Source organism: Oculina patagonica, chromosome 6, assembly GCF_052425735.1.
Source record: "Oculina patagonica isolate OP01 chromosome 6, crgOcupat, whole genome shotgun sequence".
In the NCBI taxonomy this organism is placed as follows: Eukaryota; Metazoa; Cnidaria; class Anthozoa; order Scleractinia; family Oculinidae; genus Oculina; species Oculina patagonica.
Window position 1 is genome coordinate 18631554 of NC_135763.1, and position 144179 is coordinate 18775732.

The window sequence follows — 144179 nt, forward strand, 5'->3', positions numbered from 1 at the left end:
CCTGAAAAATACAACATGACATACATAACTAACTGCGCATCACACACCTGAAAAATACAACATGACATACATACCTAACTGCGCATCACACACCTGAAAACTACAACATAACATACATACCTAACTGCGCATCACACAACTGAAAAATACAACATGACATACATACCTAGCTGCGCATCACACACCTGAAAAATACAACATGACATACATAACTAACTGCGCATCACACACCTGAAAAATACAACATGACATACATACCTTAACTGCGCATCACACACCTGAAAAATACAACATGACATACATACCTAACTGCGCATCACACACCTGAAAAGTACAACATAACATACATACCTAACTGCGCATCACACAACTGAAAAATACAACATGATATACATACCTAACTGCGCATCACACAACTGAAAAATACAACATGACATACATACCTAACTGCGCATCACACATCTGAAAAATACAACATGATATACATACCTAACTGCGCATCACACCTGAAAAATACATCATGACATACATACCTAACTGCGCATCACACACCTGAAAAATACAACATGACATACATACCTTAACTGCGCATCACACACCTGAAAAATACATCATGACATACATACCTAACTGCGCATCACACACCTGAAAAATACAACATGACATACATACCTAACTGCGCATCACACACCTAAAAAATACAACATGACATACATACCTTAACTGCGCATCACACACCTGAAAAATACAACATGACATACATACCTTAACTGCGCATCACACACCTGAAAAATACAACATGAGATACATACCTAACTGCGCATCACACACCTAAAAAATACAACATGACATACATACCTTGCTGCACAATACACACCTGAAAAATACAACATGACATACATACCTAACTGCGCATCACACATCTGAAAAATACAACATGACATACATACCTAACTGCGCATCACACACCTGAAAAATACAACATGACATACATACCTAACTGCGCATCACACATCTGAAAAATACAACATGACATTCATACCTTGCTGCACAATACACACCTAAAAAATACAACATGACATACATACCTTAACTGCGAATCACACACCTGAAAAATATAACATGACATACATACCTTAACTGCGCATCACACACCTGAAAAATACAACATGACATACATACATAACTGCGCATCACACACCTGAAAAATACAACATGACATACATACCTAACTGCGCATCAAACACCTGAAAAATACAACATGACATACATACCTTAACTGCGCATCACACACCTGAAAAATACAACATGACATACATACCTTGCTGCACAATATACACCTGCAAAATACAACATGACATACATACATAACTGCGCATCACACACCTGAAAAATACAACATGACATACATACCTAACTGCGCATCACACAACTGAAAAATACAACATGACATACATACCTTAACTGCGCATCACAAACCTGAAAAATACAACATGACATACATACCTTAACTGCGCATCACACACCTGAAAAATACAACATGACATACATACCTAACTGCGCATCACACACCTGAAAAGTACAACATGACATACATACCTAACTGCGCATCACACAACTGAAAAATACAACATGACATACATACCTAACTGCGCATCACACACCTGAAAAATACAACATGACATACATAACTAACTGCGCATCACACACCTGAAAAATACAACATGACATACATACCTTAACTGCGCATCACACACCTGAAAAATACAACATGACATACATACCTAACTGCGCATCACACACCTGAAAAATAGAACATGATATACATACCTTGCTGCACAATACACACCTGAAAAATTCAACATGACATACATACCTAACTGCGCATCACACACCTGAAAAATACATCATGACATACATACCTAACTGCGCATCACACAACTGAAAAATACAACATGACATACACACCTAACTGCGCATCACACACCTGAAAAATACAACATGACATACATACCTAACTGCGCATCACACACCTGAAAAATACAACATGACAAACATACCTTAACTGCGCATCACACACCTGAAAAATACAACATGACATACATACCTAACTGCGCATCACACACCTGAAAAATACAACATGACATACATACCTAACTGCGCATCACACAACTGAAAAATAAAACATGACATACATACCTAACTGCGCATCACACACCTGAAAAATACAACATGACATACATACCTAACTGCGCATCAAACACCTGAAAAGTACAACATAACATACGTACCTAACTGCGCATCACACAACTGAAAAATACAACATGACATACATACCTAACTGCGCATCACACACCTGAAAAATACAACATGACATACATACCTAACTGCGCATCACACACCTGAAAAATACAACATGACAAACATACCTAACTGCGCATCACACAACTGAAAAATACAACATGACATACATACCTAACTCCGCATCACACACCTGAAAAATACAACATGACATACATACCTAACTGCGCATCACACACCTGAAAAGTACAACATAACATACATACCTAACTGCGCATCACACAACTGAAAAATACAACATGACATACATACCTAACTGCGCATCACACACCTGAAAAATACAACATGACATACATACCTAACTGCGCATCACACAACTGAAAAATACAACATGCATACATACCTAACTGCGCATCACACACCTGAAAAATACAACATGACATACATACCTTGCTGCGCATCACACACCTGCAAAATACAACATGACATACATACCTAACTGCGCATCACACACCTGAAAAATACAACATGACATACATACCTTAACTGCGCATCACACAACTGAAAAATACAACATGACATACATACCTAACTGCGCATCACACACCTGAAAAACACAACATGGCATACATACCTAACTGCGCATCACACTCCTGAAAAATACAACATGACATACATACCTAACTGCGCATCACACACCTGAAAAATACAACATGACATACATACCTAACTGCGCATCACACACCTGAAAAATACAACATGACATACATACCTAACTGCGCATCACACACCTGAAAAATACAACATGACATACATACCTAACTGCGCATCACACACCTGAAAAATACAACATGACAAACATACCTAACTGCGCATCACACACCTGAAAAGTACAACATGACATACATACCTAACTGCGCATCACACAACTGAAAAATACAACATGACATACATACCTTAACTGCGCATCACACACCTGAAAAATACAACATGACATACATAACTAACTGCGCATCACACACCTGAAAAATACAACATGACATACATACCTTAACTGCGCATCACACACCTGAAAAATACAACATGACATACATACCTAACTGCGCATCACACACCTGAAAAATACAACATGACATACATACCTAACTGCGCATCACACAACTGAAAAATACAACATGACATACATACCTAACTGCGCATCACACACCTGAAAAATACAACATGACATACATACCTAACTGCGCATCACACACCTGAAAAATACAACATGACATACATACCTAACGGCGCATCACACATGACATACATACCTTAACTGCGCATCACACACCTGAAAAATACAACATGACAAACATACCTAACTGCGCATCACACACCCTAAAAATACAACATGACATACATACCTAACTGCGCATCACACAACTGAAAAATACAACATGACATACATACCTAACTGCGCATCACACAACTGAAAAATACAACATGACATACATACCTAACTGCGCATCACACATGACATACATACCTAACTGCTCATCACACACCTGACAAATACAACATGACATACATACCTAGCTGCGCATCACACACCTGAAAAGTACAACATGAGATACATACCTAACTACGCACTACACACGTGAAAAATACAACATGACATACATACCTAACTGCGCATCACACACCTGAAAAATACAACATGACATACATACCTAACTGCGCATCACACATGACATACATACCTTAACTGCTCATCACACACATGAAAAATACAACATGACATACATACCTTGCTGCGCATCACACACCTGAAAAGTACAACATGACATACATACCTTAACTGCTCATCACACACATGACAAATACAACATGACATACATACCTAACTGTGCATCACACACCTGAAAAGTACAACATGACATACATACCTAGCTGCGCAATACACACATGACAAATAAAACACATGTGACATACATACTTTGTTGCGCATCGCACACCGTATAAATAACACATGATATAAAACCCTTGCTGCGCATCACACACCTAAAAAACACAACATGATATACCTAGACTCTGCGCATCATGCTCCAAAAAAACACAACCTGATATACCTAGAATGCTGCGCATTACACACCTGAATAATACAACATGATATACCTATCTGCGCATTACACACCTGAAAATTACAACACGATATACCTATATTCTGCGCATCACACACCTAAAAATTACAACACGATATACCTATAATGCTGCGCATTACATACCTAAAAAGTACAACATGATATACCTAGAATGTCGCACATTACACACCTGAAAAATACAACATGACATTTCTAGATTGCTGCGCATCACACAACTGAAAGGCTCGTGTGTATACCGAGAAAATGCAAGTGACAAGTGGGATATTCCATAGTATACCACAAGAAAGTGTTGCTAAAAAATACAACACGATATACCAAGATTGCCGTGTATCACACAACTGAAAAATACAACATGATATACCTAGATTGCTGCGCATCACACAACTGGAATATACAACATGAAATACCTAGATTGCTGTGCATCATACACCTGAAAAATACAACATAATATAACAAAATTAGTGCGCATCACACAACTGAAAAATACAACATAATACAACAAGATTACTGCGCATCACTTGCCTGAAAATACAACATAGCGGGAGGGGACTGAGCCCTGGCAGTGACTCCTTTGTTTTTCTTAACCCACTGTTGGATGCTCGGGTTCTTAGTGATCTCTAGTGTTTCAGCAGTAATTTAAGCTTCTAAGTGATTCCTGGAGTCTTTGTTTTACCAGGGTTACCAACAGTGCCACATAAATCAAATGACAAGCCAAACAAAGTTATTCTCAAAGAGGGGTGCGTAAGGGATTGCGGTAATGCGGTTTTGCATTATTTTTCATGCGGTTTTGCGGTAATTTTTATTTTAACCTGCGGTATTGCGGTTTTACAAGACTAAGCGGTGTGCATGTTATTACAAGTTTTAGGTCGCGGTAATCAGTGAGAAAATTGTCTGCGGTAATATGATTTTCTTATGTTTCCACTAAATCCTTTCACATTCGGTTTTTTTGCTTTAGTTAAACAAGCTTGAGCTAAGTGTTTTGCGTATCAGCTTACACAATTTGGGTTCGTTATTAGCCATACTTGTCCTGTGGTTTGTAATTGCAGCCTCTTCCAGTTAATACTTAATGTGTTTAACTGTTTTATCCAATGATACGTTGACTTGATGACATTTCAGACCAGATCCAGTCTTATCTACCGTTGTTGGTCATTTAAAACTGCGGTTCCGGTATTTTGGTATTCCGGTATTTTTGTGCGGTTTTGTAGTGTATTTCTGTGCGGTTTTGCGGTTTTCGGACCCCCCTTATGTCCCCCTCCTCAAATGAAAGTTAAAAAATTGAGTAACAAATGAAAGCTCGCATGATCATCTGGGAACTTGATTTCTATGTTCTGAAGTGAATGATTAGCTTTGTTATTCTCGTCATCCTTGGAGACCCAGGAGCAGTTATAGTTATTAGTGGGGGCGGGAGAAAGTCAATACGGGCGAAAAAAAAAAAAAAAAAAATCCGCGAAGAAAAGTCAAGAACGAAAAAAATAGCCCCTGGGGACATACTCTTACCAGACCAGTTCCAAAAGGATGCCATCGTTCTGGCTTCTGATTGGTGCCACAAAACTTTTGTTTTTTTGTGCCCAATCAGAGAGCAGCAAGACCAGGAGTAGTTTCGTGTGTTCTTACACGGAAAGATACACGAAGCCTAGTTGGTCGCCATGTTTTCTGTTCGTTGAAGCTACAGTTGAAGGAGAAAAGTTGCAGTCACAGATGTAGGGGAAATCGTTCGGCATATCTGCAAGAAACTTACGCGAAATACGCTGGATCAAGCAACGGACAGCTTCGTGTACGAGAGGAGCACAACTTTCTTCAGCTTTCTTTGAGAACAGTGAATTTCATGATGTAATATTCATTTTTTCCCCTGACATAAACGTGCAAATGAAGCTAAATGTAAATGCACTTATTTATAAGCCTAACTTGTTTATTAAATCTTAGCTTTTAATTCTAATCTGATGTTTTCACTGATTTTTATTCTAAAATGTCATTTTAATTTTGTAAAGTGCAAATGTGTATCATTTATGAAAATTGCACAATTAAAATCAATATTATTATAATTTATATTATTATATTGAGTCACAGAATTCTTCCAAGCCACTGTATATATCAATGTCTGTCGTTTGAAAAATACAGATTGAGATACTGTATATCTATTGTGCTTTTCAGTAACATGAACTCAGCTCAATCAACCGCTAAACCGGTTTACAGTTTTTGCTACTGTCAATCATCTAAGCGGACCAGTCACGGGAGACATTTAAACCAGGTCAAATCTGTTGGCTTGTTTTTGTTTTTTAAGGTTTGTGGGTTATTGCCATTATTATGATTGACGGCAGAAAAAAAGCAATCTTTGGGTTTTGAACTTCAGAGTTCAGGTTTTACTGAAAATGATCACTGATGTATTTACATATGTTGTTCATACCAGGATCAGGTGCCACTGTTGTATTTTTAACTCAAGCTGTGCTGCACAGTGATAGAAATATGCCTGGCAATTCAATGATCATGGTGGTTTTTCAGTCAGGGACACAGGCAAACTTGTAATTCCAAATCTCCTAACATGCAATGAACCTATGACATCCCAGTAAGTAAATTCCAGATGCTCTGCTTTTAACCTACAAGGCTTGTGGAAGTTCACCCTACACTGTAGTTCCCTATGAGAAATATCCCGTTTACTGCCAGGATGTGATGTTTTTAGCAACTCCAATCATGAAACATGTAAACAAAACATAAAGATCTTAAAACAAACCCTTTTTGTGTTCAAACAAGAAAAGGAGAAAGACCAACAAGGTGTAGAACAGCAGGGGTTTGTGTAATTTCTTGCCTTAAAAAGGCCATCCATTTGGCTTTGCAGCTATTTTTTGTTTTGAATTAGTATTGTCACTTCAAAACAATAACACACAACCTCAAAGCCAAACAGATGAACATAGTACTAGGTGGAACAAGTAACAGTACTAGAGTCTACATTTACCTCTTAGAATGCAATGTGATGGCATTGCATTCCCATTCTTTCATCAGCTTTGATGATTTAATTTTTTGAGATCTTCCAGGGAAATGCATTTTAATAAAGACTTTTGCCAAACAATTTTCCTACATTCCTTGTCCAATTCCAAGGAAGAGTGACTGATCTGTGCACGACACAGTCCTTTGGATTCAAATCCTTGTTGTCTACCAGGCCATACAAATTTACTGGTAATTCATTCATCATGCATGATGCTTTTACTGGGGTAATTGATAATATTCATATTTGAAAGTTTTTCCAATGGGAATAATGAAAATAATACTTGCCTACCAAATAAGAATATTTTCCAAATTTTAGATGGAATTGGTCCTTATAAAAATGGGTGTCTAAATGGTAAATTTCAGGCTGTGGGTTGTTAATCTTCTAGGCCCTTACAGGCAAAACTTCACTATGTAAATATGCACCATACTCTCTAAGATAGTACATGTATGTACCTCTATATACATACTGAGGAACCTGAAGGGGTGAAATAAGATTTGACAAATTTAAATAATTTCAGAAACTCGACCACAAGGTTTCTCTTTCTCTTTTTACTAACAAACACAAAAGAATAGACTCGACCGTCATGGCAAATTATTTTCTTCCAAATGAATATTACTCATTGCGAACAAGTACTCACATGGAGCTCGATAGCATTGGTGCACTCGTACACGAAGCTCTCCGTTGCTTGACATACCTGCCTGGCCCGTGCGATAAAAAAAATACTCTGCATTGGCACAGTTTCAGTCACAGCAAGTGATGCGAGAAAGCAGGAGAAAGAAACCAGAAACTGTTCATCCAGCCAAAGAAAGCGAATTTCGAAACACGTCCAAGTTATATCGACATCAGTTAATCGGTGTGTGTACGATACCTACGAAGATCCAGCGTATTTCGCGTAAGTTTCTTGCAGATATGCCGAACGATTTCCCCTACATCTGTGACTGCAACTTTTCTCCTCCAACTAGGTGTAGCTTCAACGAACAGAAAACATGGCGACCAACTAGGGGTATATACTTCATCGTGTATCTTTCCGTGTAAGAACACACGAAACGACTCCTGGTCTTGCTGCTCTCTGATTGGGCACAAAAAAACAAAAGCCAGAACGACGGCATCCTTTTGGAACTGGTCCGGTAAGAGTATGTCCCCAGGGGCTATTTTTTTTCGTTCTTGACTTTTCTTCGCCGATTTGTTTTCGACCGTATAGACTTTCCCCCGCCCCCACTAACTGCCCCTGGGTCTCCGAGGATGTATTCTCGTATGAATGATACAAGTTTTACCTATTTTACATCATATTTTTACTTACCAAAATGGTCTTTCTCTTTCTTGAATGCGAAATTGGTCTCTTCCAACTTTGTGTAGACATAAAAGAATAAAAATAATTAGTAAGAACGCTTAGGTCAGGTAACGTTCCTCTTCTGGAGGCATTCCTTTTTTTCTAGTTTAAAATATTTTTGTGAACCCAAGATAAACAAAAATGTTTTTGTTAAACCAATTCTGCCAAAAAATTGATGTCATGAAATTGCAAACAGGAGACATCACATGGCCACACAAAGGCACAACAGCAAGAAAATTCTCTATCGACTGAAAAATGGATGCTTGAAAGGACAAAATAAAGACTCCAGTTATCATAAATGGGAAGGCTATACTTCATTTTATCTCCATTATACATAACCGATTTTACTTACTTGATGTGTCTTTCTTGTTCTTGAATGCTAAGTAGGTCTTGTCGCATTATCATCCTGCATAGTGAACATACCACAAAAAGATTAGTAACCCATCACACAAAGCAATAAACCCTAACAAGATTAGGAACTCATCATACCTCGGAGAAAGAATGGAATCAAAGTGAAGGACTAAAAAGACTGTTAACAGCTACACAATCAAACTGTAGAATAATCCTTAATCGTTTTTGTTTTACTTGGCAAAGTAATTGTGAAATTTAGTTTGTTCGATTTTGACGAGCAAATGCATGTTTGAATGTTGAACGTTTTGGAAAACAAATCCAAAACGACTGATATATCCTTTGCGATCGCAAATTACAAACTGTAGAATAATCCCGCAAACCAGTCAAAACAAAAACAACAAGTAAAAAACTCAGCAACCTTTCATAACAAGACATAACAAGGGATATGTCATCCAACTAGTATAATTTATTTGCATTTTTATCATTGTATATTTTCATGACTGAGCTTGTAAAATCTGACAAATTGTTGAAATCTCATAAAGGCTTCGTTTAGAGTTCTGACTTTTTCTACAGCATATAAAACAAAACAATTCTTCCTAAGTTGCAGTATTCGGCCTCACGAATTAAGAAATCACCAACACGTCTTTGCGGCTCTATGCGGACGACACCACGGAGTATGCATCTGATGCCTCTCCTACCTTAGTCCTGGAATATGTTATTAACTGTGATCTCAGCATATTATCATCGTGGTTCAGACAGAATTATTTGGAGATAAACAGTGCCAAAACTCAGGCAATGGCCATCGGTCCTAAGCTTTATCATTATGATTTTCTTGCAGAAAATAAGTCTGTAGACACTACAGAGACACTAAAGATTCCCCGTGTTACATTAGATCGCAAGCTTAATTTTATGTATCATGTAAAGGAGCCAGTGAAAAAAGCATGCGCTAAAGCATCTGCCTTGCAAAGAATACGCAAATTCATACCAATAGATGTTATGGGCCGTCTATATAAAGCGTTTATTTTACCACATCTAGAGTATTGTTGGCCCTTACTGCTTGGTGTGGGTAACACTCAGGCTAATAAACTAGAGGACACAAACTATTATAATTATTCTTAGATCGATTTTAGGCTTTTGCTGGCAAACCCCTTATGAGTTTAATTTCTTTTGAAGACTGTAGGCATTAGCTCGCTAGAACAGCGCAGGAAATTTCAGGCATTAGTCCTTGTGCATAAATGCTTATTACATAACCAAGCTCCAAGCTATATTCAAGATCTCTTTAATTTTAAAGTGTGCTCATATAACCTAAGGGGGTCCGGTACAATTTTAGAGATGCCTAGATGCAATTTGGAATGGCAGCACAAGTCCTTTTCTTTCATCGCCACCAGGATCTGGAACTCAATACCACCATTTGTAAGGGACGCTAACGATCTTTTAACTTTTAAACGATTACTAGGTAAATATTTTAGGTTTTTAATATTTTGAACTCTTTTTAGGCGCCTATTATATAATACATATTTACATAGATAATTATATATATATTTTTTCTTTTATACAATTTTGCGTTCACGCACACATTTTAACGAGCGCTTGCGCTCCTAGCTGTCGCGTGGTTAAATAAAGTATTGTTGTTGTTGTTGTTTGTTATTGTTGTTGTTGTTGTGCAGCGCTTCGAAAATTACAAAAAATCTCGCAACGTTTGTTTCTCAGGAGCGAATTGTTTTCGCTCAATCGCCTGCATTAAATTTTCTAAGATCTCAACTCTCGAGCAACTATGTTGGAATGTTTAATCGTAACCAAAACGGTTGCAAAATACAACTGCTAATAAACCATTTCTTTTACATATGAAAAATTGTTTTAAAATCTGACGTCATACTGGTCCTTTATGTCATAAAAAGCTGAACTTTGCGTAAAGTTACCGTTGCTAGTTTTTGATAATTACTACACCGGCCAGATTTAGAATTTGTTTCTATGACATCTCAACTTTTAACATTTCGCGACCTTTTTATTGCCGGACACTTAAAGTAAATTAAGTAAATGAACAAAAGTTTTGAATTTCGATGCGTAAGCGAGGAAGAACGCAATATTATCATAATTATAAATATTTACACATTCTTGATGTGACGTCCGATTTTAGGCTTGCCTTATTCTATCCAAATCTTGCCTTCAGTACATCTAGTTCCACAGAATGAGATCTAAATTAGGATGGCTAGTCATTCACTGTTGTGAAAGAATCTAAGCTGATGAGAGTTTCTTTCCTTGTTGTTATTATTCATGAGTTAATTTGGCTACCACTAATTTAAGAGCAGTTTGGAAAGAGCATCTGCGAATTCCTCGTGACGAATACACGTACATAGAATATTCAGAGAAGCTGGATAAACGAACAAGCTCTGAAAAAAGTCATGGCTTATTTACCTTGTTGTGTGTGTTTTTTGTTCCCAAGTTTTCGAAGCTTGTTTGTTTTCTCCCTTCTGTTCCTTTCTTATCAAGTACGCTCAAACCCGAGAAATTAAAACCCAGTTATTAAACAGCCACAGTTGCCGAAACTGTTAAAGTTCAAAACCTTTTTGTCTACTATAACTCGGCGTTGTACCTACCTCATCTCCCTGCCTTCCAAAGCCGTCAGGCTCAATCCAGCTACTCATAAAGTTGTCTTGTTGCTAGCTTCTTTGACACCAAGATGGACGCTCAACTTTAGCGCAACTAATTCGAATAAACAAAATTGTGAGAAAAAATAATTAGCATAAACGAGCATGTCTGCCTAATCAAGAGACCGTGCCTATAGCAACGCACGAGAAAAATGTGCAAGATGGAAAAGAAGCATTCATTACATAGCGCGCTCACTTTGGTATTTTCCGAATAATTTTTATAACTCTCCGCCGGGAATTAACAATAATCTTTTCAACATCATGTGTTTGCGGCATTTATCTCTGAGTTCTGGTGAATAGCGCTATCCACCCTCTTAAAAATCTTGGTCTTTGTGCTCTATCGCCATTGCTGTTAGGAAAGAAGTTAACACAAAAAGAAAACAATGTAATAAGAGTCCAATAACCCGCAAAATAAACCGCCTGTTCTGCAGGCTAAATAAAATTAAAATTATAAAAAAATTTGCTTTACGTTACCAATATTCTAGCGATGTATAAATATATTTTAGTCAGTTGGACAAAAATCGCTTTATTTTGGTGCAAAATTTGTCTATAGGTATCATGTAAACGAAATCAGAGCCACATGAGGGAACCGGTATGAATTTGCACCGGTGTGAAAGTCGCCATCATCCCCTTAGAAACCTTGACCGACTGCCGGTCATTTCTGTCCATTAGAGAAAGGCGCGAAATCTTGCAGGAAAGGTTGGAAATATTAAAAAAGTGATAATAAAACTATAAACAAAAAAAGATAGTAAAAAAAAAACGCCGAAATTTTTGGGAAGGGGTTTTTGGATTCGGGAGGGGGTTATTAGCGCTCTGCCCAACCCCAAAACTGGAGGGCAAGTTGGTTTTCTGTGAGAGTTTTCTACTTCCTAGATGGTTGACAATCAAGGCTAACGGGTGGCCATTTACCCGGGTATAGAATCAAAGTTTCCCTTCCCTAGATGGGCTAGCCTGCGTAGCAGGCGTCTATTAACGTTTTTAGCGCATTTAAAAGAGTACGCGATCGCGAGAAGGCCGCGCGTGGAAAAGTGGCAGGCGTCGTTTTACGTTTTTCGCGTTTCCTATACGCGCGCTCGAAACTACGGCGCCTGCTAAGCAGGCTATAGATGGGCTGCCCTTCCAGGCTACGCACCCCATCTACCCCAGAAGCAAGCTGGTTTTAGGGCCCCAGCAAACCGCCTTCGCACCGTAGAATCTGTTAAAGAAGTCCTGCAACGGACATTCTTCTGCTAGGAGCTTAGTAAGGAGAGGCTATTTGAGACGCGAGCCAGATCGGAGCAGGTTAGGAGCTTATACGTAATTCCACCCTGTAGCTGTTCCTAGCCCATTTCAGGATCACCTTCACTAGACGATCAGTAGAATAACAAGCTTATGATATCTGCTATACTGCTTGAACAAAAGGAAATCAAACGGTAGGTTTCCTTGTAAACTGCGGTGTTTAAGTCCGCGTTTTAGTCATGTTTAGTCAGCGAGTTTGTGCCTGTAATCTAAAATTGCAGTTTGTAAACGCAAAATCTGTTCCTTCTTACAATCCGTTCAGTGATTTCATAAGTTTTATGTTTTCAAGGGCATAATCAGTCAAAAATAACGTTCATTAATCATCCTATAGACTTCTACATAATGACCTACTAATAATATATCATATCATGGAATGTTATAAGCATTGTCTATAAGAGAACTTTAATTGTCCGGCCTCTCTATTATTAATTACGAAGAACAAAATTTCCTAGTTTTATTTCAGTATTAGAGCCACAAAAGTATTCGTGTTGCATTTATAGGGTATAATTTAACCTAAAGGACAATCAACACCTTTAAATGGACAGTAATGAGCACAGGTTGATACCAGCGTGCAGGGCGATAAATGTGGTCTTCATTTTACGGTGTTATTTATTCAAGCGGGTTGATTATAAATCTTTTGGTGCAGAGGAACAGTGGAGGAAACGGATTAAGAACCCAAGAAAAATATCTTAGTGTTTTTTTTTTTACCAAAAAAGCAAGGGAACTCTGTGGATATGCAACCTAAATATTTCAAAATAATATCCATATTGACAGTTTGCAGTGGTTGGATATGTGCCAAGAACACTCTGGCCCAAAACGGTAAGAGCGCGGACGAGTTTTAATTGTAAAAAATGTTTTATATTAAAGAATAATCAAAAGTAATTTGACTTTAAATTTAAAAGAAAAAGTTATGTCATATTCTAGGTACTTAAATATATTTACACTTTTTCGCGTATCTTCGCGTTTTGCGTACATTTTTACTGATGAAGTTTCTTAGTTAAAACAGAAATTTTAATTGATATTCTAATAAACCCGTCTTTAACTTAGAAAATATAAATTAATAGGAAAGTTTTTTTTTCTCCAAAATGATTTGACAGTAGTTTTAAGTGCTTCATAATTGTACAATAAATACTTTATGATTTTTAAACTTTGCTCTAGCTAAATTAAACCATTTTCTGGTTAATGTCAAACCCTTAGCATATTAAATTACACATTCAATATGTGTAAATTTACAATTTAGACGGAGTTAATATTTTATATAGTTTTGACCCTATTAACAAATAGTTAAAAATAAACAAGATAAGTACAATTTATTCCATTAAAATCATTATATTAAGCAATCGCGAAGTTCGTTAGTGATATGGAAAATAATTTATTTTACCAAAAATTGATTAGTTGTTAAAACTTGGGCAGTCATTAGCATATTTATTCATAAATCAGGTCATTTCTAAATGTAAATTATTTACGGAACATATATTTGGTAAAACATTTTTGTCCAACGTCATGTTTGAAGAGCATGTTTGACAGTTTAGCAGCCTTTCTCAACAATGCATTTAAATGGTTTTCCAAGTTTGATCTAGATCAAGCATTTTGCCTTAAGGTCAAATGTTTGATCATTTGCAAAGCAAGCCAAAGCAGAAAAAAGCAAACAATCAGAAACCCAACTTATGTGAAGTTTGCCAGGTGCCGGCGGTAATAAGCACTTAGCGTTATGTGGGCTCACTTTCTTCAACTGTTTGATATAAGCATAGTTTGTTCCTTTAGTCAACACCTGTTGCGTACGGCAAACACGATGTTGGACGAAAATGTTTGCCAGTCAAGTGAGACCTCGTGAAAGCTGCTTTCCGACCCTGCGTTCTCAGAAAAACTCCTAACCGATTTACTTAAGTATCCCTTCGGGAGTTGTCTGACACGTTTGTTGTTTAAAATTAATCATTTTAAATGATCTCAATCTTTCAGATATTTGTCGAACGCTAGAGTTCACTTCAGTCATTGATGGACAAGCTCTTGAAAATCACGTGATCAAGAACATTTCTCTGGAGAGCCAAGACACCTGTCGAATGGCATGTTACCTTGACAACGCTTGCCTGTCTTACAATTTTGGGCGTCTGCAAGACCATAACTACGTATGTCAGCTGAGCGATTCTGACCATTATCAACATCCCAAAGATCTACAACAGCGAAAAGGATTTGTCTATCGAGGAACTGTGGTACATAACTCATTGAATGTTGGAAGTCCAATAAGTAGTTAATAGCTTAACAATCGCGTGAAAATTGCTGTTAGAAGGGAAAATTATTCTTAATTTTTGGCAAAGGCTACTCGCCTTCGTTTTCTATGAGCGACAGTCAATTCGGCTGTCGCTCGTCCTATCCATTCATAGAAAACTCGGGCTCGTAGTTGAATTGTTTATTATAAACATACAGTACCGACACACGGACTGGTTTAGGTGTAGCTTTGGGAATTGGCCTTTGTTTTCTAACATGGTCAAAATGTTTTAACTTACAGATGTGGACAAGACTAGATGAGCAAGCGAATATATATCTTGCGCATACAGTTGAATTCCGATAACTCGAACCCTCAATAACTCGAACCTCCTGCTAACTCGAACCTTTTTAAATTTCCTTCAATAAAGTTTCTTACTTATTTCACCCTCGATAACTCGAACTCCTGATAATTCGAACCTTTCTCGATTCCCCTTGAAGGTTCGAGTTATCAGGATTCTACTGTATATATAGGACACTAAAAGACTTTAGACCGTATTTATTTTAAAATGAGAACTGGGATGTTTATGGACAAATTTTTACTGGGAAAATGGGATTGGGTCACTAGGACTGGGAATCACAAGCAAATAAACAATAGAACTGGGAATTGGAAAATCGAGAAACCAATAGCCTGGGAAATGGGATTTTATTCCCCCTTCAGGACATTACTTTCACTTCTTTGTATCGTTTTTTCACAACAGAACGAATGCAATAGTAACCCGTGTAATCCGCCAGGAAAATGCATCATTGATCCGAGTGACAACAAGTACCGCTGTACCGCTGTCAGAGGTAACTGGCTCAGTCTATCAACTAGTTAGGCAACTAACGCTATTACCACGACCTAATGCTGATTCTTGGGAGGCGTGGTGGCCTAATGGTTAGCGCGCTTGTTTCATGATCGAACAGTCCAGGCTAGAGCAATGACTGACGGGATTATCCCCCCGGGGGGGATACTCCCTGCAAAAGGCCTATACGGGGAGGCTCCGCCCGAAAGGGGTACCTTTTTCAGGCTGCAGGTATATAAAAGGGTAGGGATTTCAGAAAAGGAAAAGTATCCCTTGGAAGGTAGTGATTACGAAAGGGTATGGAAATCTGTCATTTGGGTTTTTGTAAGGGTCTTTAATTTAATATTTTAAAAAAATATTTCGAAAAGATGCAATTAAAACACGCTGCAAATTGCCGCTTTTCGCCCTTGATTCGCTGATTTAAAGAAAGGCTAGGAGAAAAACCTAAGGACGTGGTCCCAAAACCAAAAAAATGGCACCGTTTTATCCTGCATTGCCTAAGTTAACAAATGCTCTTGTCAATATTTCATCCTTGGGTCTAGCCATTTTTCACTGCAGTATACTCTTTTCTTGACATGGAGAAGAAGAAATGTTTAGAGACCCAAAATATACTTTTTATTTCCAGGTGACTGGAAGAAGATCAATAACAATCCTGTCTGTTTTGGAGCACGAGGGGACGCTTACGGGGCTTTTAAAATTAAAGAAGACGGGTTCATCGTTACGTTCAAACTTGTACACAAACAAGGCTCCGTGCGGTGTTCCTACGACTTCCCAGCGTCCTATTGGGGTTGTGTGACTAAAAAAAATCCCGACAAGAATCTGTTGACTGTCATAACTCACTCGAATAACACCGCTCTTTTGATCGCCAACTACGCCAAAAGTTCGCTTTGCCGGTATTATGCTTATCAGTTGGATGGAGTTACTGTTAACTCCACAGAGCTGGTTTTTAACAAGCTTTCCACTCCGCTGTGGGCGACAGTTGGACAGGAGTTCAGAATATGGTACGGGCACGATATGGTGGATTGTAGCGAGTTCAATAACTGCGGCCAAACCTGTGCTGATGTTTATGCCTGGTATAATTGAGTATTCACACTTAATCTTATTTACACGAACGAACGACGGACGAAAGAACAAACGAATGAACGAACCAACCAACGATCCACAGAAGGAACGACCGATTGACCGAACGAAAGAACGAACTAACGATAGAATAAACAAAATAAACACCGAGCTAAATACCGAAATTCGACCGAACGGACGGATCAGGGGCGGTAAAATGTGACGATCAAAGTAACGAACGTACGTACGTTCGTTTTGCACTTTCGGCGTGCAAAAAGGTTTCATTTCTGTTTTGTTGAATTTTGTAAACTATCCTTAGACGGGGTATATTTGATTTGAATATACACTCCGTACAAGCGTCTAAGTCTAGAGAGGTCAGTTTAAAACCAACAATCCACTCTCACTCTTTCACTTCCATCCCAGGCCAACGAGCAAACACAGTCAAACTTGGCCTGTTGCAAAAGACGTTTAATTCACCAGTAAAAAAGGACGGACAAACAATGAACATGTTATGAACAACTAAAACTACTAACAGTAGAAAAATCACTATACAATTTGATGTTCACTGACTAATGATGTACAAATACCTTTGTAAGTGTCTATTTAAGGGAAACACCTTATTTTATTTCACAACTAGTTTGTTTTAGGAGAACGAAACTTATCACACTCAATGATTTATCTACCTACCTAAAACTGTTAGCAATATTGAAACATTCAACTGCGGATGAAGAATAAGTTTAGTTATTCGACGAGTAGATGTGTAGATGAGCTGTTATCAGCTGTTGGAGATTTGTATTAGCCTTGAACTATCAACTGCACCGTATACTTTGTAAATACCACATTTCTCTATTTCCAACAATTACTGTGTGTGATTCATTACTGTGATAATAAATAGGTCACCGCCATATTGAAGCAGATACACAAATATAACTCTAAACACAGTTGCTACTAGAAATGATCATTATTCCGCCGGGGCTCTACCCAATGGAAAACTCGCGGAACTAACTACGATTGCGGGTAATCTCCTGCCCAGCTCCCATTCTGTAAGAAACCTGCCGTAGGAGATCTGGGCACAAGATTAAAATGCGCCTAACTAACAAGCAACATCATACCCCAATCAAGTGAACTAAAATTGTTTTGTAAAACCAAGTTGAAGAAAAAAAAGATGTGACAGAAAACTGAAGTACTATTTATTAACAAGGTTATTATACGCAGCTTCACTTATAGCTTCATTATCTTAAAACTTTTCATCTTTTTCAGGAGGCGGCGCTACCGACTTTTTTATTCTATATACAGGTAGGAATGCACCTTACCATGCATAAGTGAATGCTATGAACCAACGATGCGTTTCTGGAAACATTTGACACTGTTAACACTTAAGCTTGTAATCGAGTTTTGCTCACAGTTGTTCAACAACATGAAAGGCCTGTACCACGATAATACATTTAATTGTCATAAAAATTTACCAGAGAACTTTTAAAACCCAACGAGGGCGAAGGTACGTCAAAACATTCATAATGTCCAGTACATGAAACGTAAGAACATTGAACATTACAACGCAAACATGGATTTCAAGAAGGATTAACTTGGGGTGCGATTGAGTTTTGTCCTACGGAACAAAAATGTCTCTCTTATTATCATTTAGACTTATAGAGGGCGACTTGGTCCAAGTCTAATTATCATTCTACTGGCCTTTTACAAAACGTCACGTAACCACAAATTAACTAGCACCTCTACGTTTTTCATACAAATCGTATTCATCTTGACAGAGAAAGTGCCTCTGCTGTAAACTTGGTTTCTTTTATGACGATCTTAGCGCCTCCAAGCATCTATCATCTCGGCATAGCCCCTCCTCTCCGCCCCCTCCCCTTTCCCGCACCCCTTCCAAGGGGCGTGGTCTTGCCTCCTCTGCCTCGGGTGCTCCGCAGACTTGCTTGACTCGGAGCCTTGCTCACTAAAGATCAAAATAAACGCGTTGTGTTTAAAAGAAGTGAAACGGTAATTCAAATTCCGTACAAACTATTTCATGCAAATCTAAAATGATAGCTTTGTTTGCTCTTCAGAAACCACGTTAAGACGGAATTCATCAGGAAATCGAGTAATATTAATTGATGTTGGGCAAAAATCGAGTTCCAGAATAATTAAAATCATATTGCGTTATTTTCTACCCTTTTAAAGCTTAAGATGTAATTATCCTTGATAATACCAAAAATACCAACTGAGCAACAATTTCTTAACAGAGCCTGAGAAAATGAATTTCAAAGTTCACAAGAACAATGTAAACTATCTCACGAGTAGCTATTTTGTAAAATCATTTTTAGGCGACTCAGTGGAATTCTGTGGAACTTCGACATTTGCTTTCGATGCCTGGTGTTGTTAGAAATGATTTCTTTGATAAGATATTAGAAACAGTAACACAGACGTTTGCAATAAGATGTAAATAACTTTGGTACATAATTTTGTCCAATTAATACTCGAAGTCCTGGCGAATTTCGTATTAATATTGTTTGAAGGTAAACAGAAAGCAAATGAACAATCTTGTTACCTAGTTGTTGCTGTAGCCTCGCCTTGTTTGGAGCACATTCCTCTTTTAAATGCTTACTCCAGGCCTAGTGCGACAAAACATTGTTTTAATTAGTCTGACAACAAGTATTTTACATAATATTAAAAAAAACAAAATAAACAGCAGTACATGAAAGAACTGCTCAATAGCTTTCATTTGAATGGTCACACAAACTAGGGTTTTATACAGTCTGAAAAATTAGAACCACTATGTACAGCATAATAAACAGTGCCACATAAAAGTACTGATCAATAGCTTTCATTTGAATGGTCACACAAACTAGGGTTGTATACAGTCTGAAAAATTAGAACCACTATGTACAGCATAATAAACAGTGCTACATAAAAGTACTGCTCAATAGCTTTTATTTGAATGGTCACACAAACTAGGGTTTTATACAGTCTGAAAAATTAGAACCACTATGTACAGCATAATAAACAGTGCCACATAAAAGTACTGCTCAATAGCTTTCATTTGAATGGTCACACAAACTAGGGTTGTATACAGTCTGAAAAATTAGAACCACTATGTACAGCATAATAAACAGTGCCACATAAAAGTACTGCTCAATAGCTTTCATTTGAATGGTCACACAAACTAGGGTTGTATACCGTCTGAAAAATTAGAACCACTATGTACAGCATAATAAACAGTGCCACATAAAAGTACTGCTCAATAGCTTTCATTTGAATGGTCACACAAACTAGGGTTGTATACAGTCTGAAAAATTAGAACCACTATGTACAGCATAATAAACAGTGCCACATAAAAGTACTGCTCAATAGCTTTCATTTGAATGGTCACACAAACTAGGGTTGTATACAGTCTGAAAAATTAGAACCACTATGTACAGCATAATAAACAGTGCTACATAAAAGTACTGCTCAATAGCTTTCATTTGAATGGTCACACAAACTAGGGTTTTATACAGTCTGAAAAATTAGAACCACTATGTACAGCATAATAAACAGTGCTACATAAAAGTACTGCTCAATAGCTTTCATTTGAATGGTCACACAAACTAGGGTTTTATACAGTCTGAAAAATTAGAACCACTATGTACAGCATAATAAACAGTGCTACATAAAAGTACTGCTCAATAGCTTTCATTTGAATGGTCACACAAACTAGGGTTTTATACAGTCTGAAAAATTAGAACCACTATGTACAGCATAATAAACAGTGCTACATAAAAGTACTGCTCAATAGCTTTCATTTGAATGGTCACACAAACTAGGGTTTTATACAGTCTGAAAAATTAGAACCACTATGTACAGCATAATAAACAGTGCCACATAAAAGTACCCGTACGCCTATGATAACTGAACAGACGCACGGCAAAATGGAATCTATTTGTTAAACTGATCAATAGCTTTCATTTGAACGCTAGGGTTTTATCCAGAGACTTTAACTAGAACTACATTGTAAAGCATAATTAGTAGTTTAGCTATACGAGACTGACTCTACGGGTTTTCTACGGGTTTGACTCTAGGGTTTACGTACGGCAATAATGCTGAAAGAACAAAACCGGAGCGAGAACCACGTTTACTTTGCCTTTTATTACGAATGGGCGACACTCAAGTCTCCTACACACCGATTATCTGGGTTGTCAAGCCACTCTTCTCCGGGAAACGTTGCGTGACGTTTGTGACACATGCCTAACTGTTACATCGATGGCCGCACTAAACAAACACCGAAGTAACGAAACACATTTAGTGCGCGGTGCAACGTATAGCTATGAAGAAGACTTACCTCATCTCCTTTGCCAAGAGTTTTATTGCACAGAACACAGCGGGGACCTTTGGCCGCTAAAAGCAAAAACAAGAGTAATTAAATTACACCTCAGAGCCTATAGAGCAGTTTTCAATTGACTTTCGTAAAACCAAAACCAAAGTAATCACTCGGGCCAATCACAAAGGACGCAAACAATCCAGTGAACCAATCAAAACACGAAGCGAATACAGGTAGCCTGCAAGAAGCGCGGAAAATGTGCGCGCGCGAGTCACGATTGGTTTTGGTTTTACTTCTGATTGGCATAAAAAATCGCGCGTGTTTTAAACTAATCACTACGCTTAGTAATACAAAACTAAAGCAAACGCGAATTACTTTCGACATTCAAAAGAAAACCGCTCTAACACAGACAAAAGAAAACTAACATGGCAAGGAAACCCATTTCTCGGTCCCTATACCGTTCCGAGCTGAATTATGTCGTTAAGTATTAGAGGATATGTTACAATGTGAAAGCCCTCATCCAAATGAACCACAGAACGTCCGTGGCTTATTTGTTTCTAGAAGAAACCAAAATCTAATTGGTAAAACTCAATGATGACATAAAACACTTACGGCTGCATTTTTTCTCGGCAAAGTGCTCTTCAAGATCAACTTTTAGAACAGCTTCCTTGCACCTCGGACACTGAGCAAACTTGTCACTTGAGTCACACTCGGTCAGCAAATGCTCGCTGACTCCTGAGATTTCTGTCACCTGAGGGGAGGGGAGGGTAAGTATGAGATGCTAAGCAACGGTTATCAAGAAAAACGATTGCCGTTAACGTCCAAGGGAGGGGAGGGTAAATTACCTGAGCACAATGATCACATCTCTTTAGCATGGGACAGCTCTTCCAGTAATGCACGTCTAGCATTTCCTCTGTGAACGATTCATTTTGTTCGCCGCAGAAGATACACATTCTGTGGAGCATTGGAAATAATAAAAAAAATGATCATATTTCAAGACTTGAGCTTCCTCTTGTTTTAATCTGCCGGTAACACGAGGTATCGTCCAAGGCCAATCAACGGAGCCTACAGTTATGTTGCCTAGCGACATTACGTACACTACAGCACAAGATGGTGATAATCCTCTAAGTGAATTCCTGCCTTGTGTATTCCTACTTGATAAAATATTCTGAGAAAACGCATTCAACGATTTGATAGACACGGCATTTGTTCGCGTAAGGGCCGATTTACACGGTACGACTTTTTCGCGTGCGACAAGCTTACGACAGGCCTATGACATGACTTAAGACCATTAACACGTGGGCGCGTCTGTCGTCAGGATGTGGTAGATTGATTTACACGACGCGATTCGTGTTGTAGTCATGGCGTAAGCATGTCGCATGCGATAATCGTAGGCAACATCGTACTGTCTCATTCGCCCTAAATGCTTTTTTTCCAGTGAGGTGTATTGTAAACATAAAAGGACAACATGGTGACTAATTGGCTTTCCAAACTTTTCAACAAACAAAAAAACCCACTCGTTATTGTTGGACATTTATTTCTGTTAGTTTGACAAATCAAAGAAAAAAAATGCACAAGTTACTAATAAAGCGTCTTTCTGTTAGTTTTTCCAAACTTCTCAGCCAATCAAAGAACCGAGAACTGCACGTGCAATTATTTGGCATGTGGTTACCTTGACAACCTCACATACACATACAGAAGTATTAACACCCTTACCTGTCTACATCAACCTGTTCCTCTGCAAAGTAGAGATAAATAACAGACTTGTTAGTAATATATAGTTATTTATTTTAGTTATTTCCTGTCACGTGTTAATCTGTATGAAGTCATACTACCATACAGTCTCCACTGTAGGACTGCAGGCCCAAGATGCTTCGTATGATTGCTTTAGCATGTCACGTGACCCCCTGAACACAAGCAACACCAGTCAGATGCTTCAAGGAGTGAAATCAAGTTTAACCAAGATTTCTGTGGCATGCAATAGTTAGAGAAACCAAGTCTTTAGAATTAATTCCCCCACATTAAGTGAATTTCCGCCTGTGACGAATACATAGTTTTAGCCAACTCTCATTCTACAACAAATGCACTTGGAAATTTATAAAACATGAACCAATTAAATCGCAAAGGAAAAAACATGTAACAAATGGAAAGTGAAGGGAAAATATGCATAACCTAATGAAAGAGCTGAGTCAAATCATTTTTTGCCATGATTGCTTCGAACGGTTTCCTTCTTAAAATTATGAAATATCGTGGCGTAATGTTGCATTTAAATTTAATCCATGTTGAATGCACGCTTATGGTCATCGTTTACAAGAAACGCAGCCATCATAGTCCTGGCCACAAAAAGAAAACCATTGCACTCTAACAAAAGAGCAAAGAGTTTTTGTTTAGGGACATAAATTGAAGTCATTGGACGGATGAATAACTGTCACAACTTATGGCATACTGCTACTCGCATTGCATCCCTGTGTGCTAACCTTTAGCTGGCTTGGAGCTGCTTGCCTTGTTAGATTCCTGAAAACAAGATGGAGAAATAAGTTTGAATTACATTTACTTTAAAACAAACTTGATGTGGCTATTCACCGGAAAAAACTTACGCGCCGTTTTTGCCAAAGTAAACAAGATGGCTAGTTAACACACAAACAAAGCATATAAGGTTTATACTAACCCCAGCCATATCTCGGAGAGCTTGAAGTTGAGCCTGTAGAGCTGCAATCTAATACAAAGAAGAAGATAAAGATTAAACGTTTAGAGGTATTCAAACTTTGAAAACTAAGAAAAAAACTCGACGGTATGAAAACACCCAAGAATAACAGACACTTTTTTGCCACTTATTACCGCCGACAGGTTAGCTCCGTTGGTAGAGCGTCCGACTACCGTGCGGGAGGTCTCGGGTTCGATTCCCAGACCGGACCAACACTCAGGATCTTAAAATAGTTGAGCAGAATATGCTCCCTTTGCAATTACATCTGCATATGGGTAGATGTTCTAGTCTTCTCGGATAAGGACGACAAACTGTAGGCCCCGTCTCCTGCATCTTCAGTGTTATGGTCAGCAGGGGACGTAAAAGAACCCACACACTTTTCGTAAAGAGTAGGGCATGGAGTTCTCGGTGTTGTGGTCTGGTCTTTGCGCATTGTGCAGTATCAGATTACAGAGATTACAATTACTGAGACAAAATTATACAGACAGACTTTTAGTAGAATCAACTGAACAGCTACAGGATAGATTACAATTAAGAAGGGAAAGTGATGCAGCGCGCTTACAATTAGAATCGGAGGAGAGAAAAATTCGATTTATACAGTCTGCTCGAGAAAATAGTGCCACGCGTAGACAACAACAACAATTAAAGCAACAGCAACTGGAACTAAACAGAAATGATTATCTTTCCAATGGATGGAGAAATCCCGATCAGCCTTGACATCAGCAACAATGGGTTCAGAACGAAATGGCAAATTTTCATACAACAATGAACAGTTTTCAACACCAGCAGTTTATAGCCTGAATAGGCGTTGAGGGAGTATTATGTGGAAATCAGTGTTACTTTAATCCGAAAAGAAAAACGATAAAAATGAAAGGCTCAGGATTCGAATCCACAAAAAAAAATAATAATAAAAATAAAAATAAAAAACCCTAGCCGGATTCGAACCCCCGCCCTCAGTCCCGAAGATCTGATTCAAGTTCGATGCCTCACACCATTAGGCCCCCAGCCCGCGGCCGTGTGACGTCATTTCCGCCAGACACCAAGCTCACTTGTAAATATATATATATGACCGTAAACTCCACACGAGATTTCATCCCGCCTGAGCCCTTTGAGGGACAAAATTATACACCCCGCTACGCTCGGCCTTCGGCCTCGCTTCGCGAGGAATGAGTGTGTCACTGTACCTCTTCTTGCTTGGCTTTCTCTGAGTTCGCAGTAGCCGCCTTGGCTTGTGCCTGTGAGTAAATGATCACAAACAAAAATGAGGCGAGGAGCGAAACAAATCATGAAACCATGAAGCAGATCTCTTTTACTGTAGGGAGTGTAATCCAAATTTCGTTGTTGGCACAAGTCCTTGTCAAAGCAACCCAAAGATTTTTCGATCGCTATTGCCCAATCAGAAAGTAGCACCAGCAACTCCGAAAGTTGCATGTCAGCTTCACGTCATCAGCATTCATTACGTTACTTATACTTAGCAACAACTCACCGAAAACCGAGGTCTAAATTAATTCTCGGATACCTGTCCGCAACAATTAAGGGTTAGGTTCCCACCCAGGTTTCCACTAGAGAAGCTACTTTTTCCCGAACTGAGAACACAATAGATTCGAAGCCACACGAGAGTGAATAAAGTTTAAACAAGGCTGCTAGAATGTGACGCTTTATTTGCTAACGAGAAAAAATTCCAAGTAATAAAAGTAAAGATAATGCCATTGGTAGAACCTACCCTTCTCTCCGCTTCGGTAGGTTTTCCATCGATCCTGTCAAACCCGTCAAACAGGTTTCTATAAAGTGGGTTTTTCCTGGTGGCCGGCTCATCGGGTGGAAGATACTCACGAACAGTGTCTTTTACCTAAGAACAGATGCAAGCAGGTCAGAACATCCTTGAACTCAACCAGGTTTGTTTTGGCAGAAAAAATAGGAAAACAACAATCTTTATACCTTCTTGTACAGTTCCAGTACAATCCGTGAGGCGGGATCTCTCACGTCACCACTGGTGTGCTCCAGAGCCGGAAGAACAACCTGATAAAAAAAGAACAAGTCAATCCTCGTAGCACCTCATTACCAACTACCATACATTCCTTTCAAAGCCAGTGCCTCTAGTTGATTCTTTTCTATATTCTCATCACCTTTCTACTTGCCAATGTATTGAGACTGTAAAGAGAATTTATCTGAAAATCGTTCTTGTGGGTTTATAAAGTTTCAATTTGCCTCACATTTAGTGGCTAAATTGCATGTTGAGGTCAGTATGATAATGACCGTGACGAGTTGGCTGAGAATTTATAAAAAAAATTCTCTTTTTACAAAATAGAGCAAAAGGAAACAACTAATTTGCTGTAATTAGCATAATGGTTTTAATTTTGTATGAAGTACACTTCAGTGCTTTACCCTCATGATGTTGCCAGTGGAAAGGCTCCTGGAAAAGAAAAAAAGAAAAATATTTTGAGAGAATATAACCACAGGTGACCCAAGCACTATATGAGTTTATATTATAAAGCTGAAAATTCAATAAAAGTTGACAAAAATAAATAAAATGAAAATAAAGTTTGATATGCCGGTACGTCATTATGTATATATATACATAATGATGTACCAGCATATCAAACATTCGCTCAAAATCACTCCAAAACGCTCTAAACCCCTTCTAAAGTACAAAGGCAGTGACCACACACAAACACAATTACAAAATAAAACTTTATTTTCAGTTTGTTTATTTTTGTCAACTTTTATTGAATTTTCAGCTTTATAATATAAACTCATATAGTGCTTGGGTCACCTGTGATATAACAACAAGGAGTTAGCCAGCAAGCAACTAAGGTGGTCGCACACGAGGGGTTACGTGAAATGAGCCTTTAAAACCAAAAGTACCGACCCTCATTGCATTCGACACTCTACACTAATAATAATACGGCAGCATCTCTGTCAGTCAAACAACTAAACCAACCATGCACGAGGTGATGTCGACAAACTTACCCAGGTTTATCTGAGTCCAGTTCGAGAACGCCAAGAAGTTTCTCAATGATCTCTATTCTGCTCTTGTACATCCTGGGCTGTAATTTTACAAGTTGACAAAACAACAAAAAGTTAAGATATGAAAGTTGTAAAGCTTGAATCAGTGACGATCACATTCAACAAAGTATCATTTATATTTCTAATCTAAAATGCAACAGATACTCACTGCAACTTGGTGTTTTGATTTAAAAGGTCGCGTTACATGGTCTGGTATGACACCTAGGGGCTGAATAAAAACAGGAAGTAAGTAACCTAGCGTGCTCCAACGGAAAAAAATAACAAAAAGCAAAGGTTTGCAGTGTAATGCACTATAGCACGTGTTTACTGGTGGTGTGGGAACGGGTAGGGTGCGAAAAAAATCATCTAACAAAATAATAATTAACAAACTGTTTGGGTCTGTTGATTTGCCTGATTTAATTTATTTTGTTATGATTGTATGAAATTTGACTTACGTATCAACACTGTATGTTGATCTTGAAGTCAAGAAATCATCATTCAGTAAGATCTTAAGTAACAATGCTGACAAACAAAATTCTTAAACAAAAGAATATCTCTAACCTTGATGTCCTTGTGAACAGCCAGCTCCATAATCATAGCAGTGGCAGCATCACGACTTCTTGCAGCCTAAAGATAATAATCATATAGAGCAGTTTATGTTGATGTTATTGAGTAGAAAGAAAACAACGATGAAAAAATAAAACTAATATCAACGGTAACGAAGACAGCGATACAGTTATATACGATTTGACAAAAACGATTTCATAAAAAAGAAAAGCTTAACATGATAAACATTTTGTAAGCAGCCAGAAACACAAAATGGTTACATCAATAAAGTGGAACAACGTCTGTAAAACGTCACTTACCATTTCACCAGATTTTGTCAACAGAGGAGGGGTTGTCTAAAAAAGGAGATATTAAACAATTGAACTCACAGTTCACAGAAAAATTTGGCTGCAAAGACAATATTACTTATAGCAAACAATGTTTAGTTTTTATCAATATTAAACCAAAAACATATTCAGATGTTACATTAGTCTTACAAAGTTCCGCAAGATAGTTCTCACTTAGATTTGTCTGTTTTTCATTTATCAGAATTGCTTAGGCAAAGCGCTAAAACTCCAAACATCAGCTGTTTAGTTATGAAATATCTTGGTAATTATGTCAAACCTGTTCTAACTTCCGCATGAACAATAAAGTCAGTACGTACCTTTTCAGCAACATGAGACATTTCTGATTTCACAATTCTAAAGAAAGAAATGAAAAAATAAGCAAAAATAGGGCTGCAAAAGATGAAACATACTTAGCCAGAACAAAGATGTAAAATAAAAGTCTTACTTGTGATGAGGAATGTACGTCTTGACTAAGGAACGCAGCGTCTCAAGACAGGCATTAAATACCTAGGACAAACAGTCAGTTATGATTAGACACATTTTCACTCACAACTATACCAAAATTAAATACTTGTCATATTGTTTTATGGCTCTAGGGAAGATTAATAAGATGCTAACTTTTTGTAAAGCAAAAATGGTCTAAACGAGGGCCATGAATTAGACTATGACACTAAAATATTTCTAGTAAAAATGAAAGTTATTTAGGCTTCCACTTTTAAGGCAGCTGATGTTTAAGTATGAGGATTTTAAGGTCTTGAAAGCTTGAAAAATTGAGAGGATTTAAAATGGAAACAAGTTACTGGGGAGTGCACACGCCTTGCAACGTAAAGAACCTAAGCTTTTAAAAAAGAGCGTAACAACAAGCTTACTGAAAACACTTGATCCTTGATGCCTTTCTGAATCAGAAACACTGCTGCTTTAACAACTGTCTTGGGATCCTTGTCTGATGTCAGCTGAGGTGTGTCAGAGGACATTTCCTTTTCAAGGTTCTCCATCGCTTCCTGGCGATATTTCCACTGTTTTGAATATGCATGTTGAACCTGAACAAAAGTTGAAATTCTGGTTGAGCAAATTCAACCTCGTTCCCAGGGTCTATTGAAACTAAACCAGGTAAATTTGTTTAAGGCTTTAAGAATCACCTTTCTTGGAGTTAATCACGAAACTAGTGATTTGCAAGGTAGCATTGTATCAAATATTATAACCACATCAAAATCCCTCAGTTCTCATCTAATTGTTCCTAATTACCCTGTAGAATGAAAATTTTGGGACAGTATATTATTTTTCACAGTTGGGCAAGCTTTTGTGTTTGGTGAGATCAAATTTTGGCGATTTCAGGTAAGTTAAATTTTCTACAGTGAACTTTTTTTGTTGAACCTCAGAACATTTGTGTCACATAAAGCAAGAGGGTAAACAAAATTTTCAGATTTCATCGACTGTCACAACTATTGCAGATAAACAATCAACTGCTCACCAAATCCTCTCCAAACACTTCAATGACAAATGCCGCGGTTCTGAGATCATTCTCCTTCAAAGGCTCTGGGCTGTCTATCAATCAAAACAAGCAACAAACTAAATGAGAACTACACATGGAATAACAAGAATGAATTACAGAAAATTACCTGGAGGCAAATCAGGCGTCAAATTTGTTCTTTATGGAAACAGGAACGTCATAAGTTACAAATACCATGGATTTGGTTCTTGTAGCATGATGCTAATGTGCCAATTAAAAACTATAAAAATTACAAGGCAACTGATGGTTACCTCTTTCAGTGATTTTGATATACTTTGTAATAAAAACTGTCACTGATATTATTGCAGCATTAATTTTGTTGATCTGTTCCGATAGCAACGTAACTGGGCAAATATTCACTTTTAAATCTCTTAATTGTCAGAAAAGTACACTTGTGACAGGTGCTGATATTAAAATGATATTACCTCCTGAATTTGCTGGTTGGTCTCTTGGACTCTCTACTTCCTGCTCGGCTTCTGGAGACCTAACATTAAAAAATTAAAATGTTTGTTCACATGCCTTACACCCTATTGATGCACTGCACAAGAATAACATTATCACTAAAACAGTTCATGAAGCACTAGAGTTTTGCCTGAAAACACAGAATTCTCTTATCATGCTGCCTACAAGAGATAAATCTAAGATTCAAACCGATGGTATCATCAATTGATGACATGGCTCTACAGTAATCTACGTTACTAGTGACTCTTATGTGTTGCTATCTAGGCAACTAGCGGAGATTTGTATAGTACATAGTATTAACTCTAATCTGTCAGTCAGTCAGTCAGTGTCTGTCTGTCTGTCTGTCTGTCTGTCTGTCCGTCTGTCTGTCCGTCTGTCTGTCCATCTGTCTATTCATCCATCAGTCTATCTGTCTGAACAAGTCTGTTTGTTTTCCCAAGTCCAACCAGTGTGTCTTCCTGTCTCTTTGTGTCTGTTTTCGTATCGATGGAAATAAGGCACTTGATATACAAGAAATTCGAGTCATGTAAAAAACGAAGTTGAACAAAGAAGCAAAGCTTGTTTTTCAAACTACAGCCTTACCTTTTGTTTAGTGCTGGAAGTGGCCTGTCATCAGCATCATCATCCTATTCAGTAAACAGAACGTACTCAGTTTTTAACCATTTATTATTTAGTTTTTTTAAAAAAAGCTTGGAAATGTGTTCTGATTGAAAAGGTGCCTCAATGCTGAGCTAGGAAAGAAAGACGATTGTAAGTGGAATCACTCAGGTTATCATTATGTCTTTGTGCTGTTTAATGACAAAGATGTGACAACGTTTGGAAATTAAAGAGTTAACATGATACGCTTATGACATACCTTTCTTGGAGTGATAACAGGTGGTGTGTCTTCTCTTGGTGAAAGTTGCTGTTTTATTGGAGCCAGTGGAGGTGGAGTGCTTCTCTCTTCCTCATGATGGCGAGGAGGTGGGGTGCGTCTATTTTGATCTGTTACTATAGGGGGTAGGGGTGGTGGGGCTAAAAGTAAACAACAAAAGATAAGTGGGTGGTGCACTTAACGATAAAAGTACATGTATAAGCTAATATCTTTTAGTAGAAACTCAGCTGTGTTCTATGGAAATCCGCGAATCTGATTGGTTCTCCCACTGATTTCTATTCGCCGATAGAAAACAGTCGCGCGCAAGAGTAGCTCTTTAAGCGGTAAATTTTCTTGATTTTTGTCTTTAAAGTGCACAATATTGTAGGTTTTGGACTGCAATCCTTTAGAGTTTCTACTAAAACAATTAGACTACTCGCCCTCGTTTTCTATGAGCGATAGTCAACTCGGCTGCGCCTCGTTGACTATTTGCTCATAGAAAACTCGGGCTCGTAGTCTAATTGTTAAATATGATACCATACACAAAGTATCAGAGCTGTTGCCAACTTGTTAGAAGCATGTTAGATATTTACCGGTTAGAAAGCCTTTAACTATCTGAGTGATTTGCAATAAGCATTTGGCTTAAGATCACAGTGAAGTAGGCCTGGTTGCTACTGAATATGTGACCTAGGAAAGATAATGGCACCATCGACCTTCTTTACAAGAATGCCATGGCTTTGTCATAAAAAAGCCAAAACATAGGCTTATTCTAAACTTTGTTTGTTTATCCACCAAGCTACTACATGTTGGACCAAAATAAATGCACTAAGTAGCACAAATAACTTTACATGTAGTCCAATGCCAAAATAATAAGCAGGACTGTTGCTAACTAATTTTGCGTGCTCGATGTTTGATTAACAAAATATACACAAAAACACCCTATACAAAGAGACTGAAATTATCTCAAGGTATACTTACTTATATTAATTGGCCTGTGTTCATGTATTTTCCTCTAAAGAAAAACAGATCATGGAAATTAATACCAGAAGTTTTGATATACCATCAAACAAGAAGTTCTTCAGCTAAAACATTTTAACTGATACAGGAAAAAAGTAACCTGATACTTCACAAGTTAAGTAAAAGAGCACTGGTCTTTTAAATCACCATATGAACAAAATTAAAAAAAAAAAAACGTGGAAATGTACTGTAGCCAAAACTGCACAGCCAAGGAGACATCATATTCCAGAATAACAAGCCCATGTAGGCATAGAACTTTACCTATCACCCCCAATATCTTTCACACAATTTGATGTCAAACATGCAAACATGTGGAAAAAAACATACCCCATCCAGTTCCAGTAGTTCTTGGATGTCCAGCTGTTTATAGACATACAAACGAAATTCATCACTCTGTTTCTGTGAAGATAAAAATCAAGCAAAGACAAATGAACAGAGGTCTTATCAAAGCAAATGGATTAAGTCAGTGAAAAAGGACTAAATGACAAAAACAAGATTTTTTTTCTTTATACTGTTATATTTCAAATCAGCTTGATTTTTATTCCCCTTTGTTTCAGATTATGATAGTGAATATGAAACAATGAACAACAAAAATCAAACTGGTTTAAAAAAAAAATTTGAACCAAAAGTAAATTTGAACCACCACACATACATTTTTTATGGTGTTACCCGCTCCTAGCGCATACATCAAGAGTACTTACCCTCATGGGTTTTTGGTTAAAGAGTAAAATTTAAATAGAACAGTTATTTCCAAGAACTCTGGTTCGAAAATGTAGACTGCACAAATTGAGGAAGACCATTCATCCCAGTTGGTTCATGTATAAACTGGATCCAGTACTATTTTCCATCAAGGGAAAACAATAACTGGCAACTGAATTATCTGTGGTAAGCACAATTTCTTTTGGTTTGTCATGTTTAATGATCATCCCAACCGGTTCTTTCCCGTTAGTGGTAAGCATCCCAAGACAATATGTCCTAGCTATTTCATAACTTTCTTCATTCTTATAACCTGTCCTTTTGACAATGTGACTACAATGTCTGGAGAACCCATATATCACTTCTGAATGTTAACTCAAGATTAAGCTACATGATTAATGTGGAAATTAAAACGCATCTAATTAAAAATCTAAAAGAAAAACAAAAAGGTTTTCTTTAGAAAAACTCACTTTCTTCTCCATAGCAAGATCATAATCTTCCATTTCAACAGCTTTTTTCTTTTCAACTTCATATCGTCCCAGCTTCTCACCAACCTATTAGGAAGGATGTCATGTGAGCTGCTCATTGAGTAAGTGGGAAAGTTGAAAATAGTCATTGTACTTTTGCAGTTCTAATAACTAATGTAAATGCATTTAATAATCTCGTTTCTATAATATCGACAGCAATAAATTAGGTTATTAGTTCTAGCAAATCATTCCTAATTCCTTGTGCACACCATGATACATTAATTTTTGGATAACAAAAAAAAGGAAACAATTTAATTAGTTCTATAAAGCTCATTAAAAGAAATTCACCCCACTAAGAAATTCATCCCTGTATGCAATTTAAGAAAGCAAGAACAAATTCTTAACTATGCAAAACCTGAAAATTGCAATTTCAGCGTTGTTCTCACCTTGTACAAGTCTGAGATGACAGCTGTCAGTTTCTTTGCATAGTCATACCTTTCCTCTGTTCGAAAAGAAGTTAAAAATTATGATAATAATTTCAAGTATAAGGGAGGGACTATTTATTAAACATAGGCACGCTAAGCGTGCAGGAGTTATTTTTTCAATTTATGTAGTGGCTTGGGGTGAAACTGGGTGATTGTCCTGTTGGGATGGTTTATGTCATCGGTTGAGCTATTTGTGTATGGCGGCCCACGGAGTCACTTTTTTGCACATGCATTTTGATACATCAATAAGTTAATTTTATGATTTAATTGAAAAACAAGAACTAATTTAATTATCAAAATGCCACAAAATGGCACGTTCTTATTCTGTTTAAAGCGGTTATTTTGTTGCTAGCTTTGTAGCAACCGTAACATGATACTTTTGTTTGTTACGGAATACTTTTGGCTTTTTGCCAAACACTGTAACATGATACTGTTGTTTTTCTCACTTAAATTGTAGCATGATACCTTTGTTTTTTGAAAACGAATGTAACACGATACCCTTGTTTTTCTCGAAAAAGCCATGTCTCTATTTAACATGCTCAATAGTCATTGAACGAAAAGTACTGTAATAAACGAAGTAATAAACGAATCAAATCAAAAACCACTCTCTACGGGAAATTCCTTTAAAAGTGCAGTACACCTGGAGTATTTGTTTCCTGTCAGAACTGTTCAACAAAGATTTTGGTTCATTTGGTTCAATTCAACAAACAAGAACTAATTGAGTTATTAAATTGTCACGGAATGGCATGCTCTTATTCTGTTTTTGCTATCGATCGTAGTTGCTTTTATATACAAAGTAAATACTTATACCGGTTCATTAAATGTTTGAAAGAGAAGTTTTAAAGGTATAAACACAAACATCACTTCTGAATTGGTGAATTGAGCAAGACGCTCAAGAGACTTATTAAATTAATTGCAGTTTGCAGTTATTTAACGCCACAAAGTCTCCAGTAATATTTAGGAATCTAAAGAAGATTCCTTTCCATTTCTTCAACTCTTTGTAAATACACCCACAGTATTAACATCATAATGACAACATTAATCTTTAAATCTGCTGTGTGCAAAATGTTTTATGTAATTTTTACCAAGGTCAGGAAAGCTAGCCTCTTCAAAACGAACGCTCAAGTTTGTGTTGGGCCTTTTGCTGACGGTGTGTGGGTTGTTAGCAGGTGAGCATTACGAAAAACATGTTTTTAATCCAGGGTTTATTCACAATTCACCAATTTCGCCTCCTACAAATCTAAAATCTTGGAACAAAATCACTCACTACAACTGTGTCAGATTGCTTCCCCTTTATAAACTTCAATTTGATTGGTTCTGATAGTACCTGAAATCTGATTGGTGTGACAAACAAACATACTCCACTGACCCACTGACTGACTACACGGTTCATCACGCCGACTAAGAGGTTATTTTTGAAAAAATAACTCAAAAAACAAACATGGTAAACGGCTAATTAAAAAGCAAGAACTAAAAAATATGTTGAAGAATAGTACTATCATAAACCAGGATCTTGTTGAAAAACTAATACTGTTGATGAAATAAGCCACAATTTATTGCAGAATTATTTAAAAAGTTGGAAGCTAAAATATTATCTAGAATCTTTTGGGATATTAATTATAGAAAATAGCAATTTATTGAAAATTATTCAAAATAAGTTACTATTTTTTTTGTAAAAGTACAACTGGATTACTGAACATTAGTTATAATCTTCTCATGACAGAAAAAGTCTAGTGATCAAAATATAGCTGATAAAACAAATTTATTATTTTTGAAAAATGTTGGAGAAAAAATTAAGTAATAATCAAGCCATTAGTCGACAAAAAACTGTTTAAAACAATAAACTACTAAGTTTTGACAAAAAAGGTAACAGTTGGGTACAAACTACAGTTGAGAAAAGAGGCAATCAGTTGTTAGAAATAGTCATGTATCCAAAAATTAGATGACTTACTATTATTATTAAAAACTGAGTAATTACTTTTAATTCACGTTTTACAAAAATTGACAAATTGTCAACATCAGTAAGCAGGTGTTGCCAATTTTTTTTTTATTTTCTGCTACTATTGAAAAAGTTTCAATAATCAGGTGTTTATGTTTCAATATTTTGTCAATAATTTTTCTTTGCACCAGCAAGTATTTCAGAATTTTCTTTTAATAAACGCTTATTATCAAAAATTAATATCCTACTAATAATATTTTTGAAGTAATTATGATTTCTTAAACTCAGTAACTACTTTACATGTAATTTATGTTTAACATAAGTCAATGGTTATCAATTGAAGAAATAGTTGAGAAAACCCTTATTATTTAAAAAAATCTTTATAACAAAACAACCGGTTGCTGAAGAACTATTTGCAATTGTTAATTATGGATTTTTAAAAGAATGTCAAGAATTGTACAGGATCAAAGAAGAAATATTAAGGTTGTAAAATTTAGTCACAGCTTCTAACAACATAGATATATAAGAATAATGCACAAAAGGAATTTTTACACAGATTAACACACCACAAGCTGAACATTAATTCCTCGCGAAGCGAGGCCGAAGGCCGAGCGTAGCGTGGTGTATAATTTTGTCCCTCAAAGGGCTCAGGCGGGATGAAATCTCGTGTGGAGTTTACGGTCATATATATTTGTGAGCTTGGTGTATGGCGGAAATGACGTCACACGGCCGCGCGCTGGTGGCCTAATGGTGTGAGTGTCGACTTCAAATCAGATCTTCGGGACTGAGGGCAGGAGTTCGAATCCGGCTAAAGCTTTTTTTTTTTCTTTCTTTTTTTTTTTTACTTTTTTTTGTGGGTTTGAATCCTGAGCCTTTCATTTTTATCGTTTTTCTTTTCGGATTAAACTGTACCACTGATTTCCACATAATACTCCCTCAACGCCTATTCAAGCTATAAACCTTTCATGGCCATCAGAGGCGCGCGGGCGGAGGGTTCGAATCCTCCTGCCGTTCATTCTTCTTTTTTTTTAATGCCCTGAAATAAATGTCCAAAATGCGAACATCCAATAATTTGTCGATGATTTTGAAAATAGCCTGCGTTTCCCAACGCTTTATACCTCTTTACAAACCAGAAACACTGGAAGAGCCGCCATTTTTAAAGCGGAGTAGACACTGGGAACGAGGGTGTCTTGGTCATGTCCGTTACTAGGCAACAATAACAAATCACCGGTTAAAACCGGTTATCACTCCTTATTTATAAGATCCCCCCTCCCTCCCCAACCCAGAGCTTCGCGAGGCCCTGCGAGTCACGTATTACTAGTTAAGTACATGTAGTTATGGCCTTACTGTTAGCTTACAGTCAGGCAATGTGTTGGCCAATGTGTTAGTTAGATTTGGTTCTCTATTTCTACAGTGAAATATTAAATACATGTACTGACAATACTACTTTCTCCATATAAAACTATTGTTAATAATACATTGCTTACGTTGTACTGCTTCTCTTTTCCTGTCTTCTAGTTTTCTAATCAAGGCCGCTGTTTCAGGATCCTGTGAAAGGTATCAACAATTGAATAATTACTAAGTAAACTTGATTCTTTCAATAATATCAATTTACCATTTTTGTATCTCAGAATTGGACTGGAACTCTCTTACAATAGAGGTTACGTTATTGTAAGTAAATCTATTTAAAAAAATCCCCTGTATTAGCTTCCATTGCAAGCTAGGTTCAATTCAATCTGAGAATATGAAAATTGCCTATTTCAATAAAAAAGGTGTTTTTACTACATTATTAACATGCATTAAGACAAAAAAAATCAAAAATTGTGCAGTTGTCACTGCAGGCAAAGCACACACATCATAATGATTATATATTAAAAACCAAGTTTTGTGTGTACAACCTTGTTTAAAAATATATCCAAACCTGGTACATGTCAAAAGCCAAATCATCCATGCGAGAGATGTAATCAGGTCTATAAAGAAAGAAAAAATGTGTTAACAACATTGATTTTTTTGTATGGTTATCACCAAATACTGTAGTTTTTTTATTTATTAGTTATGTACAATTTGTTTCTTAATTGTTCCTTGTTTTGCCAAAATCCTTAAACAAAGGAAAACACAAGTTAAATCATTTTGACCTGAAATTCTTATTCATTTAAACTACAACAAAATCATACATGTACATATGCATTCAAAAAATTTGATGTAAATGGAACTCTGAATATAAGAAACAAGCCCTGTCATACTAGCCATTTTATTTGTAAACAATAACAAAATATCACCACAAACATAACATACAGGTGTATACAATTCATGAGGCAAAAAGCTGAAAGCAAGAGAGCTTGTTTACTGGATGTTATCTGGTGTGTGTTGAATTTTAATAACAGCACCTTTCAAACTAATGCACGTTTTGAGAATGTACTAATTCAACATACTTGTTTATTCTGCCCCATAAAGGACCATTGCTTGAGTTAGGGTTCATGTATCCCTGCACAAGACTATCAACATTCTTCAACTGGCAAAAAACAAAAACAAAAACAAACAAAAAACGCATGTTTGTCAATCCGTGGCACTTTCCGCCATTTCGATTTCCGCTTGGTTTATTTGGTTCGTAAAACTGAATGTCTCTTTATTTTATATTTTCCGTTCTCGATAGTGCGATAAGTTTTTGATAATTTTATCTTGTGCTTTATCCATTTTTCTCTTTCCTTTTTATTAAATTACCATATTCTTTATTCTGGTTCCGCTTTATCCTTTTCTTTTTTCCTTTTTCAATTTTTCATTTATCTTTTTTCGTTTTTCGTTTTTCTTTATTCCCATTTTCCTTTTTCCTTTATTCCGTTTTTCGTTTTACCTTTTTCCTATTTTCTTTTTTCTTTATTTCTTTTTCTTTTCTCCTTTTTTCTATTGTTGATTCAGAAGGGATTATTCTCAAACCTTTGTTGACAAGCAGCATGACACGTGCTCCAACCTCCTCTTCCACCATTCGTGTGACTTGCTCGACGTACATCTGATAGATTTCAGTTTGCCCATGTTCCCTGCTTGCCTTGAAAGTAAATGCCGGTTGCGATGGAAGCGACTGTTTCTTACTGCAGCTGGTTTCTCTCTTTTTGCCGCTTGTGCCCGCGGCCAAGTAAGATGATTGGTACGAAAAACGATTTCAAAGGGGTACGGGTAATTTGTCGTTGGGGTCGGGCTTGCGACTTATTTGCTGACCTTGTACTTCGTATGTAACAAAGGATAATATGTCCGCCACATTGAAAACCATTGTGTCTGGATCGAGCATTACCACACTGTCATCATTAGATTAGATAGATCGTTTCGGCCTGCAGGCTAAACACCTTGGACAACAAAGTAATCGTGCTATCATTGAGCTTTACTTAAACAACTTTTTCTCCGCTTTGGACTTGCACAAAGTTCTCCACATCAAAGTTCTGCCATATCATGAAGACCACTAGGCACCAAATAAAGCTCACATGGAAATGGCGAAAAATGGCGCGAGATTTGCAAGCAAAGGTTACTGGGTATGCGATTGAGAGAAAAGAAAAAAAGAAAGAAAGGAAAAGATAAAATGAAAAAAGAATAAAGAAAAAAGTAAAAAGTAAAAAGGAAGAAGGTGAAAAGAAAAAAGAATAGAGAAAAAAGGAAAAAAGGGAAAGGGAAAAGGATAAAAAGAAGAACGAAATATTGATAAAGGGAAAATAGAAATTTGAATAAAGAAAAGGTTTAAAGGATAAAGGATTAGACGGTACCAGAAAAAGAAATATGAAAAACGGAGAAAGCACAGGATAAAATTATCAAAAATTAATCCAACTATCGAAAACGGAAAATAAGAAATAAAGAGATATTCAGTTTTACCAACCAAATGAATCAAACGAAAAACGAAATGGCGGAAAGTGCCACGGATTTTTGTCACATCAATTTTCCTTAATTGGTTCTTTCTATCTACATGTTCTATGGTAAACAGTCTGAAATCTTTCTATGATCATAAAGTAATAGGCAAATTCCAAGATAGCAGTTTCAGTATTACTTCTACTAATTAATGTTTACCTTAAAACTTTATTTTGCTAATTTGAAAATTTCCCCTTTCACCACTTATTAAATGGACTGCATGATTCTTAAATGTATCAAGGGTAACATATGATATATGAACTTTATTTCTTGTTACTCACTGGATCAGGATCAAGTGGATCATAAGGTGTGTCCAATCGGTCCCCAATCACATTCACAGCAACCAAGCCAACCTACAACAGATTAAGTGGTAGAGTTACAAGATGCGTTTTATTAGAAACCTTAAAACTGGGTGGTTACAGTTTGTTTGCTTTCCTGGTTAAATGTCACTTTGACCAGAGGGCGGGGGAGCACTCCTATAAAATTATATGAGCTATATAATATACGGTTTAGTCTGGGATAGGGTATAGAAATCTGGGGGTCTTGGTCTAGAATAGGGTATCATTTTGCCGAGAAACTGATAGGTGGTATGAAGAATTAAGTCCAGAATTGGAATCGAAACTCAGAAAAGAAAGAGGGTTTCCTAAATGTAAATAAAATCATCACGGAAACGTTGTTGACAGATGGTTTTCCTTTAAAAACACTAATAGTGATACGTACAGTTATACATTTTGTACAACAAGTTTGGTTTAGGGTAGGGATTTTCAGTGTCTGGTCTAGTATGGGGTTGAACATGGTCTGCTATAGGGTAAGGGTTTCAAAGTCCCAGCGGCACACCCCACCCAAAAAAATTATGAGTGGCCCCACCCCGCACCCCCGGGCTTTGAGATCATCCATCATCCGTCCATGTTAAACATATTGTTAGCTCTCTCTCATTATTCCTAGCTTTATTTTAAACATAATACATGATTGTACATTTTCTGCACAATCCTAAAATAAACTTGCCTGATTGTAAATATTGTACTTGTTGACATGGTTCTTGTGTAGGATAAGCTTTACAAAATGGCCTTCAGCATCAAGGTGGATAGATTTCAATTCTCTTGCCTGAAGGATTATAATTTTGTAGAATTAGTTTCAGACTGAACAAAACAAAATATGTGTGTTAAATTGTCCCTGATTGATAATCCCTCTAGACTGCATTAATCCAGTATAAGGTTTTGAAGTTGAATCTGAAAACTATATATTTGCTTTCTATCAAGAAATTTTAAAACATCCCTGAAACTCGTTTTTTAAGTCTTAAAAAAAAAGAAACCTACTGTAGTTTACCTTGAAGTCTGTGTTTTCATTGTCAGAGAGTCCAACATATCTTAAAAATAAGCGTACAATAAATCAGATGATATCAAAGAAGCCCACACACAACTGGAAGTTAACTCATTTCTTTATCATAATATAAACTTGTGACTACAAAAATTATTAAATCACTGAATCACCCAACAATATAATCTAACAGGCACATCCTCATATTTCTACTAATTGTCAACTTGATCATTTAACAACACATAAAAGGAAAAATATGCAGAAACAATTCAAGCAGAGCCAGTCCTTTATACTTTATAATTCGATGCAGATCAAGGACGGGCATTCATCAGAAATTGTGTTTTCTAATTATACTTCAAAGCAGCAAAGCTAAGCGATGCAAACCATAACTATGATTAATCAAAAATTTCATTTTAAAAAGTGGCATAAATAGTTCAAATTTAATATGTTGTGGTAAGACTCTTTTCATCCCTCTTTAGGCCTTATTAATATTAAAATTACTAGTGAGACATATGTATGAATTTGATGACAAAAATTAATTATAGACAGTAGACATTTTTCACAGAGTCGCCTTCCTCTACACTGATCAATCAAAAGGTAAGGTACATCAAGCTAGGCACAAAGACGTCACTGAACATTATCTGTTTTTTTTTTTTCTTTTGCAATAAAGCCACTGAAAATGGTTCACAGGTTGCCTCTGTTTTTTTTATTCTTAAAGGCCATAGTCTACATCAAGTCATTCCGATCAACCAGAAAACACAAAGACAGTGTCAGGATAAAATCTTACCCCAGCCGTTTAAACTTGGATGTTAGCAAGGAAGGTGATTGTCCAGCAGGCACTTTACTGATCAACACCTCCACTTTACTGGCTGAAGTAACAAATTCAAAAATCAACAGTTAGCGATGTGACAAATCTCAATATAAGCTTGCCCAGAGATCTAGAACAACCTTTCATATTTCATTTTCACTGCACCCTGTAGCGGTGAATGAATGAATATTTCTTCTCTCCCCTGGATGGGATGAGAGTCCATCACAGGGTACCCCCCAGTATATAATTTCACCGATACGTATTCATACATTAGGGTGGAGAGAGGCACTATGAGAGCTAAGTGTCTTGCCCAGGAATACAACACAGCGACCCTGGCCAGGGCTCCAACCCGGACCGTTTGATTCGGGGGTCCGGGGAACTAACCATGCCTCTCTCTAATAAACGCCTCATATCTATTTAACGCCCCCCTCAAGACCCCTCAAATTTAATAGATGCCCCGGACATTTATTAGATCATTTGCCACTGCACCTACCAGTGCATTTTAAAACTATATCATTTTAATTTTGAAGTGTATAAAATAATTCCTTTTTATTTCATAGGATTTTACTTTAATTTGCACAACAAAGAGCACTTACGTATCATGAACTGATGTGACAGTAACTGAAGCTTCCGCACGCGTACAGGTTCCTTCATCAACAATACCAGTTCTTGAGGATAAAGACAGAACCTAAAAATATATATAACATATTTATTAACTAGTGGACAGGTCAATTTAATCTTTAGGAGGTATCTTATTCATGTGCACATTTAAAAGCATCACATTTTGTCTGCTACTAAAAGTTATTTTTTAAACATTTGGATGCTTTTCAAATATTGACAATGTTCTTATTTAAAAAGTTTAGGAACCATACCTGGAAGACTGCCATCCTTTTGTTGTGGGACTATGGAACTAAACCAAGAAATAAAATTATGTGAAGTTTGTTACAAAAATTTTACTACATTTTTTTAATAATTTTTTTTATTGCATGTTTGTACGACCTTTGATCAACATTTTGAAAATCTTCAGAAAATCGTTGAAAATCTTCGGAAAACCATTTATAACCTCGTTATTAGTAGGTTTATATAAAAAACAACATAATGTATGGTTGCTTGGAGATATGAAATTTCTTGTGAACACTCAAAGATAAATTTCATATCTCTGCACAACCATGTATTATCCTCTATAAAAAAATTATATCACACCTCTAGTTCTTTCTCACGGTGGTTATCATCAGCACTAGAACTGTAAACCACTTGGAATGGTACTTTACTTGGCATGAAGTTGCCTTCTTTTTACGTACTTCTTCCTATAAACCATAAAAAAGTTAAAACTAAAATTAAATACCTGTTGTTTTAGGCAAGGATACAAACTTCACATATAGCAGTAGATTCAATAAATATTCATGGCTCACTAATACTCTTCATGTATTTAATTGATTTAGCCATCCTAAGTTTGTAATCTAAAGGTTTCTTTACCCAATGAACAAAATCAAAAAATGCACTCTTTTACAGTGTTATACATTAAAAAAGGGGATTTAAATCACTAATAACTTGACAGTTAAGGGCCAATTAAAATGGCATTAATCAACAAAGATTACAAAATGTCCTGTTTGTTTTCTAAAAGCCCAGAATGGTTGTTGGACAAGCGAACCATACAGTAAGTACTTCAAATGGAATTTAAGAAACTAAGAGAAGTTGCTTCTCAAGAAAAATAAAACAAGTATAGTAGTCTCTGATGACCTAAAAACTGTAAATTTTCCGATGGCAATTTAACTGTTAAAGGCAAGTCAGTTCTTAGTTCTGTATGGTGTACTTTATTATTTCAGTTGACCCTATTTAATACAGACACCAAAGGGAAGATTTATGGTGGTGTGTGTATTACAATCACGGAGTCAAATATATGAATTTTGAGCTCTTTCGCACCAAGTGAACTGTCCATTAAAAGGGAAAGGCCTGCGTGATTATAGAGGTGTCTGTAAGGAGAGGTCTGTTTTAACATTTTTAAACATTTCATGTACATGTAGGGCACATGAGCCTGCATGTCATTTCCTACTTACTTGTGACCAATGATAAACAAATATATTAAGTCTAAGAGAGAAATCCAGTCCAAGTAAGACTTTATTATTTTAATATTTCTTAAACTGTATTCTTTGCAGGAGCAAAATTTGTGTGGTAGGGGGCAAATGCTTAACAAGTAACAGAGTGGTCATGACAACAGTGCAGAAATCAAACTTAAGTTATAAATTAAGTACCCACAGGAAAAAATAAACTATACTGCAGCTGCTTGTGAAAGGAATTAATCAATGATTTCAATTTGCCTAGAATCGAATATCAGAGAAAAATTAACATACAAATTGCTTTAAGACGACGATCGAATTGAATATCAATTAAGAAAAATTACCATTTGTACAAATTGCTCACGACAAATTAAATGTATTTTTAATCATGTTCTAGAACAACATAGATGACCATGTAAAATCTTAGAAAGGAAGCACTCATTGAGGTTATTAAGCTGGCGTTTTACGATCGAAAGAGACGAAAAAAATCAGCGAAATCGCATGGAAACGATTTGTTGATAACCTTACCAATATGTGTCACACTGGAATGCAAGTGATATAAATGTACAATTTTTGCAATTTTAACGAAAATTCCACAAGTTTTTTCAAAGATCTGTCGCTTCAGACCACTCTCTTTCGCGCCATGGTTGCAAACGACAATTTTACATTCAGAATAATCTTAATACGTGTGTAAAATAAGGTCACTGAATCGAACCGTTCAAGCATAAAACCAAACGTCATTTACAAACACTGAACACTCGACGACAGAAAAAACACCGCTTCAGCAAATCCACGTGTGTAATTGATATAACGAACCTAGGAAAAGGTGCACAAACGATTTCTTTTATCACTAAAAAAAAATTCCACTCTGCAATAAGTAGATTTGTTTACTTTGCTGAAATCATGAAAACAATCAAACACAAGCAACTCCTACCTGAACGACTCGACGAAACACACTTCAAAATTTTGGCGCGAAGCAAAAACAGCTCGCGCTTCTTGCAGTAATTCAGCCCTGTTGCACCATGTTCTCTAGTTATACACCTCTTCTAGCCTTCCATGACTTTATCGGAAGTTTTTTCTATGGTTATTTCTTCCAATATAATTACCACACTCGAGCCAAATTTTGTTTTCCCTTGTCTGTTTGTGACACTCACGCAGCCAATTTTTTTCTTGGAGGGAGACTGGAACGGCGGAACGAGTTTAGTGCCAGCGATATATTTCTATCAGCGTCTCACAGCAGTTTCGCATGCGTAAACATTTCAATATGGCGGTCAAAACAGAATGCATCGTTGTTCCAAAATTGCTCGATTTTTCTGGGAAATAGGTAAAGAATTATTTCGAATATGGCGGGTTTTAAGCCGAGAGGCTCTATCATCCAGTTCAAATGGCAGGAAACGCAAGAAGGACGGGAATTTCTGGGAGGGATACTGCATCGAAACAGAAGGAAAACTTTCGGTGAGAGCTAATGACACTGTGTTTGATCGAATTCTGGATGCACAAAAGAAGTTGACAGATCACTAGAGAAGTGGAAGATTTGTTCAAGGAGTAGTCGAGGCAACTGCAACTTCGCGAATGCTGTCAGCTTTCCAAGTGCATCCAGAAATAGATGAGGTAGAGCGCTATAGCTAGATAATTTTAGTGTCACATACACACGAAGGGTTCTGCTCCCGGGTTATGCCCCCGGGGCACGCTGCTGGAGCAGAGATCCTCCATGTGTACCAAATATTTCATGGGTTTAATGTATCCTCGGAAGCAGAATTTCCACCTCACAAAATGCTCCACGATATTAAACTGGTTAAATATTTGAGAGCAGGATCCTGGGGCAAATTGAGCAAACTTGAAAATGTTCCCTTGTGTGTACTGCAAGAGGGATTTTGCTCCTGGAGCATGCCCCAGGAGCAAAACCCCTTTTTTGTATAGGCCTTTATAAAGGCACTCTCACTCCAGTCTGCAGGGTGTGTAACATGCATGTGCAAATTATATTTGTGCAAGCCAGAATCCCTGTGCTCCATGTCAAATAAAGGGCACCCCTGGTACTGAGGAGTTGGGTCAAGATAAACAGCTTTTTACCACAGTGTGGCATGCCAGTCTACAGAGTATACTAAACTCAACAAGATCTTGTGTATGTAGAGCCCTTTTTACCAGGCATGCATCACCTACAGTGTGACGCTTTCAAAGTTATGCATTACCCCCATAATAAAATTGAAATACTTATCTTTGTTGCCTTCTTGGTGCTTGCTTTTGGCCAATGCTGCATTCCATTCGTAGATTTTCATTTTATATAAAATAAATAAATAAAGTTGAAAGGCCATCTGAAAGCTCATGCCGATGATATACCAAGGTTGTAAAAAAAGCAAGGTTGATCCACACCAAAGATCTTTTGTGTATCCTGCACTAAATACAGACCGGTCTTTTGGAAGGAGAAATGTTAACACTTCTACCTGTATCCACACCTTTATAACATGATAATAACTGAAATCCTTACTGCTCCAGCTAACTATAAGTTTATTCTTGCGTAAAAATATTGAACAATTTATTAATTTATTGATTTCCAGGATTACTTGAAGCACCCAGTTTACCGCCACAACTTTCCATAGAAACTGTGTCCTACAAGATCTTTTTAACTGGAAAGCCAGCAATTGGAAAGACTAGCACTGTGGCCAAGTTGTTAGGGCAAGGTAACAGAAAACAGTGCAAGTACTGTATCTTGTAATTTATGAACCATTATTTATTCAATTTATCGGCAGCGCATTAGACCCCAGACCTAGGGTCTGGGTTGAAGCCAGGCTAGGGGCACTATGTTGGGTTTATGAACGAGACTTGGCTCTCAGTACAGAGCCTCTTTCCACCTCAATGTAGTTGTATAAATGGGTAGTGTTCAGCTCCATATTGTTACATATAATTATATCCAATATCTTGTATTGCCGATCACAGACTTTTAAAATTGACCTTTTATTTGTCTAGACAGGTGTATGAAGTATTTCTTATCATTTTGACATGTTTTGATTCAGAAATCCCCAGCTTTCATGTGGAAACTCCAGGCATACAAACATCAGTAGTATACTGGCCTGCAAAGGTAAATTAATAATCAACTGCATACCGTAAAATTCCGATTATAAGCCCTGGGCTTATACAACTTCATAAGGGCTTTTGGGTGGGCTTATAAGTGGAGGGGCTTATATCCGGGAGGGCTCATAAGCGGAATATTTAAACGTTCCGAAACGGGCCACGGGAATGTTGATCTAAATACGTTTTTAAGTTAAAAACACATAATAAAGCAACATTTAGCCCTGTTCAGTACTGTCATCTGGCAGAGGTAGGCTTATGTAGACGGAAGAGTCGTTGTTCACACTAAACACAAAGGCCTTTATTGAACGATCAGCGAACGTACTAGATTCGACAACATGGATGACTGCTCGACTACATGTGCTCTCTGATAACCGGTTTCGACCGGTTACGCGACTACGTAATGCTACGTTACGTAAGGGTCACGACGTGTCCCACTACAGTCCACCCCTTCTTGGGTTTTGAGTTTTAACTGGAACAATAGATAACGAGCGATCCGAACAGAGTTTTTAACAAAAACGAAAACAAATGTTTGCTCATGAGTCCACCCCTTCTTGGGTGTTTACTTGTTAAGTTCCTGGAAAAGCTTGACATCTAAGACAAGGAGGTAAGTACCCCCATGTGGTCCGCCTTGTAGCGATAAGTAAGAACATTTGCTAACAAGTCCTTTGAGTTTACCATGTCGGTTAAGAATGTCTCTGGCTTCTGGTAAACTTTGGTAAACTACTTTACAAGCTTCGGAAGCATAACACTGAGGTTTTGATAATGTACTAAGATATTGTCCAAATGAAAGTGCGACCTTGTTTAAATCTGGACTTAGTGTACTAGACACGGGCCGAACTACATTATGTTCTTGCACTGAAGGTGTGGCATTCTGCAAGGGTTGTTCTCGCTCAGTATCAGCGCGGATATCTGTATGAGGATCACCATCAGGAACTACAACAACTTTTTCAATGTTCACTGCTTTAAGTTCTTTGTCTGTTGTTAAGTGCCGTAACTTTAGTAAGTCTTGACGACCGTGAACATGACCAACAACAAGAAAGGGTCCATCATACCTTCTGATAAAGCGGCTAGCTGCTCCTTTGGCAGTTGAACTTGGGGGAGGAAGTCGGACAAAAACTCGTTTTCCATCTGGCACATGAAGATCTCTTGAATTCATGTCATAATATTCTCGCTGAGTTCTTTTTAGATCTGCTTTGATTCTATCAAAGTTCTTTCGTGCCGCAATTGACCGTTTGATGAGCTCTCTGGCATATGAAGACTGGGAGAGAGGTGCAGGTGGCAAATCAAATGAGAGCACCTCTGGAGAGGGAGCATGTCTTCCAAAGACCAGGAAGAAAGGAGTCACGTGATCTGTTCCAGGTATTGGTGAGGTGTTGTGAGCATAGGTTGCAGGTTGTAAGAAGTCTTCCCACAGTTGTTGATTTTTCTCACAGTAAATGCCTAATGCAGAGTTTAACCATCGGTGCACACGCTCCGTAGAGCCATTTAGACGAGGGCGGTAACTTGTGGTGAAAACATGTTCTATGGATAGCAACTTAGTGAGTTCCTGGAGTACTGCATTTGTCCATTCTCCACCTTGGTCACTTTGAAGTACAGTAGGGAATCCAAATTCCAAGAATACATAGTCATACAAGGCACGGGCGGCTGTTGTAGCACGTTTATCCAGTACAGGAATAGCGCGAAGAAAGTTTGAGTAAGGACAAACTGCTGTTAAAATCCACTTGTTTCCATTTGGTGAGGCTGGAAGTTCGCCAACATAATCGATTCCTAAGGTGTGAAATGGATGTTCATAAAGACGAACCTGCATGGGACCATGATGCTGGTCATTGGTTTTAAAACGAATGCAGTCAGGACATCTGCGTATCCAATTCCGAACATGTTTTGACATGTTTCGCCAGTAAAAGTCATGAGACAAGGCCTGGTAGGTGGCTTCTCTGCCTCTATGCATAGACATAGGAGAGTCATGATACGCTCGCAACAAATGTCTGCGTAACTGGATTTCATCTGGTACTACATAGCGATAGTGATTAGGATTATCCATGAACTCATCACGATACACAAGAATGCCATCAATAACAGCTGCACGTTTTGAGAAATGTTGAGCCCACTGTAAATGTTTCTGTGGTACTCCTGGCAGTTTTGATTTATCACCTCCTGAGGAAAGGAATTTAAATACGAGGTTACACCAGTAATCCTTTTGTTGTTGTTTTGCAAACTCTTCCCGACGAAGGTTAAGTCCTGTTTGGGCATGTAAATAATCAGTTGAACTGGTTCCAATTGGAGCTTCCTTTGAGGTCTCAGGTTCAACTCGCTCTGATGTTGCAGGGTGACTTGTGATGTTAGTAAGAAGACAAACATGGCGTAAATAAGCAAAAGTTCCATTAACAGTTTCAGATACCAGGGAAGGTGTATGGTGCGGAACATCTGCAGACAGTGTAAGTAGGAGAAAAGAGGTAACACTCTCTTCTGGAGCATACATGTCCTCAACAACAGGTAAGTCAGGCATAGGCTGACGACTCAAAGCATCTGGGACAGTGTTTGTTATGCCAGGGCGGTGTTCGATAAAGAAATCAAATTCTGCCATAGACATACACCAACGTGCTAGTTTAGCTTGCTGAGGTGCCAAGGAGGTAAGCCATTTGAGATTTGCATGATCAGTGATGACTTTGATTCGTCGGCCAAGAATGTAAGGACGAAAATGTTCTAGGCCCCACTTTACAGCAAACAGCTCTTGCTGCAAGGTGTGCCAGCGAGATTCTGTAGGACTGAAGGCTCTTGAAGCAAATCTGACAGGACGGAGCTGATTATCTTTCCACTGTGCAAGCATAGCTCCACAACCCAAGTTTACTAGCATCAACATGCAGTTCAAATGGAGAATTCCAGTCTGGATGAAGCAACATGACATTTGGGCTAGTGACTGCACCCTTTAAGTCCTCAAATTCCTTGGTGTGATCAGGCGTCCACTGAAAGGGAGTGTCCTTTTTTAGAAGCTGTCGAAGATGCTGGGTGCGAGAAGGCATGTTAGGAATGTAGTCACGAAAAAAGTTGCAGAGACCCAAAAACCTCTTAAGGCTAGTGGTATTTGAAGGTGGTTCCATGCTAGAAATTGCTTCCACACCCTTTGAATTTGGTTTTCTCCCATGTTCAGTAATGGTGTGTCCTAAGACTTGAAGTTCCTTGGCAAAGAAGGTGCATTTTGTAGGTTTGAACTGTATGCCCACTTTAACAGCTCGAGCAAACAGCAGTTCATAGCAACGAAGAGCATCATGGTGTGTCTGTGCCCACATGATAATATCATCGACATATACTGTTAACCACTGATGTAAATAATCTGCGAAGACGGTGTTAAGAATCCTTTGGAAAGTGTTAGGAGCTGTTTTTAATCCAAATGGTAACCGTAAGAATTCGTAAAGTCCAACATGAGTACAAAAGGCACTTTTGTGGCGATCTTGTGAGTGAAGAGGAATTTGCCAGTATCCGCTAGCAAGGTCACAGTGACCGAAGACTTTCCCCAGAGAAATTGAATCAAGGACACTAGCAATTGAAGGAATGGGATAGCCATCACCATGAGTGACACTGTTTAGTCCTCGATAGTCAACAACAAAGCGCGGTGGTTGCTGAATGCCATTTTCAGGTGGTTTACGTACGAGGATACAAGGTGCTCCCCATTCAGATTTGCTTGGCTGAATAATTTTCATCTTGAGCATGCGCTGTATTTCATTTCGGACAGCAAGAAGCTCTTCTGGACTTTTGCGGTAGGGATGCTTGTAGACTGGCAGAGCATCTTCTGTGTCAATGTGATGTTCAAAGCCATGTATCTTGGTCAGGGGAGAACCAGGAAGTAGAAATGCGGTGGGATACTTGCGCAGAAGCTGTTCAAGTTCGTAAAGAATGCTTTGATCCACATGCGCATACTTCGGGGAAGCAAGTGCCAATGCCTTTACTAGAGCTTGATGATACTCCTCTGAGTTAGGATCCAGTGGTGTAGTTGTGGAGGGAACAAATTCACTGTCATGTTCATTGAACTCTGCCAAGTTCTCAGTAAAGGGAGAGAGAACTGAGGAGTCAAGTCCTGCTGCTGCTAATTCTTTCTGCTGTTCAGATATTTTGTAAGTCTGACTTGAAGAGATGGGTGTACTGTAAGGAGGCTGTACATCAGTTGGTGTTAAGGCTGCTTGTCCATTGGCCCAACACATCCAGCTGTCTGCTAGAATGTTTGCAGTGTTTTCTGCTGCATCTTCATAAACGTTTGAGTCTTCATCTTGGATTGGCTGAACATGTCCGAGAATAACATTCTGTGGAATATCTGATTGTTTACGTTTGCACTCGACTGCAAGGGTGGTTGTATACAGAGACTGAAGGTCAGGGACAAGCTGTTCCGGAATAGTTTCAGGTGAAGTTGATGTCAGATTACAGACTGATGCATGACAGGAACGAGCAGGAAGAAGTTGATCATTGGCAGCACTTAAGTGAAATGGACCACTCAAAACTCTAACACCGGGCTGAATTTCTTGACCGTGAACCCATAAATCTGAGTGGGAGAGTGCCATGAGTGAAGTACCAAGCGTAAGGTAAACAGAGACAAAGTTCAGACCACGATTTAGTTTAGAAGTTCCAGTTGAATGGCCTGGGAATGGAGCTCCTGTGAGTAAACAGGTGACACCAGCATGAGGGTTGCCTTGAGGCGATGCTTCTGTGAGAGGATTCTGGAGAGAACAGGTGATTTTGAAGGACATGCTGGGATGTCGAAAGTGGATGCTTGGGGCAGCGTGATCCACTAAGGCCTGTGTAGAGTGCAAGTGGTTTTCTCCGAAAAGAATGGGCCAGGAAAGACCAGGAACAACTAACATCTGAAATGTGGTTTCTTTGCCATTGTTCCACTGTATTGGAATTTCCATTGTGCCAATGGCGTGCAGCTGAGACTTTGCGTCAGCAACAGAGACAGCAACTGGTTTTTCAAGTGACTGATACTTCAACTGTGGACATTTAGAGGCAACATGATCAGCATGGGAACGATTTACAAGAGACACGGAGCAGCAACTGTCCAGAGGTAGAGGAAGTTTCTTTCCAGCGGAGACAACAGGAGTCCAGAGGATATGGCGCTCTTTGAGTGTACCCCCAGGGTTGGCAACAGCGGGTAAGCCAAATACGACATGTTCTTGAGTGGAACTGGAAGGAGGAAATTCACTATCCGAGGGTTCGTTCGAGGGTGGGATTCCCGCCATTAGAGATTGGGTTGGCAAGTTCTTGTGGCGAAGAGCTTTACATCCCCATTTGTGACACTGAGAACATTTATGAAGTCTTCCAGCTGAACACTTGTTGTTTGCTTGCTCACAATTCGCAGAAAGAAGCCTGTTAAAGTTGCGGCATATTTCTGGAGGTTTCTTATTCTTCTTGGCTGGTCGCTGAGGACAGTCTCGAGCCGAGTGTTGGGTGTGACCGCAAATCCAACAGGATCGTTGTTGCTGAGATGGCAGATTGTTTTGAAATTGCTCAGGAGTGCTGACTAAGGCAGAACGCTGTGGGGTTTCCTGGAATACTGTCGAAGGCGTAGGCGATTCATTCGCAGAAGTGATGAAGGAATGTTCGATTCGTCGAGCGGCGTCGATGGCTTTTTCGAGCTCTGCTACGTTCTGGGCTTGGAGAATTAAAGGACGAGCGATATGCGGTTGTAGCTTGGAGATAAACTGCGAAGTAACATAAGTTGGACAGGATTTGTGGAGACTCTCGCCCAGTTTTTCGAGTTGGTGAAGGATATTCTTGTACTTGAAAGCGAATTCGTCGACAGATTCTGAGGGATCTTGTTTCATTGCACTCAATTCAGAAGCCAAACGGCGGCATTTGGAGTCGGTAGGTTCTTGGAATTCTTTTCGTAAACTTGCGAGATACAATTTTAACTGTTCCTCCGGCGGTTTCTCAGCAAAACCCTCTGTACCACGGCAAAACGACAACACTGAACGTGGCCACTCGCCGATGCACTGTTGTTCGAGCAGCGATAGACGTACAGTGACAGGAAACTGAGACGTTTGCTCTTGAAAACGATCTAGGAAATCGCCGATGTCATCTTGTACTTTCGTATCTTGACGGAAAGTAGGTAACTGGAGCGTCGGTAGGCGCAAGGTTGGAGAAGAAATAGCTTGATGTTCAGGCGGGTGAGCTTGTGAAGCAGCGGCCGCAGTGGTTTGTGCAGTGTGAACGGCTTGAATTGCGCCAACAAGTCCCTTGACAACTTCGCTTAAACCGGAAACGACTCCTTAAAGTTCTTCGATAGTAGCTGGCATATTTGAATGCCCGGGTTCTCCACCACTTTGTAGACGGAAGAGTCGTTGTTCACACTAAACACAAAGGCCTTTATTGAACGATCAGCGAACGTACTAGATTCGACAACATGGATGACTGCTCGACTACATGTGCTCTCTGATAACCGGTTTCGACCGGTTACGCGACTACGTAATGCTACGTTACGTAAGGGTCACGACGTGTCCCACTACACTTATAACCGGGGGGGGGGGGGGGCCTTATAATCGGATGTATTTTTTTGTTTCCAGGTAGATGGGCCTATAACCGGGGGAGCTTATAGGCGTGGGGGGGGGCTTATAATCGGATGTATTTTTTTGTTTCCAGGTAGATGGGCCTATAACCGGGGGACCTTATAGGCAGGGGGGGGGGGGGGGCTTATAACCGGAATTTTACGGTATACCCGTTACCTATTTACAGTATACTTACGATATCAGTAAGGCAGTCTAGCATGATACATTAAATGTGTTCATTGTTAGATAATGTATTGTTTGCAGCACTTTGAAATATAACTAATAAGAGGGAGTCAGGACACAGTGTGAGCCAGCGAGCCAAGCCAGCCACAAGCTACCTAAACTAACCAGAGTGCTATTTAGACTAACTGTTGCATTATTTAGGCTAAACGGAATGGCCCACATGACTCGCACGACTCACGAGCCATGCAAGCCAGAAATCCCTAATCCCAATAAAAGGCTAATCGCAAGCTACCTAAGCTAACTGTAGGCTAACTGGAGTGCTATTTAAGCTTACCAAAATGGCTTGCATGACTCACTGACTTGCAGCTTGTCCGGACCCATGTTCTCTTTAAAGTGGTTTAGCCTGAGACTAGTGGTTCAAAATTTCAAATTCACTGTTCTTGTCGCATAAAGAGATACTGTACTTACATGTATTCTTTGTTTAATGTAAGGTCAAACTAACAAAATTGCAGGAAATAAACTACATTAAATTAGACCATTTTCAAGATGTTTAACGTACTAGTTAGTATTTGGTGTTTGGATAATTTTGTCACTGTTTAGCTGAAAGAGAACGAAAAAGTTGTGATGTTCAAGCTTCAGTTCTGGGACTGTGGTGAACATGCCATCAGGAAATATGATCATCTGTTGCCGGTGAGGAAAATAAATACCAGTAAGTAATAGCTAAAATAAGTCATTCATTTTAGACTAGTGACTCAGGTGTGAGAGATTGGTCACAAATTTCACATACTAGCCTTAGGACTTAACTCGTTAAGAACTGCAACAAACATTTTAAATCTGCTGACAAGCACTTAATAAGTTATACCGGTAATTCATTCAGAATTTAATATTAAATTATATTACTCTATAGGCTCTCAAAGAAAAAGCTGATGCAGCACTTTTCTTGTTCTCTTTCACAGACAGGTACTGTAATCCATGTGCTACCTTTTTGGCGAACCATTTAATAATTTAAATATAATTATGTGTTTCACTATATTGCTCAGTGCAGACTCGTTAGAGAAGCACAGATAATGAATTAATGCTGTAATTAAATCCATGTCTCTATTTTTGTATGTTTGTACATATTGATGAAAGGTAACTGTTTATAAAGCACATGCAGTGTCAATGATCACATGATGTGTAAGCATGAGCATGTAGCTTACTGTCAAACCATGATGGTCATTTGAAGACAGGATAGTCCAATTAGTGTACCAATATAGGTTATGTCTGTGTTTGAGCCTAGTGGCTTATCAGGCTGCTGCTTACTCAGGAACACAACAAAGTGACCCCAAGTAGGGCTTGAACCTGGACAACTTGATCCGAAGTCCAGTGCACTAACCATTCCTGATGCCACACCTTCCTCATATTTAAGTTTTAAAAACCCCACCAACATACCTAAATTTCTAAAAATATTTTAAAAAGCATAGACAGTATTAATAATGTATACCCAAAACTAAAAAAAATAATAATAAAAATACCAGCATTAAATTCTGTATACCAAATTTCACCACCCACTATTTCCCCTCAGTACACTGTATAACTAAAATCCCTGACCAATCCTGTGGAGAGGAAGAACAACTAATAATATATGACCACGAAAAGTTATTTTTAAGATATTGTTCTTCTTGTGTTACTGAATGCATTCTATTTTAACTTGTTTTCCACAGAGGAAGTTTTGATGACTTACCAAATCAGGTACATAAAAATTATATTAATATTATTTACTTATTAATATATATTTGGAAGTTACCGGTAGTTACAGAATTGCTACCAACAATCGGGTTAAATAGAATGGGCAAGGAGATGGCAGTGTCAGTGATGAAGGTGGGCAGGCAAACTGAGAGAGATAGCAGAGGACTGCAAAAAATGGCACCATGTGGCGAGGATTATTTTAGTAATCCGATAATAAAGAATAGAATAAAAGAATTTTACTTAGAGGTTCAAGTCAGGTGAAAATATTAACTGAAAATCAAAAGCGGGAACCCAGAACATAAAAAAGTATCTTATATTGAAAATTTAATTCTCTGCAGATAAACCGTGTTGTTGATCAAGAGGACAAGATCCTGCAAATTGCTGTGGCCACTAGGTATCCTTTAATATTGAACATGGCTGAGGGTTAAAGGTGGAAACTGTGAACTTTTTGTGGCAAAACATAGCGGGGTAATAAAGCAGTTATATACAGTGAAAACAGTGAGGGTTTATTTCAAGCCATGTACAAAACGTTGACATACACGGAAAGACTCACGCAAGGACTGCTGGAAATGCCCGGACCCGTCCCCAGCCAGCTAAGGAATGCCGAAGAACTAGGTACGACTAACGCGAAGGTCTGTTTAGTATATATGTATAAAATTTATATCTACGACTGTGTGAAAAGTGCACAGTAAACATTCTACCAAGGCCCTCTAAAAGCCTAAACACGCTTTTATTATCCAACTCTGCTTCGTAGAGTAAAAATAAAGCGCGAAAGGAGTACAAATATCTGACGATATTTGCACTCGTCTTATTCCCCGTGGCAAGTCAGCATTTCCTCACTCGTATTTTGACTCGCCCCTCGGACTCGCCAAAAAACTGCATGACGCGTAAAAATATACAGCGATACTACACATTAAAATGTCTAATAGATATGTTTGTTAACTCGTTTTTTGTGCCGAGTTATATTTATTTATGTATTATAATTTTTATTTTGACTGTGACCTTAACTTTAAACAGACTTGATCAAATCTTGAACAGTGACTTCACAGAGCAGGAAATAAGAGAGTTTGAGGAGCAGTGGCAAGTTCCTGTTCTGAGAATTGCTAATGTTACAGGAAAACGACTCGGTGATGGTCGAAGTTTAGACGGTCGCTCAGGAGTAATGGTAGGTGACTTTTCTGGGGTCTTTTGTTCGGTTTTTTGGTCAGGGGAAAGGCGGTGGTCTCTAGTCTTCTTTGCTATGTAAATGATATTCAAGAAAGGATGAAAAATTCGTTTTAATAGCAGGTAATTGAAATATAAAAAAGCGTTTTAATCATGCTAAAAACAATAAACCTTTAAAACTCCAAATTAACAGATATTCTACAATTGGAGTCTCCTGGCTGCTTTGAGATAAAACGATCTTCATACAGGGAACAATAAAAAGTGTAGAATTTTCTCGCTTATGATAGAGAGTTCCATTTTTGTAGGAAGTTGCTCCATTTCTCAACTCTTTGGCCGAGTTACTATGGCAACGAGATCAGGTGACCGTAGCTTCGGGTCCACGACGAGTCTCCCGGCATTCGACTGGGTCGCGGTCCTCTGCAGAGTTCAAGATTTATATTTGAGATGCATTACACAACGTTTCCTTTGCAAAACTTCATTTGTAATACTGAGAGATGGTAAAGAGATAAACCTTTCCTGCTGACGATTCAAAACGTGTTCACGCTGTGGAAGTTTTTGAGAACTACCTATTCGAATTCCAAAACGATGTGCACATGAGAATAAGGTTGTTTGACATTGACCATGTGATTACGTTGTGTTACTTCACGACCGCATTTTGAGAGTCCAGGACATGGCCTCATTTTGAGAGCACAGGACACGGCGGCAAGAGTGTGATTGTTGAACTTCGTTGTGAATAAAATTTGCGCTAGTGACAGTCGTAAAAAACAAACAAACAAACAAAATCAAAGTGTATTACACAGACAACACTATGGTGGCAAGAAATTCAACGGACCAATCACAGACCATTGTGGCAAGCGCAGAGAAACAGGCGACAAGATGCCTAATGGCAAAGCGCGGGAAAACACAACACCCTTGGCAAGCGCGGGAAACCACGTAACTGGTGCCAAGCGCCAGAAAACGCGACATCTCTGGTTAGCGCGGGAAATGGTGCTCTACGCAAGAAAGTCCTATCTGTAAATAAAGAAAACCTTCTGACAGCTAAACTTTGGTTGACGGACACCTTCCTTAACTTTTCCAATAGGGAACTTTTATATGAAATCTCTCGTAAACTGAATCAGACGCCTCCCGAAAACTTACTATCATCAATATTTAACTGTGTTAAGGAACAGTGTAATTCAGTACACTCGACTGGTCAAGAGTGTAGAGCAGTTTTCAACTGCGTGTCGTAAAACCAAAGTAATCACTCTGGCCAATCACGAAGGACGCAAACAATCCAGTGATTCATGTAGCTTGCACGAAGCGCGGTAAAACGTGCGCGAGCGAGTCACGATTGGTTTGGGCTGTACTTTTGAAACCAAAGCAAAGGCGAATTACTTCCGTTACTCAAATAAGCGGATATTAAGCATGGGCCCCAAGGATGTAATAGAATTAAGGGATAACCAAGAAGACAAAAGCCTTAAATGGAGATATATTTTTAACTGGTATAAGTTTTATTTTAAACTTCATTATATAAATAAGTCTTCTAGTTAGTTCCTGTTTATATATTACCTAACACTTTGTCTGAAAATTGTCAGCTTTAAATATATACAACACACTTTTTAATAAGTTAAGCCATTGTTTACAAAATATTTCAAACTACAAACAGCAACCTTGGTTGGGGCTAGTGAAAGCACTGCTTGCGCATAGCGTTTACAAGTGAATATGAAATTCTGCAAAGGTAAAAGAAGATTTAATCGTTGTTAATTTAACTGAAAAAGCGTTCAGCCTGAACGAAATGCCGAGGCATTCTAAAGAGCTAAATTTGTTAAACGTAAGCTCGTAACCATTCTCTTAAATATACACACTCCTTTATAAAACCTATCCTTAAGGTTCCATGTAACGAAAGATTAACGGATATTTTTTGACATACTTCAAATTAAAGTTAACCTCAATATGGGTAAATGAAGAAATCCGAACTTGAAAAGTGAAGGCAGTGTCATGTTATTCTAATTTTTGACTATGTAGGCAAAAGCTTAGACTGTGATCATTCAAATGAGAGATATTAAGCTGTACGTTTCTGTAGTGCTGTTCGTTAAAGAAATTCTTAAGGTAAAGTTTTAAAGCGAGCCTTTGCTAAATTAACTAAATTAAGTCGTGGTGAACAAGCCCTGTTTTCGCCAAAATTCTCGTTGGAGTGCCCGAAGAAGTCCGATTCATGTTAACCAATCAGATAATTGCACGAACACTCACGAACGGAGGTTGTCACCTCTCCAGTTAAGGATTTTGACGCCATAAATAAAGGGAATGTGGCTCAGTCTAAACACGACTTGTTACCACGGCTGAATTAATAAATTACTTTACAAATGGAATGAGAATCTATTTGGAAAACTCCAAATACTTTTTACGTTGTAACATAAACCATTTGACAAATGTCGAGCGATTCTTATGAATCAAACACAGATTTCTCTTAGAGAAACAAACTTTGATATTCCTATTAACACGAACGATACGAACGTTGCACTATCTCAAAATAATACTTAAGGAAAATCTTAAGCCGCTTACTATTTACCAGCCCTGGCTGGCCCGAGAGAACTGTTTTTCATTAGTCGTGAAAGAACAGCTTTTGGTCAGGTACCATTTGCACAACAATAAAGACATTAAACGACAACGTCTTCACGACACCGCGAATAATTCCTTCGCTTCCCGAAACTAAGGCAGGTCAGGAATTAGGAGCTATGAGCTGGTAGAAGACAAGCGACCAAAGAACAGAACAACGCATGTATTAAAACTTCAAGGAGCACTGCCAACAAATTCAATTATTCTTAATAGTTAGCATTTTGGAAAATGAGTCTTCTAGTTAAGGGATAAAACCTTTATGAATTAAGGTGACCGGATGCAAAAGGAACACAAGCCAAACTTGAAAACGTGACCTCACATGTTTTCACGTTTGTCAAAGTTGTTATTCCATATATTTTTTTTATCTTTGCCTGCGTTAGTCATTCTCGCTTGGGCTTGTATCGTTTGTCGAGTAGTTTTCTTAATCACACCATTTATCATGCGGTTTTCTGCGAGCTTGCTATGTTTTTATCTTCGCGAAATAGTGCTTACAATATAGGGCAGTGCCCCTTTCAGTAGGTTTTTACTAACATAAATTACCAAAGACATTTATCTTCGTACTTCCTTTCCTGTGCAATAAACGTTCGTTATACATATTCTGGTTCTGGTTCTGTTTTCTGTCGTGAAGAGGGAGTATTTTTGCCGCCATCTACCGAGGAATCCTGGGAAATTACACTCAGCCTCATTTGCACGCCAGTCGGATCCCACTCGAGGCTGTATCGATTAGCTGGGTCAAGTCTAACTTGAACGCATTCCACGTGGTCATCGGAGTCTGCCTTTCTCTCAGGCCCAGGACTCGGTTGAGGCGTGGGGGGTAGGTCGGGGATTGGTTGAGGGGGTGGGGGAGGCGGCGGAGGCATGGTTTCTTCATCGCCGTATTCATAAGCGCATGAAGGATCCCATTCCAAACTTGATTTAGATACACGCGAGACAGTGGAAGCGGTGCTAATACGATTCTTCTGCTTCAGTCCTGTTGGTAAGTCCGTGAGTTTATCGCCTTCCTCGAGCTTTGCTAGTCGTTTGGTTGGAGACTGGGGCGAGGTACATCTGGGCTCAGAAGTGGGCGACACAGGCTCGCTTTCTAAGTTTATCGCTGGATTCTCATAAATCCTGACCCTTTCTGGGGCAGCCTTTAGCGCCGTCTCCGGGAGACTATGCCTTGCTTTCTTTTTATCTTTGTCGTTTATTTTAATTTTAGATTTCGGAGCAACTGGTTTGATGACTAAAAAAGTCGCCAAACGCTCCCAGTCCGTCGGTTTATTAGCAGACTTTGGAGAACTGGGTCCATCTTTCCCTGTTTGTTCTGTACACATTGCGGATCTTGATGAAGTTGGTGACGTAACGTCCTCGTGAATTTCTAATCCGTCCGACCCGGCGCGAAATACCAAGACGCCGTTCCGTTTTTCCTTAGAACGTTCCTTGGGCTTTTTGTTCCGAAGGCGCACAGGCGACAGAGGTCTTAAAGGACTCCTGTTGTCGTGGTTACCGTTTAAGTCTTCTGCCTCTTTTCCTTCTAAGAGCGATTTAGCCCTTTTGTAAGGCGGCCGCGTGTTCACTTTCGAAACGTCGTGCGTCGGAACGCCATCGAGAGTCTTCGGCCTCTTTTTAACCTTTGGCGAAAGAACCCGAACAATGATGTCACGTACGGGGCTCATTCGCCGATCTCGCTTCGTGTTTTGATTTTCATCTTTGCTTGTTTCACCTTTAATTTCCTCGCCATCGCATTGGTCCAATGAAGTACTCCTACACCCCTTTGATAGGCGGTGTCGCTTTGCGTCCTTTTCTACAGAATTGCATCTCCTTTTGGGGTGTTGTAGACTTCCCGCGTTAGAAGGGGATTTACTTGGAGTAATCGACGAAATTTCACTAGAAATTGTTGAATTCCCGTCGTTGATTTTCAAAAGCGCATTCGGTGAGGTCGGAGACACACTTGGGCACTCACTGCTTAACCACGTGACGTTAGTATCGGAGGAAATCGTGCCGCACTCGCTTACGCCTTCGTCGTGCGCTCGGGCGCCTCTCGTAGAAGTGCTCGGTGACGAAGGAGGTGAGTGCAAGAGAACAATGGCCTCTTCGTGTCTAGAATTAGTCGGGGATTTGTTTGTGATTATAACAGCGCCTTCTGCTTTAGAGAGTTCAGACCCTCGTCTTTGCGGCTGAGCTCCTTGTTTAAGCTCAGTAACTGGTAAAACTCTTATACAAGTGTCTTTTTCATTGGGACTTTTTACTTCGACAACCGATAATGACTCGAACGATTTCTTTGCAGGCAAAGGGCCCATTTCTAAATCGTTTTGGGCCTCTTTGCTCTTGTCAGTTTTTAAGCTGTCCTCTTTTTGATCTTCTTTCCGGCAAGACAATGCGCTGTAGAGATTCTCCAAATGATCGTTATCGAAAGCGTAAAGGAATGTGTGTAAGCAAGCGTTAAGAGACAATGAAATAGCCATTGTCTGCATTGCGTCTGTTTCAGTTATAATTCCAGGAACTGTGAAGAGTAACAGCAGGTAGGGAACTGCCCAGGCACAAAACGTGGATAGCACAAGAAGAAACATGCGAATCGTGTTTCTGTAATCCACAGTCACTGCAACTACGGGATCTTTCAGTTTAGTTCGAATTATCATAAACACGTAAAGGCAAATGAGCACCACACAGACGCCTACGAGAAATAAATTTATGCCTTTGTTGATGTCCGTGAAGGATTTGCCACTGGCGAACGTGGAACAAAGATAACCCCAGTTGCCTGCTTTAGTCCACATAATAACTGTTGCAATAGTCGCGAATATCCAACTCTCAAACACGTAGCCCACCGCTCTGCACGTGTCAATGTAACGCGGGGCTTTTACTATGACAACCAGAAACCTCTCCACGGTGACGAGGACAAGTGACAGCACCACCACAATGAGCCCGATGTACTTGACGATGAACAGCGGTACGCACAATTTGGCTTCCCATCGTTCTTGGTGGCACTCGGACGAGTCCCCGTATGTAACAGTATCGGACACTGTTACTATGACGATGTGCGTGCCGATGAGAATGTTCCCTAACAGTAAATTCATGACGAAGATGCACAGAGGAGCTCGACGAACTTCACTATTGCATAATAAAGTCACTAGAACGAGAAGATTTGAAGCGACGGCCAGGAGACCGAACGTCCATAACGCAAGCTTGACGCCCGTATTATCGCCAATCATTCCTGGCCAACACGTGTTATTCGCAAACGATTTCGACGCGACACAAATGACCTTAATCTTCTTTTGCTTGTTCTCACAGCTTGCCAGCACGCAGGAATGCTTAGGAAAAGGCGATAGCTTTATGACATCCTCTTTAATGTCCATAACCTCGCTGCACACAGGATAATTACTCTCCATACATTGCTCTCTGGGTTTCTTGTAGAAGTCGCAATGGACACTTTCTTGTTGTCTGTCGATAGAGACATTGACTGTGTGTGATCTGTTCAGAAGTCCTTCAGGAAGATTCTTCAGATTGTTACCATCCAATCCGATTATTTGTAGAGAGGGAAGGCTGTCGAACACGTCTTTGTCTAATTTTAGTTGCCCGTTATTTTTAAGATTTCTGCGTGAAAAAAAAAAAATGAAGGAAAAACATTGAACATCAAAATACTAATTCTCCTTTCTAATTTTCCTTGCAATGTGTTGAAAATGTAAAGAGAAATTATATTCCCATCACTTTTGGAAATAAAATGATTTGTCTAATTATGTCTATTAACTGCTAGAATGTCAAAAAGTTTTAAGCTTATCACATCATTGATAACTAAAGAATCTGCAGTACATACAATTCTCGCAGGTTACGAAGTCCTCTGAAGGATTGCCTCGTGAGAAATCTGATGGAGTTATTTGCTAGAGATCTGCAACATGCAAAATAAACTTACGTTAATTTGACACTTTCACCAAGAATGCCCTCAAACTGATAAATACAGCAAATTAATAACTTGATAACTCAATGTTATAAATATATTGTTGAAGTCTAAAAAGATGGAGCACGTTCTGAAAGGAATTTTACATTGCAACAAAAAATAAAACCATTATTTTTGCAAAATTTTAAAAGATCCCAGCAGGCCAAACTTGAAAACTGGAGCCTCGCGCTTTCCTATTTTTCCAGATACCGTTCGGCTGCAAATCTAACTATTATTTGGGGTTTCCAATAAATTCTGTCAAAAGAACCTCTCGAAATCGTGCTTAAATTAAATTACAGTTTACTCAATTTACAGATCGCTTTGCAAAGGTTTATTCGATATGTTGGTGATCAAGAGAGGTGAACTACGATTAAAGCAAAACGCACGCATTGCAATACTTACAGGTATCGAAGTGAGGTGAAGTTTTCAAATGTTCCTGGAGGAATCCTGCTAATATCATCTGACGATAGATCACTACAAAAAGAACAAAGCAAACAATTCAATTAGACTACAATCAAATACACGCAATATTTATAATGCTGGGAAACCGCCAGAGAAAACCAACCCGAAAATGACCAATTATCATGTTACCTCGACCTTCGACTTGCAACAAGTATAAAATTGAGTGAAAATTGATAATCGTGAGATAGTTGTAAATTCTTAAGATCTTCTTGAAGTGTATTTTTGTGGTTGTTGTTTCATTTCTTTCGTCGGTTCTACAAATACCACTTTCATCGTAAGTAAAGTGTATTTCAATCCACTGATAATACTAGCGTAAGTTTAGCCTTAAAACGCCGAGGTATTGAAACAGACAGCGAGGACATCTAAACGAGTGATTCTTTTCGTGTGTCATTTTGATGTATTGGCAAAACAAGTTGTCACAGTTTTAATCTAGCCAGGTACATTGATAGACGACTTTTTAAGCATACATGACATGATGTATTCTAAAATAGTGTCTCTGTATTTATAGTATACAGACAAGGACTTCTCATTTGTTTGTCCACTTTTGTTGAAAACACGAATCTGCAAAGTGTTCTCTTCCGAGTTGTGTTCACTAGTGCAAAGTTTCGACGGGTTTCAGCGACCACGAGCGAAGTTAAAATAAACAACCTTGTAAAAATATTATTCAACTGTCGTAGCGCACTCTTTTCGTAAGGCGTAGGGTAAATAGCGCAGAAATCAAGCCTTTTATCTCCTTTTGTTTATTTATTTGGTAGAGTTAATCTTCAAGGAGAACAACATTGAACAGGCCACACTCAAAGTCAGAATCCCGCGATGTTGAATTTCATTCGCGGTTTTGCCAAACTCAAAACGGAACTGACAATTTAACCACAAATCGCTTGTGAAAACATTGTTTGTAGCATTAATAATTTGACCGAGATCTTTCTTTTACTCTATTTTTTACTGTAACTAACAAAAAAACACTGGCATGCTTATCTTAAAACTGGTAAGAGTCTGGTAAAAACTCGTAAAAGAAAAATTGTGACTATTTATTTCTACTTAGTTATTTATACCGACAGTACCAACAAAGTTTGGCTGTTTATCCTCTTTTTCAATTCCGGATTACAGAGACTTACTTCAGTTACTTAAGGAACAGCTCGGATTTCTTCAGTATAGACATTTTTTGTTTCTAATAATCTGCCTTAAGCATACATATGTTTTACGTTTGGCCACCCACCAACCTTAATCCTGACCCAGTAAAACATAAGAAAGATTAAAAAATGTCTCCGTTTGACTGTTTATTCATGAGGTCACATCTGCGTGGTTTTAAAAGATGACCTGGCCGTGGAAATACGACACAAAAAACCTTTTTTACTTTTCAACTGTAACAATAGACTTAAATTTGGTTCTCCGTGTCTTCGAGATTTCTAGCTCAAGAAACACTGGCAGCAAAACGCCATATATCCTTTACAACGTTTCCACCTATAATTTATTCCTCATTGTTCCCCATTAAAATTCTTTAGACAACCGTCGCTAACAAATACACAGAGCTAAAAACATAAATTTTACCCAGATGTTGCTTTTAAACCAACCAAAACCTCCAAAATTTTACTTTGTAAGATGGCGATTTTCACCGCATTAGTGATGTTCTAAGCCACAGAACATCTTGATCCGTATTATCAGACTGCAATCGATCACACTGTGCGATATAAGTTTTGTCTACTTACAGCCGTGTGATGTTTGCGGGTAATATTTTCTTCAAGATCGTCAAATCCTTCACTCTGCATCGAATGGTCTCCCCACAAGTACACTGTCTCGGGCAATCGAACGCCAGACAAGAACTCAGTGATGCGAGCATCGCGACAGCAACCAGAACGAGCTTCATCTTGCGTGTTCGAGTTGCGATCTGTTTGCAAACAAAACGAGAAACGAATCATTAAATGCACAGCACCAAGACAATCGCGTGAGATCATGACAGATAATGAGGGAATAAGAGTGACGTTAATAACTCATACCAAGCTGATAACGAGTCGATAAGCAGATTTAAAGACTGCTGGGTGAATTTTGAAACCAGAAGCGCGCGTTTTTCGATCGCCATCGCTCGTTTTATTTGGTATAACTTACAAATGTCACAAAATCACTCTCGATAAATGCATCTACGTTTCCGTGATGCCTGGATAGCATAGTACACAAGTGTGAAATACGAGATTTATCACCCAAGTGTATAATGCTGTGTTTATTTTAAGGGGAGATATGGATATCGTTCCGCCCAAAGCCAATAAGTTTGTAGTTGGTTCCAGCTGCCTACACCAGGCCAATATCGGTAACAGGCGAGCGAGTAGTGCCATTGTCACGACAAAGCTGAAAATAATTAACGCTGCGACAAATGGCGACAAACTCACGAACTTTTGTCTTTAGTGACAATACAAAAATCTTTTCAGTAATTTTTTTCCTTCAGTCTAGAAAATTTGCAACTATCTTTTCATATTAAAATACCTGTAACATTGAAATCGTTGTTAGCTTTTGTTTAAATGGTCACACTTAACTGACTTAAGATATTTTTACGATTCACAATTAATTAATTTCAATGCAAAAGTTAGACAGCTCAAAAAAACAATAGCGTAAATGGGTTAGTATAGGTCTTTGTCGGATGACCTGAATTTTTGTATAATGCTGCACAAAAAATGAAAACACGAACTTAAAATAATTTATTGATTACGTAGGTTCGACCGGACGTGAAACAAAATTCAGTTTTTACGGCTTTAACAGTGTAAAAGAACTGCAATTTATTCAAATATTCTTGACATCGTTGATTAATACCAGTCAATTTTCAGAGATCCAGTTGATCTGTCAGACTAGAAAGAACAAACCACGTTTGATGGGTTCTTGATGGCTATTAACCAATCAGAACGACACAAGCACTTCTAAAGACTTTCACGTCAGTGTCACATAGCAACGTTCCTGTACGATGAATTCCGAACAAAAAAATTAAGACAAAATAAAATGGGACTACTGCAGGTAACCAAACCACCTTACAAAAGAAAAAAATCCAACTTTAGTTTTCAGGTCAACAAATATTCCGTTGCAACTCAAGGTTTCAACTTGATTTGGAGTTGAAATTCCGTCAGAGTTTCCCTCTGCAAAATGTGATTGCTTTTTCGCCCCGGATACAAAAGTCGCAGCGCTAGTAACACTTTCACACCATTGCTAAAAAAATGTGCAGTGCCCCTTTATTTTAAAGCCGTACGTTTTAAACAACATCTTTACAACAGGTATTGTTTTTCACGTGGCACAGCTGAAACAAAATGTGTGTTTGTAGCTGTTTTTCATTCTTTTCGACTTCTGCGTCTAAAGAAAGAATTTTAGCCGAAGAGAGCATTTACTGAATCAGGGCCGTTGAGGATGCTTTCATGTATTTCATGATGTAGGGCTAAGCCCAGGTGTGAATTAGCAAAGTTACTAAATCATGTTTAGTTCAAGCTGAGATTGAAGCCATAAATACCTTAATAAACAACTGTTTATTATCCAAAACGGCGACTTAATGGCTGCGATAAAACTGATTTTGCACGGCAAGTGATATCTATTAGAAAAAACAATTGTAGATTCAATTTTTTTAGAGACCATGGTTCCATTTTTTACGGTCTGAAAGCATTTGCGGGCATACATATGCACTGTAAAGTGGGACATTGCACAAAAATCCGGTAAATTCAGGATGTCCATGGTATAAAGCTATCCTTATTATAAACCATGATTCTTTGCTTGGGACAGAAAGAGCTACATTACTTGTTCTGGCAGTTAACACATGCAAGCGTTACAAATTGCATCAACGAAACCCCCATATTGAAAACATTCACAAGACGAGTGTTTTTCTTTGCAGGAAAAATAACACGAACTGATGCGATACGCCTGACTCGCGAAGATAAAGCGATAATTTAATTGTCGTAAATTGACAACAATTTTCCACAAAGTTAGTTGTGTCATGAGTGTCAAACTGCCACGGACGATCGCAAAGACGTACCTGTTTGTGTCACGGAAGCGTTAAATCCTTGAATTAAGGCAAACCAAAGTTAGACGATATATAACAAGCTAACCTTAAGTATCAGCTTTAGTTGTTTTGCATGTATTCCGCGCATTCATGCATTGCCTACCTGTATAGTGGCTCAAAAGTTTATATTTTTGCCAGCCGCCCGCAATTTAAATCGATCCGCTGAAGTTGTCAACTGTTTATCTAGATAGCAGAACGCCACACAACGCCTTATTTCTTGGCGCTCAAAATAGCTCTCTTTATCTTGCTATGAATAGTGATATTTTTAAGCCCGTTGTTTTGTAGTCACGTAGGCATGATAGGTCTATAATTATGTCACTAAAGAGACAAAAATCTTGTCTTAACTCTTGTATTAACGAGGACTACTTTTTCTAAGTGTTAACTTCGAGTCACTAGAGAAAATTGTTAGTGTAACAAATGATGGCAGAAACTGAACATGTTTACCGAGCATTTTGCTCTGTAATTTCTGAAGCTGATATTAACGTCAAAGAATTTAACAGTCTCCAAAGTTAAGCAAATAAGGTATATCTTTATTAATAAGGTCTCAAACAGTCCTGAATTTTAATATTTTTAATAGCAAACCCTTTCCGAGGTGAAGTTTACTTTCAGATACTTGGTAACGAAATCTTTTGTTTGTAAGTCGAAAGTTCAGAGCTTATTACATGTAATATTAATAGAAACACCTCAAGTGTACTTTTGGAACACTTAAAACTTGTATCGAGACTGCTTTAAAGGAAACACAATGTTTCCAGAGAGAGAAACAGTATTGTAAACATTCGCGCTCTAAGAATGCGCGCGGTACGCCAAACTGTCGATCAAATGACTTTGACACATTGGTTTTACTGTCAGTATATATTATTTGTTTCGTGCTGATGTTATCATCTTCTTAAACTTGCTTCTAATCTATGATCGTTATCAGTTAAAACAACAAAATCCACTGAATGTCTTGAGCGAAACCGCACGCGATGGGGTTTGCCGTTTTGAGGACAAAGTAAATCTTTGCTTTCGCTGTGTGGTGTGTTTCTGATAAACGTGGAATGTAGAGTTTAGATATGTGTGACTTGTATCGCTTTATGTGTGGGTTTCAAGACATTGTTCCACAAACTGAAATTAAAAGCGAGTTTTAATTAACCTAATTAACTACTGATTATCATATCAAATAAAGTTTTTAATAGAAGAATCTAATTCTCGTCTGAGTTGATTTATCGCTCGTCTCGGTGCCGTAAATCCAGTCAATTTTGACGTGCTAAGAATCACACGGCTTTAAAAGGGACGCAAAACCTTATGGCTTAGCGAATTCCTTTTTGAAAAAAAAAAATGTTTGGAGGTGTCTTGGACCACCTGAAAGATTTCACCTGACTTGGTCTTCGTATCAATAGACACACAAAAAATTAAGCCTTACTTCAACAGTGAAAATTCTTCTCGTAAATAGACGTCAATTTGATCGTAAACGGCAAAATGTATACCTTACAAAAATGTGAGTTAATTTTACCGACTTGGTTTACTCTCCGCGCACATGTGGTGGCCAATTGCCGGAAACATGCAACCATGGAAAAATAAGTCTTGTTTTTACAGCATCTCAGAAGCTACCAAACATAACCAACTGTAAAAACGTTGCAGTTTATATTGTTGTTGTTTTTGCTGTTTAACATAGGCATGTAACCATTTGATATTCTTGGCAGGGAGGAACAAATTAGCTTACAATTCGTCACTGTTTTCTGCAATGACCCCACTGACCCATTTTCGACATTTTGTTATTCAGCAGTAAGAAGGATGTTTTACTTTTCTTTTTTTTTTCTTTTTGTGCTCTTTTTGAATTCTCGGTTGTACGTTTTTGTGGCAATATAATAGGGGATTAGTTTACTATTTAACAGATGGAAAGATTTAGTCCCAACCCAAGGAATACTTGGAACTTTTCCGAAGGCTCTCGCTGTTTGAGCTGATATTAGCCCGGGGACATGACCCTAAAATTAAAAACAGATACATTTGTATTTTCGCACGTATTTTGTTGTTTTCCTTTTCTTTTTCGTGTTGGAGTACAGAAAACGTACCACAACCAAATAAATATTTCAGGTTTGCAAAAGAGAACATTTGGTGGGGGGGGGGGGGGGTTAATGACATTTGAGTGTGTATTTATGTTGCAAAAAGGCCTCTGCCTATCTGCAAGTAGCTGTAATTTCTGCTCGTCTTTTAAATCTACGGCACAATTTAAGGAAAAACACTTGACAAAAAGTATACATCTACTTGTCTTATGCTAAACGGCACTTAGTAGGTCCTCAAGTTAATTTTGAGAATACTCTTTGTGTCACAAATCTCCTTCCTTAACATTTCAAGGAGAGAGGGAGAGGGAAAATGTCCAACGTTTTGGATAATTGGAGCTACTAAATGCATTTGTTTATGAGGAATAGCATACATAACAATAAAAGCTATCACTGACCCGTGTTGGATGCTAAGGGCAAATGATTTCAGCAGCTAATTTCCAACCTTAATTTGAATCGTTCTTGCAGATTAAAAGCCCCCTGGCTCTCAGATTTGTCCCACAAGATCCGGCTACGACCATTATGCTAAGTCGCGAATTACATATGCACATTTAACATTTTGAGTATCTGAACTTCGCCACATGCAGCCCAATCACAAACAACAACGTGCGTTATGACGTCACGAGGAGTGTGTCGTTATATCTTCGTGATAACGTCACTGAAGTGTATTCGTTTTAAGATGCGTGAAAAAGATTACCTAATAGCTATGGCGCGCGCCAAGCCCGTGCCAGATTAAACCACAATCGTTTAATCCGTGATGGCCTATACGTCGACGAGATAGAAAATGATTAAAAAGTCTAGAAATTTGAATTCTTTAAGAAAACCTGTTAAATGATCAAATTCTCGATTTTACCAATGAGAACTGTAGCTTAAGTAGCATGTCTTTTCTTCGTTATTTAATAAATTTATTTAGATAGTCTTTTCTGAAGTGGAAAAGCAATGGATAAAGTTAACCGCGAAGAAACCAGGTTCGAATCGTGCTTAGGATTTAAGCTACTACGCCCTCCCGAATGCTCGCTAGACTGTTGTGTATAGCTCACATGACACGAATTTTCCATGCCATTTTCAACGAATAGCGTGTTAACAGTAAAGTAAGCAGTTTTCTGCTGGCTTTAAAAGTAAAAACAAATACAAGATAGTTTTAAAGGACACGAAAAATTTTATTGTTGGCGCGGGCGTCACCTTCGAAAAAACACAGACCGGACACAGAAATGGAACAGCGGAAATGGATCGTTAGATCTTTGTGTTTTTGATCCGGTTAAGGGAGTCACTTTTTGTTGCTTTATACAACTTGTAAACACTGTTGTTGATTTAGAACCTTCTCCATGACTGCGCCCTTAACTTGGACGGGAATTCCTTAACTCCCGGGGTAGTCAATCGATAAAAATTGATATCGGAAAATCAATCGATAAATCGATATCTATCGATAAATTGATTTTAAACGATATCGATTGTATCGGTCAATCGATAAAAATCGATACTCACGCCGACAAGGTGTTAATTTTATCGATTTTATCGGATTCATCGATCGCTATCGGAATCGATAAAAGTCATCCTGTTTCCGTTGAGGGAGCCTTTGATCGTAACTCTTTGAAGGTAGATTTCAAAGGCGGCAATGAAATGATCTGTTGAGAAGCACTGTATACAAGAGACAAAGGAGACTGCATCATGATTTTATTACTGATTTTATTGTCCGATTGGGGTTACAAACGCAAACGTAAATTATTTTCCTTGTCCGGCTCTGCTTCAAGGTTATCGTCCAAATTTTCTTTTTTTCCGGGCGCGGCATTAATAAAATGCAAGTAGTTTACGTTTTCACGGATCATATCAGATCTTGTCATATCTTGAAAATAGAAGTGAGCCAAAACAAACTGAACTAGCACAACATGTGACGGAGGAGTACAGAACATGAACTCTACTGACTCTACAAGTTCTACAAATGGAAACCACGCAGCGAAGAAAAATGACCTCTATCTAGACACTTCCTAGACCACAATCAACGCGACTCTATTTAATACATAATGCCTCCATATAAAATAAAACCCTCAGAAACAAGTCAGAAGCAACATATAACGGCAAATGTACAAATGTCACGAACGTAGGAGTCTTGTAGGCCCGTCGCGTAACCTTTATTTATTTACTATCCAAAGCGGATTTCAAATTCAACACACACTGAGTATTACTTAAAGTTTGTAGAAAAGATGTAGTAATTTTTACCGATTAACGAACAGGGAAGTTGTTATAAGTGTTTCTGCGAGCTTTTTTAAATATCTTTTGGTGTTTTTCATTCGAAAAATGGTACGATAAATTTCGATATGTATCGATAAAATCGATAGCCCTGATTGAAAAATCGATAATTATCGATTACTCACAACGAAATCTTTTATCGATTTTTATCGATTTTTGAAAAAATCAATCGATTTTTATCGATTGTCATCGAATGTTATCGATTATCGATATTATCGATTGACTACCCCGGGCTTAACTCCGGCTTAACTGATATGATCAGAAACTGCCAGTCACTGGAGATAATTAGGTTTCTTTTAAAGACTTATCTTTCCAAATAAGCCAGCATTAATCCCTATTGATATATCAGTTTTCTTTTATCAGTTTAATCCGGGGTTTGTTTATTACAATGCAGCATTCGATGTTACGCATTTTGAAATAAAACTGATTTTAATTATTGTCGCAGAATTCCCAGACCCAACAGCAACTAGTCGGTGAAATAATAAACGGTTTTGTACAAAACGTTATTGCTAGAAGAAAATAACGAGACAATGATAAATAGCAGTCATTTAAGTTTGCATACCTCACCAAGTTTCGACCACCTTTTGTTCCTGTTTTAAAGCGCTTTAGCCACACTTTATGGAATTATCATTTTATTTTTATTTTTAGTTTATCCTTACCGGAACCGTTAAAGAAAGTCTAGAAATAACAGATGAATAGCATCTTATGTGATATGTAAACATTTTACAAAAGCTCTAATAGCTCATCGTCATAGGAAATCGTTTTAAAGAAAGTCTAGAAACAACAGATGAATAAGCATGTAAACATTTCAGTTCCAAAAGCTATATATAGCGATAAAGTTCCATACATAACTTATTGTGATTTAATCATCGCATGAATTCTATTGAGCGTGTGGGTGGCTGTACTGTTTATAGCTTACTGGAAAGAAATCAACTTTTGTGTGGGTCTAGCCCTAGATCATCTCCTGGTTTCTCCTTTAACAAAAAATTACAGTATTCGCGACAGAAAACGGGCTAAAAGTCAACGTTAGTCCCATTTATAATATTACCTTAACATTTTCCTAGATAGCGATCAAAACTTACAGGACTCAGACATAAGTACTAGGAGGCTTATATCAAACAATAGAAATCGCTTGGAGAGATTTTGGAGGATCAGTCTGTGATTATAACCTGCTATTGTTTCATAACCATTAATCCTTCAGCAATCAACTGGAATTTAAATCTATGGAAATGAGGATTTTTTGTCTAGACATGGAACGTCTTTTCTGGTTTTATTTTTAGCGCAATTTTAGATTGAATGTAGAAAGCAATTACGTGTTTGGTTTGGTTTGGTTTTGCACTTGCTGAGACATCTAACTGCTCAAAAACGTCGTGCACTGGGATCTAACGAACTTGATCAAAACCGACATGTCGTTATTTCAGCCAATCAGAAACTAAACCAAACTAGCCAATCACTAACACGCATTCTCCCGCGCTCGGCAAGAGTTGCATGTTTTTCCTTCGAGGTCTGTTGTGATTGGCCAGATCTCTGATTACATTGGTGCGTTTTTTTTTTTCCAGAACGGAAGAATGCACGAGAAAAAACTTAGAGACCATTTCCCTAGATGCTTTGTTAACCTCATGTGTGTGTTTTGTTAACCTCGTCCCACTCCCTAGCGTCACATTGGTGTTAAAGGGCAATTTGGAGGCCTGTGTTACGCCGTGAAAATCCTGGGTACGACTGAATTTTGCTGTAAAGTTTAGTAATGATTGTGGGTTTAAAAATTACTATTTTGAGTGCATAAGAGATCTCGCATTAGGTCAGTGAAGATTTTTTTCTAGATTTTTCTGAATTTTCTTTGAGATGTCCATAAAATCAGGGCTAGGTAATCTAGTGCCATCATCTGATTGTAGATTTCGCCGGGTTATCGCGATCTTGGTTTGCAGCATAACGTATTGAAAGAGCGACTGCAGTCTGTATGTCATGAAACAAAGTGTTGCGCGGGCTAATTGAAATTACTGAAATGAGTTTCCCTTTGCACTTGAAAGGTCACCTTATCCACAAATTCAAACACAATATAAAATACTCGATTTTTTGTATTTCTACGCGTTGTCAACTCTCCTGTGGTGAATGTAAGAGATACCCAGCGAGTGAGCGTTGAAATCACAGAGAGACGCCCAATTCCCCTCGTTCCTGTACGACTAAACTAATAAAACACTAGCAATAAACTGCCGGGTTTTTGTTCTCTTGTTCTCTTGCTCTCTATTCTGATTTTTACATTCATTTTATTTCGGCTTGGTTCATTGATCTTTCCTTATTTCAGTTATGTAATTAACAATGTAGTGTGGTATTTCACGAGTTGGCACAAATATGACTCTAATGGCATTGACTATGTTTGGTTTTACCTTTTGATGTACCGACAGTTTTTCGGCGAAGATCTTAAAACATTTCTGCGAACGGGATGGAAATTCTCTGCACTGAACATATTTGTAAACTTAGATTCAAAATATATAGTAGCTTACTTTTTTGCTGTATTTTACTTAGTGCATTTTGCAGAATTGTTACTGATGAAGGAATTAAGTATTCTGAATCAAAATGTTTTAGTTGTGGTGATCAAGTTTTTCTCCAAGACCTGCCGACTTGAATTTCTTATCAAAAGTTACAGAGTAGCTAGAATTTAACACTGCTTGCATCAAGTTATCGGTCAAACATTCCCACGACACTACGCTTACGAGACCTCACAATAGAGCTCAAGATCAAGAGCGCGTCGCTTGCGGTTTTTTAACAACTTAATATGTTTACCCCCAAAAGGAGATTTATCAGTATTACAGATTGGATTTGACTGTTCTGTGGCTTCCGTTTAAATATTTCATTTCCCACTAATTGAAATGAGATGGTTAGAAAAGTATTTTTACAGTTGGCTTCCAGGCAACGTTGTTTAAGGCGGAAAAGGTGGACAATGCACACACACATATACCTTGTGGGTTCGAATTATCTACCACAAGAATTTTCGCAATAATCTGAGAAATATGCACGGTTCAAAAATAGAAAATAAGCAAATAAATCAGTTGTTGGCGACCTTCATCAAGGTATTTCGCGACATGATGGGAAATATGTTTGATTGCCTTTCCTTAAATTACTAAACCACTTTCTTTGTGGTTTTGTTTCCTCTAAGCCTTTTGTAATTATCGGTTTATGAACATGGAATCATGATGCTATTAACGCGAGCTTTTATTCCGGCAACGCCAGCTTCGAATTCCCGTTACTGTAATGCATATCTTTTCTTTATTTTACTTCAGAAGAATTCGTGGTTTATGAGACTTTAAAATCAAGACGTTTTGGGGGGAGGGGTGGGTAGGACGATAATGTCGTTAATTCTAAAATGAGTTTTATACTCATACACTCTTTTTTGTTCAGTAATTCATATCGGCACGAAAAACGTTCCCAACATTGTTTCCTTGTAAAAACCGCAACTGGGGTTTTTGAATTTCAAAAATTACTGTTACAAGGGCATCTTCCGTTGGTCCATTCCTCGCTTTCTTTTTTCCAAGTTTTATCGTTGTTCGTCGCTAGGTATTGCTCATATTTTCATGCGTTAAATTGTATAATCCCTCTTATAGTTGAAGATCGTAATATTCCCTCTTTTGTTTAATCGTTTCCGTATTTCTGTTCCATCAATTTTCAAGTTATCCGTTAATTAAATTTGTAAGTCCTTCCTGAGGTCAAACCGATTTCGACATTAAACCGAATCTGTTTTCTAGCGTTCCTTTCGGCTTTCTGCTTGCAGCGTAACGGCATGCTTTTCTAGCAATCAAATGGTTAAAACAGAAAAAAAACAGGAGCACTTTACGCGAGGATCTACTATAAAAAATTACCAGATTAGTTAGGAAACATTTTGCACTCCTTTTTTTGCAAAACCGAACACAAATTGCAAATTGCAGTTTGTCATTTTTCTTTTTTCCTTTTTTTGCACGGATTTGGTAAACCGCAAAGGAAATGCACTACACAAAATATTTAAAGGTCATGTGAAAGCCTAAACATTCGCCGAAGCAGTAAACCTGAATAAGCCTTTATAAAACAAAAAGTTTACCGCTTACCTTTTTCAGTCGGCCGGTCCGACCTTTATACTTTATTTTAATTTATTTTTAGCGGAGATGCCCTTATCAGAAATCTAAGATAAGTGAATTGAAAAGTGATAATTCCATTTTCTATAAAAAGATATGTCGAAACGCTAAAGAAAGCGGCAAAACCTATTATTGATAACTGTTCAGTCGGGAAGATAACGCGAATATAGACTCTTTATTTCACGGTTATTCATGCGTTAGTGATTTAGCCGGTTTCAATGCGCTATTCAGCGATGTTGTTCAAATACACTTTCCACCGGATGTTTAACCGACGGAGATTTTGAAATTAATTTCTTTGGGGACAGCTAACAATGTGATAAACTAGAAACTGCCTTAGATTACGGACAAATTCAGCGATCTTAATTCTGTTTCAGTCTTTTGTTACCGTAAAAAAATGGAAATCGGTCGATTTCGACCGTTACACGAATCGACACGTCACTGACATTAAAATGGGTTTTTATTGAAGGTTAAGCTCAAAATGGCACGAAAATCCATCAAATAAAACCTCCCTGGTTTAGAATAATAAACAATAGAGAGCTGGTAGAGTAATTTATGAAATAGGCGGTCAAAAAAAGCACTCTCTCCTTGACAAAATAAACATTTTGCCCCTCTTTGATAGTTGTAACACAAAGTAATTAATATTCGTTGATGACAAGTTTAAGGCCAGCTTTCTCCCATCTTTGTCTCTATTTCCTGTCAGTGACCTTAAGTTTTAGGTTTCTGTGGACTTCTGGCTTTGAAAAAACAAATATTCAAGAATTTGACCTGGCCGTGCCAGATTAGCTTTGAGATGGACGAATTAGTACAAGTTTAAAATACGTTTGGGAGTGAACGAAAGCCAATCGAATCAACCGTTACTTTGCAGGTTAAAAAAGAAAAATGTCCAGAAGTCAGATTGGTGTTTTTCAAAGCATCGTTGGGATAGCTTGTTGTTTTTGTAGTTCGAATGTTTAAGGAGTTTAAGTGCTATGCAGTTTGCAGATTCGATCTTTCAACACATCCTCTGCGTACCATCTCGTTGGGCATTTAATAAAGCAACGTTTTATTACGTTTAAAAAGCAATAGTCGATTCCGTATAGTAATCTGTGTTTGAACAAGTGGCACAATTCTCCCGCTGATAAAATAAATTCAATTGATTAGCGAATACTTAAAACAGTGCTGTGTAGCACGTAGAAATCTGTATGCTCTGTCTACAAGAAAGCGCATCTGCTATCTCAATTGCAGTTAAACTTGTTGATTTCCTCCAAACCCAGAACAACCTAGAATACTCTATTTTAAAAATCTTTGTTTTCTGTTTGATGAGATTTATACTTCGAACCTATACTCCATCCAGTTTCTTCACATTATCAACTTAGCCTTAAAACTTTCATATCGGTCTTAAAAGTGTAATTTCCCGTTTGGTTCTCTCCTTTGCAAACTTCGCTTCGACTTTATCTATTTATTTTACAAATTAACCGTACATGTTAGAATTTCAATAAACGTTACTTTAAATTCATAACCGCCGACAACATCGAAAGCTAATTCCTCAATGGATTCGTTAAAATTCGACATACACAGTTTGGAACAATTTCAGCCTTGGATAGTACTTTGGATGGGTTTGCTTATGGCAAGAAAAGAATTATAATTTATATTGGGCGAAATCTTTGTTGTTAAGCGTAATCAATAGACCAATTTATTCTTGCTGTGCTTTGTGAATGAAATACACAACAAGAAGAATGAACTGTTATGAAGTTCACGACCGCAGAAATGTATACTTTGTATTTTAAATCTCGTCCCGCGAAAAGTCAGTGCGTTTTGGCGTCTTTTTATAGCTTGCGAAAAGCGCACAACATTGAAACAACTCACCGATTTCCCAAATGACAGCTCCCAAGTTCACAATCCAAAATTCACCGCTTTGTTCTCCTGTAACCACAGGCCCACGGTCCGGTACACTGTCAAATTCATTCAAGGTTTCCTGTAAAAAACACAACGTTAGTATATGTGTTTTTGAACCGATGAAAAGCCCTGCGTCTGACCACAGTGTAATCAAAGCTATGAAACTTGACTCTGCTTAGCTGGCAGATGTTCCTTAGCCTTGCCCCTGATGCAGATGCGGGTCAAATGAAGTGATTACAACGCTGTTTCCTTAGCTGCGATACTTCTTTACAAGGAATTTAATAATCTACAGCAACGGAAACGAGTTTAGCTGCGCTAACCTTTAAATTCACCCATGCGTCGCGAGGCGCGTACCTTTCTCGTGAATTCCACGATCGCGCTTCCTTCGACGATCAACGAAACAAGATTCGGTCAAGATTTCGTCGCGTCTACGCTACTTAATAAACGCGTCGCATTAGCTATGCAAAAACAGCGCGGATTTGATTGAAAGAAGCCCTGGTGCCACTTTACAGGCTGCGAATGTTTACACATTGTCAACAATACATTGTTGTTGATGTATGAAGCCTCAATTGTCTTTCGCGGGAAAACGCAAACATTACGCGCCAACATGGCCGAAAGGTCGGCCAAAGTTTACATTTAAAAGTGCAAAATTAATTACGTTCAGGCTGTTTTAATTGTACAAGGAAAGAAATCGTGTTTGGCAATTTCCATCTAGATCGGCTCAAATCCCTTGAGTAAATCGAATTGTATTTCTCATCTGCGATCTCCGAATTCAATTTACTCCAAGATGTTCCAAGAGCGATTTAATTATAATGCAAGCCCGTTTTCAAAAACAATCGCCAGGGATCCAGATTAAAAAAAAAACTTGTAACTAACTTACAATGTAATAATTAAGTAGCAGACTTAAGTACAGAAATTTGAAAAAGTAAATCTCTTTTCTTTCTTTCTAGAAACTAAGATTACAATAATTTTCGTGAGAAAGAAAAATTATGTTAACTGACGACGCCAGTTTTCTTTTTTTGCCTGCATTGACGGTTTAGTGAAAATAATTTTACGTTGTTACTATTTCGAATGTAACAAGCAATTTTCCAAAATGTACAAAAAATACGGACTGTACATAGGTAGCTATCACGGTTTTATCCAAGTCCAGTCTTTTATCCGCAAAAATATAACTAACGAAACAATTTTCTGGTGTTTTTGTAAATTATACGAAAGTTACAATGGAATATTACCCGTGAAAAAAACTCAGACTTGATTCGGCCAGGATTTTAGTTGCCTTGACTCATGAAGTATTTTACCAGACCGGAAAAGCTATTGTAATTCAAAGTAAACGTCCAAAACGATCAAAGTTTGGCATCAACATGAGTTAGTTCTTGAAACTGTAGCTATTTAATTAGTACACAATGCACTTCCTGTATTATTCAAACACATGCGCGCGACGAATGCACTTTCAGAGAGATGTCTATAGCAATCTTTCAACTTGTCCTGGTATATTAATTGGTCAACAAATAAATTTCCGAGCAATACATCGCAATTCTGCATAAAATTCTTAATTGAATTATCAGAGATTCCTGCAATGAATATTGTAGACATTTTTGGTGCATGTGTAAAAATATCGAAGCAGGTCAAATTAAACAATATATATATAGTATCAAAGTTTTAATCCATTATCTTTATCTAGGTGAACTAAAATCAAAGTTAGTGTCGTCCAGCTTTTTTGTATTGTTGCATGTGCTCTTAAGTTCTCCGTTTAAATTCGGTTTTACCAAATAATATTTTTAGTATAAAGCAAAGCAATACATAGGTGTGTCGTATTATTTCTTTACCTCCTCAGCATCTATAGACATAGAGAAGAAAAAAAAACTGCTTTTCCGCTTCTTATGAAACTACAATATTTTGATTTTGAAAGTTTTGAATTTCTGTAATCATGTGGTAGGCCGAGGTTAGCGGAAAAACTGAAACTCTGATTGAATTGTTTACAATTATTGTTTCTTTTGCAGCTGCTCCATATAATATTGTTCGAATTCGAGTTATAAATAACCCCGATTATTTTTAACCTGTTGACGAACTGTAACGCGTAACTTCAAATTGTAACTTTTTAAAAACTTTTTGTACTATACCACGCGCAAATTGTCATTCACTTACCAGTCAGTATTCACTGTCAGGTCAAAAAGATAAGCGCTTGTCGGACTGTTAGCACGCGCGCGACGACTAAACCTTATTAATATTTATAACAAGAGGTTTGAGTTGCGAGTGGCTTTGGTTTGTTATTTTAAAAGCAACTGTGTTGCGGTCTCGCCTGCCCCGGAAACAGGAGGCAACCATTGCAATGATACATCCCGGGCGACTTTTGTGGTTTTTGAGAAGCTCGTTTGTAATTTAGAGTAATCTCTTTATACTGCGATGTGAATGGACGACTACAAATGGCGGTCACTTTCTCAATGCAAGGTTGCAAACGTTTTCCTTTCTTATTCAGGTGATAAATTTAAGAAGATTATTTTCAAAACAATGTTAACGAATAAACGACAAACTGATAAACTGCAGTCGTTTGGCTTTGTGTATCTTTTTTGCAGATAGCGATGCTATAGATTTATTTATATTCTCTATTTCCTGAAATCAGTTATGAGTACTTTCAAAAGTAGCGCCTCAATTGTTCTAATTTGTCTAGCACTATTACAGTGGCGTCAAAAAGATCTGTTCGAATTATTTTTGCACGCCGCAAACTTATTACATATCGATGAAAACTCTTCGTAGACAAAAGAATGCTAAATTTAACATTATCAGTTTACAGTAAAATATCAGTTTTATAAACAAGCATGAAGGTTGAGCCAAGAATAACTTATTTGTGTGATCTGGGTGATTAGAGTTCGTGGCTTTTGTTTGAACTGAGTAGTTGAGCACAGTGGCCATTTCCGAATTTGAATAAAACAAAACAAGCATTAAAAATAGAGACATAATTCACTACAAAACAGGAAAGAAGCGATACAACCTGGGAGAGTACAATAACATTATTTATATCGGTCGTAAAAGGAAACATGCATGGGTAAAATTGTTTCAATGGAGCACAGGATACAAAACGGATGAGAAAGCAGGGGATGTCATGAATAACACTAAACAACTTTCCGTTGTGGGTGGCTTGCTGAAAGGAAACTTATAAATAGCGACAAAAGGAAAAAATCAACACTATCTGAAAGACAAATAACAGTCAAATCAGAAAGACGAAATCAAAGCCAACTGAATGCTAAAAAGCCAATTAAAAGCTAAAATAAGAAGCCAACTGAAAGACAAAAAGGCAATTGAATGCATGAATAAAATCCAACTGAAAGCTTTTAAAGCCAATGAAGGCATGAATAAAAAGCCAACCGAAGGCTAAAATTACAAGTAAAAGCCAATTGAAGGCTAAAATAAAAAAGGCCAACAGAGCTTAAAATAATATAAAAAGCCAATTCAAAGAAAAATCAAAAGCCAACTGACAGCTAAAGAAACCAAAAGGCCACGACCACAGTCACTGTGGTCACAGCCTAAGGCCAACAGTTAAAACTAAACATAGACAGAGAGATATCACTGCCGCCTTTTCCTGTTATGAAAAACGGTGTGGGCTAATAAAATATATACTGAACTCGTTGGCTGTATTCACTAGGTAGCGCCAATTTATTTTCATGTACTGCTGATTGGACAGTGTCATTCGTGTTTTCTCGCGATTGGCTCTTGCAGCTCTAGTCTAATCAATAACGATGGTTTATAACTTGTATAAGATAGTGCTATTTATTATAGCTACTGCGATCGATCGGCATGCCACGTCACGGGTGCTTCTTTAATGTTTTTCCACCTTGTACACTTGCCTACCGTATTGTTTTGAGTTTTCCTTTAATTGCAATATAATTTTGTAAAATGAATAACTATACCATAACATAGCTCCTTCGTAAAACGTAGAGACAAAAAAAGCAAAAAAGGTTAGTTTTACCGGCAAAATCGCATCATTCGTCCTGCCAGCAAACATTGAGCTATTAGAATTTACCTGAATAATACTTTTTCCAACTTAAACTGTTACATCAAAGACCGTAATGACAATCTTCAAATCTTTAGATTTCCGTCAAACTTATCTTTTACATTATCCATGGTAAACAGTTAACTTCATCGCTTCCTTGGAATAGATAAAAACGTATCTCGTTTCCACTGGAAAGTCCCATATAACTGGGTATTTTTGCTCATAACGACAACCGCTTAAAGTTTCAACATAAGTATTTTGGCGGGAAAGCAAAATTTCATCACAAAAGCTTGGTTTTGGCTAAGTTATAATTTGTTCTTCATAAAAGAAGCCGCAGTTAAGCTGCTATAATAAACAAGTCCATAAAAGGGCGACTCACTCAAATGCGTTCATTCAAAGGAAATTAAAAATAAGGCTAAAAACAATCAGTGCTGATAAATATAAGCAATCATAAGCGGCGCGCCAGAGACAAAATGGCGCCGAGAAGAGAGAAAACTCTTCGCACAAATATCACTTGTTGATAGTGTACTAGTTTAAGTTCGTGGTAAGAATTTATCAGGTAAAGCTTTTAGTGACGGTGTGTTGCTTAATATATGTTTATTTTCTGGTATTGTGCAGCTCCAAATGACCCAAGTGAAGATAAAAGCGACCGAAAGAATGTATCGATTTCAAGTTTCAAAACAGAAGTGAGTAATGAATTGGCAACAATATAATAACAATATAGAAACAAATGCAAATGAAAGCTTAAGTTTGAAAGCAGCTGACGAAAATCCTTTGACTTTGAATAGATTTTCGTGTTTGCATTTAGGTTCTATACACTTTCGACGAGACAAAAAAAGAAGTCAATATGTTACTTGTGCGCGTGCAGCTCAAATTCAAATTTGCGTTAAGTTAGAAAAGTTTAGCCAGAGCAAATTGAAATAAGGTCTTCTCTGTAAACTATTAACAGCTTTTACAGCTTACCTACTTTGCGTTTTCAACTTGGCGTGCGTGATAATAATAATCACTCCAAAAAATTCACAGCTGCAGACTTTTTTTGGCCTTTGTAAAATTCTTGCAAATGTCACCACAGTAGTTTGTTATGTTTTCTATTCATACAGCAACAGGGAAACTCAGTGAGGCCTAACCGGAAATTTCTAGAGGAATCCGCCTGTTAGCGAGACCTATAATGACCAAATTGACAACATTTCTGTGGCACACCAATGTAGCTCTTGTAAACGGATAAGACAAATGCCAGCCAATATATAAAAGTGAGCCAGAGTAAATCGAATTTCCTCTCACGCCAAAAAACGGACAATGCTACGCCATGGAGTCTGGGAAACATGTCATACAAACGAGTTTCCGGCGCCAGACTTCAAATCTAATTTTTACCTCTTGCAAACAGGAAATATGGGCCATAAAAGCATAGAAAGAGAGGAAATAAGTGGAGAGTCAACAAATGTATGCAAATTACACATCGTATGATATGTTACTTATTTCAATCGCACCAGAATAGGGCTTCAATATTATTTTATGAAAGTAAAAAAAACGGCTTAGTTTTGCCTCCATACATTTAGTTTATCGAACTATTACCTCCGTAGAAATTTGTACTCACTCTAAGAGAACTCGACCATTCAGCATGAAATTGACATTGTGTTCTATTTCGGATTCATTCCAGTGGCTTTTTCTTGAACAGTACTTAAACAACACGCAAATCTAAAATAAGAGCAATATTTGAAATTTTTGGGGATATGTTGCTTTCCACTACAGATTTTTACTATTCCAGCAACGATATATTCACGAGCTTCCATTCACATGTATTCCAATTGAAAAGATCACTTAAAAGATTGCTACTCAAATCTGCATCTATGTTTACACGATTTCTTAATGCTTTGTAATAACCCGACTCGAATTAAAAAGCTCTGCAAGGACCGTAGAAGAAAGCTTAAATATTTTACCATACAAAATCACAAATTGAGTCGCATTTTGCTGAAAAGCAAGAACAAACTGATTTCGAAAAACATACGGCAAGAAGTATACTTTACATTAACACCTTCTGATTAAAATAGCAAACATGGCTTCGAGATTTGTTTTTACATTGCTCTCGATCTGTTGTTGCCAAGTTAGATCCTTGATTCTAAATCAAACGTTTAACTACAGAACCAATACGTGCTCGACATAATGTTCACATTGCTCAAAATTATTATAACTACAAGTGTTCTAAACCGTTTAGTCGACACTGAATTTGTTTAAAAAGTTTCTATTGTGTAGCTCCGTCTTCATGCCTCGTTGCCTGCGAAATGCGGTGAACCAGGAATATTTATGATTTTTACTTGTAAATATTGTTGCTTCAGTGTGGGAAAATTGCTATCAGCGATTCTTAGCTGGGTTTTTATTCGTAATACACCAAAATCGAAGTTAATTATTGTGTTAGTTTGGTAGCAGGAAGCTTCCCAAAACAACGATGATAACTTCATGTCCAAATGCAAAAAAGACCAAAGTAAATGTGTGAGAATGGAGCTCAATAATTAAAGCACACGGAAGATCTTTGAGCAAACATTGTGGCCTACCCACGCCGACTGAAACATTTTCAATTTATATAGTACACGATTGTTGATCGTGCGATTTTTGCTTGAAAGTTCGCGCGAATCTTGCTAGGCTAAAATCAGTAATCTGTGATTCGATTTATTCTTGTCAGCGTGAGACTTTACACACTATTCAAAGACAAAAAAGAGTGTTACAAGTGATTTACACAGCTAAATAAATTTCTCTGTCGAAAACTCCTGGAACTAAACTTCGAACGTGATTGCGAAAGCGCCGAGTAAAAAGGTTAATAGCCAAAGTGTGGCCGGTGGATCTTACAAGAAAATTGTACTATACCTTATGCCAGCTTCAAGCCACCAATATCTCAACTTTCGGGATCTTTAAGCGCTGTAAATTTGTCGTAAAATTTGCTCCACTCCACACTGTTCTTTCTAGTGCAGTTTCCTGGCAAGACTTTCAAATAAACTCTTCGGCTTCCACCACGACGATCCTCGAAAAGCGAGATAATTTTTTTGCAACGGACTTGCTTTCGGTTCGATTTCGTTGCCACAGCAGACAATGAGTGCACGGCTTAACGATATGCAGACGCTCCTTTAGGCATTAAGGCGGCGATTCTTCTCAACCTGTCACAGAACAAAGGCTAAGTCTTTATCGACGACGCTCTGGGGTCTTCAAAGTTACGCTCCAGTAAATACCAAGTTGAAGTCACTTTTCTTATTTAAATGCGGTGTCGTTAAAACGTGCGCTGACAATAGGCCCAAAAAAGCCGTTGATAATAATAAGTGTGTTTTGTCATGCGTCGATTCACACACGGACTAAAGATCACTTGATGCGTACTTGCGGTTTAACAGTGTTTAAAAGCAAATAGATCATGTCAGACTTTGAAGAAATTTAGAAACAAGAAATTAAGACATACCCCCTTACATCAATCATGCCGTCCTTCATATAATAAAGTGACGCTGGGTAAAAAATACCAATGTACGAGCTCTAAAGCCATCATATTAATAGACCTAAGTACGCAAAAATGTCGCTAAAATAGAAACACACTCGAAATGTTACGTCTTCAAAAGCCTTAAAAGTATTTAAATATACTAGCTTTATGTTGCAAAATTCGCCGACAAAGCCATTTTTTAATTTTTCTTCGATAAGTTACGCGCAAAATTGTTTTCTGAACTTTTACTCACCAGGGAGCGTGCTGTTTCAATTCACCTGTTGTAGCGTATTCAGTATTCTGCGGGTGTTAATTTAGAACAAAGAGCGACTGAAACAGAAACCATTTATTCGCTTCATCATGTGGAATCAAAGCTGTCGATACTAAGCACGACATAAAAAAGCTAATAGCAGGTGCCTTTGATCGCAAAATCGCCTCCTCGATTTTCAAAACAACACATTTTGTTACTTTTGTGATAAAAAAGGTTTTATATTAACTCTACATTGACTTAATTCATATTCTAGGCGATGAACCTGCTGGATTTTTTAACGAAATGTATCGCAACGTTGCAACTCGAACCGCATTAGCTTTTGATTGGGATTGTGTCTTTCAGTTGGTTTGCTTACTTCCCAGAAGCTTTAAGAGCCGGATCCACCGCACGAGCAATTTACCGCCGCGTAAAAGTGGTCACTTTAATTTCTCCGCCTTCCAGACTAAGTTCTCTTGCATTGGCTCCAAGCAATGGAAAACCAACATTTCGATTTTCAACGCTACGATGCTTTCTACCGCAAAAGTGACTACTTCAGTACGCCTTACAATTAACGCTTCTACTCCTAAGAATTCAAATTTAAAATCTGAAATAGTTAAAAACTAACTGTGCCACATGAAAGTACTGCTCGATAGCTTTCATTTGAATGCTCACACACTAGGGTTTCATCCAAAGACTTAAAAGTTAGAACCGCGTAATCTAAAGGTCGAAACGTTAAACTTCTTGTTGGGTTTCCTTCTACTCATTTGTAGCCACCACACGCAATGAATTGCAAGTTCCTTACTATAGCAGTTTGTGGTATCCCTGATAGAGAGATACAACTATCCGTTTTGTTGCCTCGAGTTTATATTCGTTATGTATTTTGCCAATTGAACATTAAAACGAGAGCGCGAAGTATTTTTATGCAAAATAAACACAATTTAGCCTGAAGCTATGCGTCGAAAAGCTATTTTTTAACGCTTGCACATGTCACAAGCATGTAGTACTTAGTGTTTTTAAGGGCCCTTGTCGGCGCGTAAGCATGACCGATCTATACAAAGGCGTTAAATGGTCATTAGTGCTTCTTGGTCATGCAGTAAATAATTCATGCAAATGTTTCGAATCCACAGGTGCGGAGAACAGTAAAGCTAGAATATAAGAACTCAGTATTCCATGAGAATTTGACCGAACTTAGTGGAGCGAATGATGTATCAGGAAACGCAAATTGAAATGTCCTTTGGTCATAAGTCAAATGAACTTGGAAGCTCTTAAAATGACAGGAATAACTGATAGAAAATCCACACGATTTTTCATCATTAAAATTTCAACTTTCCCTCACCGACTGGCGCGTCAAGAAAATATCTGCAAATTGATCACTTTATTAAATTCTCAACACCAGTCTGCTTGAAAGTGTATTGACAGGGTTAGGAGAAAATAGATCTTTATCATGCAAGGAGCTTGGCCTGTCAATCATGTTGAAAAGTTGTAATGGGTTCTTTTAAACGTCGCCCTACGTTATTTTGTTTTAAACTCGTTAAAGTAATACGTTGTGCTCTATCATTAACTGTTGACCAGTTGATTTCTCTCTCCTGAGCACGTCTGCTCAGAAAAAAAGTAAACCCGCATAGCCATTTCATCCACGTTATACCTAAATGCAACGTGCAGTAAACGCTTTGGCGTTGATATTGGCACGGCATGCGCTACAAGTAAATAATAATTATTCTAATTTCCCGGAACTTAACAATATTCATGACACGTACGCAAAAATGACTTAACAGCTTCCACTGACTTCGCCGCGCGAAAGCTGATATCACAAGCTGGTCGATCTTTAGAAACCAGTAGCTTTGAAGAGTTTGAATAAAAACGCGTCGCTTGTTGACGCGGAGGTATTACTTCAATCTCAAAACGAGTGCACTTTACTCGGAAATGAACCTGGTTGGGTTAATTTGTTTAATTACTCAGAGAGACAAGATTTCGGCCGGACGAGTGCTTCTATTATTGAAACTGTTACCTTTTTTTTAGAAGAGAACACTGTTATTGCCCAACTAGTCTACAATTCTCACCTGTTTTTCCGTTCTTGTTTTTATTCCTGCAGCAGGTTTAAGAGAAATCTTCAAAACGACACCACCAAAAAGCAACACAAAACAACGATCTTTACTCACTGCTCAAAGCTCAGACACAGAGCTTGTCATACGCACAAAAGAGTATTCAAGTTCATTTTGTTTTAGTAAAACAAATTCGACACAAAGCCAAACAAAAACAAAACAAAAAGACGTATCACACTTCGCAATTTCGAAACCGTCATTTCGAAAAAATAAAAGAAGACCCATTTCCAGCGTGTAAAATAATCTTCAATTGGGCAACTTAAACTTTCTTACACTTTGCAGCGTATTCGTTCAATGCTATGAAGTTTCTTTCCCTTTTGACTCGCAGGTATAATTAAAACACGCATAATTAACCCTCTCGAATGTTTGATCGGAGCTGGAACAGGTTAATTAGCTTTTCTCAATTGCAATTAACGCCACGTGCATCATTGTGTACTCTTTATTCGCGTAGCAGGTGCGTGGCCATATGTTATTCTTGTTGTTCTTGATCCAATCTCGTTTTCACGCCTTCAAGAATCAATATACCCGCAAAAGCCAGCGAGCACTTGGCTTTTTCGCGGCCGCGTCGCCGTGATCTAATTTTCAGGTGTCGCTCCATTGATTGTGCGTCTCTTAATAACGACTTTCCATTCAACCACCATGTGCAACACAAAAGTGAAAACTACGTGTTACACATTTCAATGCGCTAACCGTGGGAAAATTATCGTACTCTTATATTGCTTCTACGTTAAAATTTGAGGGCAGCTAAATTTGATGCGAAAAGCCATATCATCCTTTTACAAAGATAAGAGCGAAATAGCTAGTGAGATTGCTTGTGTGATTACAGATCGGTGGTTATGTCTGATATCGTCCCCATGTTCAGGAAGTGTGTGGCGCGTGGCCTGATTTGCTCGGCCAAACAAGTTAGCTTCATGAAGTGCAAATAAGCTTAGCTTCCTGATCTAATTTTACTTCAAATTAGCGTTCATGAAATTTCCTCTCTTTCGTGTACTTATTCTCCGAAAATCGAGTTATCGGCGAGGAGTTAATGTCGAAGGAGGGCCTAAATACAAGACAATTTGAAAAGCGCACATTTTTTGTCATTTGATTGTCGTGCACATACACCTCTTTGTAATCGCACACTTCATAATAACAGCCTTATGAAATACCTGCATCAAACCTTAACATAAATCAATAAAGTGTACCCCGCGCAGTTGGGCAGGTTTTGTGCGGTACTTGTATCAAGTGACCCGCAACAGTTTTTGTTTATTCTCTCACATAAGGCTCCTAGCTGCGATTTTGCCTGAAATCTCGTCTTTCCCACGGGTTGTTTACGGCTCGGACAAATGACCGAGCACGCGACCATTGTTCGCGCGTTCGCGATCGTGTTTTCGAACGCTTGATCATTTCATCGCACACGTGTGGCTGTTAGCCACGACACGTGTCAGTGCTTCGAACGTTTGTCGCCTTTGTTTGGCATGATGCCGATGAGACAGGTGTAAAGGAAAACTCGATCGGTTCCCACGGTCCGATCGATCTTTTTCAGTCTTAACAAACTTGTTTGTTTGATATAAAAGCTCTGTCGCACCTGTGCCAAGTGCTGCGCTTTTTCAGTATCACCTTCGTCTACCTTTGACGGAAATTTTTAAATGCCTTTTACAGTCACAAAGAGTCACTCTCGTTTGTTGCAATTTAAGATGATCAAGGCCCTAGACCTCGCGATGAATTTTACTACTTCGAGATGTAAGGCGCTTTGTGGGAGCAAGACTACTCGGGTTTGGAATCCGAGATGTTCAGAATCTTTTAGGGTGCGTTCGTTTGGGATTAATCGTTCGTTTGTTTGGCTGCACAGTCTCATTCCGGGATACTTGGATTTCCATTCCGGCTATTCAGCTCCCAGGAGCAGAATAGCTGGAATATATTCCGGAATATATATATTCATTTTCCAGAATATTTCAAACGAACGCGCCCTTAGTTAATGCAGCTAGCGGAGTCTGCTTCCTTTCGGTATATGAATCCTCCCAACTGATGGCGTTACATTTCTTTCAATGTTAGTTCTATGCTTTTTAAATTTCTAGTCCCTTTTGTATTTGACATATTTAAACGTCGATCGATCGCTCTTCAAAAGTTAAAAATACCAAACGACCTACGGTATTACATTGATTTCTCGCTGATATTCGTAATTAACGGATTTGCTTTCCTTTTTTTTAAAAAAAAAGAAAGGAAATACTGCTTGCTATACTAGTCATTTACACTGAAACCTCTGCGCTCTGTCGCTCTGTATGTTAGAAGCAGTTTATTGAAATCACCTTTCATGAGCGGTTAAGAAATAAAGCAAAGCTAAAGCATGCAGCATTCAGGTTCTTTTCTTGGCCAACACAACAATTCGTTGACAAATTACCTTCTGCCATGCACTATTTCAATTTAATAGTATAGATAGGAGTCTACGCGCGCTCTGATTGGCTAAAAACCTATGTTTTATCAGAGTATAAAACATAGAAAAATAATGTTTTATTGTTTTTCGTCAGCTTTCCTCGAGTGCTTCGCGCTTTGTTGGCTGTTCGTTGGCTATAACCACTCGTATTCAACAAGGGCGAATGGAATAAATGATTTATTAAATTCATAGTATAAAGCCAAGACCAATATACAAACGAGAATTCAAAGTCTCCATGGTAACGAATGTCTTGCAGTAAAATACTCCACGGGGAGGGTGCAGATGCTATTTGCTTCGTTATTGCTAAAGGTGATTTGCTACCCGAGTAATCAGTAATATGCGCTAGCAAAGAAACGTGGAGAAAGCCTACACACTGGCCACAGTTGTTCAAAGGGTGGATAAGTAAGATAGCGATAGCGATTTATCCGGTGGACAGCGTTATCCACCGTTTGAACAACTGGGCCCTGGTCTCTAACTAGTCGCAGTCTCGCAAAAAAAATTACTTCGCGTGGAGATTACTTAACGTTTTTCGCTATTCTATTCCAAAGCCAATTTGATTTGCCACCTGGGAGTTTTGTAAATACATCTCCCCGTCGTTTATGAAAGTTTTTATTTAAGATTAGCTGCTGTTCACCTAGTTTTAACAATCATTCAACATAGATATATTTTGATTTAAATTTCTTTATACTTGTAGACAACGTTTAAATGAAAAATCAAAGTAAAATTAAACTAATTTTGATTACGCTGCGTTGCTGAGTTATCGAAAACCGTCCTCTTTCCATAGCAATACCAAAAGAATAGCAATTTCTTATTACAATGCCAATTAACTTATTACCCGTATTATAGATGAAGATTTCACACAAAAAGTGCGTGCTCAGGCTGAAAAAAAAAACACTACCCTATACAATAACTTTTTACCAGCTACAGAGGAATGCACAGGACAGGAGGCGATAGCGAGAGACTGTTGATGGCGTATGCTCCTGAGAAGGAGTGAAGGGCTACTACTACTACTATACAATAACTTTTACATGTAATGATTTCCTCGTTATAAAAACACGGTAAATGTATTCTCTTTTAGGGTATAAAATTGCCAATGGAATCAATTATTCAGTTCTATGTAGCCGACCCACGCAATGCCTGAATAGAATGAATAGATATTGTCCCAAACAACGTTTCAATAAGTTATCGTAAAAAGCGACAAAACAGAGTGACCAACTCGGAGAAAAAATTAAAATTGCATTCTTTTCTTTTTCTTTTTTATCGAATCAGTGAAATTTGTAAAAGTACTCTGTATCTATAATTAAAACCTTCTTTTAACTTAGATTCATCGCGTTGGTCTATTTATCTAAAGTCAAATCAATGAATTTCTATGAAAAATGTTTAACCAATTTCCCCATGTACTGGATTGTATTGGATTTCAACCAGCAAAAGAAGACTTGCTCTGGTTTCTGGCAAAGATCTTTTCCGAAGAAAGTAAGTGCTGACTAACTAACACTTGTTTCTGCTATTACAATATTAACGGAAATTCTTCGGTAGACCGGCATTGACTTTTTTTTTAGTGAAACCAAATGCTTAGCTATTTAACTTTTATTAATTATTTTTTCCAAATTAATAATTCATTGTTAACATTATTAAATTGGTTGTTCTACACAGTTTTAACATTCCAGATTGCGGTTAAACTACAGATACTCAATTGCAGAGAAATGGCAATAGCAAACTTCTCTGAATACTGCTCGGTGGCTTCAACTGCTGGAATACACGACCAGTTGACATTTCTTTCAGGTTTAAACATTTTTCTGTCCATAACAGCATTTCTTGGGAACGCTCTGATCTTAGTTGCTCTTCATAAGGAGTCTTCACTTTATCCGCCGTCCAAACTCTTGCTTCGTAGCCTGACAACAACTGATCTCTGTGTTGGTGTTTTTTCAGAGCCCCTCTATGTTATCTTCCTGATGTCTGTAGTGAATGAACATTGGAGTGTTTGTCACTACGTATTTTTTGCAGGTCATATAACAGGCAAAATATTAAGTGGTGTGTCTCTGCTGACTATGACGGCAATAAGCGTGGACAGACTTCTCGCCCTGTTGTTGGGGCTGAGATACAGACAAGTTGTAACTTTGAAGCGAACCTACGTGATCGTAATTACCTTTTGGGTTGTGTCCACTATCGTTTCACTAACATACTTCTGGAAAAGCAATATACTCTTATGGTATGAGATAATAGTTGTGTCACTGTGCTTAGTTACCTCAATCTTCTCCTACACAAGGATTTTCTTAACCCTCCGTCATCATCAAACTCAAATACAAGACCATGTTCAACAACAAGGCCAGACAAATTTACTGAATATAGCGCGATACAGAAAGGCAGTATCCAGTGCACTGTGCTTGCAACTGACGGTAGTCGCTTGTTATTCACCTCAAGGTATAGTAGCGGCTTTGGTGACCAATAGTGAACTATCTTCATCTGTTTTACTTGCTAGCCTATATACAGTCACCTTAGTTTTATTAAACTCGTCATTAAACCCGATTCTTTACTGTTGGAAGATCGAAGAAGTGAAACAAGCAGTGAAGGACACAATCAGACAAGTACTTTGCTGTTCATCGAATTAGCTCTTGTCGACTTAAATCATTCCTTAGCTTACCGTAAAACAAAAGGTTACGATTTCCTCGAAGCTGTAGCAGTAACATCAGTAAAAATTCCACTTTTGTAAAATGAAAAGTTTGATGTTACTTAAAATAAAGAGCTAAGTCTGTAGCATGGATTTGCCAAGATTCGCAATATTGAAAAAGGCTATGACGTGTAAAGTTTTGTGACGTCATAACATTAAAAATGATGTAAATTTCAGCTAATCCGTGCTACAGATTTTGCTTATCAATGCACTCTTCCCTTGGAGTTAATTTCATTATTCTCAGTTTAAGTTAAACTGAGAATAATGTAAACTGTGTGAGTTTTAAGGGTTTTTGTGTTCTAGTCACGTGACTTACCAAATGTGGTCATGACTACCGCAATTGAAGGCAACCTCCAATAGAACAAACATGGCCAAAAACTAAACCCAGGATACTAAAAGAGCCCAAGATATGATGGTTGGAAGTCATCCATAACAACCATTTTGTAGTGAGGGTCTCCCCCCTTAAATGAGAAGGAAAAGGATAATTGCCATTTCGTTTTTACAGCCCTTGATCAGGCCCGTAGCCTGGTTTTTGCTCGGGTAGGTTCGTTTTCTCTTGAGGCGGACCGAACAATTGTAGACTGAACAGTTGCTTAGTAATTTTTTCGCTTTATTTACTTAACCAGTGCACACGGGGCGTTACAAAGCCAGCTTTTTGAAGAGCTGTAGACCTGGTCAACTGGCCCGTAAGGGCCGCAGGTTCGAAGGTCCAGCAGGGGGTATGCTTCCATGGGGAATTTTTTTTCACATAAAGACCCTTGAAAAGGCCTTCTTTTTTACTTTATGGTGATTTTACTTGTATTTTGGCAGCACGTGACATTAAGTCTAAGATTTCACAACAAAGGATTGCATTTTTTTCATTTATTTTTATATAAATGAGCTTTTCTTTAACGTCACATATCATTGTACAGTATGGGGCCCAGTTCTCGGCCACTTTGTGTTCAACGCGTTTTTTCGCGCCCCAGTTGAATTAAAAGAAAAAGTTATTTACATAAAACGATAGACTGATTCTTGTGCTCTAAGCAGGCTTTTAGCCAGGTGGGAGTCCAGGAGTCCCATGGACGGCCACTTTTCAGAGAAAATTAATATGAATAACTATTACAGAGGTTTGGTTAGCAAATTTGGAAGTCTTTGGATACCTTTGCACTCATAACTGCAAAAAACCACCTTGTATGCTCCTCTAGGCCCTCCTATGGGGGCAAAGGCCGGCCTAATATAAAGTTTGGACTCCCACTTTTTTAATCCTGGCTAAAAGCCTGGCTCTAAGTATCTTGAGTTTGATCCTCCAACTCGCTATAGAAAACTCACACGTCGAGTTTACGCGGACGTAGGTGAATTTGTTTTCCCGAAAACTCGTTTGTTTACGGCTCCTTAAAATTCATGGATGTAGTTAAATTCGTATTTTATCCAAAAGCCCCTACTGTACCAAACGAGCTAATTTTTAGCATGTGAAACGTAGAATAATTCAGCTTTCTGTTTAAATTAACTTTTCGTTGAACTGTTGTATTTTTTGGCCTTAATTTGCTTCGAATATTTTTCTTTCGACTTTTGCGTATTTGCCAGTTCTCGGCCACCCTGCCCGCTATCAAAGCGTAGTGCTTTGGTTTTTAATATAATTTCATCTACTGCAGCCAGAATGAAAGAAAGAAAATTGTAGAAATAAAGTTCAATTAAATATCTAAGTTTTGAGCTGACTCTTGTTTTGTCTATTATTTCTACAACACCTAACCCTTTCAAGACCTTTTCACTGCAAAATAAACCATCTAAATGCATTGGTGACAGAACCTGCACATAGGCAAGCAAGTAGGCGCCTTGAAAACCTTCTCTTCTAAAGTAAAACAAAGCCTCATTTAAATAATTTGGGATCGACATAACATGTACATAAATAAGTTTACAGAGTGATTTTATGACTGTGAAAATTAATTAAGCCTTTTTATATAAAAAATTACGCACAAGTTTTTTGGTGGCCGAGAACTGGGCCCGGGTGGCCGAGAACTGGGCCCACAAATGGTGCTTTTATTTTTATTATTGCTCGGGCAAATTAATTATTGACCGGTAGATAGCTTTACACCAAAAAGCTGAATGATGAAGCTAGCTCTGGGAGAAATTTCAAGTTTTTTTGGTTATTCTGAAGAAAGAAATACAAGTTTGCGTCTGAAGTGGCCGAGAACTGGGCCCCATACTGTACATGTTTGCATTGGTCCAGAGTTTTCACTTAAGCGATGATCCTTGGATCTCGTCGCGAAAGGGTGGAGATATGTGATTCGTTACTAGTAAATACTGCTTTTCATTTTACCTTGTAAAAAGCTCCAGCCTGAACTGAAAAAAAAAAGGATGCTGAAAAATTTGTATGCCCCAGAGTACCGTTACGTATCAGAGGTTGTTGTTTACGGTGTGTAAGTGAGCTCGACAGCTAACTTTCGCGTCAAGGTGCACAGGGGTATAATAATGGGTGCATAGAAGAGCAAGGTTAGACAAGTGACTTTCCAATCAATGCTCGCATTTATTTGCCACAACATGCAGATGTTGATGGCCTTAAAATGAGACTTTTGCATACTAATTAAATTTTAAGCGTTTTGCTTAAGCCTACCCTTCCGAATTGTCAGAACTTGTTGAAATTTTTAAATGGGCCGCAACATATATTCAAATCATGATCAGTGGAATCAATATGAGATGCATTTGTGTCACGATCTGCCTTTGGTTCTAGTTTGAACACTGAAAAAAGAGGGGAATACAGGTTAAAGGTTTACTAGTTTATTATGTTATTTTTGTTGAAAATAAATACAAATAACGCCAGTGAAAATTCTTTTAAGCGGACAATATGCTGTATCATTCCGCGGACCGGACCTTTTCAGTCAGTGGGGGGGGGGGGGGGGGGTTCGTCCGAACCCCCCCCCCAGCCTACGGGCCTGATTGATAAAACAAAAGAGAAACAGTTCATCGACATTTTAAGAAACCTTGTTGCAAACAGGGTGCATATTTCTGCAGCTGCAAAGGTAAATATTATTTACTAGCACACCAAGATGAAAATTGACAGTTGGCGTTTGCCTTTATCAGGAGCATCAGTGAAGCTAAAGAACGGGACTTTTCATTACTCGGATCATCGATATGAAAACCGGGTATAAAATCATCAAATCCTGAAGCTTGGCTTATTATTGGGACATCTGTTAAGAATCTGATAATTGAATTTTATGGTGGCGATCCACTCCGCCATCCAGGTTAGGCTTATATTTTACCTATAGTTTGCATGGTTCTTAATTGTAAGCTTTGAAATTCATTTTCTCAGGCTCTGATAAGTCTGATAAGAAATTGTTGTTGGTGTTATCACGGATAATTACTTTAATCTTTAGGGTAGAAAATAACAATATTCTGTCTTAATACCTTGCCATATTTGGGTGTCCTGTTATCATAGTTATCATTGGGTGTGCTGTTGACATTTGCCGAGCCTTTGTTCTCAATGAAATCGAAAGCCACTTTCTTGTCCAGTTTGACAAACTGGACATGAAACTGGTTTTTGATTTCACTGAGATGACGTTGATTTGAAACTTAAGAAAAATCAGTTATTACAATTACATTACAACTAATAATAATTTATTAATTAATTGATTAAGACCAAGATACAAACTAACTATGACTTATTACAAATAATCGACTTTAAAATAAATAACAACACACTAAGTTATTGAGCATACATCCATCAATAGCGAAAGGCAGAAAAGCCGGAGTATCAAAACTAAACAAGTGACAAAAGGCATAACTTTCTCTCACTTTGACAGGTGTGGAAATAACCTATTTCTACTTGTAGCTATGATCTTTTCATTTTTTATAACGTGCTGCACACGCATCTGAAACAATGAAAACAATGTTAAAAGCTTCTTTTGTCTACAATAAAATATACAATATAGGTTTTATATAACGCGCGCTCTATTGGTGAAAAGTGTACTTTATAGAGTCAGTGTACGGAGGAAAGACGCATCAACAAATGGCGCCTATCCGTCTTTGGTGATAGTGAAATTGAAATTCCCGAGGCATGGATGCCCACGATCAAAAACACGACACCAGGAGAACTGAACTTCAGCGAACCACTGAGGGCATTTTTTTACGCCCACTTTAAACACGAATTTTTTTTAAAGAGGAAAAAGGAGAATGTTCAATGTACAGTGCATCGAATTGGCGTCGATAGACTCCCAAGAATATTCTGCACGGGAGTTTGGAGAATGGTATTCCCGAGTGAAGATTTTGCGACAGTAGAAGTGTAGGGGGACGCGTGTCGCGCCCGAAGGCCAGAGGGGAGAAAAACTCGCCTTGCCAGGACGAGGTGGTGAACCACAAAAATGTGTATGGGAAGAGCGAGAATCGAAGTCTCGATCACGTGACCGAACGGCCGGCCCCGACGGACGAACGGCCCCGTCCCCCGCCAAGAAGAAGACCCGGCGTGGAAAAGGGATGTCTTGGACGCATAAAACCGTCTTCAATATATGCAACATGTCTCAGACCCTCCCATCCCCCCCTGATGTAGCAGTTGGGTGAACTTTCTACGCATCGCTACCTGTCGTCCATTCCTCCTCCCCTTCTCCATCCGTAACCACTGCGGACGCCAGGATAGGGGAGCCTGCACTCGAGTGGCCGCACACACAGATAGCAAGAGATGCCCACAACCCACAGTACCCCGCGGCGAAGACAAGACCTCGCCTGAAGGCGGACAGGACAGGCGGCCCCCCCGACGAAGATAGGCGGACGAGTGCTCCGCCAAGAAGCCCGACCGCGCGCGCAGCAGGGACCGCCCCCGGGCCCCAGAGAGGCGCCCACGAGGGACGCGGAAAAAGAACGCAGCCACAAAGTGATGGAGCCAACACGTGCCCCCACAGCCCCACAGACACCCGCGGCCCAACCCGCGGAAAAGCGCAAGAACACCAGCAAGATCCAGCATAGTTAAGTGATCCCAAAGTCCCCCAACCCAACAACGAAACAGAGTGATCCCACCTATGCGGGTCTTCACTCCCGGCAAATCCCAGCCAGTACGACCGAGAGGCCCCAGCTAGAAAAAAAACGCGGGGACGGAGGGGGGGCGGGGGAGGGCGGCGGGGGGCGCGGGGACGGGAGGCGGCGAACAACCCGACCTGGTGGTTTCGACGGTTTAGGAATATTAAGAATACTGTTTCTGAACGATAACAAGAATAAAATGCAACTGAGCCATGCGCCAGTTTTTCGCAAATGCGTCAACCTTGTCAATTCAGCTTTCAGCGATAGTCTTACCGTGGATAATATCTTTGAAGAACAAATCCTGTTTTTCAACATGTTTTGGAGTTTCCACAAATAAAATTGTTTCATAACCGTCGCGTTACGCATTCTGGTTTTAAAATCAAACTTCTCATTTGATGTAGCCGCTCAAAAAACCAGAAATATAGGAGAAAACAAGATGTTGAAACAATTACTCGGTATAATTTGATAAAGAAAAAGAGTTAACATAAAAATGAAACTATGGCCGCCGAAAAAAAATAAACTTAATTGTAACCGTTAAAACGCGCGCTTCAAAAAAGAAATGATAAAGAACACACGCGCTTAACACTCGTGAAGATCTCCATGACGACCGCAGTTGTCGTCTGGTTTTCCGAAAGAGGAAAAACTTTTGTTTGCCAAATTTTCCATCGGTGAAGAACTACTTGTTCTTAAGCTGGCATCATTTTTTTCTGCTTTCGGCAAATAAAAACCATATGACTTGTGGTAGTTAAGCAAATGTCCACAAAAAAAAAACGCATTTGTTTTAAATTCTCGGGTTGAAATTTTAGACCGCGAAAAAAAAAATGAAAAACGAGAATAGAGTTTGAAAACACAAGGAATTCTTACCTTCTCGTTTAGCAGGATACGCAAAATATGACAACAACATGAAAAACGGCAGCGCCTTAAGCTGAAAGACCACCTTAATGCTTAAACAAAACTTTTTTTCTTCTCACAATGAACGCACAGCTTGTTTGTACCGCGAAAAAGAGCGAAGTGAACATTTGACGTTACAATAAGCATTGATGACGCAGTGCGCGCGGGAATAGTCAGTTTAAGTTCGTTCCCAGATTGCCCTTTTTTTAATCAAGTGAGCTTTAGTGTTGTAGTCTTTCTGAAACCGTTCCGTTTTAGACAAGACATGTTATTTACGTACATTACTATGCTCTTTTGTTCGAAAGCCGAGTAGTGAAGGGCCGGGAAATAATAAATGTCGCTGTTTTCTGCTCTTTTTTTTTTTTTTACAATAACGCTCGTAAGCCATACTGTACATCCGGCAGCTTTCTATATAACATTGAGACGCTTTTTATTGCTTCCTCGTTTCCAGGAAGTCGGTCCAGTCCACTCAACTTGAAAACAAAACAAAACAAGAACAAGAACGACTGTGACAATTGAAAACACTAGTGCCATTAAACTACGCTTTTCGGACAAATCTTGTACCCAGATCTTTTTGGTACATTACGATAAATTATCTTCTCGTCCCCAGCCCCTCCAGCCGGCGGACGAGACGGAGGGCCGGGGAAGGTGCGAGAGGCGGGACGAAACGGAGGAAGACGACCCACCCGAAACAAGACGACGAGACCGGAAGCAGCAGGACGGACCGGCCCCAGAGCCCGCCCGGCCAGGCCCAGCGGAAGAGAGGGGATGGGGACGAGAAGACTCAAAATGCGTTGACTTTGGTCAATGTCAGCGAAATATTCAGTCAATGGTTAAATCTCAACCAGATAATGACCAGAAGGGTCTTGCGAGCGTAAAATACAATACCATTTCTCCTCTTAATTGCAACTTAGTTTTGGAACAAACAACTTTTAAAATTGCAAAATAATAAGTTGCTGTGTAGCACTCTGTTCGTGTACTATTAAATGTTTTTTCTTAAAAAGTGCTGAAATGTTGTCTCGTTTTGCGAAACGTTTCGGGAATAACCCCTTCATCAGTCGAAACGTTAAATGAACTTTGCGACTGATGAAGGGGTTATTCCCGAAACGTTTTGTGATACGAGACAACATTTCAGCACTTTTTAAGAAAAAACAGTTTATAGAACTTAAATTGCAAGGCTACTAGGACAGAAATGAAGGATTTAACCTTTACAAGATTGGAATAAAAACTAATTTTACCATTATAGTCAAGATTCATTGACATTACCAGTGATTGTCCGACGAGGGAGTTGTGTTCCTTATTATGAAGATAACTTTTGCATAAGTTTTTGTGCCACATATGATAAAATAGCATATGTATAAAATAATTGTTTTATTTATATATCTAAGGTAATCGACCCTAGTTCTGCCTGGCCCGTTATGCGATGTTAGATTTCCTTTTTCAATTTGTGAAGTGTCCCAATACTTGAAATCTGATTGGGAAAGTAGATGTTAGTGAAAACGGGTTCCACAAAAATAATTAAAGCTTACTGTACCTTTCAATAGCTCATAGCGCTTTCAGTCGGTACCGTTAATCCTAATTATGGCGACAGCCAACGAACTTTGAAAACATAAAAAAAATGAAATCCTGACTCGACCTTTTGAACTGGCTGAAGTGTACTTGTTTCCAGAGACGCCAGTTTAGATTTTTGACGGAAGCGAAAAATTAAAAAGGCATTCAGGGCTTTAATGGGATTCCAACCATTGACCTCCACGATACCACGCTTTGATGCTCTAGAAACTAAGCCATGAAGCCGCAAAAAGGGCTTCAAGGTCAACTGAGCTGAATTCACTGCGAAGACTGTTTCTCCACTTACAAAATTTTTGTACCGTAAATGCCGATTATTAACCCTGGGCTTAAAACAACTTCGCAAGGGGTTTTGAATGCGCTTGTAAGTACGGGGTGGGATGGGCGAGTTACAAGCGGTATAAAAATTACCTAATATTGTGAGAAAGACACTCTGACTAGACGTTCAGATTTGCACCCTATTTGCAGTTTTATTTGTTGCCCACGATTCGAGTGTTAGAAGTGAGGAGAACACAAGTTAATCAAGCAATCTTTATTGACATAACAGTAACTTTTACAAGTTCACCTTAACGAAAACCCAAACAAAGGATCCCGAAATATACAAGATTGAAAAACCAACCTGTCAGTTAAATTTTCTTTTTACACTTTTTATAATCTTTAATGTTTTGAACAAAATTTTGAGAAAATAAATTTATGAACTACCTAAATTTTATAAATTCATTGCAAACACTCCTGCAATCTTTAAAAAAATAATCCTAAAATATTAACTGAGAACGTAACTGTGAAAAAGTTAAAAAAAAAGCACACGATTTTTTTTACTAAAAAGCGGAATGAATAAACAATATCTTTAAGCTAAGAGTGTTAATGTTACTTAAATGGATTAACACAAATTATTACAATGTTGCAATACTTTTATACACTGTACGCATGTATTATGATGTAATTAAATAATTCCTCTTGATTATTTTCAATATTAAAAAATATAATGTAAAATGAGTACTATGTAGAATGATAAGTCCGGTCAATTACAAGCGATTCCACTTTTGCGGCCATAAAAGTTACTAACTGCGAATGGAGTATCCGCGACGTCGTCAAAATCTTCTACATCCATATCATTCAACACAGCATCTCGTCTCCGGGCTGCGGACGTTTGCTGCTGGAATGCTCGGCTGTATTTCAATGAGCCAGCAAATGACGACCTGTGTTCTAGTTCCGGTCTTGAGCTGGGTTCTTCGTCGTCTAAGCTTATTACTTCCGTTACAGGATTTGGACGCTCGTGAGCGACTGAATAGTCATTTATTTCTATATTACTCGCTGTACTTCTTCTACTACTACCATGCATTCTACTGCGAGGGAGATCCCTCAGCTTTTCACCAATGTCTCTGTTTTGTTCCCTAAGGGTTTTGTTCAAATCACTTCCTGCACGACCAGCGCCTGGTATTGTTGCACTGCGCTCCGCAATATCAACCGTAAAACTGTCCACGGCGGTTTCTTCGTCTTCACATTCTTGTCTAGCCGTACTATTCTTGTATCTGTAATTTCCTTTGCCTTGAACGATGTTCAATTGCTTTCTCAACACTTTCCCTGCTCCGCTGTGTTTCTTGTACTTCGTGGAACCGTCCGTGGGAAATCCACCCTCGCCTCCCAAGCTAGCACGTTGAACCGTCTGTGACGTTCTTGATGACGTAGTGTAGTCTATGTTAGGCATAGACATGGACATCATGGGCTCATTCCACGCCAGGCTTCGTCCGGTGAACTTTCCTCCTATAGAAAAAAACACCAAAACAATGGTAAGAAATAAAAACCTGTTCTTTTGAAGGGTTTACTTGTAGGTATCGCTTTATTCTATTAGTTACGTTTATTAGAGTGGCCCGTGTAAAGTCTATATTCCAACACTATTGAAAAAATAACCTCCAAAATTAACACTATTACTAACTAAACCCTTTTTAAGTCAATATTCTAACAAAATTAATTTCAAAAATGGTGAACAAACAATATGACAAGGATTCCTCTCACATACCTTTTTGCTCCCAGGATTTGCTTGCCCTCATTGCTTGCAGTTCTTCTGCGACGTCAAAGCCACTGGGTAAGGTTATTTTGTAAATCAGGGGGTACCATTCAGGTGTGGTCATTTTGGCGTAACCTGCGAGTGGCAGCGACAAGCAAGCGATGGGCTGCCCTTGTGTCGTGACACGATTGCGGCCGCATACTGTTAACAACACCTTGCAAGTCTCCACATTTACTCTTCTCAAGTCACAAGCGTCGTAACGAAAGTACTCTCCAAACAAAGTGGATATACGGTAAACCGGTACTACACTTGGCTGTGCTGTAGATTTCACTAAAAAAGAAATATCAATCTGTTAAGTCAATATACCTTATTGCACAAAATTTTGGCAATGATTTGACTTCATGATTCTGGAAAAAATTTTCACAGCTGCTTTGTTAAATTTTCTTATACTATCTTTTTTGCATCAGTGAATTTCTGTGATTAATACAAAATCCCCCAAAATGCAAACAATTTTGATGTTGTGAAACTTTCTTGGGATAAACAAACCAACATTATTGGTCAAGAGTATTTGTGTAATAAGATGTTTTTTACTTCACGATGCTGGAGAATTTTTTCACAGCTGTTGTATTTAATTTTCCTAATAATATTTTGCATCACTTAATTTCTGTGATTAAAAAAAAAAACGAAATATGCACAAATTTGATGTTGTGAAAATTTCTTGATCTTGACATATGCAGCTAGCCGATATACATTTTTAAATTTTTAATTTTTAACTCTTAACTGCAATTTTTATCTTTCACCTACTTTTATGATAAAATTTTATATTCTATTGTAATTTATTGATTTATTTATTTATTAATGTATGCAGTACGATTCTTCAGTTTTTCTTCTTTTTAGAATTTAAGTGTAAATATTTTAACTTTAAATAGCTTAGATATATAATAATGTAAATAGTGTCCACAATTAGTTTTTTTAAGCTAAATACTTCAGACACTTTAATAAAGTATTTCTTTCATTCATTCTTGTGAAAAATTAACCCATCATATTGGTCAAGAGTATGAATTTGTTAAAATAAAATTTTTTATCAGCACTCACCAAACAAACTGATCACATTAATTAATTGTAAGATACCAAACAAAAATAAATTTGAGAAGGAAATCCCCCTACTAGTAACACAAGAAATGTACAGAGCCGGGTATAGAGAATTATTAAGTTGATAAAATCTTACCTTGATCTTGTCCTTTCTTCTTCTGGGATAGGCGGGTTCCTCTTTTTAATGATGATACTAATCTTCTACCCATTCCTTTTTCTGAAGGTTTTTCATTTTCAGCCTCCACACCATCCCAGCTAGTCACGCTGTCAGTTGAGCTTTGTTGCGCATCAATGCGCTGCAATTTGTGCAGAGATGTCTTCCGTTTTGTGGATTTGCTCTTGTCAGGAATGAGGTACGCCTTTACATAGACATGTGACATGTTGTGATCTAGAGAAAAAATGTTTGAATGTTAAATGGAATCCTGTTCTCATTCACTTTCCCCTGTTCCCGTTCTTTTGGAGTCAACATTTGGCTGGCCTACTCCAGCTGAAAAAGTTAATGAACTTGTTACATAATAATTACGAAATTGACATGAAAGAAAGTGTGTACAAAAGTTTTTCTATGGCTCTATAGAAACATGGTGATGTGGAGAATTTTCCTTTCTTCTTTTAATGGTATTTTTTCTTATGAGTTGTCCTCCCACAGTATTTCTGATTCGCTCAAACTTCCACTCAACATTTTTTTACTCGTTAGAAGATCTTAGGATCACAAAAAGTGTTATCATTTGATATTCCTTAATTCCAAATGAACGCTTTTATATTTGCAAAAACCCTTTGGCATTTTGCAAGAGGCCATACACATTATATCTCCCCAGGGAGTTTATAGCTACTAGCCGTTAAATATAAAAGCAATATCCTACCTGCAGGCAGTTTAACATCTTTTATTTCCCCCACATAAATGACAAGTGACTGCCTATTCTTGTTTAAATCAAATGATACTCTCATTTCTCCAGGCCCTGGATGACACACAATTGATGAAGCAGAGAAGCTTTCACTGGAATCTAAAAACAAGATATTGTTGGTGTCAGTCAAAAATGCTTCAATGGATGAATACAATAGGTTGATCTTGCTTCTTATATTGTTCCTTAAAAATTAACATACAATCAATATGTTAATACATTCGCTGTTTACAAGAAGGAGTCTATTCATAGATCACGTCCACCCTTCCTTTTTGAATATTTATCAGTTCGGATTCAACTTCCTTGTACTTAGTCCTAAAGTATTATTAAATGTAGACTAGTTAGGAAAATTAAATTAAAAAGCAATTTACTCAGGCAGTTTTCAATAACAAGGCAAGGTGTGTTATTAAAAGTCAATGTTGCATTAAAAGAAATGATAGAATGAAAAAAGATAACTACAATCATTTACCTGAACAACTCGACGACATACTTTCTTGTGAACTCTGAGAGCTTTCCGACCACTGTGGCGACGACTGTCTTTGCTTCTTCAGAACTGGACTTTGGTTAGATTTGTGGCCATAAATCTTGGATTCAAAAACAGCCAATTTAGTTTACTGACATGTCGAAAGGAGAGACTTATATAATTAAACCACAGAATATGTGCACTCTGAATGGTGCAAGGTGCTAATTACTATTTTCAACAAATTTATGTGGCAGCTTGGAACTTTATCAAGCAAGGTTTTCTCTACGAAAGGTTTTTAAAAAGTATTAAATTTTCTCCTGCAGTGGAATACAAGGCATAATATAAGTTGCTGTTTACAGCACCACAGTCAGAGGTCAAATTATACTGTTGACGTCATAGCTACTTTGCTTTTCACACTATATCATTTTCTCCTTTTCCCTAACTAGAAAATAGGGCTGAACCTTAAAAATACTATAATATATACTTTTCTATAACAACTTTGTGCCAGTCATTGTTTCTAATTTAACTAGAAACATTTACCAAGTTCTTTATACCCATTTGTATCCAATTTAGGTCAATTTAATAATGGTATTTGAGATTTCAACTCACATAGTACCTTTCAAGTGATATTTGAATACTGTTCGTGAGGGTTTTTAAAAAGTTAATCAGTGATTTTACTGTGTATAAACAGCTTACCTTTCGAAGAGAATGATCGTCTTCGATGGGAGATGGACTTAATTTAATCACGTCTTTAGTTCCTAAAGAAAACAATAAAGCCAAATAGATAAAGCTTAGCTAAGCACAAAATAAATTTCACTATTTTCATCTTATATTGAGCGCGTCACTCGATCAGAACAAAACAGAAGACGAAAGTAAATAAGCAATGACGCAACACGCTTCGTGTGAAGTTACATGTAGAATAGACAACCTGTGGAGAACGTTCTTTTGTATACACTTCGGCAACAAAGAAGAGCGATGGCGAAGCAGGGCGCACGATCAAGAACGCGATTCTACGACCGTCGAATACACCACAACAAAATGTTGGACTCTGTTCGAATTAGATCACAATATCTTTACATTCTAAAAAAATCCCAAAATAGAGCGTTTATGTATTTGTTCATCTGATAACATTTTTGTATGAAAGTACTAAACAACTGATCACAAATGGTTCCGGGGGCAATTCACAATAGGAGTCAATGCGATTATTAAACCCGTGTGCATGAACCTTTCATAACCATAAAAAAATTGTCAGATATCGTCCTTCGTCAATCAACTGTACATGTCATTCAGTCTTGTGACTTTTAAAATTCTACTATTACATTTCCCTAGCTTCCATCACATCTCTTTTTAGAGTTATGTAATCCTAACTTTTTAGTGTTAAACAGTTTCGCAATTTTCCGCTACAGAACCAAGAAGCGATCGACCGACATCGTGATTTTTTTAAAAAAAATATTGCATTGGATTCCTAAAATGGCAAATAGCAAACAAAAAGCTATATAGCCTGCTGCTTAGGTATCAATGTCAACACTCTTTGTTCAAAGCAACTTTTCATGTTTTCGAGCAATGTATCTAAATTGTTTCTTCTACTAATATTAAAATTACCTAAATATAATTGTTTGATTTTAATGACCAAGATTATATTAAAAGATTTCACTCACGTTGCCTCTCAAGAAATGTCCTACACTCCTCGTCGGCACAGTTCTGAGGGATTTTTCCTTCAGCGTTTCTCAGATCCAAGCGCGCCCCATTGCGGTACAAACTTCGAACAACTTCTAAATGACCATTCCTTGCGGCAAGATGAATGGGCGTACATTTTTGGCTATCCTGGATGTTGGGGTTTGCCCCATTTTCGAGAAGGGCGATCGCGATCTCTAGATGGCCGCAAGAAGCCGCTTGATGAAGGGCAGTCCAGCCATATATTCCCAAGGCGTCAATAAGTAATGCTTCTCGAAGCCCAGCTCGAAGCAATTTGAGATTATTCAACCTAGCAGCAATGTGAAGTTTGGTCTCTTCTTCTTCTCTAATCGTCATGTTTTAAGAGCAATGTTTCTTAGGGGTTCAGATCAACTAGACATCTACTTACGATGAAGATTCTGATAAATTCAATGGTTTCCTGCCTGAAGCAAAGCACGCACTATAAATGGTGTTTGACTGAATCATAAGAGAAGTCTTGGCGACAGCCACGATTTGTTGCATGTTGTTGTGGCAACGAGTAAATATTTACTTTTTCTTTTCTTATCTCTCAGGTGATTGGCTGAAAGGTGAAAAACATTAGTGTAGCCAATCAAAATGCAGCTTATATCTGGAGGTTTTGAAATGCAAACGAGGCATCATTGCTTAGCAACACATTTCAAAATGGCCGCGGATGGCGGGAATATTTTCGTGAACTGTTGAAGGAAAATAGCTGCAAATCTGAACATATATCCTTCTTTTACGAGCACCGGCAATGGGCGACGCCAATGCAACTAAAGAAGATTACCTTAAAGTGTGCGCTGATCTGGGTAAACAGGCCGATGTTGAGATCTTAGCTGTGTTAAATTCGGCAGTAGACGACAGTTTTCTGTGAGTTTACTACATTTTATTTGCATTTTCACTATTTCTATGAACTATATTTTTAGGATAAAGCTTGTTTCCGATAATTCTTTGTCTACTAAGGAAAATGATTTTAAAAACGAAGGTTGCCGAGGACGATTTCTTAGATTATTCTTTGTTAAAACAGATGCATTACAGTCGAGTACATAAGCTTAGTTAATGAGTTATAAATATGACATCGTTGACAAGGTTAAAGATAAATAGTATTAAAGCTTCATAAGGCGAACTTCACTTCCGCTGAAAAAAATATTGTCGTTTCCAGAGGTAACAACATAAATAATGCAGAAATTCAGGAAACAAACAAACGAAAAGTACAATGAAAAAAGAAAACACGGTTACAAAAACTCTTTGTAATTTTGGTTGCTTGGTAACGACCAAATTGTTTACAGTGCTTGAAACCCGCAGGCTTTTGGCTTGATTTCTGATAGGTCAATTTTTGATCAATGATTCAATTCAATTAATTCTATTTTATTCGGCCTTTGTTTTCAGAAGAACGTGGTTAAGCTCATATACGATATATTTATTAGTTTTTGTCTGAGCAACGAAATGTGGCTGAACAATAACAGAAGTTAATAATAAACTTAAGCTTATTATGTTCCGCCTAACTACAGTCACCTAAATTGCACAGAGAAAAGTCTCTGCGGTAAAGCAGACTCATTTAAGTTTTTCATTAATAGGCACTTGTACTATCTGTTCAGAAATCAGAGTTTTCTGTTCCCTGTATTTGTCTGGATTCTTGTACAGTGAGTGGGGTTGATTTCCCAGAGAATGAAAACACATTAGTGAAATACCAACATGTACCAGTTTTAACCCACAGGTCAAACAATTGGCATGTAAATCCATGTACTGTTCAAGGTTGGCGGCCTTAGCAGAAAAAAAAAAAACCGGTAATAGTAAATTTGAGAACACACTTTTTTGGAAAATTATATTATTTCAATCATGCAAATTATGCAATCTAACCAGTGGAGAGAAATGCTGAAGTCTCTCTTGCAGCTATGCTGATACATTATAAGGAGTTTTGAAAACTATTGGCATGTAATCCATGTATTGTTATACAAAAAAAATGTATTGTTATAAATCAAGGTTGGCAGCCTTAGCTAAAAAAAAATAATAGAAAACTTACATGTATATCATTTTCAATCATGCAACTACAATCTAACCTGGAGAGAAATACTGAAGCCTCTCTTGCAGCTATTTGACATTCTTAGCACTTAAGCAAAGACAAGCAATGTCACTGGGGTGGGGTTGTCATTGCAGACATGAAAGAAGCTTCTTGATCACATCTGGTCCCCATTTACTGGATGTTCTTTGTTACACACCCAGGGTGTTGAGATTATATACCTCAACGGAAATAGGAATGACCAGTATTAACTGGAAGTACAAATCAGTGAAGCCATGAACATTTATACCAAAAAGTATAATGTATCAATACAGAAGCATATGTGATATGCTTCTGATCAATAATATCAAAAAGTGAATTCAAACTTACACTCCCAACATCCCTCCTCCCCCTACTCAAATCTCAGGTGTGAGCACCATTCCTTACATTATTTTACTTGGGGGAAACAAGTACAGGGTGCTATTTTTTGTACATGATTGGTTAGGCACTCCAAGAGTGAAAATAAAATTGCATTAGCAGTGTCAACTCTATGATATGCTGATTGTCATACCAGGTTACACAGTAAGGAGGATACATCATATTGCTTAATAGAGAGTTTTGTAACAAAAACTGCTGGCTAAGTCACTGGACTTTTGCCCTTAACAAGAGACTGGTAAAATTTCACCTGCCCAGGGCTGCAAATAATATTTTCCCTTGAAACGACATGCCTCCAATTAAGTAGCAATCAGTTAAAACAAAAGTGAGGTCGGACGTCCTTTTGAAGTGCCGGTACTGCTCGTTATGTGAACCTGCTAATCTAATGCGTTGTCAATGCAGAACAATAAAATAAAAAACAAAACAGTTGTCCGGACATTCTGTCCTTCCAGTAGTCGGAATTTCATTGTACATTTGCAAATTGTGGTCGGCCAGTGCTCAACGTCTGACTGTTATTTGCAGCCCTGGCTGCCTTGTAATGACTGTTTCCTTCGAGTTCAAGTTTAGTTCCTAGTAATTTGTATTTTTAATTTAAAACAATTGAAACAGGAACACCTTAGACTGCAGCATGACCTGTCTTTGACCATTACAGGTAATGAATTTTTTGTTATCTGCCAACAGAGACCCGATTATTGAGTTCGACTTGCATTTACATGGCAACAAAAGAAATGAACGCAATGAAATGTACAGGAGAAGACTTACTGACGAGGTATAATTATCTTAAGAAAAGAAAACTTTCATTACCTTGTCTCATATTTATAAAAAACACCCTTGCCTCCATTTATACTAAATTGAAAGAGACACTGTGAAAGTATAATGTCTTACCCAAGAAAACAACATTATAGTGATCAGGACTGGCGAGTGGCCAGTGATCAAATCAGACTGCTTGACAAAAAATCCAATACACAGTTTGTAAACATTAGGCCTAGAGCTACACCTTTCACATTGTGTTAAAAGTTTTATACAACTTCATTTTCATTGATTCATATGCAGGATGCTGATATATTGTACAACACATTAAGAAGCAATACATTTGTCATTGGATTGGATCTGGGATACAATACCATTGGAGATGATGGTGCCAAATTATTAGGACAGCTACTTCAGGTTTGTTTACATGGGTCTGCCTAGAAGCTACTTGCAAGAAAATGATCCAATGTACTGACATGGCCAAGTGCAGAGGACATTTCGGGTGTAGCTTGTTAAGCTGGTGGTTGGCAATTATTGTCCATCAGCTACATTTTACTGTGTGTTATTTAATTTGGCCAAGGTGTCATGGCCAGGAAGTGCCATAAGACACTAAACAACAGTTGAAAATAAATGGTCTTAAATCTAACCCAACATCAAGCCTATGGGCAACCCAAGGATACTGGTAACTCTCACTTACATGTTAAGACAGCCTGGGGTATCCTCCCCAGAAATTTGTAACATTCTGATATCTGACTTAGAAGTAGTCAATTTAAGGTTACTGATAACCTCTTGGGGTGCCGTTCGGAAAATGTTTCGTACGCGCGTCATTTTCGGTGAAACCATGGATAACTATATATCTTTGGAAAGGTTATGAAATGTAGAATCGAAATATATAAAAATATTGGAAATTTATTGCTTCTATTAGCGCGCGCGAGCCGTCAAACTTGAAATTATCGATGTTCGCTTCGCTGAATTACCCGCATCCGCGTTATCTCTTACATCAAAACAAACTGCACTATATCACTCAGCACATGATAGGCTATCAAAGTGTGTCGGGCATTTTGGATCTTTCTATTCATTTGGTTTCTGAGAAAATAGGCTCTGAAGTTGGCCAATAGGAAATTTTTCGTTTCTCGTCACGCAAAGAGGTGTCACGGGAAAAATATTTCGAATATTCAAAATGCCCGACACACTTTTGTGCACCAATATCTCACGATCATTTCGGCCAAGTTTCGTAAAAATCCGACAAATCTACATACCCTATTAATTCGTTTGAAGAGAGGTTATTCATGGAAAAATAAACCCCGAGTTTTCGGGCCGAAAAGATTTTACAAGTTTTCACACCTTGTCAACGCAGGTGTGAATGCGGCCCATGCCGCCGACCAATAAAAATTCCACATACAGCCCCCTGATGTCGCTTGTTACAAAACAGTCTCGAATTCGAGGGAAAAATTATTCGCCGCTCAATCTGCAGCGATTGTATTTGTTATCCGTGGTCATAATGCCAAAAATGAAATCGGGCGCGTGGAATTCCAAAGCAACGAGGCAAAGGGGTAAAGGCCGTTCCAAAAATACCACGAACCCTTGTCGCTGGCAGCGAGCTGAGATTTCTTCGCCTCATCGATTGAATCTTTGTCTGCTTTCTTAGGCCCGGGCTTTTTCTTACCTTTAACCCAGGGTGAAACTCTCACGTTTCCGCTTATTTGGCCTAACACTCACGTTTCTCGACAAATTCGCCTAACATTTCTCCTTGCGTTGACCACGAATAAAACACAATCTCTTCGCGAACAAATTACGTAATTTGAGCATCCCCGGATGTATTCCCGCGTGAAACTCACCGGACGTCCGAAGTGTTGACATGTCATAGCACCTTTGGGGATTAACGTTTTAGTCACGCAAAACACAAAATTTGCAATAACTCTGCTAGAAAAATTCGTAGTAGAAATATTTTTTAAAAAAAAGAAAACCAGAAGAGTGGGCTATCTCATGGTAGCTTTTTACAATTTTGCAAAATTCCACCCCGAAAAGGTTATCAGTAACCTTAATGCCATTATGAAGCCTTTTTTAATTGCATAAATTAGAAGGTCCAGAACTCACTTGTTCCCCTCAGGACTCCACTCTTATATATTAATGGCCCTGAACATTTGAAGTTGTAAATTATTGTTGACATGCTTGTATTTAACAACATAGATTAAATTTATGTTTTGTTGCAGGAGACAGTTTGTCTTCAGTGGTTAGTGTTAAGTTACAATGATATTGGTCCTGCTGGAGGGGGAGGCCATTGCAAAAGGATTGCAGGTAACGGCTTTTTTAATGCAAATGATAAGTTTGAGATTTACATTACAGTACAATCACTATTTTTGATGTTTTAGGCTGCTTTGATAAAGTGTAAATTGAAACAATGTTTACATGTAAATCAAACTTAATACAAATACAATCTGTGATCTTTGTACGTATTGATATGAACAAAGATTTAAGTCTACCAAGTATACAAAATATAATTTATAATAAGCAATTTATATAGTGTGAAACAAAGTTAATATTCAGTTGCACATTTGTTTGTTATGCTCTGACTTATAATGCGTTCAATAGGTCTAGTATTGAAGACTCTAGACCATTAAAAGTTAATAAAAGAATACTAAGAACTTTTTAAAAATCAAAACAACAGACTGTTTATTAATAATTAAAAATTCACTTGACTGCTAATCTTTTTATTTTAGGTGAATGAGACTCTTAGCAAGTTGAGGTTAAATGGAAACAAAATAAAGAACAAAGGTGGAATGGCAATAGCAGGGGCTTTACAAGTTAACACCATGTTAGAAGAACTTGACCTGGGTGAAACTGACCAGGTAATGTATTTTTTTTTGTTTTTTTGTTAATTTATTTATTTATTTCAAACCCTGTATTCGGCCCTGTGTTTGTATATAATGGCCATCGTGTAACAAAGCAGTCAAGTGGAAAATAATGTAAAACTGTAAACTTCCCAGGTGGGATGCTTGTCATTTTCCTCAGGGGTGTAAATTGTAAGGATTTTAGTCTCACTAAGGGTGAGTTGGTGAGTATTTTTAGCTGCTGAGGTCTCATTTAAGGTCGCACCTGAAGAAATAAAAAGAAAACACTGTCATACTGTGTTGGCAGTCTGGACTGATCAGCCATGAAAATGGTCTCTTTTTGGAAGGGGGGGGGGGGAAGGGGGGGAACTAATGAGATGCTCACAGATTGGTCTTCTTTAGTGATTTAATTCAAATTTTCTCACGAACATCCCTGTCCCTTTCATTTGATCTTACCCCCTCCCCTCCAGGGAAATACTGTCATTATTAACTAATCTATTAGTGAATGCAATCCTTACCAGGTGATATATTTTCAGCCAGCTCATGCTGGGTCATTGTTTTGAATTCATTATGCTCCAGGAAGGACTTCAGGTTTGGCATTGATTATTTCTTACTTGAAAATCATGTTGCAGGAAATAGAAAGTATTATTGCCATAGCCACAGTCCTTAATTTTAACAACACGTTAAAATCAGTGAATTTGAACAGACCTATACTCTTTACTCGTCAGGTAAGTGAATTCACCTTATATAGTAAAAAAAATAAAAATATCAGTTTTCAGCACTTAAAAGCTCTTATGTACTTTGACTGGGTCAGTACTACAAATCTCTATCAGTTAATGCTACAATAATGGTATCAAATAAAATCCTAATTATTGGTGCATACATTTTGGTTATTTTATTGATGTCACTGGTTACCATAGAAACAGTATACCAGGTAACCTATTAAAAACACCCTTTGCTCATACATGTAACTCAAAAACAAGCACGGCGACCCCATTTTTATTATTATTGAACATTGGAAAGTGCTGAAAAATGATACCAGCCACCTTGATTAACCACTCCCCCCCCCCCCCCCCCTTTTCAGGGCCAATGTGAATAAACACTGAAACAATTTTTTTAAATGAACCTTACACGGTAAAAAATCCCAACTGGCAGGAGGCAGACCAGTTGGCTATTTACAAACATAGGCAAGGAGCTGGACTCAGGACTACTGAGAACAAAACCAGCTTGTGTTAGAACAGAATTCGAACCTATGTCCTCCAGTTTTTGAGTCCCTGGCTTAAACAACTTAGCCATGCATGTTGCCTCCCTTACAGTTTGACTACTGTAACCAAGAAATGTACTACAGAACAAAAATAAACCACAGGGGTGAACAGTAAAAATAAATTCGATAAACATTTTCAATTTAAAACAAATTTAAAAGATGAGTATGAAACAATAAAATTTCAACTTGTTTTCACTTTGGTCTTCAAATAACTTTCAATTTCAATACTAATTGAATTTATCTTAGTTTGAAAATAGGTAGAAATAAAACGGTTAGCCAAAAAACCTCAAATCACACTTTAGCAGTTAAGTTTTATTTCTCCCAACAATTCATAATTCTAATGATAATTTTCAGGAGGAGACTACAGTTCATATGGCTAAAATGTTGAAGGTGAATGTAAGACTACGAGAAATTCACCTTGCACACTATGACATGAGAGACTTTGGTGCAGAGAGATTGAAGGAGAATCTCATAGACAACTTGACGCTTACACACCTAGATTTAAGAAGGTGACATTTAATAGTGTTGTGAATAGTTTCATCATGCATGTTTTATTACCAGAAACTGTTGAGAATATTACCTGATACTTACCCGACAAGACCATCGGACAAGTTGGCTAAAATCAGACAATATTCTACAAGATTATGAGCAGGATAATATTGTTTTTAATTATTATTCAACAAACTGCCAATGAAGCGTATGGTAAAGTTAGGTAAACTGTGGTTTTGCAGCGCTTTGTGAAAAGTTGGGTAACCGTAAATCTTGCCAACCTAGCAGGATATCTGTCATCTACAGATGACAGATAACAAGGACCTTCTGATCTATTTGGGCATCGTGGCAATTTGTTGAATTATAATAAGGTTGCTTGACTTCCTTGTCAATTTTATAAATCTCAATTTTTATAATAATTTTTATTTATTTATTTCTCTTAGTTTCATGTCTGATTACACTTTTCCTTCCATAACACAGCAACAATATCACAAGAGATGGAGCTAAGCAACTGGCAATTCTGCTAAAGAGTAATACTCCTCTTGAAGTGTTAAACTTGGCACACAACAGAATTGAAGATGATGGAGCCGTTGCCCTTGCTGAGGCATTAGCTGCTTACAACACCAACCTTACTTCGTAAGCATTCTTATTTCAGTGATTTTTGAAAGAATTTTTACTTGTAAATATGTCTGCAGTAAGACTCAATCCACCAACCATTAGTCTGCAAGTGACAGTTTGTCAGTCGGTCGGTGGGATGGTCACAGTGGTCAGTCACTTGCTTGGTTGGCTGGCTCAGGCTGGTCTGTTGGATGGTCGTTCAAACAGGCAGTCTGTTGTTCTTTCAATTCAATGGAATTTCTTGAATAAGCGTTGCATTGGGAATGTGGCGCTTATTCGAGGGAGGCCCTTATATACCTGCCAACTTTTTCTGGGTCAAAGGCGTGCGATTTTTCTCCTGAGAGTGCCAGGATTTCCGAAGGCGATACGACAATGTCCGAAGTTTTCTGAAGACATCCGAAGTATTCTGAAGACGTTCCGAACATTGCCTGATCCCAGTACGTGGACGTGTTTTGCTAAACACAACCTCTTCCCAATGCTTTTTTACCTCAAAACTCTGTCATTTCGGGGAAGGTTTCGCCATTTACTCATTTTACATGGTGTTTTATTTTCTCACACTGGTTTGAGATTACATTTTTTGGGAAATGTGTCGTTTTTGGTTGTAATAACTGACACATTTTTCGACTAGGCGTGAGAAATTGGTTCGTAAGCGTGAGATCAAAGTTTTCAACTCCTAGGCGTGAGATTCATGCCCAAGGCGTGAGAGTTGGCAGGTATACCCTTATTTTGCGGGCAGCCCTTATTCGAGTAAATACGGTACCGGCACTTGTCTTACTAGTGCTCAAATAGAGGCTGCTTATAAGTTAACCAATCAGATTTGTGAAAAGTTGTCAATCACTTATTAATAAATAGTTCGTATTGCCTTCCTTGATTATTTCTCCTTGTGTGTGGTTGCCCATCAGGCTGAGAAATTGCAACTTTGAACCTGTTACTAATATTTATTATCAAAAGAGTTTAATTTATTTAGAAATCTGATAATTAAATTTCAATATCAAATACCTTTTAATGTTAGGTTGGTCATCTGTAGTAACAACATAGCCAGTGAAGGTCTGTGTGCTGTAGCTAGAGCCATGAGAAGCAATGGCTCTCTCCATGCTCTTTACATCTGGGGAAATAAACTTGAAGAACCAGCATGCAAGGTATGGTACATCAGCAACACTGCTACATAATATTCTGATAACAGCTAATGCATACAGGGTCAAGAATGCTGTTGTGTTTGAGTTAAAACTTGCTAAACTTGCAAAATTCCATAAGATTGTGATCTTGCACACGGCAAAAAGGCAGCACCATAACTCCAGTCAAGTCATAATCATGTCAATAGTCTTCTTTTCAACATATTAAAATTCTGAGCTTGGTAGCAAGGCCTAGAGAACACAAACAAAAAATTTAAAATGAATAAACATGCTTGAAAAATTTCTTTTGTTTGTGTCCTCTAGTCCTTGCTACCAAGCTGAATGTTAATAGTTATATTGAAGAAGCATATTGTCCACAGTATTTTTCACACCCTGCATCTGTGCTTGACTTTGCACTGTCTTGTTTTTGCTAACTCTCCCTGAGTGTTCAACCTTTAGGGCCCAGTTGTTCAAAGAGTGGATAACGCAATCCACCTGATAAATCACTCTCCAGTGGACAATTGAATTACAAAAACCTATTGCGCTATCCACTGGATGGACACTATCCACCCTTTGAACAACTGGTCCCAGCATTTTAATGTATTATGTTTCAGGCATTTCAGGACTTGTTGAATGGACCTGTCCCTCGTCTGGAGCCCCAATATACAGATGTCGAACCCTATGTTGTGGATGGTGTGGTGTATTTAGCAAGACTCTCAAGTTCTTTTTAGTTTTTATTGTATAATAATATTGGAATTGTTGTAAATTCTCAATCTTGTACAAAATGTAAGGTACTATACATAATAGTAGATTTGGAAAATAAAAAAAATCAATGCCAGCAACGTTTTTTGTTATTATTTTGACTTTGAATATTTTGGCAAACGTCTTCATTGAAATATACAATGTAGTAGGCTGGGGTTATTAATTAATTGTGATTCTCACTTGTCAAGGTCATCACAATTAATTTTTGATATAGATTAGTTCCAAAACATATCTAATAGACATGAAATGAAATTCTGTTCAAAAACTCAGCAGGACAATGTGTTCAGTACCTTCACTAAATCCCAATTTGAAACTGTATGATCTGTTGTGTTATTTTTGGTTTTATTATCCCCATCAATAGTCTGAGTTGTGTAGTTAAATCTGAACTTTCACAGAACAATCATTATCTCAAGTGTTATTGTAACCCAATTATTGTTTTCGTTAGTAATTATAAATAATAGCAATTATTGCTAATTAAACTAAGCAATAATAATTTATTAATAATATTTGCTTGATTTTTGCCTGTTAATTGAGTTGGAAATTTTATATGTTAAAGCTCTACTTAGTATAAGTAATCTTAGTAATCTAAATAATTATTATTTTTTTAGTTAATTTTTTGTAGCGAGTCTCAATAGAAGTGAAAGATATCCAAGTACCTGATAGCTGTAAAAATCAGTGTCTCCAAGACATTTACTTCTTTAATGAATTTATTTGAAACTTACGTTTTTGTATGCAACTTTTACACTGTATAATATGTCCTAATAGATTACAAAAATATCAATGTGTACAGCAAACAGGAATCATAATGATGATAAATTTATTGACAACAGTGTTATGTTATTTACATGTAACTTAAACTTTGTTTCTTATTACAAAGCAAGTTTTTGTTGAAAGTTGTTATTGATTATGTACTACTGACAGTATGTGTTGATGGGTACTCAAGCACTTTGAAAACGTGACTAGTTTCTGTGTTACCTATAATACCGGTAGATGGCCTAAATCTTTGATATACAAATTTGGCCCTAAAATCACTGTCTCTGACCAAGCAGGGTGTAACAAAGGTGTGTCCAGTAAATTGAATCTTGTGATTTTAACTTAGACCAACCTAGATCCATGTTTGACTAGCTACAATGCTGACAGTCAAAGTCTTGGGACACTTCAACTTTTTGTCAACTGACAAGTTTACCTTTCCCTCTCCACCCCAATACAATGACGACTTTCACAATTTATTAACATACGGGTAATTGCTTTTGGGTGCAGGGGATTCAGAAAATTTAATTATGACTTTCTCCCTTCTAACAACTTTTTCACTTGATGGTATTTTGTAAGTGTCCTTGGGACTTAATGACCATTCTAATTTTATTTTCTTAGTTAACTAGCAACCTGCTCTTGTCTTCACTTGTGCTGAAAAACATTGTTTCAAGAAAATATATAACCTCTTTATTCAGTTTAACCTTGTAATGGTGCCCAAAAGTTCAATTTTTGCTTGCTTTTCATGGCAACTCATTCCTTATTGTACCTTTGCTACGCTGACTGAATCATTTACACCTTCAAACTCAAGGGTTGAATCCGAAGGCAAAGTCATATCTGATGGAGCCTTGATGCAAGTTGAAGAAAATGCTATGGAGGTTTCATGGAAAGATGTATTTCCTGATAAATCAGACATGGAGGAGAGACTAGCATCAGAGCTTAAGACACTTGTGTCATTAAGCATGGCATCATTAAGACTTTTGTCATTGGCTGCAACAACTGTGTTGGGTGTGTTAGCAGTGTCTGTTCCGCTACTTGATGTGGCACTTGCAGGACTGTACTCCAAGGTCACTGTGTCTTGTGATTCTATGTTGGCTTCTGTTTCTGCATTGTCATAATCTTTAGAAAAATCACCTGCAGCCAAACAAAAAATGTTGAAATAAATATTGGAGGTCAACTGAATGTGGCCCTTCAATTAAAAACTAGTGGGCAGTTTAAAATGGGCCCAACAAGGTGGTTATGCCTATCAATGTGAATAAAAGGAAATGTGTAAGCATTCAAATGAATTTAAAGTTATAGAGCAGGGCCCAGTTGTTCAAAGGGGTGGATAACCTTCTGGATAAATTGCTATCCAGTGGATAAGTGATTACAAAACATACAACTGTAAAATACATGCAACAGGTAGTGATTTATCCAGATTTATCAGCGTGGTGTAGTGTGGAAAATAAAATGGTAACATGATGATTCCAACTTTTAAGCCTGAAACAAAAACTTTTGTGCGACCATTCAGAAAAATGCTACAGATAGTGAGCAGTACTTTCAGGTTGTACTATTTTATACTGTACAGCATGGCTCTTACTTTTTAGTCAGTAGTTGAGATCCTTGCATGCATGTGGCCATTCAAAAAATTAACAAGATCAAGCTAACTGACGAATGACTTTTGCAAGCTTAATTCAGTTCCCCTGTTGTAATGTAACCTTTAGACTTGCCACAAGTCGACCTCACAAGTTTTCACAGTAAATAAGCGATTGAAGCGAGCCTTTTAGGTCGCGAAGCGGCCGTATAAACAAGACGAAGGACTTAATTGAAAGTCAATTTAACCTTGGAAACAACTTGCAGAGGCAGACCTACCATTCATACTGCTATGCTCAAGGGAAGACACTTTACTGGATGACTGCTCTTTGCTGTCTGATAGTTCAGTTGCACCAGGATTTTCGGAGGAGTCTGTCAGCGATGATGTTGTCCTTGTTCTTTCTGTTGAAGTTACTGTGCGTTGCCACGCTGGAATACTGGGAGCAGATGGGGTGGATCCGACCATCGGAGAGGGAAACTGCTTCCTGGACAAGTCATAATAATAATTATTGTTGATTGCAATATATTCCTTGGGAACCATGGTGGCCTAAGACTCTGGATTGAGCAGTCCAGGTTTTATCCCTGCCTGTAGCTATTGTGTTGTGCTTTTTGGTAAGAGACTATACTCTCACCCTGTAATGGACTAGCATCCCATCCAGGCGGGGAAGTAGAAATACATCTAGTTGCTTTATGCTATGGAAACCAGTGATAGGTGGGGCACTAGGCTCAAACACAGACTTTCTAAAATGTTACTCAAGAACTTACATGATGCAGGGGCTTGATGCACTCCACTTTACCGGGATGTAGCTAAGATTTCTAACGGGCGAAATGTTCTTGATCACAGGCAGAAAATTTGGGTCACATTCAAAGTAAGATCCAACCAGACACAGTCTTTTAGCGGAAAAATCAGGTGTTTTTTTTTTTTCGCCTTCTGCCTTTCATTTACATCCCTGACTTTATAAAACAAGACTATGGGTATCCTGTTCAACTGTGTGCCAATCTAAGGGATCAGTGGATCCAGGTGTCTGATTACTAGGTAGATAAAGTCTGCGTCGAGCCTAGTGGCCCATACAGGCTGCAGCTTATCCTGGTTTCTGTAGCATGAAGCGACTAGGAGTAATTAGAACTACTCTCCCCTGGATGGGATGCTAGTCCACTGCAGGGTCACCCCCAGCATTAGTTCGCCGGTACCCATTTACTGGTATACACCTGGGTGGAGAAAGGCACTATGAGAGTTAAGCGTCTTGCCCAAGAACACAACACAATGACCCTGGCCAGGCTCAAACCCGGATTGCTAGATCCGGAGTCCAGCGCGCTAACCATTAGGTCACCGCCCCTTGCTGTCTGATCACTACAGACTTGTAATTCTGGTTTTTGAATTATCAAGCAACTTTATTTTATTTTTTTATTTATAATATTTTTATTTATTTATTTATTTATTATGCCACACAAAGTGGTGGGGAGGCTGAAAAGAAATGAGAAAGCTTATGGTTACGTGATTCGGCCTCCCCAATTAAACTAAATTGGCAATAATTTTAGTAAACTGTTACTAGATAGTAACATGGCAGAAAGTTGCTAAGTAAATTAAAATAAGAAACAAGAAAATAAAATTAAATATTATTCAAAGTTTGTAACAAGTTTCTTCTTAAGAGCTTACTTAAAAGAGCAAACTGAATTTATGTAGCATTTGACAATTTCGCTTCAAGGGAGTTAAAAGATTTGAGTAATTGGAAATCACAGAGAAATAAGAAAAGTACAGGATGTTTCAAGGGACTGTCAGGGCAGGCACTAGCCAGCGATACCTTAACAAGAATTTTTACTTGAAAAATGACCACAAATTATTTTTTTCAAGTGATGGAAAGTAATTAACCCGTAAAAACAGCTTAAAAAAGTTACATTAGGCAATTCAAATACCTGTTAAGAAGGAGTCCTTTCAGCGAGAGTATCTCTCCTTTTAAATCACCCACAGTGTAACTTTCAGAAGGTAACAGAGCAACCTTTGACTACAGAAAAACAAACATCATTACTGGGAAATACATTTCATGTACTGTACGGTTCTAAGAATTTGGTTGTAGAGCAAGACCATCACTAGTTGAAGATTTTCCTTTAAAGTCATTGGTCTGCTTACTTGATTGACATGAAAAGAAGAATAATTTAAAATTCTTTAAACATTAAGAAACAACATGATTTGGCTCTGCCGGCTTCCAGTATACATGGGCTAATTAAGGGCTCAATAATGCTGAAATTGAAGAAGCAGAGACCGATACAACGTAGAATGAGAGAGTTAGTCTTGTACTATATTTCGGCTGGCCAAACCAGCCTTCTTCAGGTACAATGGAGTTTACATTGGCTATGTTTAAATTTATATGGTGATAATGATATCTTACGAAATACCGGAAATACGTAAAACTAAATACAGGAAATATGTAAACAGTGTGCTAGTATAAAACAAAAAATTTAAAATATGCTAAGCTTAAAAAATGACAACATAATAATATAAGTAAACAAACTAATAGGTTTCTTCGCGTATGTTAAGGCCATCGGGAACAAGTGTTCTGCCTTTTAGAATTAAAAAGCTTCCCTGGCCTTACGGATTGAGTCTCGGTTAGAGAAGACTTTTTCGATGGGGATTAATTGTATGTCATTAGCAGTGTGGTTAGGCGAGGAAGTGAAATGTTGTGCGGCTGTAGTGGGTTTAGATTTACTGTTGGGGTTATCTATGGTACGGCGGTATTTTTTAAGCTTAGCATATTTTAAATTTTTTGTTTTATACTAGCACACTGTTTACATATTTCCTGTATTTAGTTTTACGTATTTCCGGTATTTCGTAAGATATCATTATCACCATATAAATTTAAACATAGCCAATGTAAACTCCATTGTACCTGAAGAAGGCTGGTTTGGCCAGCCGAAATATAGTACAAGACTAACTCTCTCATTCTACGTTGTATCGGTCTCTGCTTCTTCAATTTCAGTTTTCTATGTGTCAAACCGATTAGATCACTCAGTTGATCCAACGTATACCGGTAGGAGATCGTACACGGTTTGCTTGCTTGAACTTTTAATAGTCAATAATGCTGTTCAGAATCTCTCTTCTCCTAATACTGTCCCATTAAGAAACAACATGATTTGGCTCTGCCGGCTTCCAGTATACATGGGCTAATAAAGGGCTCAATAATGCTGTTCAGAATCTCTCTTCTCTTAATACTGTCCCATTATATGCAAGGGGTGTCAAATGGTAAATTCAGAATTTTGCGAGACAGCAAGACATATTTTTTCTGTGAGCCCAGACTTTCTTAGCTTTGCAAAATGAAATCAAAAGAAGGCATCCCAGAAAATTCAAGGTGAGACTCCTGAATTTGGCTAAAATTCTGCGAGACCGCATTTTTTTTTTTTAAAAAATGGACCAATCGCCATCCCTTATGCAGTTAGAGATGGCAATTTACCTGAGTGGAAGCTAGATCCAGAGCTAAACTGTGAAGCTTGGTTTGCTGTTGTTCTAAAAGGCCCTGCAGCAGATTGAAAATAAAAATAATTATAATAAAGGTAGGACTGAACATAAACAATGAAAAATGTAATACCCTTTAAACACTACCAAAAAAAGCTGTCTGACAGTCTAAGGTGTTTGACTTTTTTCCAGAACCCCCCAAAAATTCAAAAGATCTGGCGTTCAAGATTTCTAAATTTCATATATTGATGAATGAAGGAACACTTACCACAGTGTGTAGTTTTTCTGATTGTTCAATTTAAGTTCTGAATATTAACAACCAATCACCAACAGGCACTATAGCAGTGCTACATTCTTTGTGCAGATCAACAATATGTTAAAGTCATGTCACTAAACTCTAGCTCTTTCCTTGTTTAATTATGGTTAACATCATCCTATCATGTCTTTTTCACATGTTTTTAAGAACTTAAAACAGTAGATCTGAAGTATTAATAATTACAGTACTCTCAAATAAATATTAATTTTGCAGTATCACTCACCTGAACAGAATCTAAACTTTTTTGAACTTGAATAGAAATAAAACAGAAAAAGAAACTAAGTCAGAACAAGGTTGGTAGTTAGATTACTGTTAACACCAAAATAATGATTCCAATGTCCAAGTGATTATTTACCTGTGTCGACCATGTTGCCTTTAAGTTCTGTCACTGTTGTTTCTATTTTCTCCAGTTTTTCTTCTTCTTTACTCTTTTTGTGATAAATGTATGGTAGAATGAATGTCTGCAAAAAGAACAGGTTGGCGTCGCTAAATTATTTACAAGATAGAATTTTGGTGCCACTGACAATTGGAATTCATGCATGTGCAGTTATTATTTTCACTTAATACCATTTGGAACTGGCGAAGAACCAATTCACACACATGTAAAACTTGGCTGACAATGTTTTACGAGTTAAAATTGTTCCCATCCTTGCTCTGAGTATATAACATGACTAAACTTTTTTTAAGGAAAACGCCCTTTAAAGCAGTTTGATTAACAATTTGTCATGCTTTAGTGTGCAGTATTGAGTTATGGTGCATGCGGGAAGTTTGGACGGCACAAAAGTAGCATAAAAGATGCTCAAGGGAGCCAAGAGGAACTAGCTTCTTAAGTGCTCTCCAAACTTTCCAAGTGCACCATAACTCGATAGCTAAAAGCTAAAAGTATGTACCAATTGTTTTGTAACATTGCTGGTGGAAATTTTGTGGCGATGTGATTTGCTTATAGGGTGATTCCACGTTGCGGACATTACATTTAGAGACAAAATTTTGAATTTGAAGCTTCTGCCAAACATTTACACAGCTAACTGACGTGCTCTAACTTATGTGTTAAATAACTTAAGTGACTCCTAATATTTTCCCAAAAAGAAAAATTACTTTGCTCACAATGCCTTTGAACAGCAAATTTAGGAAGGTGTGTTGCGGACATTACACCAAAAAACAACCAAAGGATTTAGTGATTTTCCTAAAATTAATTTTCCTGTGAATTAAAAAATCTTGACAAAAAAAATATTATACATGTAAACATAGGAATTATTTAACTTTCCAAATGCCTTGCAAAAACTCTTAGCAATTTCCTCTATTTGATTATATAAACAAAAATTAGTGTTGCGGACATTACAAAGAATCTGTTGCGGACATTACATTTTTGGGAACATGTTTCAAATCATATTTGTTTTAACCTGTTGATGATACTGGCTACTTGCATGTGTTTCAGTGAATGTTCTTATGAAAATAAAGCTCTAAATATTTTTTTCAATTGAAATCCAGATTAAGACTTCCAAGGTTTTGCATACTAGAGTATATTATGACCAATATATTTGGCCAGGAAGAGGGATGACATTGATTGTCCATATTTGTCTTTTGTTTTCTTTGGTCCATTATATGTGTATATGACATGAAAAATATTTTCTGCTTATTTGAAAGGCCTTTCGAAATACAGAAGAATGGCGTTTTTCTTTTCAAAATATCTTTTTTCGTTTCAGAGATATTGACGTTTTTGTATTATGCAAATTAATCAGTGATGACGTCACAAAATTTGACTCTAAAAATGGTAAAATACTGAATAAACAATATCTCTAAAATTATTGAAGCAGTGTTCTTGAAACTTGGCACCACAAATGTGCATCACAAAAGAAACAAAATGTTACTCTTAGGGCTGTTGCCATGACAACAGTTTCGCCGCTGGTGCTGTCTCAATAAAAACTGAAATTCCCAGTTTTTGTCTTAAACCAAGAACCATCTAGCGCAGCCAAACCAATGGTGGGAATTAAGGCAATATGGGAACTATGTCTGTTCTAAGCAGGACCCTTTGTCTCACTTTAGAGGTCAGATATGGGGATATTTGTCTTTTTGACAGAGAGAGACTGGAGCTGAAAGAGTTGCTATGGCAACAATACTAAGGGTGTCATTTTGTTCCTTTTGTGATGCACATTTGTGGTGCCAAGTTTCAAGAACACTGCTTCAATAGTTTTAGAGATATTGTTTATTCAGTATTTTACCATTTTTAGAGTCAAATCTTGTGATGTCATCACTGATCTAATTTGCATAATACAAAAACGTCAATATCTCTGAAACGAAAAAAGATATTTCGAAAAGAAAAACGCCATTCTTCTGTATTTCGAAAGGCCTTTCAAATAAGCAGAAAATATTTTTCATGTCATATACACTTTAAAAATACAGGCCCATTTGTTGTTCCTGGATGCAAACAGAGTGATATTGACAAAGTATTTAGCTAGCACTGATTTGATCTGACAACCTGTGGGGTGCACCTGACTGCGAGCAGGACTATATGTTTGCATTTTAGAAGTGGCCAGACCAATGCGAATTTTGTCAGAGTTGTATTACATTTGTGGACAAACACTTTCGAATACTAATATGCAGTTGTTTTTTAATGCACATGTTTGATGGTTGAAAAACTTTCAATTGATGTAATGCCATTTAGCTTGATTGAATTGTTCTGTTAGGTTGAAAGTTAGGAAATTTACACTGAATATTCCTCAGATTGTCACTTTTCTTATATGTAAGTCTTAAGTGTGTCCTTAATTCTTGAATTTAGCTTTGTTTTTATTGCTTACTGGAGATAGCACTGTCAAAATAAGTTATATTCTGTTCAGAACTTTGTCATTTGTCATTTAAAAGTAAGATACTGTACAGAGCATGTAATGTCTGCAACGTAATGTCCGCAACACAATAACCAACATAATTTCTGGACATAGAAAACCTGCCTGGCCAACTTTCTTGACTAAAACAAAAACAGCATAAAAATATCTTGAAAATGGTGTATAACTATTTACTGTGAATTAAAAGACAATGCCTCAACATTGCAGACATTAATATTATGTAATGTCCGAAACATAAATTCAAATAGCTTAATTCCTTGATTCTTGAACTAATCTTTTTTTTCACTTACTAAAGAAAGTACTGTCAAAATAAGATATATTCTGTTCAGAGCTTTGTTATTTGTCATAAATAAAGTAAGATACAGAGCATGTAATGTCCGCAACGTAATGTCTGCAACACAATAACCCACATAATTTCTGGACACAGAAAACCTGCCTGGCCAACTTTCTTTGACCAAAACAATGTTTGTATCGAACTAAAAGAGCAGCATAATTATATCTTGAAAATGGTGTTACTCTTTACTGTGAATTAAAAGACAATGCCTCAACGTTGCGGACATTACGTAATGTCCGCAACACAAATTCAAACAGCTTTTTCCTGGAAAGAAGCAACTGGTTGGTAAATTTTTTATAGCCTCATGCTTGTTTATGGTAAAGGGTTTAGTATCATACTCTAATGGTTATATAAATCATTTTAGTCTGTTTGATATACTGTCTTAAAGTTTCCTTCTAAACTTATCGAAATCCGAGGATTAAAATAGCCCCAAATTCCATAGCCTCCTACTGAGTGAGTATGGTCAAGATAAACAAAAGCTTGGAAATTTCAAACAGCACATTGTATTAGCTTTCTGCTAGCACAAGTTTCAATCAGAAAAAATAGATTTGAGTTTTGTCGCTTTTGCAAGGTCTCATGTGGAATCACCCTATATCATCTGCATGCATGCACTATTGGAAATTATGGTGCATGCTTACTGTATACTACATAAATTTGATTTTGTGGCTCTGCTTAAGCTGTTATAATTGTTATCGGTGAAAGATTATCGTCACCATAATAAATATCATTATAATCATCAGTTATATACCTTAAAAAGATGAGCCACGGTGTAGCCAATCCCTCCTCCTAAGATGGCAGCTCCCACATAGCTTCTCCAGGGTACTGGGGGTGGTGGGGGTGCAGAAGCAAAGCTGACAAAGTTAAAATATTACAACCTTCACATAAATAAAACACAACACTTTCAATTTATTATTGAAAACATACCTTAATCAATGCAGGCATTACGCATTTCAATCTGTGTACTAACCTTGAGGATGGAGCCCTTGATCCCCTCTGAGGAGGAAGTGGGGGATGAGTAGGTGGTGAAGTCTAAAAAACACAAATTTAAATACATTACACTAAGTCTTTATGGATATAATGATAATGCAGTATTACATTTGCCTGCCAAGTTAAGAGCTAAAAAAAGCTGCCCATTTGTCTAGGACGAATAGATTTTGCTGACTGGTAAGTAACTTTTCATTCTCTCTTGCCCGATGGGCAGGGCCTAGGCAAGTCATCTGCTGACTAAATCGTAAAAAAAAGAAAAAGGAAACTAAGACAAGCATGCAAGCAAAATTCGAGGGCTCCTAGTCTGGAGGCAAGCTGAAATTCACCATATTAAAGAATTCCAGACAAATTTTGTGATAGTCCTTTGAACTTCTTAAGAATTCTAAACAGTTGCCTTAAAACAAAATTAATGCAGCATCACCTCATCTGCAGCTGTTCCTGATAGTCTGATGGCTTCCTCAACTTCATCTTTTTTAAGACCTGTACAAAGATAAGTTGAAGACTGTTTGAACCAATTATTATACTCTGTGAAAACCAGATCATGGCTTACTCAGTCCTTCCACCATGCAAAGTACTGGTATATTAGGCAGGTTAAGTTGCAATTCTATCACAGTGTATAGGTTTACAATGAAGTTTTTTACATTTCCCAGATTAAAGGGGAGGCAGTGCCCTCTACCCTCCCTACCCCCACCAAAAAAACTTGTTCCTAGGACTTGTTCCTTTTAAGACATCACATGTATACTGATGAAGGGGTTTCCCCGAAATGTCTGTTTTTTAAAAAAACCATCTTTGCACTCCAAAAACATTTATTGAACATTTAACTATTGTAACTGTTGAGTGCAGCAAAACTCTTTTTATGTGACAAATCATTAAATGCCCATTGAGGGAGCGGCAATGTGCTTATATGACTTTCATGATGCTGTTGTATTATCCATTTAAAACAAACAAGTCCAGATGTGAAGTATAATTATAAACTCTCAACTGATGATCATGTGTTATACATGTTCCAAAGAAATAGGATATTTACTTTGTCCTTGACCACCAGGCTGTATGCTTTGTAGGTTACGTCGAAGATCTCCAGTGTGGATAAAAGGCCTTGGCATAGATTTTATAAAAAAACCTTGGCATATTTTTGGTGTGGTGTGTACATGGAATGCACCCTGGCTTGAACATCACAACTATCTTAACACTGATGTAATGTATATGAAATGATTCATATATGAACTGCGGATGTATATGAGAGTGATAAATGATCGTCGCAGTGAATTTCAATTTAATTAAGCAATTGGAATAAAGAAGCCTGAAAAAAATTCAGGGCTCACAATTGACCTCGCTCCCAATGTGTGGCTTCAATAGCTCAGTTGGTAGAGCATCGCACCGGTATCGCGGAGGTCACAGTTTGGAACCCGGTAAAGCCCTGAATTTTTTCAGGCTTCTTTATTCCAATTGCTTAAATTGAAATTCACTGCGACGATCATTTATCACTCTCATATCTTAACACTGATGGGAATTTCCTCTCAATTACACAGGATACCCTTTGGGTACAATAGATACTTGGCCATCAAATTTAATTTGTTTTGTTACATTATGTAACAAAACAAATTAAATTTGATGATTTTGAGTGTGCACTCAGTGTGAGTTGGGGTGGGAGAGAGGTAGGGAGAGGGGAGCGAAGCAAGGAAAGCTTACATAATTTTTTAACTTAATATAATCAAGAGTTCTCAGCTCCTCTAAAAAGTAAAAACAAATATTAAAGTAACTTACAATATTTATTTAAAATAACAGGAAATTAAGACCACTTCTCCACTTATTTTCACTTTAATCCAAGTCACCACTTATCATGAAAATAAATTCATATGCATTTTATACCTTTCTTCTCAAGGAACGCTTTTCTTTGAGACATTGGGGTTTCCCTTACTTTCGGATTTTGTAAAAACTTGACTGCAGTGTCAATCTGTGAGAAAGGCAACACAATGTAACGTGAGATGCGAAACGTGCTGCAAACATTTTCTATTCAGCACGGTAAAATCAAATCTTACCCTTTTCTGACGCATCTCTTTCTCTTTTACCATGGCGGCGTCATCAAGCTTTACAGAGAAACGATTATCCATTAAGTATTTGTCAATAATAACTTCCGAATACTACATATAAACAAAGGAGAAATTAAGACACAAACCTCGGACGCCATTTTGGTTCTCTTTCACAAATGTGAAGTGATTATTCTAAGCTAAGCTATCATTGGATAAAATTACAAGCTTTTTTAAACCAATGAAAAAAATTGTAATATATAGCCACGTCCGCAGTCTTTTGGGCAGCGGTATGTGCACGTGGTTCCAAAATTCAAGATGGCGGACGCGAAGAAGAAGAATAGGTATTTTAAACTTTTGCATTATTTCGAGAAGACATTTCAGAGATCAATAGGTGAACGATTGATCTGTGTTTCACAGGAGATTATGCGACATGGATGCAGAGGAGTTCATGATGCATGGCTTTGATTCAGATGTTTGTGAGGAGGATGAGAGCGAAAACGTTTCTCGAACAGCCATAGAAGATAAACCCTCTCAAGAACACAAGCTTACAAAGTAAGTAATTGATGTTCTTGTTTTTTTAAGAGACGTCACTGTAGAAAAGCTAGCCACTCGAATCATTTGGTGAAAATCAAATGTGCATTTAGGCCAAACACAGCATGATAACCTTTCTAATATCAATGGAAAAAAAGGGGGAAGCCAAGAGCCATGCGGCCCACACTGCCAGAGCTTATACCGGTTTCCGTAGCATAAGCGGCTAGGAATATTTCTATTCCCCCCTGAATGGGATGCCAGTCCAATGGCAAGGTTCCCCTCCCCTCCACCCCCCAGCAATATAGAATATGTCGCCGGTACCCATTTCTACACCTGGGTGGAGAGAGGCACTACTGAGAGTAGAGTGTCTTGCCCAAGAACAAAACACAGGGTTAGGGGTGCATATATTAAATGCAATAACCCAATGACTAGGTACCGTCAATTTACCAGCAAAGGCAGATGGCTTGCAAAGAGGCCGAGAGTAATCCTGGGAAACATAACAATGCAGATAAGACGATAATTTTGTGTAATTTTTGTCATTTGTGAGAAGAATGTGTTTTTAAAAATCTTGAATAGCCCTTTTTACAGTTCCCGGCGCCATATTGGAATAGTAACCGCGCAGACATGATAGCGAGGCTACCGGTGACCCGTGGCTGAGCGTGAAGAGAGATTACAGTGAGGATTCGGCAATTAGCTCGTGTTTTTTCGCGTTTTTCGGAACATAAGCGAAAGTTTTGATTCTAATAATACTCCTTCGTCATCTTCTAAGATGAATGGAAAATATTGGGCCGCTTTTGGATGTAAAAAAGGCTAGTAAGCTTCTCAGGGGCCATCAGTTTGCTTTCGCTGCGTAACAAAACACAAGGAGATCCAGTGAAGAAATCACATCCATGGTGTAATCTGATAAGACGCCAGCATGAGCATGGTGAGGACAATTTTCTTCGTCTTTAAAGCAATTTTTCTTTGCATTAATCATTACAGAAAAGGAAATATACACAGCTCTCCTGAGCAAGTCGTTGGGATCAGTAAGAAAGGTTTTCAACATGCAATGTTTCCAAAACTTTTGTTTACTTGCTCTTAATCACTGAAGTTGATGTTTAATAATACTTTACATTACACAATGCCCAATTCTTGAAAGTTTTCAGTAAAATAGTTATCCAAAATCAGGAGTTATTCTCAATTTTGCAGACTTCTTTTTTATTTTATTTCTGAGTGTGGTAGTTTATTTTATATTGGTTAGAGCTGCTTTTAGGTGAAGTTATAAGCTTGGTTTAAATAAAGTTTTAATATTATCTCATAGGTAAAGAGAAATCCCAGCAACATAGATTGTGAAACATTCTAAAAGGAGTCTGCCAGTTGAAAGAAGCTCAGAAAATCATCTATTCAAGTCAAGAAATGGAAAATAACACAAGCAGAGGGCAATTTTTTAAGAATAAAAATGTTTTCATAGTTGAAATGACTGCATCAGCTACAGTAGAACCCCGATATAACGATATGCCAGGGGGGCAGTAATATTTTTTTTTTTTATGGAGGATTCTTTTTTGGGGGGTTCCCCCCCATACTTTTTCTTTTTGCGGGGATAAAAATTTTTTTTTTTTTTATGGGGAATTTTTTTATATGAAAATTTTTTATTGGGGGTTCCCCCTGTACTAAGTTTTGAAATAAATCATTTGCAGTGTTGAATCAAGGTGTTTCAAAAAGCCATTTAACAGTTCCTGTTACTATAAAAAAGTATTACCAACCCAAACACTATGGTAAGGATTATTATTATGAGATGCACAAAATGTGGACCATGTATAACTGGCAATAATGCTTGCAAGTCTAAAGTTATATTTACAAAAATTGCAGAGGGAATGATAAAATCATTGCTATACTTTACATGTCCAGGGACAACTGTATTTGTTCTTTGTCCTTGCCTTATTCTGGCCTTAAAGGAATTTTATTGTCTATTTTGGAGAGAAAAGGCTTGCTTTTTCAAATTTTTTTTTTTTAACACCACATTCTCAGACAAAACAAATTCCACCCCTACACATTGACCTGGTGTGGGAGACGCGGTGGCCAATGGTTAACGCACTCGACTCCCAGTCGAACGGCCCGGGTTCGAGTCCTGGTGGGGGAGCTGCGTTGTGTTCTTAGCCAAGACACTTTACTCTCAGTGCCTCTCTCCACCCAGGTGTATAAATGGGTACCAGCGAATTTACTGCTGGGGGGTAATTCCTGCGATGGACTGGCATTCCATCCAGGGGGAGTAGCAATACTCCTAGTCGCTTAATGCTACGGAAACCGGGATAAGCTCCGGCTGTATGAGCGGCACTTGGCTCGGACACAGACTTTACCTTACCTTTTACAGATTGACCTGGAGGTTACAACAAGAGAAATTCCTCTTCCTCATTGATGGTAGAGTTTCATATGGACACCAAACTACAGCTAATCTAGCAGAGTTCCATCCAGCTTCATGATGAAGATTTTATTTTTTATTTTCTTTGCTGTCTTATTTAAACAATACATTCATCTTAAACATTACATCAATATTTTCAATACTACATGCAGGACCTTAAATTTTATAGCTCCCCATTTGAGACAATAAACATTCAGAAATAGTGTTTAAAGTATTGACATACTTTCTGGTTTCAGTGTAAAAGATTTATGGGTGGTTAACCCTTTACTGTCAAGGAATGAACAGCCCCAAAACTTTACCAGGTCAATACATACACATGTACACAAAAGGAGATGTAACAGTAATTAAAATGTTTCCCTGAATTTGACCAAATTCTCTCATCTAGAGCTGATAGAAAAGTTGATTTTTAACCTCTTCTGGAGAAATAATACCAAAATGCTGGGTTATCACTGATGGACGATTAAACTACCCTGGCTGTAATGTGGTTGAGACCAAACTTTGCCTGAAATTCAACCAGTTTAAATTCAATGATGCATTATTTTCTTTGCAGATCAATCAGACTTTTCATCAGGTGATTTAATAGGGTGCAATAATGCTCCTGGTTAATGAGAAAAAAGTTTTCCCTTTTCTTTTGCATTTTAATTTCTTGAGTAGATGTTTCTCTGTGCCTTCTTTTAAATAGTGACTTCCTTGTGTGATAATTTCACAATCCATGTTTACTGGAATAGCTTTCACCTATGAGACAATATTGAAAACGGATTTAAACTAAGCTTACAACTTTACATAAAAGCAACTCTTTGTTTTCAATAATCTATTTCTTTTATCAGACTCAAAATAAATACAGAAATAAAATAAAAAACCGTAGGCAAAATTGGGAATAATTTCTGAATTGAGATATATATTTAAATGGAGACTTGTCAACAGAAGGGCTTTCCTAGATATAAAATATATAAAATATTATCAAACAACTTCAGTGATTAGAAGCAAGTATAAAACAAAAGTTTTGTAAACATTGCATGTTAAAAACCTTTTTCTGATCCCAACGACTTGCTCAGGAGAGCTGTCTATATTTCCTTTTTTGTAATGATTAGTGCAAAGAAAAATTGCTTTAAAAACGAAGAAAATTGTCCTCACCATGCTCATGCTGGCGTCTTATCAGATTACACCATGGATGCGATTTCTTCACTGGATCTCCTTGTGTTTTGTTACGCAGCGAAAGCAACTGATGGCCCCTGAGAAGCTTACTAGCCTTTTTTACATCCAAACGCGGCCCAATATTTTCTATTTATCTTAGAAGATGACGAAGGAGTATTATTAGAATCAAAACTTTCGCTTATGTTCCGAAAAACGCGAAAAAACACGGGCTAATTGCCGAATCCTCACTGTAATCTCTCTTCACGCTCAGCCACGGGTCACCGGTAGCCTCGCTATCATGTCTGCGCGGTTACTATTCCAATATGGCGCCGGGAACTGTAAAAAGGGCTATTGGGGAATGCAATGTTAAGAATCCCATTCATTTTAATGTTTCAACTGACCCACAATAACAACAAAATTAGACTGACTTTTGATGGTGTACTTGTTCTGACAATGATATTTTCAGAAAGTCAAAAAGTGCAGACCACAAGAACCAGCTTGCAAGATTACAGGAAAAGGATCCTGAATTCTACAAGTTCTTGAAAGAAAATGATAAAGAGCTGCTGGATTTCAATGACTCAGATACTGGCTCGGAGGAGGAAAGTGATGATGATGACGAGGATGATGAAAACAAAGATGATGATGATAGCGAGGATGATAAAAAAGTGAAAAAAGTAGGGATCTTTGTGGATGTGTTAATGTACTCTTTTTTGTACAATTTTGAACTAATCAAGTAGCTTCTGAGGTAATCACTGATTTCTGACTTAACGCTGGTTTTCACTAGTGACAGGGTTGGATAATTGAGAGTCATAGTCAGAAGCACAAAAGATCTTGTGAAAATCAAACCAACAGTGTAGCTTACGATCCAGTGAAAACTTAATTGCCAGAGTTCCAAGCAGAAAGGAGGAAGTACTAAGAGAACCTGAGAGCTAGCATTGTGGTTGGTTTGTTCTTCCGCTTCTGCTTGTGATTCCATCAATCTAGTTTTCACTGGAGCATAAGCGACGGGGCCATAAGCAGAATCAGAAAACATGTAACTTTCTGATTCTTCCAACTCCGATCCTGTCAAGCTCATGACTTCGCTTAGGACTCTGATTTTTTCTTTTTACTAGGCCATAAGTGCTCTTATGACTCTCAGGTTATGACTTCAACTATGACTCCATTGCTATAAAAAAATTATCTAGTTTTTATAAGACATAAAATGCAAAATGCATGCTTTTGTACAAATGCTTTAAAATCTTATTTTTAAAATTGGAATTGTTCATTGCACTAGAATGCAGCAAAGAAAGATGAATCTGATGATGATGATGATAATGATGATGAGCTGGTTGATAAAGATGCAGATCGCAAAACAGATTCTGGCAAACTAGTGACTCTGGAGATGATTAAACAGTGGAGAACAGGACTTGAGGTACAGTATTTCCAAAATACATATTTAGGTATACTCTTGCAGGTTTAAAGAGATATCCGAAGGCTATCGGTAGTTGTGCAGGCTATAATAAATTCATTGTGGAAATGACTGGAGCTGTTACCACATACACCTTATTCATAAATGGCGGAACGTGCAGAAGAGTTTGGGTCGATTACAGGTATTAAAGCGAGGCTAGTGAGGCATCGGCTTCGAACCAAAATAAAGAAAAGTATGGCGAATTGAAGTAGTATTTGATAATTCTTGAAATATCTCGTCGGTTAGAAAGCAATTCTTGGGTTTTGATGACTGCCATTGGAATCCCTGGTTTGACAACTGCATAAAGGATCACAAATCATGGAAAAATTTCGTCAGAAACCGCATCGATCTTCTTAATCTCTTCTTACTGCCTTGTGTACAGTTGTTATCCGTATTACTATAATATCGTTTTAATGGAAGACTTTGGAAGCTTGAAAAATATAGATATTATAGAGACTATAGCGATTTTGCACGTCTCTGGATATGGAAAGTAAAAAAAATCGCCAACATTGTGCGACTAGCGACTACGCAAACAGCTTAAAAATATTTTAGTTCAGTCTATCGTTTTACAAAACTCTCACCCACTAACCTCGGCCTTCGAACCCGAGCATTCAAATGTATACACAATTTAAGAATCACAAATGGATCAGTATATATGGACAAAAAATCAACAAGACAATTTGGCACCAAAGAGGTGCTTAAATTTTGAATTCAGCAAATGTATCGGAATATTTAAAATTGCAAGAATCTTACCACTGTAAAGCTCGCTCTTTATACCCTATTTTTTACTTTCCTTGGCTTTACTTCTTAAATTTAAAGATTAATATTATTGTTACAAGTAACGTCTATAAAGAATGATCAACCGTTGTGAACAACATTTTAGCTTATAAATGTGTTCGTAGACAAAATACTCAAGAAATTTTGTGTCTTTATATAATCGCGATTTTTGCTTACCGTATCGAGAAACGTGTTAATTTTTTTTAACAAGCTCCATAGTCTCTTTTATATCGTGTTTCTTTCCTCTGCCTTCCTGCAAGCTTCTAGGGTCTTCCATAAAAAGGAAACTTGAAAGTAGTCTGGATTACAATTGTACATGAGCAGGCAGTGAAGAGACTGAGAGGATCGATGCGGTTTTCGGACGAATTTTTTTTCATGATTTGTGTTGAATTCGAAACCATACGGCCATAACTGCAGTTGACAAACCAGAGATTCCAATGGCAATCATCAAAACCTAAGAATCGCTTTCTAACCGACGAGATATCTCAAGAATTATCAAATACTCTTCAATTCGCCATACTTTTCTTTGTTTTGGTTCGAAGCCGATGCCTCACTAGCCTCGCTTTCATGTACTCGACCCAAACTCTTCCGCGCATTCCACCATTTATGAATAAGGTGTATAGTGTGATGTTAATTTTAGAGTTCATGTAAGTTGTGGTTCAGTTTGACCCATGGTAAGGTAAGGTAAAGTCTGTGGCCGAGTCAAGTGGCCCATACAGCCTGAGCTTATCCCGGTTTCCATAGCATTAAGGGATAAGAGTATTGCTACTCCCCCTGGATGGGATGCCAGTCTATCACAAGGTTACGCCCCAGCAGTTAAATCGTCAGTACCCATTTATACACCTGGGTGAAGAGAGGCACTGTAAGAGTAAAGTGTCTTGCCCAAGAACACAACAAAGCGCCTCGGCCAGGGTTTGAATCCGAACTGTTCGACTCGGAGTCGAGCGCCCTAACTATTAGGCCTCGCGTCTCCCACTTTACCCTTGGTACAATCTGCTATTGTCTTTTATTCATTATCATATGTTATTATACACTTGAACAAAGGAAAATACTAAATTGTACTGAAGTTGTACCAGGGGTAAAATTGAATCACAACTTACATAAATTGAAGGCCTAAGCGCAAGAAACGCACTTTGTGTTTTGGCCAAATTAAAAAAATGTCACAAACAACTCCAAATTTCGCAGGCAAGTTTGTTTACGTGTGCTTAACATTGATCTGTATTCAAATTCGCTGAATCTAGCTTCGTTTTTTAGAAATTACGTATGCAAAGAACAAAGGCGTTTTGCAAAGCTTACGTTCTCCACAGTCAGCCAGCAGCATGAGTTTTTCGACACATCGCGTGTAAATCTTTCCTTCTAGCGTTATTTAACTGTCCGGGGAGGTTGAAAAACGTGTCAGAGCCATGATTTTAGTTCCTATCCACCATTTTGAGGATTCGCTTTAAGAAAAGGACTGGACTGAACACATTGTGACGCGATGTCACCTGATAGGCGTCACGTGAGAGGAAAGAGAAAAAAAAAAAAAAAAATGGCCGTTTGTTCCTGAAAATCATTTGAAGCCTTTGGTTAGTTTTAGCGTAAGTGCTGCTGCCAGGTGGTTGAAGGACATCATTAAGTCTGAATACCCGTAAGTTTACAGCATCGCTCGAAGAACTGAGTGATGTTTCTGCCTTTGTTTTGTACAACAGCGCTGTTTAGCGCTTCGGAAAAAACGTTGCACAAACCGAGGTAGTTTTGAGCCTGGCGGCATAGAGAGTCTAAAACAAGAGGTTTCTTGCCGGGAACTTCGTCAACGCGAGTTTTGCAGGATCCGCTTGGGTACTGCCGCGACAAAGTTGCCGAGAAGTGACCTGGTTTTAGACTTTAAAAAATTCTTTATATGTTCCCCAGGGCACCTTCCCTTCGCAAAATATTTTCTGTGTCTCATTAAATATTCATCAATGAATCTATCGATTCGTGCGAACGAAAACCTCATAAGTTTATCTTGTTTTCGCGGGATTTTGTAGATGTGTGATGATGTAAGGAGTGGAGATAGAAGTGAGAGCAAGCCGGCGGCACTCAACTGAAAGCAAAACTAGTATAATGTGACAACACGAGCAAACGTATTCAATCAACAATCAGTCTTTATTTCACTTTCACCTCGGCAAATTACAGCTAACGGTAACAGAGTAAAATAGTCTTGCCCGTAACAACAAAAACTAGATAACTGCAAACAGACTGCAGAAAAGCTAGCTGCAAGCAAACTGGCGTGAAAGCTTACTGCATTAAATGCGCGATCTATAAAAGGTTGAGGCTGACTCACTCTGATCCTAAACTTAACTTGAAAACGGCTTAACTCCCTAATCCCTTGGGGTTAGCGTTAAACTTTTTTTTTTTTTTTTTTTTTTTTGCGTTAGGGCTAGGCTTTTGCGTTAGGGCTAAGTCTGTAACCCTAATCTGAAACTCTAACCCCGACCCTACGGCCTTGGGGTTACCTTTTGCGTTAGGGCTAGGACTGTAACCCTAAAAATTTAGCTGACTTCATCGTCTTGAGAAACAAAAGGTTTCCTTTGTTTATCGTTTGTAAAAGAAAAGTCAAAAGACGCCGCGCAAGCAAAAACCTTGTCTTTTTGCATGTGTTATTTTTCGAAAACGAAGGAAAGACCAGCAAAATTAAATACAGGGCAGTGTTGAGCACACGTAAACGAACTTGCGTGCGAAATTTGGAGTTGTTTGTGACAATTTTCAATTTGGCCAAAACACAAAGTGCGTTTCTTGCGCTTACGCCTTCAAGTCTTTTAGTTTTGGCTCAATAATCGAATTAGCGAACATCTCAAGCCGACACTTTAGTCTTTTAGTTTTGGCTCAATAATCGAATTAGCGAACATCTCAAGCCGACACTTGAAGGCCTAAGCGCAAGAAACGCACTTTGTGTTTTGGCCAAATTAAAAAAATGTCACAAACAACTCCAAATTTCGCAGGCAAGTTTGTTTACGTGTGCTTAACATTGATCTGTATTCAAATTCGCTGAATCTAGCTTCGTTTTTTAGAAATTACGTATGCAAAGAACAAAGGCGTTTTGCAAAGCTTACGTTCTCCACAGTCAGCCAGCAGCATGAGTTTTTCGACACATCGCGTGTAAATCTTTCCTTCTAGCGTTATTTAACTGTCCGGGGAGGTTGAAAAACGTGTCAGAGCCATGATTTTAGTTCCTATCCACCATTTTGAGGATTCGCTTTAAGAAAAGGACTGGACTGAACACATTGTGACGCGATGTCACCTGATAGGCGTCACGTGAGAGGAAAGAGAAAAAAAAAAAAAAAATGGCCGTTTGTTCCTGAAAATCATTTGAAGCCTTTGGTTAGTTTTAGCGTAAGTGCTGCTGCCAGGTGGTTGAAGGACATCATTAAGTCTGAATACCCGTAAGTTTACAGCATCGCTCGAAGAACTGAGTGATGTTTCTGCCTTTGTTTTGTACAACAGCGCTGTTTAGCGCTTCGGAAAAAACGTTGCACAAACCGAGGTAGTTTTGAGCCTGGCGGCATAGAGAGTCTAAAACAAGAGGTTTCTTGCCGGGAACTTCGTCAACGCGAGTTTTGCAGGATCCGCTTGGGTACTGCCGCGACAAAGTTGCCGAGAAGTGACCTGGTTTTAGACTTTAAAAAATTCTTTATATGTTCCCCAGGGCACCTTCCCTTCGCAAAATATTTTCTGTGTCTCATTAAATATTCATCAATGAATCTATCGATTCGTGCGAACGAAAACCTCATAAGTTTATCTTGTTTTCGCGGGATTTTGTAGATGTGTGATGATGTAAGGAGTGGAGATAGAAGTGAGAGCAAGCCGGCGGCACTCAACTGAAAGCAAAACTAGTATAATGTGACAACACGAGCAAACGTATTCAATCAACAATCAGTCTTTATTTCACTTTCACCTCGGCCAATTACAGCTAACGGTAACAGAGTAAAATAGTCTTGCCCGTAACAACAAAAACTAGATAACTGCAAACAGACTGCAGAAAAGCTAGCTGCAAGCAAACTGGCGTGAAAGCTTACTGCATTAAATGCGCGATCTATAAAAGGTTGAGGCTGACTCACTCTGATCCTAAACTTAACTTGAAAACGGCTTAACTCCCTAATCCCTTGGGGTTAGCGTTAAACTTTTTTTTTTTTTTTTTTTTTTTTTTTTGCGTTAGGGCTAGGCTTTTGCGTTAGGGCTAAGTCTGTAACCCTAATCTGAAACTCTAACCCCGACCCTACGGCCTTGGGGTTACCTTTTGCGTTAGGGCTAGGACTGTAACCCTAAAAATTTAGCTGACTTCATCGTCTTGAGAAACAAAAGGTTTCCTTTGTTTATCGTTTGTAAAAGAAAAGTCAAAAGACGCCGCGCAAGCAAAAACCTTGTCTTTTTGCATGTGTTATTTTTCGAAAACGAAGGAAAGACCAGCAAAATTAAATACAGGGCAGTGTTGAGCACACGTAAACGAACTTGCGTGCGAAATTTGGAGTTGTTTGTGACAACTTTCAATTTGGCCAAAACACAAAGTGCGTTTCTTGCGCTTACGCCTTCAATTATACACCGTAAAAAGTCTGTCTATAAAATTATTGTTAATAAATAACTAATCATCTAGGATGTGGGGAGACTTAATACAGGAGGGCACTTATTAAAAAAATTAAACTTCTTGCATTTTGCTACAATTTTGTCGGACCTCCAGTTTGATTGAATCACATCAAATCAGACCGGAAAGAGTTACAGTTCTAATTATTTTTTCACGCTGACTTTGAAAGCCTGGTTAATCAACAATTGAACATGGGTTTTCTCTCACTAGAAAAATTCACTTAATTCTCTGAAACAAACTCTGCGAGCATTCCGGTCTGCTGTACATGGAGCCCTGGACATCAGCAGTGATGACAAATCACAAACACGTTTGACATTCAAAGTTGAGGGAGACACAGGTAACAAAACTTACACTGAGAAAGGTACCATCTGCATGAACCTTTTACTTGTAGGTACATGCTGTACTGTACGTGAAATGAAACCTGTTTTAGACTGACATAAAATCTGTTGCAACCCAAGAGATCAGGGAGCTGAAAGGCTCATACTAAGCATCAGGGATTACTGGTAACACAGGGTTCTGTAGCATAAGACAACTACATGTACCGTATTGTGTTGTTCCTCTCCTGGATAGAATGTTAGTCCATCTGGCATTTAGCCCCAAACATTTTTGTCAGGCTCACCTGACAATTTTCCAGAACCCACTGTGTTTACTATGTACACCTTAATTACTTAATAAGTTTATTAAAAAATAAGTTAATTGCTGGCCCATGAACACAACACAAATACCCCAGCTAGGCTTGACCCCAGACTTAAACCTGGGTCCAGTGTAATACCACTAAGCTGCAGCTGTACCTCGGCCACACCAATAAACACCAATAGTCAGAACAACTTTCACTTGAGTTTCATAAAACCTAAACCAAAGTAATCGCTCTGGCCAATCACAAAGGACACAAAATTATTAATTGTGTGAACCAATCAAAGTTTGAAGCAAATACATGTACAGATGTAGCTGGCACAAAGCATTGGAAAACTTCTGATTGGATCATAGAGTGGTATAATTTTTTTTAAACCAAACACTCAGTAATGCAAATCAAAGCAAGTGCAAATTGCTTTCGACACGTATTTGACAAGTGAAAATTAATCTTAGACACATATTTGACAAGTGAAAATTAATCTTAGACACGACAAGTGAAAAAGTGATTTTGGTTTTCAGATCTTCTTCTGGAAGGGACATTTGACTGATGGTTTCTTTTTTTTTCAGTGTTCAATGCTATCATTCAACTTTGTTTAAAACAAGTTTACCCTGTGCTGTTTCATCTTGTTGGAGGGACAAACAACAAACATGGAAAAAGGTTTGTAAGCCTCAAGATTATAATGTTGATTTTTTCTTGGTTGTTGGTTGTTGGGTATTAGTTAGTCCATTGGTCAGTCTGTCTGTTGGTCCATTGGTCGGGCTATCGGTTGGTCAATTTTGTCAGTCATTCAGTTAGTCAGTCAGTCATTCACTCAGTCAGTCAGTCAGTCAGTCAGTCAGTCAGTCAGTCAGTCAGTCAGTCATTCAGTCATTCAGTCAGTCAGTCAGTCAGTCAGTCAGTCAGTCAGTCAGTACGTCAGTACGTCAGTTTGTCAGTCAGTCAGTCAGTCAGTCAATCAGTCAATGATAAATGGAAAAATAAATTTCCTTGTGTCAGTCAGTCAGTCAGTCAGTCAGTCAGTTTGTCAGTCAGTCAGTCAGTCAGTCAGTCAGTCAGTCAGTCAGTCAATCAGTCAATGATAAATGGAAAAATAAATTTCCTTGTGTCAATCAGTCAGTCAGTCAGTCAGTCAGTCAGTCAGTCAGTGCAATGATAAATCAGCCAATGATAAATGGAAAAATAAATTTCCTTGTGTCAGTCAGGCAGTCAGTCAGACAGTCAGTCCAGCCAGCCAGTCAGTCAGTCAGTCAGGCAATCAGTCAGGCAAGCAGGCAGGCAGGCAGGCAGGCAGGCATGAGGGGGCAGTCAGTCAGTCAGTCAGTCAGTCAGTCAGTCAGTCAGAGATCATCTTAGACACTCAACTAAGCACAATGCAAAAACTAACCAGCGTGACCAGAGTTTCGTTAATGTACATGTATTGTGTGTTCCTCCTTGCTACAGATTTCTTCCTTCTTCACATGCAAAGTGGTCTCAAGTAAAGACATCAGTGAAACATTACCTCAATGATGTTCTGCAGGTATGTGCACTGTAATGTTCAACATAAAATACACTCACTGAAGTTTTTTCTCAAAATTAATCAAACATTGTCACAATTTTTTCCCTGACAGTTATTGCGGACTCTTGCTGAGCCTTCCATGTTGTGTGTAATCCTGCGACACGCACAGCAGTTGACTCCTTACTATGCCTGCTTTCCCAAGGTGGCTAAAGCTTTTATCAAGGTAATACCAACCATACATGTATATCCCTGTAGTTAGATATTTAATTGGTTCAATTGAATTTCCACTACCAACAATAAGTTTTTATTTTATGGTATGAGGGTAAAGGTGTCTTGCCCAAAATCACAACCAAAGAGCAGGCCTAAATTCTGCCTAACATTATTAAACCAGGCCACCTAACCCTCCAGCAATCGTGCAATAGGGTTACATGCTTATATATAGTTGCCAATATATGGCTCCATCTTATAAGGAATACTGGTCATTTATGTACTTGTAAAGTAAAACTTCTGAGCTTAGTGGCTCCTCACTCGACTTGGTATACAATGTAGTAAGTGCTGCAAAACTGTCTACTGTAGATTTTTCTTTAGATATTGTGTTGGCATTGATGTTTTGTCTCTCCTGAATCCAACTTGAAAATTCATCCTCATTCTTGATCTTTTTTGGGCTGCTTGTTTCTTGCAACAAAGGCACTCTAAAATGCAGACTGTTTTATAGGCTTATGGCTACTGACTAGAAGTTATGCAACTTCCTTAAATGGGAAACTTGCCTATTACAGGTCACCTCTGACAGCATTTTGACACCAGGTTGCCTTATCAGTCCATTACACCCAGGGAATACTCCTCAGGGCTGTCATTAAGTTTTTATGCAGCCGTAACATTGAAATTATCACCCGTAGCATTTCGTTCTGAATGCAAGTATAAAGTAACACAAATCAACAGTTTCACCCGTAACATTGAGTGAGCTCAGCCGTAACAGGTGTTACGGGTTACGGCCCTAATGACAGCCCTGCTCCTGGATTACAGGAAACACTGTTAGCGTCTACATTGGTCCACAATGGCACATATGCACCAGATCTTATCCTGGTTTCTGTAGCATTAAGCAACTTGAAATATTTCCACTTCCCTTGGATGCAATGCTAGTCCATTGCAGGGTTACCCCCAGCATTAAAATTTGTCAGTTCCAGTGTCCTGCACAAGGACTCAACGCAATGACCCCAGTTAGGGCTCCAATCCATCCGTGCCTGGGAACAGGCTCCCAAGTGGGACAGGGTGAAAATAGAAACTGGCGAGCAAAATGAGCCAGACGTGGCCTGCTCGCTTCACTCACCAATTTATTTTTTGCCCTGCCCGACTTGGGAGCCTGTTCGCAGACTATCCAATCCAGACTGCTCAAACTGGAGTCCAGCATGCTAACTGTTAGGCCACCATTAGAGCAAGTGTGCATAAGATCAGTTTGTTTTCTTGTTGTTTTTCAGCGATCAGTCAGAATGTGGAGTCGTGGTGATGAACATGTCAGAGTGCTTGCCTTTCTTGGCATCAGAAATGTGGCTACCATGATGCCTTCTTCACTTCTTGAGTTTTCTGTTAAGGTTTGTTTTAAATCACACACTTGTATTTGAGTAATGATTGTAAAATTCTATGACTGCTAGGCTAGTGATAGTTTTTCAGAAGTGTGTGAAAATAAATGCTACAAAAACATTATTTTGTTAATGTACATTTTTACTATTTGCATGAATAGTTTAAAAACCTGTGGTATCAGTGCTTTACACATTTATTGTATAATTATGGATCTGTTGAAGCTATCACTGGTTGTGAGAGGTGAAAAAGAACACCTGCTAGGGCAGTGAATGGTTGTGGTTGAACATGTCATTATAATTACAAACACAAAAATTAATTAAAATGTTTTGTTATTGCTGCTTGTGGCATCGCAGCTAGGCTTAAAATTAATTCTAATGCCACTCATAATATCCTAGCATGTTTCAATGTTGTTGTTGTTGGTTTTTTTTTTGAATTTTCAGCAACTGTACATGAATTTTGTGAAGAATACAAAGTTCATGTCTCCCAAGACCAGGCCTGTCGTCGCCTTCATGCAGAACTCTCTTGTGGAGATATTTAGCTTGGATGATCATCTCACATACCAACACGGGTTTGTGTACATCAGGCAGCTCGCTATTCACCTTAGGAATGCCATTCTACAGAAAAAGAAGGTACTTTTTGTTCATCCTTTTAGTTTTCAAGTTCAAGACTGTGTTTCATGTAACAATTTTTCAGGCAACTTGTCTTGCTAAAAAAAAATGATACAAGTTTGCAACTTGCCTCCACCCTAGAAATGTTGCATACTGTAAACTTGCATGACACATGTAATTTCGCAGTAAATTCTTGCTTTCTTGTTTTCTTTGATAATTCCATCAAAAAATTCTGGAAACTGCCATTTGCACTTGTTTCTTTTATGCAGCGGGATATATTTTCTACAAATTGTTGTACAACTTGGAACAATCACCTGTGCAATAAGGTTGTTCGGGATTAGCTTCCTTTGACAATTCCATGACCCTTGTACTTAAATTTGTTTCAAAATAATAAAGGAAATAAAGGTAAAGGCAGTTAAAAAAAATATGATATGTTTGTCTTGTTGGGCAGTTGATCCGGGTACTGTCGCCATTTTAGTAACACATTTGTAATGATCAGCTGGGCCCAGTT

General features: G+C 37.9%; 7 protein-coding genes and 1 pseudogene across 13 annotated transcripts in view; 4 read left to right on the top strand and 4 right to left on the bottom strand.

Annotated features, from left to right (window-relative positions):
• Positions 1 to 17589: 17589 nt before the first annotated feature.
• On the bottom strand, positions 17590 to 44685 carry LOC144657474 (centrosomal protein of 104 kDa-like). Its single transcript, XM_078517815.1, has 39 exons — positions 44469 to 44685; positions 42681 to 42784; positions 42350 to 42387; positions 42074 to 42165; positions 41457 to 41538; positions 40679 to 40718; positions 40358 to 40456; positions 39634 to 39705; positions 37897 to 37976; positions 37386 to 37434; positions 36952 to 37012; positions 33487 to 33542; positions 33044 to 33127; positions 32205 to 32276; positions 31839 to 31872; positions 30864 to 31021; positions 30590 to 30633; positions 29971 to 30029; positions 29507 to 29580; positions 28905 to 29075; positions 28481 to 28542; positions 28353 to 28389; positions 28009 to 28044; positions 27704 to 27769; positions 27312 to 27371; positions 27107 to 27183; positions 26522 to 26549; positions 26075 to 26155; positions 25860 to 25985; positions 25321 to 25371; positions 24101 to 24148; positions 23910 to 23946; positions 23149 to 23170; positions 22278 to 22386; positions 22045 to 22183; positions 21454 to 21509; positions 19684 to 19747; positions 18827 to 19092; positions 17590 to 18784 (listed from the first exon to the last, which is right to left on the bottom strand). The coding sequence occupies exons 2-38, from the start codon at positions 42753 to 42755 to the stop codon at positions 18971 to 18973; spliced, it is 2661 nt and encodes an 886-aa protein (XP_078373941.1). The 5' UTR covers positions 42756 to 42784; positions 44469 to 44685; the 3' UTR covers positions 17590 to 18784; positions 18827 to 18970.
• Positions 44686 to 44742: 57 nt separating this feature from the next.
• Positions 44743 to 59399, top strand: LOC144657517 (ciliogenesis and planar polarity effector 2-like). The gene is made up of 9 exons (XM_078517880.1): positions 44743 to 44989; positions 46090 to 46212; positions 46546 to 46610; positions 53917 to 54006; positions 54224 to 54276; positions 55020 to 55047; positions 55383 to 55438; positions 56062 to 56209; positions 56514 to 59399. Exons 1-9 carry the CDS (start codon positions 44878 to 44880, stop codon positions 56649 to 56651), a joined length of 813 nt encoding a protein of 270 aa, XP_078374006.1. The 5' UTR covers positions 44743 to 44877; the 3' UTR covers positions 56652 to 59399.
• Positions 59228 to 84549, bottom strand: LOC144657470 (uncharacterized). 5 transcript variants are annotated; one of them, XM_078517807.1, is made up of 6 exons: positions 84311 to 84549; positions 77434 to 77542; positions 64882 to 65060; positions 63116 to 63187; positions 62594 to 62665; positions 59228 to 62373 (listed from the first exon to the last, which is right to left on the bottom strand). In XM_078517807.1, the coding sequence occupies exons 3-6, from the start codon at positions 65037 to 65039 to the stop codon at positions 59391 to 59393; spliced, it is 3285 nt and encodes a 1094-aa protein (XP_078373933.1). In that variant the 5' UTR covers positions 65040 to 65060; positions 77434 to 77542; positions 84311 to 84549; the 3' UTR covers positions 59228 to 59390. The 5 variants fall into 5 exon arrangements, with proteins under 5 accessions (XP_078373933.1, XP_078373936.1, XP_078373935.1 ...); XM_078517810.1 differs by lacking the exon at positions 84311 to 84549 and adding an exon at positions 82415 to 82433; XM_078517809.1 differs by lacking the exon at positions 84311 to 84549 and adding an exon at positions 77784 to 77890.
• A 5423-nt stretch (positions 84550 to 89972) lies between these two features.
• LOC144657505 (melanocortin receptor 5-like) lies at positions 89973 to 92625 on the top strand. Its single transcript, XM_078517859.1, has 2 exons — positions 89973 to 91143; positions 91324 to 92625. Exons 1-2 carry the CDS (start codon positions 91047 to 91049, stop codon positions 92277 to 92279), a joined length of 1053 nt encoding a protein of 350 aa, XP_078373985.1. The 5' UTR covers positions 89973 to 91046; the 3' UTR covers positions 92280 to 92625.
• Positions 92626 to 100295: 7670 nt separating this feature from the next.
• On the bottom strand, positions 100296 to 106433 carry LOC144657477 (uncharacterized). Its single transcript, XM_078517819.1, has 7 exons — positions 105899 to 106433; positions 104937 to 104998; positions 104247 to 104361; positions 103739 to 103879; positions 103015 to 103266; positions 101799 to 102116; positions 100296 to 101542 (listed from the first exon to the last, which is right to left on the bottom strand). Exons 1-7 carry the CDS (start codon positions 106269 to 106271, stop codon positions 100800 to 100802), a joined length of 2004 nt encoding a protein of 667 aa, XP_078373945.1. The 5' UTR covers positions 106272 to 106433; the 3' UTR covers positions 100296 to 100799.
• A 140-nt stretch (positions 106434 to 106573) lies between these two features.
• LOC144657499 (uncharacterized) lies at positions 106574 to 116272 on the top strand (annotated as a pseudogene). Its single transcript, XR_013571539.1, has 10 exons — positions 106574 to 106802; positions 109048 to 109135; positions 109420 to 109533; positions 111330 to 111414; positions 111837 to 111965; positions 112580 to 112675; positions 113566 to 113720; positions 114181 to 114336; positions 115331 to 115457; positions 116045 to 116272. The product of XR_013571539.1 is annotated as an uncharacterized LOC144657499 (transcript).
• Positions 116273 to 116977: 705 nt separating this feature from the next.
• The window catches only part of LOC144657496 (peroxisomal membrane protein PEX14-like), a 307100-nt gene continuing 279898 nt past the window's right edge, over positions 116978 to 144179 (bottom strand). The window contains exons 1-12 of one of the 2 annotated variants that reach the window (XM_078517839.1): positions 128616 to 128689; positions 128479 to 128526; positions 128309 to 128393; positions 126861 to 126919; positions 126420 to 126481; positions 126201 to 126303; positions 122634 to 122739; positions 122502 to 122527; positions 121961 to 122023; positions 120429 to 120517; positions 118794 to 118999; positions 116978 to 118076 (exon numbers count right to left, since the gene is read on the bottom strand). In XM_078517839.1, coding sequence (XP_078373965.1) covers positions 117703 to 118076; positions 118794 to 118999; positions 120429 to 120517; positions 121961 to 122023; positions 122502 to 122527; positions 122634 to 122739; positions 126201 to 126303; positions 126420 to 126481; positions 126861 to 126919; positions 128309 to 128393; positions 128479 to 128526; positions 128616 to 128627 — 1233 coding nt within the window. In that variant the 5' untranslated portion in view covers positions 128628 to 128689 and the 3' untranslated portion in view covers positions 116978 to 117702. Of the gene's footprint in view, positions 118077 to 118793; positions 119000 to 120428; positions 120518 to 121960; positions 122024 to 122501; positions 122528 to 122633; positions 122740 to 126200; positions 126304 to 126419; positions 126482 to 126860; positions 126920 to 128308; positions 128394 to 128478; positions 128529 to 128615; positions 128690 to 144179 lie in introns of those variants that run through there. The other variant, XM_078517840.1, reaches the window with a different exon arrangement.
• LOC144657475 (nucleolar complex protein 2 homolog) overlaps positions 128734 to 144179 on the top strand; it is a 32083-nt gene continuing 16637 nt past the window's right edge. The window contains exons 1-10 of the mRNA XM_078517816.1: positions 128734 to 128810; positions 128887 to 129021; positions 132999 to 133206; positions 133806 to 133943; positions 139564 to 139690; positions 140554 to 140644; positions 141428 to 141503; positions 141595 to 141705; positions 142958 to 143071; positions 143501 to 143689. Of these exons, the coding sequence (XP_078373942.1) occupies positions 128785 to 128810; positions 128887 to 129021; positions 132999 to 133206; positions 133806 to 133943; positions 139564 to 139690; positions 140554 to 140644; positions 141428 to 141503; positions 141595 to 141705; positions 142958 to 143071; positions 143501 to 143689 (1215 nt within the window). The 5' untranslated portion in view covers positions 128734 to 128784. The remainder of the gene's footprint in view (positions 128811 to 128886; positions 129022 to 132998; positions 133207 to 133805; positions 133944 to 139563; positions 139691 to 140553; positions 140645 to 141427; positions 141504 to 141594; positions 141706 to 142957; positions 143072 to 143500; positions 143690 to 144179) is intronic.

Excerpts from the sequence above, each read along its gene's own strand:
- LOC144657477 (XM_078517819.1), bottom strand. The coding sequence starts at position 106,271 with ATGACGATTAGAGAAGAAGAAGAGACCAAACTTCACATTGCTGCTAGG. Across the intron at positions 103,267-103,738 it reads AGATGTTAAACTGCCTGCAG|ATCACAACATGTCACATGTC; the intron begins GTAGGATATTGC and ends TTTTTTCTCTAG. Across the intron at positions 102,117-103,014 it reads GAAGAAAGGACAAGATCAAG|TGAAATCTACAGCACAGCCA; the intron begins GTAAGATTTTAT and ends TTTCTTTTTTAG.
- LOC144657517 (XM_078517880.1), top strand. The coding sequence starts at position 44,878 with ATGGCGGGTTTTAAGCCGAGAGGCTCTATCATCCAGTTCAAATGGCAG. Across the intron at positions 46,611-53,916 it reads TAGTATACTGGCCTGCAAAG|CTGAAAGAGAACGAAAAAGT; the intron begins GTAAATTAATAA and ends GTCACTGTTTAG. Across the intron at positions 55,439-56,061 it reads CAAATTGCTGTGGCCACTAG|ACTTGATCAAATCTTGAACA; the intron begins GTATCCTTTAAT and ends AACTTTAAACAG.
- LOC144657470 (XM_078517807.1), bottom strand. The coding sequence starts at position 65,039 with ATGAAGCTCGTTCTGGTTGCTGTCGCGATGCTCGCATCACTGAGTTCT. Across the intron at positions 63,188-64,881 it reads CCCGCAAACATCACACGGCT|TGATCTATCGTCAGATGATA; the intron begins GTAAGTAGACAA and ends TTCTTTTTGTAG. Across the intron at positions 62,666-63,115 it reads TTCACCTCACTTCGATACCT|ATCTCTAGCAAATAACTCCA; the intron begins GTAAGTATTGCA and ends TGCATGTTGCAG.
- LOC144657474 (XM_078517815.1), bottom strand. The coding sequence starts at position 42,755 with ATGCCAAGTAAAGTACCATTCCAAGTGGTTTACAGTTCTAGTGCTGAT. Across the intron at positions 42,166-42,349 it reads AAAGGATGGCAGTCTTCCAG|GTTCTGTCTTTATCCTCAAG; the intron begins GTATGGTTCCTA and ends ATATATTTTTAG. Across the intron at positions 26,550-27,106 it reads CTGGACTCAGATAAACCTGG|GAGCCTTTCCACTGGCAACA; the intron begins GTAAGTTTGTCG and ends TTTCTTTTCCAG.
- LOC144657505 (XM_078517859.1), top strand. The coding sequence starts at position 91,047 with ATGTTTAACCAATTTCCCCATGTACTGGATTGTATTGGATTTCAACCA. Across the intron at positions 91,144-91,323 it reads AAAGATCTTTTCCGAAGAAA|TTTTAACATTCCAGATTGCG; the intron begins GTAAGTGCTGAC and ends TGTTCTACACAG.